Source organism: Astyanax mexicanus, chromosome 13, assembly GCF_023375975.1.
Source record: "Astyanax mexicanus isolate ESR-SI-001 chromosome 13, AstMex3_surface, whole genome shotgun sequence".
Classification (NCBI taxonomy): Eukaryota; Metazoa; Chordata; class Actinopteri; order Characiformes; family Acestrorhamphidae; genus Astyanax; species Astyanax mexicanus.
Window position 1 is genome coordinate 43067131 of NC_064420.1, and position 112761 is coordinate 43179891.

Sequence of the window (112761 nt, forward strand, 5' to 3'; positions counted from 1 at the left end):
TTTGAGAGCATCAGTTGTAAAGTTGTGAAGAGATAGTATTGTATACAGTAAATAGCTCAATTAGAGTAATGTTCTAATCCAGATTATGAGAAGCAAGAACTTCTCAACTAAGTAAAGAAAAAAATACTTTAAGAAATGAATGTTTAAAATATGTATTGTATATGTATCTCATGCTTATCTACAGCTGAATGTTACTAAAATTGCCTATATATATCGTATATAGACATTAAGATAAAAAATTAAGATATATATCATATATCGCTATTCAGATGGAAAATATTGAGATATATAAAAATTGTGTATCACCACTCAGATAAAAAATGTAAAGATTTATATTGCATATCGCCATTCTGATAAAAAAATATTAAGATATGTATATATATCGTATATTGCCATTAAGATAAAAAATAGCGATATATATATTGCATATCACCATTCAGCTCAAAAATATTGAGATACATATATCGTATATCACCATTCAGATGAAAAATATTGAGATATATATCGTATATTGCCATTCATATAAAAAATTGCAAGATATATATTGCATATCACCATTTAGATAAAAAATATTGAGATACATATATTGTTTATCACCATTCAGATTAAAAATATTGAGATCTATATTGCATATCACCATTTGGATAAAAAATATTAAGATGCATATTTCATATCGCCATTTAGATAAGAAATATTTACATAAATTGTATATAATCTTTTTCGCAAAAAAACTGAGATATTTATTGCACATCGCCTTTTAGATAAAGAAATACATATTTTAAATAAAAATTATGTTGAAAGAAGAGAAATGAATAGAATAAATACATTATTTGACCTCAGAGTGTGTGTAAGTCAGTCCATCTGGCACTTTCTGTCTTTTTCTTCCCCCCAGCAGCCGTTTCAGCAGCTAGTCTTATACAGGCCTGCTGTTAATCACACCCTCCCTCCCATTCAGTGGGTTTGGGGGTCTGTCCGTGGGAGTGGGGGAGATCAGCACAGCCCGTCTATCTGCTCGACGTCCTTCTGCTACTGCTCGAGTCCTGCTGGTGCTCGGTTTGAACGGCGTTTTAAACAGGTTTGGACGGGACGGTGCTGGTGCTTTACGGTGAGATGGGTGGATTTGCTGCCTGCCATCAATAATGCAGAGCGACTGCACACACTGCCAGCAGCAGCAGCATCAGCAGCAGCAGCAGCAGCATCAGCACCAGCTTCAGCAGCAACATGGCGACCACCGCAGTTTCTTCAGGAGCTTTCCCACATCTGCAGTCCTGCCACTCGCTTTTGCATCGCCTTTAACCTCAAACACAGTGAGTCCGGCTGAGATTTGGCGTGAATTAGGGATGAATGAGTGAAAAAAGGGTGGAATAGCTGTGAGGGAGATGGAGGATGTCGAAGGCTTGCTTGGATTGCAGTGATTTAGCCAATTTCATCACTGGGCTACATACAGTGCGATGGCCATAATAGGTACTACATTGGTTTAAACAAATAACCTAAAGGAAAAATGGAGTATATTGGGATTGCATCTCATTGGACACGTTTTTCCCACAATAAATAGAGGAAATACACATTTCTCTATGTGTATATTTATATATAGTTAGTTGCTGTTGCTATCGTTTATGTCATGGCTCGTTTGAGCAGTGGAGCAATCAGTGGCATGCCATTACAACGTGTTGTAATGCAATGCAATGCTGAGAATGGCATCAACCAATAGCTATGCTGTCTATATCAAGTTACACAAGTAAACAAGTGACGATCTTAAGCCGTGTCAAATATTAATACTTAATGTTATATTTCCATTTTACGTTCAAATAGTGTCTTTTTTCTTACGTGCAGTGACTTAAGAGTGCAATGGCCATAATAGGTACTACAAGTTGATAGAAAAAGCTAAAAAATAGTGCATTATATTAGAATTACATTGTATTGAACACGTTTTTCCCCATCGGTTAGCCTATAAATGTGGAATATTTCTGTATATGTGTATTAATATGTAGGAGTCTATAGCAAGTCTGGTTGTTGGTGTTTATGGTCGTTTCTGTCATGGCTTGCTTGAGCATGCCAGTGTAGAGATAGCTATAAAATATAGTGCAATGCAATACAATCACCAACTTTATGGCAGTATAAATGTATAAATATATATGAAGTAACACACAAGCTTAACCCATTTAGCCAGTCAGCTAGCTACATTCATGTATTTACATCATCATCTCATTTAGTAGAGTGCAATGGCCACAATAGGTACTACATTCAGTTACAGATAAAAAATAACCTGTATATATAGCCTAATGCAGTAGATTGGGAATGCGCCTTTTTTCTCAGCATAAATTTGGGAACTATAAAATATATGAAGGCTATATAGGTTTCTCAATATACATATATTCTATAGCTAGCCTGGTTGTTGTTGTTGATGATGTTGTCGATTATGTCATGGCATGTTTGAGCAGTGGAGCATTGGCATTCCAGCTTAGAGATGGCTATAAATGTAATGCAATGCAATGCAATGAATGGCATCACTCACAAGCTAGGCTATCTATATCAGGTAACGCGACGCGATTGAGTACGATAAACAAGACACAATCTTGAGCGTGTCAAGTAGCGACATTTGTACGATCCTGTTTTACGTAAAAGATCCTTTAATATAAAAAAATGTTTAATACACTGTTAGTAGAGGAGATTGGCGCCCATCAAGATACGTCACCCATCAATATATAAAAATACACAACCAAAATGCTTATGTTTACGAGCAGAAATGTTCTAAATTGAGAATTATGCTTTAATCCATATATTTAGGATTTTTTTTTTGTTTTGTTTTGTTTTGTTTATTTTTTTTCTATAAAGACATGCTGGTGTTTTCCGGCCATTAGCTGGCTGTGATATTATTGATCGTGGGGTCGATGGATGCAGGATGCTCGGGTGTGGTGCGCAGGCAGGCAGCTTTTTTTTTCCTTGTGTGAGAGAGAGAGAGAGAGAGAGAGAGAGAGAGAGAGAGAGAGGGAGGGAAAGAGAGAGAGAGAGAGAGAGAGAGAGAGAGAGAGAGAGAGAGAAAACGAGCGTTTAGCGTCGTCTTACAGGTTTGGGTTTCTTACTTTCGCGTGCGCGCGCCGTGTGCATTGACTGTGCATGCTTTTTGCATGCTTTATTTTATTATTTTTTTATATGATATATATATTTTTTGCACCAGGTTGCCTTTTTGGCTTGATCTCAGAAGGAGAGTGAACGCGACGGAACAAACGAGAAAAACGGAGAAAAAAGAGAGAGAAAAAAACAGCCTGAACCAGCCTCATTTTTTCAATTTTACGATTTTTTAAAATAATTTTTCAATTTTTTTCAACCCCGCCTGCGCCTGGGCACGTGCAGACTCCTGCCCGTGCTTTATGAATATGGATGCAACATTTTTCTCTTGGCGCGTGCAGTAACGCCAACACCGTGCACGAGAAGGGGGGAAAGGGCGCGCGAGAGGGGGTCCGAGCCCCAATGGCGTAACGTTTTGGAGCAGCTGATCAACACTCTCTCACACACACACTCACACAAAGGTAAGGCTGGCTCTGACTGCGCAGGCACACCGTGTTTTTTTGGCTTATTGCATAAACCCATCGCCCCGCGCGCGCAGTGTCCGTGTGCATGCACGGGGATCAATACCTGCTGTTCTCGTGACGTAATAGCAGCAAATTTCTAATTGACCATCATAGCACGAGCTCGCTGATCGCTGTCAGTAACGGTATCTGATGTAAAGGTGTAAAGGTGTAGTAGATGTTAAGCTCTGTCTGCTCGACGTCATTGTTGTTCTCACCACTGCATTTATAGTGTGAAACGTTTCCACGACGTATTGCACGTTAAAGGAGGATCGTCTCGTTTGGTCACTTCAGATATTTGGTATTTTATGCATTAATATCCACTATTCTTTTACTGCTGTCTACAGCACTTATTTATGTATACATGATATTTTTAGGCCTATACATATATACATATGTTTACAATGCACATACCCTTCATCTGCTATACTGTTTACAGTGAACTGACACTTATCACATTGTTTAGTATTATAAACAAATGTAACCTATAAACCATGTACATATTGTATAATAATATCTATCTATCTATCTGTCTATCTATCTATCTATCTATCTATCTATCTATCTATCTATCTATCTATCTATCTATCTATCTATCTATCTATCTATCTATCTATTTATTGTCAGCAGGTCCGTTTTAGTGAGGGGTGCTGAAGGGACAGCTCCTATTAATGATATAAGTGTATACTTTATCTACAGCTCTGGAAAAAAGAGACCACTTCAGTTTCTAAATCAGTTTCTTTGATTTCGCTATTTATAGGTACATGTTTGAGTAAAATGATCTGTGTTGTTTTATTCTATAAACTACGGACAACATTTCTCCTAAATTCCAAATAAAAATATTGTCATTTAGAGCATTTATTTGCAGAAAATGAGAAATGGCTGAAATAACAAAAAGGATGCAGAGCTTTCAGACCTCAAATAATGCAAAGAAAACAAGTTCATATTCATAAAGTTTTAAGAGTTCAGAAATCAATATTTGGTGGAATAACCCTGGGTTTTAATCACAGTTTTTATGTGTCTTGGCATGTTCTCCTCCACCAGTCTTACACACTGCTTTTAGATCAATTTATACCACTCCTGGTGCAAGAATTTGAGCAGTTCAGCTTGGTTTGATGGCTTGTGATCATCCATTTTCCTCTTGATTATATTCCAGAGGTTTTCAATTTGGTGAAATCAAGGAAACTCATCATTTTCTTTTTTCAGAGCTGTATGTAAAGTTGTACTGGGAGGTATTTTTAGGGATTATAATGGAAGCTATATGTACTGGTAGTTATTCAGGAACTTTTCTGTGAAGTTATCATTATTTAGTAGAATCCCGGACAGGGATTAAGCCTAGCCCTGGACAATTTTTTTTCTTTCCATGGAGAATCTCCATTCAGGTTAGACTTAATCCCTGTCTGGGATTCTGTATTCTAGAAACCCGCCCCAAAGAGTTACGTGTATGTATGATCTACTAGGTAATACACTGGGGATTGTGTTAAACTGGGCGTTACTTGTGTTGGTAGCGGTGTTGGAAAATACACAATATACTAGGGATTAAAAGTTAGGTAAGCATGTGGAAAATAACATGTTTTCAGAGCTATATGTGCAGCTGGGAAGAGGTGTATATAATAAGTGTAATTACATAAAAAATAATGTTTACTGACAGTTAAATTAAGAGTTGTCTGTGTTGTCAGCTGTATTGGGAATTACACTATTAGGGAATATGATATGAATTACACTGGGAATTTTTTTTTGTTGTATTGGAAATTTCATCCAGGTAACACAAGAAATGATACTAAGAGTGATTACATTAAGTGTTACGTTAAGAATAATACTGAGAGTTGATGGGAGTTTAATTAAGGATTATACTGTATGTACTGTGAGCTATATATTGTGATGTGCACTGGGAGGTACATGCATTGGAAGCTATATTGGTTATATCAGGAATTATACTGAGAATTGCATATGATTTGAGTTACTGTATATTGGAAATTACATTATACAGGCAGCTGTACACACTGAGAGACGTGTGTCGAGTTATAAATCCTGGGATTTGCTCTGGAACTTTCTTGGTTTGCTTTGCTGTAATTCTTTATTGACGGACAACAATATGGGCCCTTGGGAACTGAGACTGTTTAGCTGGTACACACTGTCCTTCTCACAGCAATGTGAGGTAAGGTCGTTGCTCAGGGTCAGTTTAGGAGAGGTTCGGGCATGTGTTTAAGGATCCTGGAAAAGGGCGAGGTTAAAAGGCTTTAGATTATGTCTGGTTATATGGTGTAATGGCATAACCTTAACATAATCAGAAAGTCATAATCATGTGAACCTAACCATAATGGTATTCTTACAGCTGTATTATATAATCAGAAGGTCATATAATAGGGCTGGGAGGTTAATTGGATGTATTAGATTTATTGAAATACTGTTTTAATGCAAGATTGTACTTCTTTACATATGGAGGCTAGATCTCGGTAGATATGCTTTTTGTATTTGATATTTGATATTTGATAGAACTCTTTTATATGGTGATTTTCATATTTTACTCTTTTCTTTATCTTTAAAGTGGCAGTGCGTATTACTTAGTTTCTAAACTGAGAGCAGAAGCATTTCTGAGGCGGAGAAGGGACAAAATATTGTGTTTAATTGTATCAGTGTGCTGGAACAACCAAACATGCTAAGCGTCTTAAAGTGCGAGCGGCTGGTGGAGCATTGGGGACTTCAGAAGGAAAGACTCAGAGCTCAGTAGCTCATTCACTCATACTAAAAGCAAAGAAACGAAGGAGTGAAGTTTCTGACCGAGACTCTCTCTCTCTCTGACTGCACACAACCTGAAATCGGATTCATCCGCTCTGAAAGGAGCAGAGAGGGCCCTAAATCCCCCAAATCTTAAAACTTACAGACATCAGCTTTAAATATCAAATGGTTATTTATGTATAAGCTATTTTTGTCAGTTTAAAAGGAGTTACTTACAATTTTTAATAATAAAGTTAATTAAACTTTCATTTTTATATTAGTTTCATGTAAGTTTTATTGTGCTTGCTTTGCACTGTTTTGACTCCCTTAAAAATAAATGTAAAAGAAACATTAGTTTGCATGTTTGATAGCTCTAAATGGTGCTGTGTGTTCCTATACTGGCACATCTACAAATAAAAAAAGCTGAAAAAAGGTATATTTTTTATAATTGTTATGTAAAAAGTAAAAAAAAAAATCATTATAAAGTACTGCTCAACGCTGTCCATCGTTTAAGAAGCGTGGTGTGTAGTTGAGTCACAGAGCTCTGTTGCCGTACAGCTTGAGTGCACACTGAGAGATGGTTGTTGGTGGATGATGATGGAATGAAGAATGAAGCGATGTGCTCATGATTGGTGGCTCAGTAATGTCAGGATTGGTCTGCTTGTTTAAGTGTCTGGTTTGTAAGTGCCTGTCAAATGCTGCTGATTTATGAATCAGCAGGAAATGCAACACACGCAGGATTGCGTGGATAGTGTGGTTTACATTTACTCCATCTTCTGTCCCCATCCCCCCCTCCTCCCCACAGAATACACTCCGCCTCAGTGACATAAGGTGTGTCCCCTCGTCAACCCTCCAGCATTTTATTACTGCTCATTAGGACAGAAGTGCATGCTTCAGCGTTCTGTGCATTCGTCTTCCTGTCATGCATTGTTAAAAGTGATGGACAGGATTTACTTATACAGTAATATACTTATACAGTCAGGAGAAAAAACATGGCATCTCTGTTTTATTCATATAAAAAAATTTAAGTAGTGGTGTCAATCGATTAAAAAATGTAATCAGATTAATCCAAACCAGATTCTGTGATTAACCGTGATTAATCACACTTGTTTTTATTAAGGTACAAGTTTTTATAGTAGATATTTAATTGTTAATAAAATAATGAATGTAAGAAATGTAAAATGCAATTATATTTTTAGTAATAGTGCTAATTAACCCCTTAACAAAGCCTTATCCCAAACAAAAACAGTGAAAAAACTCATGAAAATTTGAGGGATTTGAAAACTGCCTGTTTTCTCTTTACTCCACTTAATAATTCCAGATCAGTAACTGGAATAAACACAAATTCTGCATGTTTAAAAATAGACGTAAAAACTAGACAAATATAATGTAAATAAATATTGGAGGATATGAACTGTTTTATTTGTATTCAGGAATATATAGATTTTAAAATGAAGTTCAGAAAAGAGACAATTTTATTATTTTATTTATTATATGAATTAATTATGCTTTTTTCAATAATGTTCCTTATCAAACACGAAAGCCTTATATGTAATACTTGAATAGAAATCCTCAGGATTTAGGGGTGTAATGTCAGGCAGACAATTGACAAAAATCCTGGCCTGTTAAGGGGTCAAATTATTAGTGTATCCTTGTATGTTTGAGGGGAGATAAAACCAACATGGGGCGCTGGTATAAATAATGCATGATAAAGCTTCTCAGCTTGGATGTAAGGATTTCTTAATTAGAACTTAATTTGCTGAGTTTTAAAATCTTAGGAAGTGTTTGGTATTGCGCATATGCTCATAATAAGGGTGATGACCATTTAAATGGCCTGGGGGAAAAATGTAACGGCCAGTATTCAGTAATGTATAGACTGTCCCTTTTAGAACCTCTTACGCTTAGTGCGCGGGGCATGTGTGTAGCTATGCTGAGAGCGTACAGAACCAAAGGGATTGTTGTGCTGTACCAGAGAGACCGCTGGACGTAGCTCCTTCCTTTCTTTTATTTCTGTAAGTAACACCATAAATGTGTGTTGGAACTAATAAATAAGTAACTGCTCCATGTGCTTCGTGTTTCACCTGCCCCAAAGCTCACTATCTGGGTTGGAGCTCTAAACCAAGACCGCCTCTGGAGCGTTACAGCTGGACACTGCACACTAGGGGATATCTACTCTGTCATTGTGTTGTCTGTGTTTGAGCTTCTCAGTCATTCAAACAGAAAAAAATCACACACATTGGGCGGTGGCGGGGAAGATTACAGCAGAAGTTGGGGTCAAAATTGGTGCAGTAATTAACTTGTGTAAAAAAATATATATTAATTTTCTGATTCCAAATTATTTGCGTTCTGCTATTTAATGTTGTACCCTTTGCTGAAACTTGTCTAGTCCCTGAAGGGAAGTACTGCCAATAGAATATGACTCTTTGGAGCAGGTAAACATAAACCTTGTTGGCACCATGTCTAATTCTAGTAGACTATAGGGGTATAACGTCCCCAGTATTGAGCTGTGGTGCAGTGGAACTGTGTTCTCTAAAATGATGGAGCTCCATCCAATACTCTTGGGATGAGTTGAGGAGTTGAGGATTTGGGATTGGTTGGGGATGGAGTGAGGTGGTGGTGATCGTCCAACATCCTTACCTCAATAATGCTCTTGTTGCTTTCCTGGATGCCTTTCCTGGACAGTAGAGACAGTTACTCCAACAAAAGCAGACCAGAATATCAAAATTGCATGTCCATTATGATATTGGAAACTTAAGTACTACTATTACCAGTCTGAAAACATCTGATCAAATTTTTCTTCTTAAAGCTGATGTCTGTAAGTTTGGGATTTGGGGGATTTAGGGTTCTCTCTGGTGAGAATGGCAGCATGCGGAAGAATCATTTTAAACTGGGCAGGTGTGATGTGGTCTCCTGTTTTTGAGAGCGAATGAATCCGATTCCAGGTTATGTTCAGTCAGAGAGAGAGAGAGAGAGAGAGAGAGAGAGTCAGAAACTTCATTCCTTTGTTTCTTTGGTTTTACTGTGAGTGAACGAGCTACTAAGTTTTGAGTTCCCTTCTGAAGTCTCCATTGCTCCACCAGCCGCTTGTGTTTAGTAAAACTGAGCCGGATCCTCTTTTAGAGGCTGTACGTGTGATGTAAGTACGTAAAGTGACCCGACACCCCAGTTTTTGCAATGAATATATTAGGCTTAGCAGGGATGGTGGTTTCAGTACACTGGTACCATTAAACACAATATTTAATCCCTTCTCCACTCAGAAATGCTTCTGCTTTCAGTTTAGAAACAAAGTAATACAGACTGCCACTTTAAACAAAGCTGCTAACCGTACATTAGACTGGGTGCACTTTGCACAACGTAGCCTTCCAAAAAAACACTGTGCTCAAACGTTAGAACAAATTTTCTACTTCTCTATAGATCCAAACATACTGGCATGTAGGTTTAAACACACACACAGGCCTTGGTTCTACAGATACGTATGTATGGGATACTGTAGGATAATTGATCATTTCAGAAAACCGGAGTAATACATGAAGAGCTTCGGCTACAGTGCATTACCGGCTGATAATGCACTCATAAAACGTTTCTCAGCCAATCACATTGTAGGGTCGGAACTAAATGTGGTATAATACTAAGTATATAATACAATACATTACACTGTTTATAAATTACATTTTAAATACTGGTTTATCATTTTCTGTTATTTTAAATTAAAAAGTTTTTACATCAAACATTGGTTCAGCATTTTTTTAACATTAAAACTATAAATTACCTCATTTCATCCATATTTAAATATTGAGGTTCGGTCATGTGCTAGCTGGGAATGAACAGGTGTTCCAATTCTTTTGTACATACAGTAAATGTACATGTATTTTCTCAACATATTTACTGTGTAATGAAAGTAAGCTACAAGACAAATAATTTAAAAATCAATTAAATGTAAGTGCAGGGGAAAAAATATATCATACATATATCATTCCCCTAAATGCATCACACCACTGATTAGGAATCTCATACAGTCAGAAAGTGGTTTATCAGAATGTAGCTTAATGTGCAGGGAAGTGTTGGGTTCCACCTGCAGGCCTTCATCACCACGGCTATTTTTTATCTCCCATATAAATGTGTGAGTCATGCAGGATCTAGTGCTGGCTCCTTTTTAACTCACTCTAATTTTAGAAACAGTGTGTTGTTGGGACTGTAAGCTGTTATTTTTAGGTTTGTGGAGGCTTGAGTGTGTGTGTGTTTGTTTGATGTCTCCTTATAAAACAGGTTTTGTCTGCAGCACCTGGTTCTGATCACTTTTATCATTTGTATCAGTTGTTTCACTGTATTTTACCTGGTTACTCAAGCATTGTGTACTAAACCTTGATAGCATAATTTTAGGTGATTTACTCTCAAATGAAAAGTTTGCTGTGTCTAAAAAAATCCAAAATCATTGAAAGAAACACCAGCAGTTCTAAATTGCTTTAGTTCCTGCCCATCGGCTCCTAGACTCACATGCCAAAAGTCACAGGACGTTTGAAACTAATATTGTCACGCATGGAAACTGAAACCAACTAAAGCCGCCGGTCACAATCATTACCACCCACTGCACTGTCCACTGTGTGTGGTAATGCCTTCTGTACCGTATTCCTGGTACACTGAAACTGTGGATCTTGCACAAAAAAACCTTCAGAAGCAAAATGTCTGTTCTATCCATCTGGCACCTACTTTCAGTCCTCGCTCCAAATCCCGTAATTAACATGACCTTGCCATGAACATGTTGGCCAGTATTCAGAATTCCTCACTTAAATATACAGGTCTGGAATTTCTCAAGCTGTAAACTTCATGAGTTAACACTTCATGATCCATTTACGTACATAGTGCTACCCCATGACTTTTGGCATGTGAGTGTATTAAAAGAGTTTGTTGCTACATATCGTCACTGTTGGAAATAAAAAAAACTACATAAAAATATTTAAAAAGTATATTTCTCAGTTTACTGTAATTTCTCCTACATGGCAGCCGTTTTATTTTAAGGTAAAATTCTGGCAACCACAGCTGCCAGTATTTTACCGTAAAATAAACAGTTCCAAATGTACACTGTAAAAAAAATTACGTAAAATTTACGGTAAAATACTGGCAGCTGTGGTTGCCAGAATTTCACCGTAAAATAAACGGTTGCCAAGAATTATACTGTAATATCTCCTACATGGCAGCCGTTTTATTTTACGGTGAAATTCTGGCAACCACAGCTGCCAGTATTTCACCGTAAAATAAACAGTTGCAAATGTATAAGATACTACAGTTTAATTCTTGTCAACAGTAAATTTCATATTCATAAACCGTTTTGTTTACAGTATATTCTTGTGAAAAAAGTATATTACATTGTAAAAAGCCTATACATCTGGGTCAGTGTTCTTTAAGCACTAAACCCTCTGATTTTAGCTGACTCCACCCTCAGCTCCAGTTTGAAAAAGGCTAAAAAATGGGAGGGGCACTGGGTGATGTATGTGTTTAGAGACGGGGCATGAGATTGGCTGATTGAGCCTCTGATAGTGGTGAGACGCAGACGATTGGACATCAGCGGGCGGGCAGTATTATTGATTGATTGATTGATTGATTTGCATATCATGATGTGTCTGCGTACCAAAGTATACGAACACATAATCCTCCCCTATAGCACAGTTAAACCTGTGAGGATTAGGTTTTAGTGGCATTTTAAAGTATTTTGTCGATATAATAAGATAGATTTGACAATTTGTCATGATACGATATAATAACGATATTATAATAACGATATTTAAGGTTCCTCAGGGCACCTTAAAGAGCTTTGTCCACAGTTTCATATTGAAGAACCCTTCAAAGTTCCTCAAGGAACCTATACACTTAACAGTGTGGAGTAGTTGAGCATGAAATCATCATCCTCAACTTCTTGACCTCACTAATGTTCTTGCCACAATCTAATATTCATAGAAATGTAGATGCAAAACGTAATGGAAGTGTTTACTCAAACTCTTTTTAATACCTTCAGTTACAGAAGAAAGAGTGAATAAGCCGGTGTCCCAATACTGTGGTCCATATAGTTATATACATGTTTTTTTTTTTGTGTATATGTTTATTGAGAATGTACAAGCATCAATAAAGGCTGACGATTAGTAAACATAACAGTAAAAATTTTGATATTTTTAGAATAAAAATAAATAAAGAAAAGGTTGTATACATGGTTTTACTGTGACAGTTTCGATATGTAGCAGATGATCTGTGATCAGGTTGTAAAACTGCTGGAGATTGAGATATTTAAACTGTTTTTTTGCTGACCTCATTGATGTGGTGTTTTTCCTTCTCCCCCGCTGCAGCTGCCCTGGATGATATATAACTAAAGAAGCAGTCGCTGCAGGATGAAAACATGGCTGCACCGCTGCTCGCACCGCCAGGACCTGACAGCTTCAAATATTTTACCCGGGAATCTCTGGTTAACATCGAGAAGCGCATCGCCGAGGAGAAAGCCAAGCCTCCGCCCAAGCCCGACAGCAGCTACCGCGACGATGACGACGAGAACAAGCCCAAGCCCAACAGCGACCTGGAGGCGGGCAAAGGACTGCCGTTCATCTACGGCGACATCCCGTCGGGGATGGTGGCGACACCGCTGGAGGACCTCGATCCCTACTACTTGAGTCAGAAAGTGAGTGGGCATGTTCCTGAACTTATGGGTTGCTTTGCCATGCTAGGTGCAAAAGGGTGTATGAAAATATTGATAAGTGTCAAAGTATCGTGATATTTTGTTTTGCAGAACTGTATCGATATTCAAAAACCCAATATCGATTTTTAATGAATCGTTTACATGTAAAGATTGGTGTCAGAAGGGGTTAGTTTTGTGTTGTGTTTAAACCCCGCCCACTAGATTAGACATTACTGTACTCTTCTGTTAGATCTCATGACAAAAAAAAAATAGAATATCATTGAAAAGTTTCTTTATTTCAGTAATTCAGTTCAACATGTGAAACTCATATATTATATAGATGTATTACACACAGAGTGATCTATTTTAAGCATTTATTTATTTTACTGTTTATGCATTGATTATGGCTTACAGCCAATGAAAACAGCCAAAAATTTGTGTCTCAGAAAATGTGAATATTATATAAGACCAATTGCTACCAATTTGGCAGTGTGGACAGTGTGCCAAGTCCTGCTGGAAAATGAAATCCGCATCTCCATAAAAGTTGTCAACAGAGGGAGACATGAAGTGCTGTAAGATTTTATGGGAAAACAAAACTGCACTGACTTTAGACTTGATATAAAACAGTGGCCTCTGGTCCCTTGATTTCCAAATAAATTGCAAAATTTACTGATGATCAGTGATGGTTTGGTTTCAGAAATATCCACAGTGTTTTAGAATAGTAATGATAGGAGCAAGACATTTGATTGATGTGTTTGAATTACATTTGAAGATAACTCACACAAAGACATGACATAAAATCAATACAAATACTCTACCATAGACTGATGCTTAAGACATTAGCTTTTGGAATCTCTCCATATTATAGAAACAGTGCACAATATAATGTTCCAGTCATTTTGTAGAGCTGTTCATAATCTCAGTAGTATATTTCACTCCTTATGTAGTGTAGTTGTGCACTTTTGCTCTGCTTTTAGACACACTCTGATACCAGTGACTGAAATAGCACTAATGGATGTATACTCTGGACTGATATGTTTTTTATCCTCAATAAAGTGTCACAGTAGATATAGTTCTGATTACTGCTAGACTTGTATTTAAAAACAGATGAGAAAGCACAGTCATTGATCATCTATCAGTCTGTAAAAGGTTACAAAATCATTTCTAAAGCTTTGAGAGCTATTATTTACAAATGGAGACAACATGGAACACTGGTGAACCTTTCAAGGTTTTGCTAAACGTAAAACATGGTGGTGGTAGTGTTATGGTCTGGGGCTTCTTTGCTGCTTCAGGATTTGGAAAACTTGCTGTAATAAATGAAACCAGGAATTCTGCTGTTTACCAGACAGTCCTGAAGGAAAATATCCGTCCATCTGTTCGCGACCTCAAGCTCAGGTTTACTTGGGTTCTGCAGCAGGACAATGACCCAAAGCACACAAACAAGTACATCTCTGAATGGATAAAAAAAATAAAAAAAAAACCTGACATAAAGTAGTGAGTGTACAACTTATATTATACCAGTGTAAATTTGCTTTGTCCTCACAATAACTTAACACAGAAATTAATGTCTAAACCTCTGCAAAAAAAGTGACCCCTAAGAGATGTTGTGTGGCTACCATTATTTTCCTGCATTTTCTTGGCCGTGGATTCAGAATTATAATTTTAAAAAATAATAATTTAATAGCCTTTAAAGCTAATGTCTGGAATTTTGGGATTTGTGGGATTGTAAGAATGGGTAATTACACGAGCATGTAGAAGAATCATTTTAAACTGGGCGGGTGTGATGTGGTCTCCTTTCAGAGCGGATGAATCCGATTCCAGGTTATGTTCAGTCAGAGAACTTTAACTACACCCTTTGGTTTTTACTATGGATGAATGAGCTACTGAGCTCTGAGTTCCCCTTCTGAAGTCTCCATTGCTCCACCAGCCCCTCGCGTTCAGTAAAACTGAGCCAGATCCTCTTTTAGAGGCTGTGTGACATAAGTACGTAAAGACGCGTGCAGTGGCCAGAAGAACTCCAGCGAAAAGTGACCCGACACCCCAGTTTTTAGTATGAATATATAGGTTTAGCACGAATGACCCTTCCACCACACTGGTACCATTAAACACAATATTTGATCTCTTCTCCACTCAAAAATGCCTTTGCTGTCAGTTTAGAAACTAATTATATATTTACATTTAATCACATATTAATACACACCTACATATAAGCATATAGACATAAACGAGTAAGTAAAATACATTAATAAATCATAATAAAATGAAAGAGGCCTAAAACAGTATATTTCAGTTAGATATAAGTCTATCCACAGAACCCCTAACCGTATATATGATTTTTCTGTAACTTTAATAATACACCATATTCCTAATTATAATCCACCGTGTAAATTATGTGGGATTGCAGTCTTTCCATTTAATCAGAATTTGTCTTTTATCTACTAACAAGGCAAAAGATAAAAGCCATAATTTGTTATTACTGAAAATACGATTTATTGTTAACTTTCTCCAGATATACTGTAGCACGAGTGGCTGATAATGAATGTTTTATTGAATAAAATTGATAAGTGCACTTATATAGTAATGTAATAATGAATTATTCTGATAACCCATAACTACCAGAACCCTGCACTTCTAGGCATATCTCTGTGTTGATGTGAGGCACAGTCTATAGGGGGTTGGAGTTACGGGGTCTTGCATTATGTGCTGATGGCTCTGAGGCTTTGGGGAGAAGGTCAACCATAGAGACCTGCTGAAGCCCTGTGGTTCCGGCTGACGGACTTTTCTAATTGTTCTAGCGTTAATCTGCCATCCAGTGCAGGCGGAGGGTAACGGCCCAGTGCCTTTAAAAGAGCAGAACAGAACACAGACTGCAAACGTATTAATATTACTGCTCTCACTATTCAATATATCAGTAATAACAGATTGTTTGTTTTGGTGATTAAATTGGAAATAAAACTGGAATTGTTAAAATAACTATACTGTAGTAAAAGAAACTGTACAGATGATATTTGTAATGTTTATATGTTTTTAAAAAATGAGCCCGTAGAGCTAATTTTCTCAGTAATTGTATATTATATGCACAGATTACAGTAGATTTATATGAAGTCCAGTCATAAGCCCCTTCCCATCATCGTAAATGATGATTTATGCATGATACACCCTCGGAAACAGTGTATTCTGGGGGGCTCTGGGTGGTCAAGTGGACTAAGGTGTTGCCACTATAATCGGGAGATTGCTGGTTCGAATCCTGGACATGCAGCTTGCCATCAGCAGCCGGAGTCTGAGAGAGCACAACTGACCTTGCTGTCTCTGGGTGGGTAGATAGTGCTCTTTCCCCTCATCACTACTAGGGTGATGTCGATCAGCACAAGGCGTCTGTGAGCTGATGTATCAGAACTGAGTCGCTGCGCTTTCCTCCGAGAGCGCTGTGATGCTACTGGGCAATGCTGCCTCAGCAGCAGTTCAAAAAAAAGTAGAGTCTGAATTTTTATTTGTATCGGAGGAGGCATGTGCTAGCCTTTACCCTCCCTGTGTTGTGTATCACTAGTGATGAGGGGATATACAGCTGAGTAGCAGCTGAATAGGGAGAATTGAAAGAAAAACGGGAAAAAATTGTCAAAACAAGTACTGTCTTGCTAATATCCAGTATTTAACCTTTTGACGTATGATTTTCTTTTTGAATTAATATGACAATAATGTGTATATGTCCTATTTGCCTTTATTGTAAATAAATGTCACCACAGGTTATTTATTCTCCACAAACACAAAGCCAGTTTTACAGCACAGTGAGTTTATTTTTGGTAGTCTGTGCACAGCTGCGGCTGTCTGACAGTTTGCTGTTCCTGTAGCTTATTTTAGCCTGCACCCCAAACCACACACGCTTTTATACTTTATATACTACACTAGAGCTGCACAATATTGGTAAAAAAATAACATTGCAATATTTTGTTGTCATTCAATTGTGATATTGCAATTTTAAAAAATCACTAAATGTACCAAATTTAGCAAAAAGTCAATAATCCACCACGTAATGCTATTAAAATGCAATTTATGCATCAATGACTGAATTATAATAAATGGTATTAGGTAGATATTATCTTATCAATTTTGTTTGGTAGATATTGTGATGTAAAATGAGATTGATGTGAATTAAAATGTTAAAATCTTCATTTTGATAAAATGACCATGTGTTTCCATGCATTTTCCATGTGCATTAGCAAACAGATGAAGATGGTGGTGGAGTAATGGGTAGCTTAAAATATGTGGTTGAAGGCGTACTGTGGTGTTGAGATATGGTGGAGTAGTGGGAGTAATGGAGTAGAGTAATGCTGTGTTGAGGAGATGAGGGTGGAGGAATAGGATGTTGTGGAGATATAGAGTATTGCTGGTCAATATATCAATATTTTATTTTATTGTGATGAATTTTGTTGTGTTGTAGTGTTAAAAATCTTGTTTATTTGGATGATATGCAGTGAAAAAATCTATAAATTTACTGTAAAATAGATAACAGAGTACTTAGCAGAATAAATAGCAGAATAACAATAATAGCAATAGAATTACACGAATATATAGCAGAATAACAAAAGCTGCCACTGCTGACGCATTTTGTTAAAAGATAAGAAATACAGTATATTGTAAAATACAACATTTAAACTACTTTAAATAATGTGATATAATATTTTATCACCCAGTACTCTCAGTACCATCAGGGTGATGGCATTTATATTTATACTTTATATAAATATCGAAATTATAAGTATCGTATCAACCAAAATTAGGAAATATATCATGATATACATTTGGGATTGTATCGTCAAACCCTAAGATAGGAGTGATGTAATAGGTTGTTGAGGAGATGAAGGTGGAGGAATGGGGTGTTATGGAAATAAGGTGGAGGGATGGAGGAACGTGGCATTGAGGTAACATGCTCTGAAGCCAATGCTTAAATAATATATATTTATTATTACTTATCAGTTTAAATTAATGCGAAAAAAGTGACAAAATTGACTAATGTTCCTTAAAAAGTGCTTAATAAAAAATCCAAGAAAATACTGCAAGACAATGTATGGCAGAAAAGAAAATAGGCGTGTCCATCAGACTGTGACCAGTAGGACAAAATAATAGGCCAAATAATTACTGCTGTTTCACAGGAAATATATAATATATAATTTATTAATTCCTAATTTCGTGGCTTTCTTCTTTTTTTTTTTGTTAAGTCTGTTAATCGTGACAAGCCTAGTGATTGTATCAGTCATGTTTGAGTTTTAGCTGTTATTGTTTGTGCAGATTAAATAATGAGTACAGCACTAATTTAGTATGTGCGTAGTGTTTATGGTTTATCTCCTCCGTGTTCATGTACAGCTGTAGTGAGTGGCGTTTTCTCGGGGGTGGATTGTTGTTGTGTTGAGCTGGATGGCGCTGTGTTCTTTCTCTCTGTTTCTCTGTGTTTTTCTCTGTGTGTGAGTGTGTGTGTGTGAGAGAGAGCTGTGGTTTGGTGCTAAGTGCAGCAGTGAGGCCACACTATATCTGCCACGCTGGCCTGGGCTAAATAATGCATAGACTTGTGTGAGAGAGTGTGTGAGTGTGTGTGTTAATGCTTGCTAATGTGTGCCTATGCTGCTCCCTGCATTTCCCTCCCTCTGCTTCTCGCTCTCTCTCTGTTTTTTTTTCTCTCCCTCCCTCTCCTCCTCTCTCTCCTTCTCCCTCTGCCTCTGATTCGCTCGCTCACAGGCCGTGTGCTCAGGGTTGTTATGTAACTGCTCTGCTCAGTGCAGAAGAAGGAGATTAGCGTCTCCCAGTGAAACCCTCTGTGCAGGAAAAGCGCAGGCGAAAAACACTGGTGGACCTGTGGTGTGCTGGAACGGCCACCGTCAGCTGCGGGAACAGAGCACATGACTATGAAACCCGTATGAGAAAAAAACGTGCTTCATCATTTTATACTGTAAACAAGGCAGACATAAGTGTGTAGTGATAAGAGTATGTGCATGTGTGTCCAAATGTTTGTGGACACTAGGGGTGTAACGGTAGAGAAAATTCACGATTCACGATTCAACATTCATCATTATCATGAGAAGATCCATCTTTTGGATCTTGTTGGAACAAACAAACCAATGAACATGATTGTAGTGCTTTAAGAAAAAACAAAAACAACAGCATTACTTTACCTGCTTAAACTACACATATTTTTTTCGTAAGAATATTACTGGATGTATTTCAGTGTTTCAGTTCTCTTCAAGAAATTAGTGGTGTCAGTTAGGGGTGGGCGATGTGGCTCTAAAATAATATCACAATATTTCAGGGTGTTTTTGTGATAATGATATACTTGGCGATATAGGAAAACTAAAAATAATTAATTCATTTCAGGAATATAGTATAATAGTATAACAGAATGATCATAATGTGGCAAAATAAATAATATAGCATAAAATAATATAATGCAGCAAATGATGTTGTAGAATATTTAGTGCATTCATATAAACTGCAAACTAAAACAATTATACAATAAATACACTTAAAGCTTCACAGTAAATAATAGACTACTTTTAAGACAGAACAGCCCTATTATCACGATATGGATTTTTAATATCATTATATTTCTGTGTCACGATTAGGGTTGCAGCGGTAACCGGTTTCACGGTATACCGTGGTATTAAAATGCACGGTTATCATACCGTGTGTGTTTGCTTATTACCGGTAAAACGCAAGCCAGCGGAGAAAGTCACCCGCGCATGCGCAACTCTGCTCCGCTTCAGCTACTCAGCACACAGCGGTGAGAATGGCAGAAAGTGCATCAGACTAGAGCTTAGATTCTCTGCCCGAACCAGACCTGACCCGAGGCCCGACCCGAGATCGGGTCCGTTCGGGCCGAGATTTCCCACCACATTCCTCGGGCCGGGTCGGGTTGGGCTCTAGAAAATAGTCTGAGATGTAGGCATCTGTTTTTTAATTATATATTTTAGCTCTGGTGTGATAATCACTATGTTAATGCTAAGTAACCAATTATTATTGTTAATGAAAACGAACCAAATAACGAAAACTGAAACTTAACTAACTTAATTATAAGCGCTGTTTTCACTCCCGCAGTTCTACAGCGGGGGGTGTTGTGCCGATTCTGTCCGCGAAGCGGGAGTCGGATTGAGCAGGGAGTCGGATTCGGCATAACAGCGGCAGCACGGCTGCACCTCGCGGCCCGCGGTGTTAGTTGTAAGCGCTCGCGCTAGCCGCAAAATACGACAGAAAACACTGAGAAACTGCAGAATTATGTATTGGACTAAAATGAGCATGAGGAGATAAAAGAGAACCTTTACCTGTGAGTAGCTCATATCAGAACACGCAAATCTCTCTCTCTCTCTCTCTCTCTCTCTCTCTCGCACGTGAACTTCTCCGCACTGTGTTTAGCTGTTCTTAAAAATAATTTTAATTAAATAATAGTTCTATGCTTCTATGTTAGTGTTAATTAACATAATTCTGATCATATTTCGCTCATTCAAACAGCCTGAAAACAGACTTGTAATCTTGTAATCAACAAGCTTGTAATCAATGTGGCCGTAAAGTCACAGCTAAAGGAGGAAATACATCAAACCTGTTCTCCCATCTCCGAGAACACCACCCCGCTGTGCAGCGCAAAGTATGTGTTCAGTTTATAATTTTAAAACCTCTTTGTAGTCGTGCATAACCCATGCGGTAAGCGCCCGTAAAAGCGCTGAGTTATCCGAAATTCGGGCACGCAGGTACAGGCGTGAAGTGCGTGCTACGATGGATTCACGTGTCCGTGTAAAGGTCCTGGCCGGACTGGACGTGAAAGACGCCATTCATTTACATGCGTTCATTTTCAAATTCCGACGTGCCTGTTTTTCATATGTTGAAGGTTTTAAGTAGTGAAAGCCTTAAAATAGAAATCTCTATTGTGAGGATCATGTCAGAAATAAATCCCCTCTTTCTGCAGTATCTGGTTATATACCAACTTTTTTTTTATATATACACTCTTAATGCCCTTAAGAGTAGTGGAAAAACATGGTTTCCTTCACCTGATGGTGTAGTTTCTACAATAAATAGTTAATTGAACAAAAAAATAATAATATATGTAACAAACTGTGATACCGTGATAACCGTGATACCGCGGTATTTTCCGAGACGGTTATCATACCGTGAAAATCTCATACCGTTGCAACCCTAGTCACGATATATTGTATACGATATAATATTGCCCACCCCTAGTGTCAATCATATAAAAAAGAATTTAAAAAATGCTGGAATAGTGTAGTGTAGTTTAGGTCTTGGGTTGACCTCAGTCTGGGGGCTTTTCCTTATTCACTCATTTTTCACTCATATTTTCTTTTATTGGCTTATGCAGGCAATAGAGGAAGAAGAACAGTTTCACATACAGCATGGATGTACAACTCAGAGTCAACTATTGTATTTTAAAAACAGCAAGTACTAAACGCATTCTAAAAGAATACTTCTTTAATAAAACTGTTTATAAAGAATGGAGCTTTAGAGTGTAATGCAGACGAGTGGAGGAAGTGGTGTGTGCGCACAAATCAGTGTGTGATTTGTTAAGACCGCAAGGTTTTTATAGTAGATATTTAAATATAAATAAAAGAATGAATGTAAGAAATGTAAATTACAATTATATTTATATTAGTGGTGTCAATTAAAATACTAGTATTTACTTGTATGTTTGAGGGGAGATAAAACCAACGTGGGACACTGGAATATGTTTTTTTATTTTATTGTAAACATCTCTGCCTGGTTAAAAGGTAAAAGTTTTTTTCATTTCAAGCATGCACACCATGCGGGCAACAGGACGTACCAACCAAATGAGTTAATGCTAGTGCGGGCGTGGTCCATGTGAACAGGATCCACGTGGCCTGGCGCTTCCTCTAGCTTGAAGGGTTTTGTGGTGGCTTGGTGGCGTTCACAGCTGATCCCCGCCATGGTGAGCAGCTGCACGCCACAGCTCACAGAGAACCAGGCGAGCGGGTCCACAAGAGCCAGGCTGACCAAAAGTGCATTGGAGGCCGTCTGGAGGAACTTGTGGCGAAGCACCACGTGCACTACGATTATAGCATATCTGTCATTCGTTGGGTGGGGGCGGGGCAGATTACGGTGGAAGTTGGGGTTAAACTTGATGCCATATTTAATTTATGTTAAATAAATAACAACGTCTTACTGATTCCAAATGAAACATATCTTTTAACGCTTTAGTGTTGACATGTAGGCCTACGTCACAGACCATGTTTTCTGGTTCTCTGGAATGATCACACTCTATTCAATACTTTTGCTATGTGTTAAGTTGCAACATGTTGACCAACACTAATGCTCTACAATCTAGTATAGATCAGGATAAAGGATGCCTCAGTATCTTTATTCTTGTAGTGGATATGTGGCAATATGAGGGTATTTTACCATTCTAAATGACTTTTTTCTCAATATACTGCTCACATCTATGCCTAGTCTAACCAGCATTGGTGCTTGGGTTTTGGTGTAGTATTCATATCTTACTACAGTATAAATATCTGTTTATGTATAAATATGTGTTGTCTTGAAAGTCAAAAATTACCCGCCACCATGTTTAACAGCAGACTCTATTATAACAACAAATTAAAAAGTGTATGAAATATATATGAAAGCTCTACACGTCTGACCCTTAAGACAAGAGCAGTATACAGAATATTAGGACAACACAGAGGTTAAACATGCACATCAGTATTATGGTGAAGACTCAGAGCAGCTCTGGTTTCAGAAGCTCCCGCTCTGGCGTCACAGTCTGATGAGGTGTTACAGCTCGACCTCTGAGCAGATCAGGGTGGTAAACACTCACAGCAGGCTCAGACTCAGCACGGCAGAAGGACGAGTGACCTCAGAACTGTCTCTTACGTCAGAAAGGTGAAAACCTATGGACCCATGTCCCAGTTGGAGGATGAGATCTCACGATTACACATAACTACACTGACGAATAAAGGTCCAATAAAGTAAAGATTATAAACTGCAGTAAACTTACTATCATTGACTGATTCAATTTCACCAAAACTGCAAACAATTCTGACTCCTCTTGAAAATGTTTTTAGAGGTGTCCCATTTCATATCGTACACAATAACATTGCAAAAAACTTTGATACAATAAAAAACACTTCATTGCGATATTCATGAAAACAGTCTAGTTTGTATTTGTTTTGCTATTTACTGTATTTCACTTAATTAGTTGTTTGTAGTTTATATGCATACACTAAATATGCTGCACTTTTTGTGCTAGATCTTTAGATTTTTTTGTTCCTGTTTATTAAATACATAAACATTTACAACAGCATTTGTTTTATTTCTACCGAATGTATGTAGCTATATGTATATATATATATATATATATATATATATATATATATATATATTTATATATATACATACATAAATATATGTATATATATATATATATATAGATATATGTTTGAGTAAAATGAAAATTGTTGTTTTATTCAATATACTGCGGACATAATTTCTCCCAAATTCCAGATAACATTATTGTTAATTAGAGCATTTATTTGCAGAAAATGAGAAATGGCTGAAATAACAAAAAAATTATGCAGTGCTTTCAGACCTCAAATAATGCAAAGAAAACAAGTTCATATTTATAAAGTTTTTAAGAGTTCAGAAATTAATATTTGGTGGAATGACCCTGATTTTTAATCACAGTTTTCATGCATCTTGGCATCATGTTCTCCTCCACCAGTCTTACACACTGCTTTTGGATAACTTGATGCCTTTACTCCTGGTGCAAAAAATCAAGCAGTTCAGCTTGGTTTGATGGGTTGTGATCATCCATCTTTGTCTTGATTATATTTTTATAGTTTTATAGAGTTTTTTTTTAATATGGTAAAATCAAAGAAACATTTGATCATTTTTAAGGGGTCCTATTTTTTTTTTGTTGAGCTGTATATATAAGTTAAAACTTTAACATTCATTTGTAACATTAATTTAATACAGTACTATACTCAGTAGTCTTGTCATATCACCAAGAATATCATTACCTCAAAAATGCTTTGAAATATTGTGATATTATTTTAGGGCTGTAATGCCCACCTCTAATATGCAATATTTTTCTCACCTTTTTATCTACTATTTATTTGATATTTATTCACTGTTACTCTTTGTGGTCCACCCTACCATAATCATATCTCTATGCATTAGATGTATATATTTATTTCTTAATATATATATTTTTTAAGTATCTTTTATATATTTCCTGTAATAGTTTTTGTATATATAGATTTATCATTGTTTCCTGACCTGTTTCTCTGTCCTTTCCTCTGTACTGCTGTAACATTGTAAATTTCCCCATTGTGGGATTAATAAAGGATTATCTTATCTTATATTATCTAATCTTATCTTAATAACAACCACCTTGTTTGCAACTTTACTACTTATCTATACAAAAAACCCTAAGAATTAGTGATATTTTCTTTAAAGATCCAAACATATGGACTATATGAAACTGCGCTGAGTACACTCCTCTTTCTCTCTACATTCATATTTTATGAGCAGTTTGTGTAGACGAGGCGTTCTGCGATTGATCATCGTTTATCATCTGATATGTCGCTGTAGTAGCAGCAGCAGCAGCAGCAGTTGTAGTTTTTCATTGTCGTCCAGTTTCCACACACTGCTCTTGAATTGCAGCTGTGAAATACAACTCCCTGCTCTCAGGACTGTTGTCTTTTCAGGGCCAGTCCAGCCAGGAATTCTGCTCATCAGCTTTTACAGCCTCTTAGCCACAGGCAGCACCATTACCCTGTCAGGAGCAATCAGACCAGGTGCAGCAGCAGTGCTGGATCCAGCAGCAGCTTCTGGTCTCGGTGCTGATGAGCCGTGTGTGGGCTGATGGTTTGGTGGGGGATGGATAGAAGAGGTAGATGAACAGAGGAAGAACGACAGGAGAGTGGGAATGATGGAGCGCGGACTCCGCCCTGCTGCTCCCTCGTAATTCCTTGGAGAGTTGCAGCTCTTTTGAATGTCTTTACTGTCCCTGATGATGCAGCACTTTGCTGGGCTGGGCTTGGCTGGATTGGGTCTTTGGGGGGCTGGGGGTTACACAGCACTGATGGGAAATTGGATTTGGTTTAGCGAACGGATCCTTTCTTTCTTTGTGTCAATTTTTAGAGAATTAATCTCTTATGCACTGACCTGTTAAATGAAGAGTAGCTCTGCTAACATTGCTACTGCAGGATCAGCAGGCCAGAAACTGCACTGTGTATCTCTGGTGAAGCTGTAAATATAACATTTGGGAAAGGTCGATGGATAGATTGATGGATGGATGGATGGATGAAGAAATACTTTATTTATTCCAAAGGAAATTTAGGAATCCACAATCAGCAACACAATACAATAAGAAACATATTCAACGTAAATTAATCATGTATATCATTGCTGTCTAATGAAAAACAGCTATCTACTTCTTTGTTGATATTTTGTTTTGTTTTTTGGAACACACAAACACTGTCCCTTGTAAAATTTCAAACATTCTAGATGAATGGACCAAAAGAAATTCTCCAAATTGACCAATTGAAATAAGCTCCTTTTACATTGCTTTCTGTTGAAAGTTTTATCTCTCATTTTGGAGAGCGATGATATATATATATTTTCTTTTAGCAACTGTATTAATAGTTAAACACTGAACACTCTTTAAAATAGATGATTCTACAAATGATTCTTTGAGCAATGCCCTGGAGCCCCAGGACTTTAAATCTGGACCTTAAATTCAGCCTCCAGTCCTATCAAGGATCACAAAGCCCTGGACTGGAAACTGGTTTTAAGGTCCAGATTTGCAGTCCCATACCCTGGTAGAAGCACTTTTTGCTCTATATGGAACCATGGCCCAGTTTTCCAAATACATCTTAGCGTATCTGAGCGTAGTGCTCAGTGTGAAGCTCGTTCGATTATCTAAGAATTATTTTAGTATTATGACCCCACATTTATGTTAGAGAAATGTGCAAAATGCCTTTGTAGAACCTTTATGGCACCAGTCAGCAGTAGGCAGCCCGGGGGCCATATGTGGCCCGCAAGCATGAAACGTCCGGCCCGTGAGGTTGTTTGAACTATAATGAATGTTAATGAAAAAAATAAAAACTAAAATGCTTCTCTGGTGAGATTTTGTTTACATTTCTGTCTCCCTGTCGCACTCGGCTGACTTTAGTTTCCGCCCGTTCTAATTTTTCCGCCCGTTCTTGGGCTCCCTATCTCCTTATAAGGGCGTTTTTTTTTTCCCCAAGCCATGCCCAATTCACTAGCCAGGGCTGCGGTAGTGTATTTGAATTGCTTGCTTTGAGATCAACTGTTCCGCAGTTAGGTTCAACAACCCTCTGGGCTAGAGAGCTACTATTGTCAGCTAAGATAAACAGTCCTGTATAGTTTATAGCTTATTGGTATTGTACTATAATTAGTGATGCACCCAACCAAAACGCCTGTGCAGCCCAACATCACAGTCACAACATCTACCCACCCAGAGAGAACAAGGACAGTTGTGCTCTCCCTCAGACTCTGGCTGCTGATGGCAGGCAGCATGACTCAGGATTCACACTGCCGATTTATTCACACTTGCTATTTTAAACACCTGACTCAACTTAGTAGAGAAGAATGATTAACAGAAAGGGCCAGAGGGTTCCTGCTCTGTTCTCTGCCTTCAGCTCACGTCACCCCTCTCATTCAGGAAGCTGGTTTTATAGCCCTCTTTCTGTTTTTACACCAGACCTTCCCTTTCAGTTTCTCTCTCTCTCTCTCTCTCTCTCTCTCTCTCTCTCTCTCTCTCTCTCTGTCTTCCTCTCTCCTGCTCTGTGTTGACTTGGGATGCTGATAAAAGGCAGTGCTGGGTGGTGGTGGATGTGCGAAGTCGAGCAGGAACGCCCGTGTTTCTCTGATGCAACCTTCGCCATGTTCCTGAAATGCAGTGAAGCAGAGAGAAGCTTTCTGGGTTCTGTGCAGGTCTGAGGAAACAGCTCTTAGACTGTCTGCTTGACAACAGCTTTCTTTAGCCTGCTGGAAACAGTGTTTCTGAACAATATCATAATAGACAAATTAATGACAGATAATTGAGCAAAATGGCATAAAATGGGTAAAAAAACAGCTGATTTTCATTATATTACAATTTAATATCACTTCACAAGTCATGTCACAGTTAGTTTCTCAGGGGGACGTCTGTGAAAAATATTTCACACTTCTACTCAGTGATAAAACTCTTGCATCTGGACTGCAGTTGAAAAAACAGGAGGATCAGTTAGATTTTTTGCTCTTTTGGTCACATAACATCGCGTTCAGTAGCTCCTCCATTTCCACTCGCTGTTGTGTTTACAATGTGGATCTCTGTGGAAACGTGCACCCAAAGTGTAATTACAGTGCGTAGCAGTGGATAAATAGAAATAGATATTTTATTAAATGTGAAGTGACAAAACTCAGAGATGTGGTTTCTGGACAGGAATAAAATTACCCGAGGACCACAGAGTTCAACGAAAAACAGTAGGTAATTTAGCCTGTAATTTTCTCAGAGAAAACACATATATGGTCATTCCTGACAGGAATAAAATCAGAGGACCCCCTATGAAAGAGAAGAATTACCCCAAGACCCCCTGAGAAACCTATCCTGTCCAGATAGGGCTAAAGAGTATAAAAAGGAAAAAGTCTATTAAATTTGCTGTCCTGAACTAGTTAGTACTGACCCTATACAAATAGAGAACTGGATAATCATTGTATGCATGATGAATGATAAAACACTGATGCATGTTTATTAGGATTAGAGCAGCACAATATATAATTTTAGCTTCATTGTCACAATGTGCATATTGTTGCTGTTTGATGAAAAACAAGTATCTCTATTTTTGTTGCCCGATTTTTTGTTTACTACATAATTTTAATATGCAAACTGTCTCTTACACAGTGTCGCCAATGACCTAAAAAATGACCTAAAATACACTTTTTTACATTGACTTCAATTAAAAGTTAAAATGTTTTTTTTTCTCTCTTCTTCAAAGCTGCTGTTTTGGAGATATTTTTATTAATTGGATATAAGTTATGTCTCAGGATTTGCAACGTCAGGTGCATTTTCAAATGAAAAATTACATGCCGTGTAATTTATTTGCTGCTTAGAAACTATGGGGAGACTGTTCTCATTTTTCAGATTATATCTGCCCACAATAATTTATTTTATAGACTTGGATACACAGCATTTATTGTTAATATCATGATATGTTGAATCCCTGATGTTTGGAGATTTTTTGGAGAATATATATGATAAACTCTAGGTATTACAATGTCAGCTTCAGGATTATATTAATGATAGTGTAAAAAATCCTAGAAAAAAAGGTTAAGATGTGTATCCCATGTGTGAGTCAAATTGCAATCAACATGAGGGGAGTGGCACAACTGTCTAAGTGTTGCCCCTCCTGTCAGGAAATGAGGAGATTAATCCTCATTGACGCACAGCCATCTGTGTCTGTGAGTCCAAGAGAGCGTAATTGACCCTTCTATCTCCTGATGACCCTCCCTCTCCTCCATCACAAGCGCATGTTTGCTGACATGACAGAACTAGCAGTTGATGTTCTTCTCTGGTTGTGTTGAGGTTTTAAGGATTGAACAACTGAGTATGTTTAATCAGAAGAGCTTTAATATAAGCAGTGTGTGGATAATTATATGCACAGATACACATAACATAAGCACCACTGAAAGAGGAGGTGAAAACCATGATTATCTTCATCTATAGAGGCTTCTGTCAAGGGTTGGGATCTACAGACATGTTAGGCAGCAAATAAACAGTCAGGTTTTAAAGGAGATGGGCAGTCGTTCAAATCCACCACTTTGATAAGAGCCAAGCTGTGATGGTAGACGACTGGGTCACAACATCTCAGAAACATCAGGCAGGTCTTGTAGAGTGTTCCTAGAATGCAGTGGTCAGTACTTACCTAAAGTGGTCCAAGACAAGGTCAACCATTCAAGAGGACCTAAGGCTCGTTGATGTGATCCATGGAGGCCCCACCTCACAATTTACAGGACTTAAACTATCTGCAGCTAATGTTAGTCTTGGTGATACTACAGATAATCCAGAACAGCTTCAGGGGGCTTGTGGAGTTCATGGCTATATTCAGACTGCAGGCAAATCAGACTTGTTTCTCAAAACAGATCTTTTTAATCAGTGATTGGTTTTGTGTGTCCAGACATCACTAACATTCTTGGACCCCTGCACTTCCGTCACTTTGGGTTTTTAAAGTGGCTGTTTTTTGTTTTGTTGTGATTGACGCAAAAGACAATGAAAAGTTGTTGAAATCCGATTTTAGCAATCTGTACAAATCAGAGCCAAATATGGTTTGGATACGGTTAAATTTATCGGTTCTAGGCAGAAATTCTAGCCTTATCCTAGTTATATTATTTTTCACCAATAAATTAAATTGTATTAGTATTTCTTCAGAAAAGGACACAGCCACACTGTTACAAAATCAAACGTTTGTTAAAAATAAAAGCTCAGCTAACACAAAATGGTTACCTAATATGATATATAGCATGTAGTTTATTCATTTATTTTTATTTCTAATTTTCTCCTGTTTTTCTCCCAACTTATCTGGATAATTGTCCCACCCATTCAGCTACTAGCTCCATCAACAGGAGGGTGAAGACTAGCACATGCCTCCCTCAGTACATAAATGTGAAGTCAGACTCCGCCTCTTTTAGAACTGCTGCTGATGCAGTATTGCCGAGTAGCATCACAGCGCTCTCGGAGGAAAGCGCAGTGACTCGGTTTTGATACATCAGCTCACAGACGCCGTGTGCTGATCCACATCACCCTAGGAGTAGTGAGGGGAAAGATCGCCAAGGACAGATGGTCTCTCTCAGGGCCCGGCAGCTGATAGCAAGCTGCATGACTGGGATTTGAACCAGCGATCTCCTGATCATAGTGGCAGTACTTAGTCTGCTGGACCTAAAGCTACAGAGTAACATAGAAATATTTTCTGGTTATATACATTATACATTGTCTACCTTTTATCTCTGGACACCTTTTATTGGCTACACCATAGACTAAAATGGCATTACATCACCCGTTTTGACGCTATTGCAGCTTTCTGGCTTTACCCTGTTCAGCTCTTCTGGCTATTGTTCCTGTTTATCTGACCAGCTGTGCTTCTGTCACCTTCATTTTTGTTCTTTTTCTTCGTGTTCCCCGTGCCAGACTGGGCCCGGATTCCTCCCCCTCGTTCGTGTCGCTGTGTCTCCTTGTGTCACCCTTCCACTCCCTCCGCCTCCCTCCGTTCCTCTCTCCGGTCCCTCCCTCCATTCCTCCCTCCTCCTTTAGTTCTGCTCATTCTGTTCCTGTCCTCTGAGTGTCCTATTTGTCACAGGTCAAGATTTCTAGCAGTTAAAGGGCAACAGAAACGTCTATAGCAGAACCTACAGGATCTACAGCCTCTGTAACTTGTTGCATACTGTAGCTGCTGTATATAGAGTGTAAATACCAGAGGTATTTATTTAGAATTCAGTACAGTCCAGTTTTTTCGTCAAATTTCGTCAGGCTATATCCTAAATCCTGTATACTGAAGAAGCAGTTCTATCAGTATTTTATGTCATCAACAACTAAAAAAGACAAATCAAATTACAAATACCATTTAGTATATTTCAACAATATTTATTGTTTTAAATGATGAACTGAATTAATTATTCATAAGGACCACAAATAATATGAATGTTTTTCCATCACTACAAGTAAAAACAACAGCTACATTAAAAAAACAACACAAAAAAAAACAAAAGAGAATGTATTTTTTTAAATGCATCATAGTGCTTATTAACAAAAAAACTGCACAGAATGTTCAGTATTCTTGGTAACTCAATTTAACATCTTTACAGTTTATTTTGTTCTTGTATTCCTCTCTCATACTTCATACATATTTCATGTTCAGTATTATGCATTATGCCTTTCTTTTTATCCTGGGACAAGATTTCTATTTTTTTTTTTTTCGTGGTTGATGATGCTAACATAGATATTTGCTTGATTTTTTCACAAAAGGCCTCTTTGTTTTCTGTCAAGCAAGGTTTCAGCAACTCAGCACTCATGCAGTCCTTATCAACCCCTCTGTCACTAAAGTTTTTTTTATGTTGATCCAAAATCCAAGCAACTTTAAGAAAACATTTATTAGCACGTTGTTGGGCAGTGAATGAATGTGTGAGGATTCTGGTGGATCGATGGTACTGGGGCCTGGGCTATTAGGCTGGGCTATTTTCCCTCCATTCACTGCTGCTTCTCACTGCATACTGCACCTGTGTGTGCTTCACACTCCCAAATCTGCAGTATGTATAATGTATAGACAAGAAAGTGTCCACCGCTTTAATAATTTAATCCTCAGTTATCTGTAGTTTATCTGTTTGGGTCCCCATTGGACAACGCCTGGGTCCGGATTCGGACTGTGTTCCGCCTTTTAGTGACCTCTGGTATAAACCTTTATGAGTGTTTATGATTGCTCTGTGTTTGTTTTCTGCCCACTAGGCTAGGTTCTCATATTTAGATCTATGTTGAGAGAGTCAGGACATGTCAGACACAATGCATTAGTCCTGATGACCTTCAGTATGCTGTAGAAGGAGCCTGACCCTTTTCCCTCCTGTCATGTCTTTTATTGATCATCCGTTTTTCTTGCTGTGACCAGCACAAATGCTTCCTCCCTTTTCCTGACCAGCATGTTTCTGTTTCTCTCTGCTCCAATGAATATGCAGCATGCTTTTCCCAACAGTGTAAAATACTGCATGCTTCTGATCTATTTCTATAATGTAATATACTGCATACTGCATCTATTATCATAAGTAAAATGATTATATTATATATTCAAATGTAGATCTTCTCATTTAATTTAACTGTAAATGCCAAAAAGATACTATAAATCTGGTAAATTATATTTATACAAAGCATTAACAAACCAAATTAATAGAAGAACTTATTTAGGTGGTTGGAAACGATAAGGGTGGAACAATATATTGATATCCTTTATCCCGCATAGTATAGTTTCAATCATATCATATATTTTTGTATGCATATTTAGAGTCAAATATTGATATTCCTTTTTTAAAATAATTTTATTTTAAATTTGTATCCCACTTTTACCCCAATTACCTAATCCACTCATTAGGATTCCCGCTATCTCTAGTGATGCCCCAACACCAGGAGGGTAAAGAGTAGCACATGCCTCCTTCGATACATGTGAAATCAGACTCCGCCTTTTTTCCAACTGCTGCTGATGCAGCATTCCCGAGTAGCATCACAGCGCACTCGAAGGAAAGCGCAGCGACTCTATTCCGATACATTAGCTCACAGACAGATGCCTTGTGCTGATCAACATCACCCTTTGAAGTGATGAGGGAAAAGGGCACCATCTATCCACCCAGAGAGAGAGCAAGGCCAATTGTGCTCTCTCAGGACTCCCAACGGCTGAAGGCAAGCTGCAAGAATAGGATTAAAACCAGCAAACTCCTGATCATAGTGGCAGCACTTAGCCCGCTGGACCATTTGGAGCCCAAATATTGATATTCCTAATATATCTAAGCTCAATAATTAGACTTACTACAGTTCCTGATTCATTACTTTGTCATTCCTAAGCCAATATACTTCTAAAAAATGTACTTGTTATTATATTATGTACTCATACAAGTGAATGATGTTAAAAAAATGATAAAAAAAAACTTAATAAAATGTACTTAATATCGAAACAGACTTGCTGAACACAGCTAGTGTAAATCGTCGCTGTACAATGAAGAACAAGTTAATTTTTTGTTTACTACATAAATAAAACAGACAGAATGTCTCTTATACTGTGCCAAAATTTCTTGATGAGTGGACCAATATAAATACTTCAAAATGGCACGAAATAAACAATATTTACATTGACTTCCATTGTAAGTTTATAAGATTTTCTCTCTCCTGTAAAGTTGCTGTTTTGGAGATACTTGTTTTTCATTGGACAGCGACGATATATACACTAGTGCATTTAGAGTGGATTGTCCCCTACAAACAAATGCAAAAATGACAGCAATCTACAACCAAATTACTTAGATTAGATTAACAATCTTAAATATTTTATTTCTTTTTTTAATTTTCATTCTTTGAATGCTGATACTGAACTATACTGCATCATTTTTGCAAGATTGTGTATTAATTAGTACAATCTTAAAACAATATGGCATCTATTAAGAAGCGCCACCACAGACTTTACTACAGAACCCTTGAAGAACCCTTTAGAATTATGTTTAAAAAACATCAAATACATGCCATTTGACCAGGGGAATGTATATGTGTATATATAGCTCTATTTGCCTGGGGTTTCTACTAGTTTAGACTCCACAAACTGTTTCTGTCTGTCCAAAATTTTCTCTTTTTCAGCAGTTTTTGATTTTTATAGATGCCTTAGTCTTCTGTTCTTTCTTATTCTTTTTCTCTCATTTGCCTCTTTCCCCTGCTTGCTCATTCCTTTCTCTCTGTTTTATTCTGCTGTTCCACTCTGAATAATGAAAATTTCAGTAGCTGTGTAGTCAGCCATGCATTACAAAGAAGAAACCTACATGCACTTATTCAGTTTCTGTGCGTGCGTGCACATGTATGTGTGTGTGTTCCTGAAAGGGTTTGAAGCAGTGGGTTCCTCTGCACGTACCTGTGCAGACGTGAATGCATGGACCCCTCATAACTGCTTCAGATCTGTGTTTGTGTTGGAGTTTGCCTTCTTGACCCCTTTGGTCCATTTCCTGCTGTAAGCAAGTCACCTCAGAAGATGAGCACAGGTCTCATGACTAATCTAACAGCCTAGTTAAAGTGTGTTCTCACACTCTTCCACCATGATTTATGGGCCTGGGTGCCCCGTTGATTTCAGCATGCAGAAGAGCATGGTGGCCTGATTCAGTCTGACCCAAATAACTCTCGCCTCCCTGAGTCTTCGCTCACATTTCCAGAGTGATATTTACTGAACTGCACTCTCCTAACCCATTTCTTCGGCCAGTGCCAGTCCAGAGAACCTCAAAAAAAACTAGGCCCTGTGGGCAGCCATGTTTCTGTAGGATTCTGTCGCTGTTTACCCAGCCGGAATGAGTCAACGTGTTTCTAGTTTACACTGTAAATAAAGGGAATTGAATAGATATACAGTACACAAACAAGACCAGGCAAGACAAGACAAGAAGAACATTCACCATACTGTAACCCATCTTAGGATTTTAAGAAAATTCATATATAAAATTATTGGGAGATTTTTAATTTTTAAATGTAATAATAAATGTCTGCTTATAGACTTTGGTTTATTCAGAAACTAATTCCCTGCTAGATCTGTCTTCAGGTCTCGATATTATAATAAAAAAAACGGTACAGTATCCAACCAGAACATATATCTAATGTATTTGCATGATTTTTCTGTGGATGATATTTCGCCCCAGAAACTATTATCATGATAAACAATATTATTATCATTTTAAAACCATTGAATTAAACTGACATAATGATAAAAGAAAATCCTAACAAGACTATTATACTCTTATACAACACAATTTTAATTAATCACAGTTTGTGATTTTATATGTATATATATATATATATATATATATATATATATATTCCCAAACTGGAAATAACTGGCATAACTGAATAAAATGACTGGATAAAATACTGTTCACTGTTATCAGTGATGGCATAGTAACCGATTACTGATTACTCATTTGAAAGGTAACTTAGTTACTTTATGGATTACATGATTTTATTAGTATTTAAGTTAGATTACAAGTTACTTTATTAGTTACTTTTTATAAGTAACTTTATTAGTTGTCTTCCTGCTGAAAACGTGACGTAATTGTTGCGTATGTGTACACGTTTTTGATGTTTGAAATTTTAAAGTAGCTTTTGGATATTCAGTGTATTTGCTGCATATTTGCATTTCTATCCGTGGTGCTGATGTGGTGCTGATGGAGAACTCGTTCTCTGCTGGACTGAAGGCTTGGAGCACGGTAGAAAGTGCAGGGGTGCATATCACTTCTGGAAATGCTCAGAGCACCCCATTAATGATTGATGGCAGCTGTCATGTTTTATTTAAACAATTATGAGGCTATATCTGCCGCCAGGATGGAGAGGATCTACTGCCTGGTTTAAATCCACCATGGCCTGCACAGTAATAACAGTGGGAGCTGTTAAAAGACAAAAAAAGCCTGTGTTTCTTAAACACTTATCAGAGCATATGTACATGGGGGTTTGGTGTTAGATTTGGCTGGTTTCATTGGCTTTTTCACTGGCTTTTTTCTTAAAGATGTCTTCGTTTTGTAATCTAATAAAAGCGTCCGGAATTTGAAATTGCATGAAATTTCTGGGAATCTGCTTTCATTTTACATATGAATTTTTACATCTAAACACATGATCTCTAATTTCTCTCTGTAATAACTTGATCTACACATATGTAAACAACCATTGATTAAACAGCTGAAAATGCTTTAACTTTTTAATTAGTATTATCAGTTTAACCATAGAAACTAACCTAGTGCAATACTATGCAAGGTAGTCTGGACAATGAGCATGAGCTAGTTTGTACTTCATTTCTTGTCAAGATTTGTACCTAGGTGAACTAGTTAGCTAGCTTCATCCTTGTATCTTTGTTAGCTAGCTAGCTAATTTGTACCTTGGTTGTTTATTTTAAACAGATATTCCTTTAGAAGCTAACTAGCTAGCTAGCTAACAAGTTACCTCAACAATTCAACTGATAAATTCTGGCTTTAGCCTATAGCTAACCTAGCATTAGCTAATGTGTTATGTAACAGCCAGCTAACTCAGGTAATGTTTTAGTCTTAGCTTGTGTCAGGTTTAGGAGAAAGAGTTAGTGTTTCTAATGCTAAACCTAATGCTAGCATTTATGTTGCAAGATTTGATGACTTTTGAAACCCCTCTAACCAGTTATTTTTAAGTTATGTGATTAGCTTTTAAGCTAATATTGGAAAATCCACCTAACCTAATTAACTTTTGTAAGAATATAACTGACAATGAAAATGTATCTGTAGAAGTGTTATGTAATGAAGTAACGATGAGTTTTTCCTTCTACTTCTGACATTTTCACACAATTATCTGAACTTTCTACTCCTTATATTTTGAAAATAGCCTATTTAATTTTAGCTTTTTTTTATTCCAGCTTCTCATCCTTCAATGAAATAGAGGGAAAGGCACAATAGTACTATACTGTGGAGCAGTCTTAGCTTTTGTCCTTAATGGCTTAATTTATTCCCCTTACATTACTTTTATTTTTATATTATAAGTCGTTTTGAAACCAGTACTTTTACACTTTGACTTAAAGAGTAAAAATCTTTTTTTTTGATACTTAAGTATTTATGCTAAATGATTGAGTAGTGCTGGGCGATATGATCAAAAATGTATATCACGGTATTTTTCAAGATTCTGGCGGTTTAATGGTATATCACGGTATTTTTAGTATTATTATTATTTATGTATATTTTTTTGCATGACTGGGCTTTTATATACGTCTGTGTCTTACTGTACGATTAGGAATACATATGATATAAAACACTAAGGCTTTAAATTAAGGCTGTGATTACTATTGGGTTTATTTTGTCTCAGAAAAGTACACAATATATGAAGAAATCAGACTTTATTGGCAGAAAAACAGCTGAGGAATGTAAACAATAGACCTTAAAAAAGAGATACACCAACAACTTTAACATGATTTTCTTTATAGAACTATTTTAATAAATAGTTCAAGCCATTAGAGGCATTACAGTATTAAAATCGCGTAGTCATATTTCCAGAAAGGTGAGCGTCGAGCTACGGCATAGGGTACGTGGCTCCACAGAGCTGAGCTTTTAGTGCATTAGCTTGTTATGCTAACAGGCTAGCATCATTATCTAGTGAGCTTTCTCAGTGTGCTTGTTTGCTGTCTCTGTTCTACACTGTGTGCTTCTACACAGTGCTCCGCAGCGCCTCTAGTGGTATAGCGGTATGTAAAAAAAGGTTCTACACTGACGCACGGTATACCGTATGAACTGGTGTTCTGTCGAATTGTCCTACCCATCGATACATGCTTCTCAAAGGTACTGCGCATGCGCTGACCTACACAACTTAATTAATTCTCGTGTTTTTTTTATTTATAATTAATCTGTTTTAGGAGGGTTTATGTGCATTAAACAACCTGGACGCACTGTCATTGCACAAAAGTGTAAATGGAAACTAAAAATTACAATTATTCTCATAAATAAATACAAAAGCAGTTTGTAATGAGCTATATTTGCCTTAACTTTGCCATGATACAATGATTTATGCAATCCAAATCTAATAACGTACATTTACTGGAATTTCACTGGGTACATGCCCTAAAATATTGTATAGTGCTTCTTTTGTATTTTTACACTTAAATATACATTAGGGCAGCACGGTTCGACAAGGTAGGGTAATTCGACAGAACACCAGTATACCGCCCAGCGAGTATGAATGAGTATGAATAGTGTGTTGTTGTCTGAAGGGTTAAAGGAAATGTTACAAAACATTTTGATTGATGATATTTAAAATTTTCAGACTGTGCATAATAATAAGATTATGAAACTAACCTGAATCTCTCTTTCTCTCTCTTTGTGTTTGTCTCTGTCTTCTCCCTGCCCCTCTTTTTTGTCTCCACAGACATTTATAGTGCTAAACAAAGGGAAAACAATCTTCCGCTTTAGTGCCACACCGTCCCTGTACATGATAAGCCCTTTTAATATTTTTAGGCGAATAGCTATTAAAATTTTGATACATTCATATCCTTTTTTAAGCTGCTTGTACATGAGAGTAATGTCTGAATGTTTTCCTGCATAAGTGCTCTCTCTCTCTCTCTCTCTCTCTCTCTCTCTCTCTCTCTCTTTCTCTCTGATACTAATGACTCTGTCAATAAGACTACACTGCATATCATGTTTAGGGATCTGTTTGCAGGCTAATGATGTCTGACTGGTGAATATGAGTCAGTTTGTCATATTGTGGTTGAATGTAATCTTGGGAACTGAGAGGGGGCTGGACGGAGGCACTCTAGCCCCATGTCTCAGTACACTGATATTACATTTACTCTGCTGATGGAGGAGTTTAGTAGCAGTTTTGTTAAGAACTCTTAACAGCTAAACAGTAATTTACACAGCTTCCCCTCCACATTTATCAGTGACACAGACTTCTGTAATATTAGCATTATAGCTTCAGACATGTGGATAAACAATAAACAAATCATTTCAAATGATTAAAAAAAACTCAACCTTTGGTTATGTTACAGAAATAAGAGGAGGCATATTTCATGGTAAAAGAGTCAATAGCTGTTTATATAATTATATTATCGACTTAAAAAAAAACAAGTTATAAGTGCACCAGTCACAGTAGTGCAGCTGGAATACACTAATTTATGAGTATGAATGTCTTAGATCAGTAAGATCAGCTAATTATTTCTGCTTTAATGCTCAAATATGACTTAATAATGTTAATAATGTAATTCGTACATTTGGAGAACCATATTTTTCGTACTATGAAGTGCATCAGATTATAAGGTGCACTATCAATGAACTTCTATTTTCTGGTCTGTTTTCATACCTAAGGCACATAAATTATAAGGTACATCAAGGGACACTAGTAAGGATGCCTACATCGAAGTAATCAAGGGTGTCGCAATGTTTCTTCCCATCTAATAGGGAAGCTGGGGCAAGTGCCTATGTAAACACAACTGTAATTCTTAAAAAAAACAAAGTCAAACGAACACTTGATGTTACACAGATTTCTGTCCTAAAAACTGTTTATTTGGGTGAGAAAAGCGCCTCAGTTTATTTACAGTAAGCTTAGAATTCCGGTATTTTGTCTAAGCTTGAGTCTTCAGTGAAGTTTCTCTATCACTAAGGCTGGGTGCAGCAGCATTAGCATTAGTCGCTTACCACGGGATGTAAATGCTGCTCGATAGCGCTAGACTGAGGAAACCTGAGTGTTTTGGAAACCCAGGGCGCTATCAGCTAGCGGTTTGTCTCAAGAAGCTTGTTTTAACATGGTAAAAATGCAGACTACAGTTTGATATACTCGCCTCTGAACGGCGAAAGAGCTAGTGCTGCAGTTAGCAGCTAATGCTAATGCTGCTGCTCCTAGTCTTAGTGCTGGAGAAACTTTTCTGAAATCTCACCTTTATAATGCTGTACTTCAGCGGAGTGGCTTTACTGCTCCTTAATATCTGACTGATTTTTAATTTATACATAAGGTGCAATATCATTTTTTTTTATAATTAAAGGATTTTCAATGTGCCTTATAGTCTGAAAAATACGGTATCTCAGTTCTGTCCTGTTGTTTACTAAACACGTACAGTTCTTTTTTCCCAAATAATCCTAATTTTTAAATGTTTCTAACACCAAGTCTTTTCCTGCTAGTTTCCTTAACTCTTTTCCACATTATTCAGCATGATCATCATGTGTACCATTTTGACCAACTGTGTATTCATGACCTTTAGTAATCCTCCCGAGTGGTCCAAACAAGTAGAGTAAGTATACTAACTAAATAAACTCTTTTCCACTGCGTGTGCTTTTACCAGTTCCAGCATTGCTGCCCTTGGCTGCATAACATGCATGCTATACTAACACATGCTTAAAAAAGATTTTAGAAGGTGTGTGTGTGTGTGTTTTTGTATATAAGACTCTGTGAGCTTAAGAGAGCAGATCTACATAAAAGTCTTCAGTTTCTGACGCACTTTTAGTAATAAGACATTATATTTTAGCTTAATGCACATTTACATGTATTATTTTTATGTTAGCCTATGTTGATGTTCCTGTTCTTTTATACATGTTTAATTATAAAACATAATATCTTATTAATTATTATTGTGATGAATATATGGTAATGTTATGATATGCCAGCCTCCTCACTCTTTGCGTGTTTGTGTGTTCAGGTACACTTTCACAGGAATTTATACTTTCGAATCAGCTGTAAAAATCATTGCCCGTGGATTCTGTATAGACGACTTCACATTCCTAAGAGATCCATGGAACTGGCTGGATTTCATGGTCATCTCAATGGCGTAAGTATCTCTGTCCACACCTTTACTCTCCTCAATAAAGCAGATCATTTAGCTGGATCAGATTTCAGCACTAGTAGAGTAAAATGATATACTGGCAAGTACATCTTAAATACAGGCAATACAGCTGTAATGTAATATTTTATGTTTACATAGCGATCAGTAGTATCATAATCAGCAGTTAAAACATGACTTAAAAATAATGAAAAATATATTGTCATCTTTTATTTAGAATTTGTTGAAATGCATATTGAATTTCAGAAGAAAATAACAGAATTCTGCCCTGTAATTTAATAAATGTTTATGCATCAATTTTGCAAAAATATGAAACCCACATCAACCCACACTTTTCATTGGTATATCCACTTATGCTCTACTTTTATATATGGAAAATATCTATAATTTGTTTTTAAATATTACACATTCTTGCTTTACCTATTTAAGTTATGTTATTTTTACTGATCATTTTACCAATCATGACTCAATTTAAATATTTAAATAACGAAACAAAACAAAACCAACTTAAATATAAATCTGTCCTGCTAAGTGGACACTAGACGTGTGCCATATCTTATTGTACAGGAATATTGCAAAAAAAGAAGAATTAAACAAAAAAAGCAATCTTGCTAGAGCTTGTTTTTCTGTTTCCTGTATTTACTTTTAATTGTGTATGTTGGAGTTTTTTTATGCATACACTAAATATGCTGCACTTTAGATTTGTGCTAGATTCTTGTTGTTACATTATTTTATTTTGGTAAAAAAAAATATTTTGTTGCGTTATTATTATTTTATACAAAATCAGACTCTCTTTACTAAATAGACAAACATTTATTGATCAAATTCTTAAAATGTATAAATAAAAAAACCCAACAATTTTGTCATATTGCCAAGAATAATGTTACTGCACAAAAAATATCCTGAAATATTGTGATATTATTTTTTGGGCACAATTATTATTTATTTTCTGAATTTAATAGAAGAATTTAACTTTTTTTATATATTGCATGTAGATTTTACATGTGTTAATCTTGGATTTAATAATGGGGCAAAATCCATCTAAAGAAACATTTTTGCATGTTGATATTTAATTTGTGAGCATGTTTATAGTTTTTCACTACAACTAATTAGTTAAAATGTTAATTTAAGATGTTTTTTTCTTGCCATGATATCATTTCTACAGTGTAGCACAGAATTACCATAATGTTTCCTTATTCAGGACCATGTATCTCCACAGAGCTGAGCTGTTTAAGAGCTTTTATAATTAGAAATGTGCAGGGCAGGTACCTTTCTGCTGTCTGATGCTCTAAAAGCTCATACTTTTCCTCTGAAACTGTTCGGCTTTAAGCTTGTTTAATGTGAGCCTATCTCTATCTAGCTCTATCTCTCTCTTTTTCTTTCTATCTCTCTTTAATGCACTTTCTCTCTTCTATTTCTTTCTCTTTATTGCTCTCTCTTTTTAATTTTCTCTCTTTTGATATCTTCTTCTCTCTGTCTCTCTCTCTCTCTCTTTTCAATGCTCTCTCTGTCTCTCTCTCTCTTTCTCTCTCTCTTTAATGCTCTCTCTCTCTCTTTCTCTCTCTCTCTCCTTCTTTATATCTTTCTGTGTGTGTGGCATTGACCATGTTTACATGCAGAGGTTCTCTCTAACCTGATTAAGTTTATTCTGATTATAGATGATATATTATGGGGTGTTTATTCACACTGTTTTCAATAATCTGATGATAAAATCTGTTTACATCTACACTAAAACTAATACAATCCAAAATGCTGTGCAGGTAAACAGTGCATGACGTGCGAGATACAGATACAGCTACAAAACAGAATCTTCTGTCTTTTTTTTGTTTGCTGGTACAGGGCAGTAGCTACTGCTGGAATCCTCGGAGTGATATAGCCACTACTTTAATTTAGACACTACAACTGCTATTTGGACACCATGAACAATAAACTCTGGCAGAAATGAATTTTAAACACTAAATACAGCCATTTAGACCTCTGTCTTTTTCATATATTTTGCTGTAACTGCAAAAAATTCTAAGGAAATGACTATTTGATAGCCCTCATCTATTTCTAGACAGAAAAGGTTTCCTATCCTTAACATAAGAGTACACATAAACATACAGATTAAACATATCCTTACATTGTGCTGTAATACAGGTAAACACATCCATTAGTGCTCTCTCTGTGATGTGAGACCTCTCGTACTCTCAGCTCCTTATGAACATACACTAACATTAGGAATTAACAAGTAAACAAGTAAAAAGTAAAATAGAAGGCAATCAACTAATATGGAATAAAATACTGATTGGATAATCAATAAGAAAATGAATAATCTGTTCAATTTGTTGATTCTGTTTACATTTTTTACAATTATCACATCGCTCAATTGACTAAAAATTGTTTTAGTTGAGCTATTATTGGACTGCATGTAAACATGGCTGCTGCACAGATTGATGTTTTGTGTGCAACATCTGTTTCATGTATCGGTTTTAATGAATGTGTATAAGTGTAAAATGGGTTTAGCATCACTGACACCTTCTGAAGACCTTCTTAAAAAGCCCTTATTGAGCTGGAATATATTTTTAATATTTTTTGATTATCTATCAAGCGATTGATCAATTGATTGAAGTTATCCAGCTCGATCAGTGCTTTGGTTTAGAAGTGTTGTTCTAAAAAAAACCTTGACTTTTCTGTCCTGTAGAAACAAGCCAACCACAGTCAACCATACTTTGCCGTGCCCGTGTCTGTGTGTAACTTTGATTTGATTATTGCAGGTATATAACAGAGTTTGTAAACCTAGGCAATGTCTCAGCTCTGCGCACGTTCAGAGTTCTGAGGGCATTGAAAACAATTTCTGTAATCCCAGGTAAGAGCGTGTGTGGATGGGAGGGGCCGGGTTGGTGTTAGGTGTGTGTGTGTACGTGTGTGTGTGTACGTACGTGTGTGTGTGTGTGCGTTTTTTCTTTTCCTTTTCCTTTCTTTCCCCCCTCTCCGTAGACAGGCTCTGTGAGTGGCGTAGCTCCTGGTCCGGTGGCGTGGTAGTGGTGTTCTTGCTGTGTTTGTGGTGGTCATTTTTTGGTGTATGTGTGTGATCCTCCCTTATTTCAGATATGTAACAGAGTTTGTGGACCTGGGGAATGTATCTGCGCTGAGAACGTTCAGAGTTCTCCGAGCATTGAAAACTATCTCTGTCATTCCAGGTGAGGCCCAATTTAAACACTGAGGCTGAGTTTTTCTGTTTGACCCGTTTCTATTTTCTTTACATTTGGTTTTTAGTGTTTTAAGCAGAGGTTCATTTCGAGACGACCGTTTTCTTTGCTTTTTTTCAACCTCTAAAATGATCAAAAATGGTACTTATACATTTTTGATAGGCTTTGCAGTCTACAAGTCCACTGTGGTCAGAGTCCCATAATTACAGCACTTTTCTTTTATCTTAAAGGACATATACTCTTACTCAAACTCAGCATTTCTTCAACAGTAGACAATATTTAACCAATATTTAATCTAACCTGTGTAACACTGTTAAACACTGTTTTATTCGGCTACTGTAAGATGAACTAAAACAGAATTTATAGAATTCAATAGAGACAAATCAGTCACGTCAAATTTCTTAATTTGCTGGTTCATTTTGTTAGAAACCTGTATTAGAACTAGGTCTAAATAACATTAGTGCATATACTGTAAATAAGTATACATTAAAACATTCTGCTTTAGTCACTTTAAAAAAAAAAACATGAACAGCACAATCACTCTCAAAAGTAAAAGTAAAGCAACCACAGGTCTAGCAGGTCTGCAGTATGGTGGTTGGTGTGGTGCTGTGGATAACACCACCAACTGCCAGTAAACTACCAAGTAGGAGACATGGGGTTCAAATCCAGGTCTGGGTGACTATTAGGGCTGCACGATATATATTGTTTAAGCATCGTCAATAGTAAATAAAAAGCAATAGTCACATCCCAGGATGTGCAACGTCACTTAAGGCAACTAAATCAAACACGTCTTGTTGCAATGTTTTGATTCTTGACACAAGAAGTAGATACACAGCACTGTCTCTGTGTCTGTCACAGGCTGCTGCTGCCTGAGAAGCATGAGATGGGGGGTCAGGAGTAAACATGAGGTAACCACATGGCCTCCATAATCCACATGGTTGGACACGTGCTCGTAAATGTGGGCACGTGTCAAAAGCTGTGCATCTCAGTCCAGCACAGTTTTGCGGTGCAGATATTTCCAGTTTCAGATGAATTCACGCTTTTAATCCCAGAAAAACGCTCTTATTTACCTTTTAAAAAGCCATTTAAATGGCTGATTATGGGGCCGATTACTATAGTTTTAATGTTTTCCTCAGGTTTTGAGTGCTTGGCGCTGACTCAGCTCTTGATCGGTCCAGACGGGGCTGGTGACATCATAGGCCCTTCATTGTTTAATATTGCGATATAATAAATTGACGAAAAAAGAACATTTGAGCTTCAGCTAAATGCTGTAAATGTAAATATAAATGTGTAGCTCTGCCCATTATCATATTTCTTGCGTCACAAAAAAAAAAAAAACACCCACTTGGTTTCTGCGCTATAAGCTCAATAAAGATGGGCTGAGACACACAAGGCTACCTAATGAGTAATAAATAGGTGATTCTGCCTCAGACTGTGGTTGCAAATTTGGCTGTACATTGTCTGCATTCATTGCACTGCTTTGGAAAGCACAAGTGGCTATGATCTATAAGCAGAAGTGGCATTTTTATTGTTTTATTTAGTATATAATAGATATAACAGACTTTGGAATTTGAATATATTAAACACTCACTTTTAGACGCTATAGACATTTAAAGTAGACATTACACCTTTTCAAGTATATAATATTTTTTTTACAGTAATGTTAGCATGCTCTCTATTCTCAGAGAGTTTCCTCAGATAAAAATTGCAATAGCTTTCAGTGAACTCCCAAAGAAAATACCTCTTACTTATTTATGAAGACTGCCAAGCCTAGTTTGTGATATATTTTATGCTGCATGATGCTTTGGAGAACACTTCCTTTTATAATAACAGTCTACTAAAAGCTTGGCCGACATATTTATTTAATTTTTTTTTTGTTTGTTTTTTATTTCACTTTTTTGAATTTACTTTATTTGCAGTGGAAATCATGAAATCCAGCTAGGAAATTGAAAAAAAGTATCAAAAATTAAAACTGAAACAAAAAAAACTGGAAAAACATAACTCAAAAATAACTCCAATAAATGAAAATAAATGCAGCAGTAAATAGTTATGAAGAAGGATGCGTAATTATACTGGGATCATCTGATAATTGCTTTTAGATTTGCCTAATATTTCGAAACAATATTTGCTCATGTATTTATTGGATACTGGAAAAGGACAAAGTGACACTGATCATACTACTATAATTGGCCACCACTGGCTGCACTACTTCGATTAATTAAAGGTAATTTTATTTTTTTTGTATTGGTTTTAATAGATCTGTTGTTTTATTTAGCCTGTTAATTATAATAAAATAAAAAAGGGTTAAAAGCTTTGAACAGTTTAAGAACCAGTTAGCTAAATAAATGTAAAACGAAAAAAAATGGAATAAAACATTCAATTTCATTATTTCCGTACAGCTGGTTGAAAGCTGAAATGAAAAGCAAAGTAATATTTTACATTTGCTTATAAAGTTATAATGGGGTGTCTAATCTCTCTGTAAGTTGTAAATATGTATATCTGTATCAGCATTGGCAGATATATACGTGTGAAATATCGGATATTGGCCCAGAATTCCCACATTGGTGCATCCCTAATTATAAATATATTGAACAGTACAAGTTATTTTTATCACTGTGAGGTTTGTGCGAACGACAGATGGCTTTACAGTACTGCATTGCATTTTTAGGAATTGCCAGCAGTGTTTTAAAATAATACTAAAACTATTATTTGTAATATTATTTTTTAATATAAATTAAAAAGCCTTACCTTCAGGTCTTTAACTTTTGCCTAAGGCCTCTGATTTGTGGCTACATTATCCTGTACCGGCATGAGGGGGCGGAGATTATTTTACCAATAATAGTTAGTTCAGAATCCCTCTCTAATAAAGTATTTTAGGTGGAAATATCCATAACTATTTTCAATTAGAATCATCTTAAAGGGGAAAATGATCTTACTCAACATTTTTTTATTTAATGATTAGTCCCACCCCCAGAATAAATGAGAATAGGCCAAATTATGAAGGATACATTTCTAAACATTATGTTTTGCAGATACTAGTGTTGATTTTGTGGAATTAGTGTATATAGCGATATAAATACATGTAATTATAGTTAGTTGTTATATTACGCAAAACTAATTATATTTAGCAAAACTAAAGCTTTATTAAATGCATGTTCTTATAATGATAAAAATGGTTAATTATACATACAAAAAAATCAGTACAGTTATAAGCAGTAACAGTACTTACTACAGTAATAAACATGATTAAACGGTTAAATAAGTAATGTCTCAACTAATTTCTAATTGACACTTGATAAGACATTATTAAACATGACTAAATTTTATTGATAAATAATGCTGTAAATAGCAATGAATTCAGTTAAACATTTTTTTTTGTTTTAACTACTATCTTAATAAGTATTAAGTCATGTTAATTAATGTACCCTAATTGTAAAGTGTTAACATACAGTCAAAAACACATCTAATAGGGATCCAATGAGATTTTGGTTGACTTTTGGAAATCTAAATAACCCGACTCAGATTTAGCAGATGTTGAGTGTGGGCCAGAGGCCGGCTCAGCGAATGGCTCTGCGAGTTGTTTTTGGTTTGATTGACAGGGCTTGCTGGGTTTGGACCAATGCAGTTCTAATGACATGATACAGCAAGTCCAATGAAGCTGCGTGACACTTCAGCATTGGACTGCATCCATTCAGCCTTAGAGTTTAAATGACCTGCATGTGATCCCCACCCCCCTCTCCCGTGCCTGTTCCTCTCTTCTTTTTTCATGGCCCTCTTGTTGTGCTGCAGTATTTATAGATTAATGGATGTCCGGATCTTCTGAGCGTAACAGGGAGTCCTCTCTTTGTTGCTAAGGTTCTCATTCTTTAGGTTAATCCCGAAACTTTCCTCTCACGGTGCTGGGAATTGACAGCAGCCCAGTCTCAGTCTAACTGGAGAAATAATTGATAAATTTGCTGATAACCCACTTCATAAATTACCTTACTGTATGTTCATAGTGAAAGAGCATTTAAAGAGATGGTTCCCTGAGTTTCTGTGTAATGTTGTGTGACTATCGTAATAATAAGAGTATATAATTACTGTTGATTTTATTGTTCTGTGTGTAAGTGTTTTTTCTCAGTCTATAAAGGAGATCTGGGCATGATAATAGCAATTGGTTTAAACGTTGAAACCTCAATAACTCAATAACTTTTATATTAAATATTGATCAACATTTCTGAAACACATTGGATTGTGTGTGTATAGCTTGTACCACCAACTACACTGTAAAAAATATATAATTTTTTTCTTTGGATTATTTTTATAATTATATATTATTATTTTCCACACTGTGAGCTTCACTAAACTTTCTATCTACACTGCACAAGGTGTGTCGCAATGCTCATCGCTATCTTACACCCCGTCAACAGTCTATTTTCACACCTGGCACCTGTGTCATTTAAATTGCAAAGGCGCTTGAGAATATATCTATGCTGGTGGGCGCAGTGGTTCAAGGTTAAATAATCTAAATGTAAATGTGAATTTCTGGCATATTGCTGTCTTGGCAATGAAAAACACAGCTACACCACTGACTGAATACAATCTAGACAGCAGTCAACGATAAACAGTGTACAGAATAAAATAATGTTGCTTTTCTCGTAAATTACCTGCTGACACACCTTTACAGCATGAACAAACAGGTCAGTTTCCTCTGCTGAGAAGCGATGAACACGTCCAGGAAGCTGCGCCGTTAAAATGTCAATCCGCAAAGTAAGAGCACACCTCTCTCTTAAAGGGTATGACAACTGTCACACTGATTGGTATATTTCATGTCATGCCCAAAACACACCCATTATTGATTAAGAAAATTTGTACTCGCCTTTTTTGTGTTTGGAGCCGTGAAAAGCATACTTTTCCCGTTGTTATGACAGCAAAGATACGCTGCATGGTTAATGGATCGCATACGGATCGTTTGTGTGGTTCAGCTATATTAAGACACGTTTGTTGCTGAAACAGATGTGCAGATGCACACATAATGTATCCTTAGCGAAGAATTGCCAAAAAAGAAATAGCACTTAATTTTTGCACACTGCAGTTTAGTAAGCGAACCAAATTACTTTGGTAATCCTGCAGTCATCACCTACAGCTCTGGAAAAAATGAAGAGACCACTTTAGTTTCTGAAGCAGTTTCTCTGATTTTGCTATTTACAGGTTTATGTTTGAGTAAAATTAATATTGTTGTTTTATTCTATAAACTACAGACAACATTTCTCCCAAATTCCAAATAAAAATATTGTCATTTAGAGCATTTATTTGCAGAAAATGAGAAATGGCTGAAATAACAAAAAAGATACAGAGCTTCCAGACCTCAAATAATGCAAAGAAAACAGGTTCATATTCATAAAGTTTTAAGAGTTCAGAAATCAATATTTGGTGGAATAACCCTGGTTTTTAATCACAGTTTTCATGCATTTGGATAACTTTATGCCACTCCTGGTGCAAAGATTCAAGCCTCTTGATTATGTTCCAGAGGTTTTCAGATTGGTAAAATCAAAGAATCTTATCATTTTTAAGTGGTCTCTTAATTTCATAGATTTGTCAATCTACTGTTACAGTAGATTCACCAGTATAATCAGTTGTTAAAGGCTCACAATAGCTTCCTGTAATTGGTCTGAAAGTCTGAATAATCTAGAAAAAAGTGTTTTGTTTTTTTTACACTGCAGACGAACCAGAGCATGGTTGAGTAGATCTGGACAGAGAACACCTCTTTTAGTTGGACCAAATTTGGGTACTTATGTTAGTATTGTGGTTTATGGCATCTTTCACACCTGCTATTTTGGACCAGATTAAACCTGGTCAGTGTAAAAGCACCCTAAATCTACTTTAACTAGATTTATTTTTTTGTCAGCCCATTTTTTCCCCTCTTTTTGCAGTGTAGTTGAAAATAGAATTCAATATAACTACTGAATGAAATTGGCTGCATCATTCAGTACCTACAATTATTTTTTTGAGGATGCCTCTCATCTCCTTATCATGCCTTGAGACCCCTTTCAACTACCCCTCGCAGGTGAACACACATACAACGACCCATGTTCCTCTGTGTGTATATGTGTGTGTGTGTGTGTGTGTGTGCCTGCCTGTGTGTGTATGGTGTATGTATTATTCCTCACCACCTCCCAGGTCTGAAGACCATTGTTGGCGCCTTGATCCAGTCAGTGAAGAAGCTGTCGGACGTGATGATCCTCACTGTTTTCTGCCTCAGTGTGTTTGCTCTGATCGGCCTTCAGCTCTTCATGGGGAACCTGCGGCAGAAGTGTGTTATCTGGCCCATCAACATCACGGAAAGCTACCAAGGCAACAGCAGCCGCTTTGACTGGAATGAATACATCATGAACGAGAGTGAGCAGCATCCTAAACACTCCTACAGTGGAGACAAGCACTCACACAATGCTTACACTTATAGTGTGACCTTCAGAAGATTCATGCTGTAGCCAGGGTTCTTGCACCATTTAAAGAGTCAAATTTAATGCTTTTTAAGACCTTCAAATATAATTTAAGACACAAAAATATAGTTAAACATCTTTGGTAGAAAAAAAAAATATTGTATTGAAATCAAAACTTAAAGTTTCCTATTTGTTTTTTGTTTTGTCAAAGTGGTTTTTATTGTCATTTCAGCTATATACAGAGTACACAGTGAAACGAAACAAGTTTTCTTCCGGGTAACATAACTTGCCGGTAACGTTATTATGTTAGCATGTTAGCTAGCTTGCTGCTAATGTTTGTATGCTAGCTAGCTACCTGCTAATGTTAGCTAGCTCTCTGCTAAACTTAGTTCTCTCCCTGGTAACATAGTAAGCCAAGTCACCACTTATGTTAGTATGGTAGCTAGCTCGCTCTTAACATTAGTATGTTAGCTAGCTTTCTGCTAAACTTAGTTCTCTCCCCAGTAACATAGTTAGCCAAGTCACCACTTATGTTAGTATGTTAGCTAGCTCGCTATTAACATTAGTATGTTAGCTAGCTTTCTGCTAAACTTAGTTCTCTACCTGGTAACGTTAGCTAACTCACCACTAACGTTAGTATGTTAGCTAGCTTGCTGCTAATGTTAGCCAGCTCTCCGCTAAACTTTGTTCTCTCCCCGGTAACATAGTTAGCCAAGTCGCCACTAAGGTTGTATGGTATGGTAGCTAGCTCGCTATTAACATTAGTATGTTAGCTAGCTTTCTCCTAAACTTAGTTCTCTCCCTGGTAACGTTAGCTAACTCACCACTAACGTTAGTATGTTAGCTAGCTCGCTATTAACATTAATATGTTAGCTAGCTCTCTGCTAAACTTAGTTCTCTCCCTGGTAACATAGTTAGCCAAGTCACCACTTATGTTAGTATGTTAGCTTGCTCGCTCTTAACATTAGTATGTTAGCTAGCTTTCTGCTAAACTTAGTTCTCTCCGTGGTAACATAGTTAGCCAAGTCACCACTTATGTAAGTATGTTAGCTAGCTCGTTATTCACATTAGTATGTTAGCTAGCTTTCTGCTAAACTTAGTTCTCTCCCTGGTAACATAGTAAGCCAAGTCACCACTTATGTTAGTATGTTAGCTAGCTCGCTATTAACATTAGTATGTTAGCTAGCTCTCCGCTAAACTTAGTTCTCTCCCCAGTAACATAGTTAGCCAAGTCACCACTTATGTTAGTATGTTAGCTAGCTCGCTATTAACATTAGTATGTTAGCTAGCTTTCTGCTAAACTTAGTTCTCTACCTGGTAACGTTAGCTAACTCACCACTAAAGTTAGTATGTTAGCTAGCTTGCTGCTAATGTTAGCCAGCTCTCCGCTAAACTTTGTTCTCTCCCCGGTAACATAGTTAGCCAAGTCGCCACTAAGGTTGTATGGTATGGTAGCTAGCTCGCTATTAACATTAGTATGTTAGCTAGCTTTCTGCTAAACTTAGTTCTCTCCCTGGTAACGTTAGCTAACTCACCACTAACGTTAGTATGTTAGCTAGCTCGCTATTAACATTAATTTGTTAGCTAGCTCTCTGCTAAACTTAGTTCTCTCCCTGGTAACATAGTTAGCCAAGTCACCACTTATGTTAGTATGTTAGCTTGCTCGCTCTTAACATTAGTATGTTAGCTAGCTTTCTGCTAAACTTAGTTCTCTCCGTGGTAACATAGTTAGCCAAGTCACCACTTATGTAAGTATGTTAGCTAGCTCGTTATTCACATTAGTATGTTAGCTAGCTTTCTGCTAAACTTAGTTCTCTCCCTGGTAACATAGTAAGCCAAGTCACCACTTATGTTAGTATGTTAGCTAGCTCGCTATTAACATTAGTATGTTAGCTAGCTTTCTGCTAAACTTAGTTCTCTCCCTGGTAGCGTTAGCTAACTCACCACTAACGTTAATATGTTAGCTAGCTCGCTGCTAATGTTAGCTAGCTCTTCGCTAAACTTTGTTCTCTCCCCGGTAACATAGTTAGCCAAGTCGCCACTTATGTTAGTATGTTAGCTAGCTTGCTATTATCATTAGTATGTTAGCTAGCTTTCTGCTAAACTTAGTTCTCTCCCCGGTAACGTTAGCTAACTCGACACTAAAGATAGTATGTTAGCTAGCTCGCTGCTAATGTTAGCTAGCTCTCCGCTAAACTTTGTTCTCTCCCCGGTAACATAGTTAGCCAAGTCACCACTAAGGTTGTATGGTATGGTAGCTAGCTCGCTCTTAACATTAGTATGTTAGCTAGCTCTCCGCTAAACTTAGTTCTCTCCCCAGTAACATAGTTAGCCAAGTCACCACTTATGTTAGTATGTTAGCTAGCTTGCTATTATCATTAGTATGTTAGCTAGCTTTCTGCTAAACTTAGTTCTCTCCCCGGTAACGTTAGCTAACTCGCCACTAAAGCTAGTATGTTAGCTAGCTCGCTGCTAATGTTAGCTAGCTCTCCGCTAAACTTTGTTCTCTCCCCGGTAACATAGTTAGCCAAGTCGCCACTAAGGTTGTATGGTATGGTAGCTAGCTCGCTATTAACATTAGTATGTTAGCTAGCTTTCTGCTAACCTTAGTTCTGTCCCCAGTAACATAGCTAACTCACTACTAACGTTAGTAGCTGGCTCTCTGCTAACCTTAGTTCTCTCCCCAGTAACATAGCTAATTCCCCACTTACTTTAGTATGTTAGCTAGCTCACTGCTAATGTTAGCTAGCTCTCCACTAAACTTCTATCCCTGATGACATTAGCTAGCTTTCAGCTAATATTAGCTAGCTTTTAGCTAACCTTAGTTCTCTCCCCAGTAACTAGCTAACGTCACTAACGTTAGCATGTTAGCTAGCTCGCTGCTAACCTTAGTCCGCTCCCCGCTAATGTAGCTAGCTCACTGCTAATAACAGTATGTTAGCTAGCTCGATGCTAACCTTAGTCCTCTCTCTGGGAGCTAGTTAGTCTCCCCGGTAAAGTTAGCTAACTCACCACTAACATTAGTATGTGCTTTCCCACCAGCATTAAACGCACCGTCTGAAAATGTAATACCTACTGCAAATTTAGAGTAAATTTAAGACAATTTAAGACCTTAATTACCAGGATTTTATTTTAAGTAATTTTAAGACTTTTTAAGGACCTGTGGGAACCCTGTGTAGCACAGAGATGCTTTGAAAAACATTAAGTAGCATTTTTCTAAGAACATGGTTGTAGAAACAAACTGCATCAGAAGTGGCAAAATTTAGGAAAATATTGTTATATTGTTGACATCAAAACAGTCCGTTATTTCTTGATGGTTGACATTTTATATATCTAAAATAGTAGTGTCAATCACTTAAAAATGAATCAGATTAATCACAACAATATTCTGTGATTAACTGCGATTTATCGCACTTGTTCTTAAGATGCAGGTTTTTATAGTGGATATTTAAATGTAAACAATGCAATTATATTTATATTATTTGTGTAAATTAAAATACAAATACATACTTGTATGTTTGAGGGGAGATAGAGCCAATGTGGGTAGCTGGAATAAAAAATGCATAAATAAATAAATCGGATAGAGAAAACTTTTTTATTTTTTTTAATTGTACATCTCAGCTTGGGTGTGAGGATTTGTGAATTAGAACTTAATTTGCTGAGTATAAAAGAGCATTTTTACACCTGTAATTTTTAGGTTTCTTTGGTCCAGATCAGTTGATAAGTTTATTTGGAGCGTTTCTCCCTCTGTTTGGTTTGGTTTCACACAGTCATAAACCTAAACACACCAAAATACACACCTATAAACCATGCAAGCACATTGTCTCCTCTAATTGGTCAGAGCTGTCTAGTGCAAAAGTAAAAAAAGTAAATATAGTGAGAAGATTCTGTTTTCCAGCATGTATATCTGTGCAATATGAAGCTGCTTTAACACTTAATGCTGAAAATGTGCTGCTGCGCTGCACAGTGTTTTCAATGGGACATGCAGTACAGATGAGAGCAGTGAACGCAGCACATTACTACATGTGTAAACAGCATGGAGGAGCAGAAGAGACAACTTTTGTTCATAGCAGTGTATTATCTGGCTAATATATCATTAAAGTGCACCTTATCAGCAGTTTAGCTCAATTAAATAGAAGTATATTTGATAGCTGGGTCACATTGAGACCATCTCACATTCTCACCACAAGCGAACCGCTTCAGAAAAAAAAGAAAAAAAAATCTGGAAATATAAATGTAATTTGTACTTTTGTTTTTGCTTTAGTTTTCTAGATTTTCGAAGTACAGAAGTGCAGTCACTTTATTTCACTTTATATTTATTTAAATCTGTAATCATTTGTAATAATAGACCTCAGATTGGCTGAAACTGGATTAAACTCTATTGCTCATATAATTAACTTTAGCTCTTTCCCTCTTTGCCATCAGCCAATTTCTACTTCCTCCCTGGCACTCTGGATGCTCTTTTATGTGGAAACAGCTCAGACTCTGGGTGAGTTAGTCTCTCTCGTTCTCTCTCTCGTTCAGAGCAGAGCGTTAATGTTAAATGTTCATGTAATCAAATCCTCTTTGAATGTTCTGGAAGTGCTGTATCTTATTTTAATAAGATCTGTGTGCTGGAGAGAGTAGTGCTTTCTGATTGTGCGTTTTATCTCAGCCGTTGTCCAGAGGGCTACACATGTATGAAGGCTGGAAGGAATCCAAACTACGGCTACACCAGCTTCGACAGCTTTGGCTGGGCCTTCCTGGCTCTTTTCCGCCTCATGACGCAAGACTTTTGGGAGAACTTGTACCAGCTGGTAGGGGTCATGTTTTTTACCATCTGCTGAATGTTCCATCAGGCGTGTGCACTAGTGCATAGGCGTGTGCACTAGTGCATAGGTGATAATCTGACATACATGTATCTATGTTTTAAACTTTTTTTTATATTAATTAGACATCAGTGTTTAAATGTTATGGCAACACTTTTATTGAAATATTTTTTTAAACGTTTTTCATATGCATTCATATTCACGGATGAAACCCTTGAATGCTTTGATTTTATCAAATTTAAACCCCCTGGAATATAATCAAGAGGAAGATGGATGATCACATGCCATCAAACCAAACAGAACTGCTTGAATGTTTGCACCAGGAGTAAAGGCATAAAGTTATCCAAAAGCAGTGTGTAAGACTGGTGGAGGAGAACATGCTAAGGGTTACTCCACCAAATATTAATTTCTGAACTCTAAAAACTTTTTTTAAAAGCATTATTTGAGGGCTGAAAGCTCTGCATCTTTTTTGTTATTTCAGCCATTTCTCATTTTCTGCAACTAAATGCTCTAAATTACAATATTTCTATTTGGCATTTGGGAAAAATGTTGTCTGTAGTTTATAAAATAAAACAACAATGTTTATTTTACTCAAATATATGCCTATAAATAGCAAGATCAGAGAAACTGATTCAGAAACTGAAGTGGTCTCTTAATTTTTGTGTCCTGGACACAGTTGTGGTTGTTTAGCTAAATAAATGAACATCTAGATTAACTCATTTACTACAGTGTCATTGTCAGATCAGCAGTCTTGTATTTGGATTAGATGTTTTTCTTTAATGTGGACTAGAGGGTCAGATTTATTTTAGGAACTGACAGATTTTTGATTTTGAGTCTTTTAGGGGTTTCCATAAAATATTTCTGGTATTACATCTGTTTTGGTGTTACATTACATTTTGGTATTACATTTTGTTCATCATTATTTAGAGTTTGGAGGAGTTGTTGTTAGAATAAAATTCCTTTTTCTGTTCTTTTGCACATTGACATCTAAAAAAATATATAATTATATTATATAATATTATTATCCAATTATTAGTTGGTTTGTTCTGTTCTAATGTACAGATTATTTATTGGCAGGATTATTTTTAGTGTGTTTGTTACAGTTACTCAGTTTCCCTCACAGCCGGTCAGTGTGATGCAGTGAGTAGTGTTGGCTATTCTTGTGGCCGCTGTAAAGCTCATCTATAATGCATGGCAGAAACATCTCAGTGAGAGCAGTCCTGAGCAGCACACTCTGCTCCCCTCCCCCACTCTCTGCAATGCTAAAAAATACCAGCTCTAATTGGCTGGAATCTGTGATTATTAAAAAAATCACAAATCGTCTAGTTCAACTGTGTAATTAGTTATGTGACTGATACAGATGTGCAAATGCAGCTTGTATAGCTTTTGTATATAAAATAGATTGTTAAAAGAATGTAACTATCCTGTGCACTGGATAAACATGCGGGCAGCATTCATAATGCCAGACATGGGCTAGAGGGGTTATAAGGTCCTCCACAGCATTGAGCTATGAAGCAGAGGAACTGTGTTCTATGGAACAGTGGAAATAACTAAAATATCACCTAGTAAAATAATATAAAATTCAGTTTAGTTATTTAATATGTTATTATAGTTAAATGAATAAAGTTTTTAACAGAAATGTTGGAAAAGACCAAGTAAGATAAGCATCTAGTAGTAAGATCTGAGGTTTAACAGTATAAATGAATGTAGAATCACTATTTGGGACACGACAGGCTACTTTACTGTTGCCCTTTCTATTTATGTGTTATAACTGCTTATTAATGGTTTATAACCTAATTAATAAATACTTTATTAACCACCATTTATTAAGGAGCCTTATTTTAAAGTACCCTTTGGTGTTAGTGTAGGTAGGTAGTGTATGGGCACTTGCTCAGTGTTAATGTTAAAGAGATAATGGAGAGCTGTAGCTAATGTAGAAACAGGTTATTAGTTATTTGTTTAAGTAGAACCACCCTATGGATTTTTATTAGTTTTTTACTTTTTTACTAGTGTAAACAGAACTGTTTTAAAAATGCACCTACCTATCTCAATTGTACTTCACTGGTGGTGTTCCATAGGCACATTTTTAACCATTTATTATTTAGCTCTGAATTACTGGGAAAAGCGAATAACACTGATGTGTTATTTGCTCAAATAACACAGGAACAGACTTCTGCCATGCTGTTCCTAGCGCTGTTTAGCTCCTACCTGACAAGCCGGCATCGCTGCCTAGCTTACTAATTCACGGGTTGACGTAGACACAGTGCTTTTCCTGATCGACTCGTTTTTCTGAATATTTTCTTTTATACTAGCCACTGCAGACAATGGAGGTTGAGGAAGAGTTTCATGTGCAGGATCATATACAACCCAGTGAGACCTAGAGTATTTCAGAAAGAACAAGAAAAAGTGGATTTTAGTGGAAGGGGACCTTTAATGTTAAAGAGATAAGTTATATATAAGAGTGGTTATAAGGTCCCCCACAGCATTGAGCTATAAAGCAGAGGAACTGTGTTCTCTGGAATGATATGATGGTGATGGTGCTCCATTTAATATTTTTGAATGGATGAGGTGGGATGGCAATTATTCAATATTCTGACCTCACTACTACTTTGGTGGGTAACATTTTAAAATAAGGCTCCTTTATAAAGGGTTTATAAATAGTTTATAAAGGAGTTTATCAATGTAAAAACTTTAAAAACATTAAAAAGCACATAAGAAACACATAAATAGAAAGAACAACAGTGGAAATGACAAAAATATCTAAATAAAATAATATAGAAAGTGAAACCAAGGTGGGCGGGGCCTTGAATACTAATTCACGTGTGGACGTCATCATGGGTGCTTTTCCTAAATGACTCGTTTTTCTGAATATTTTCTACTGCAGACAATGAAGGCTGAGGAAAGGTTTCATGTCCAGCATCATAAACAACTCGGATAGACTTATAGTATTACACAAAGAACAAGAAAAAGTGGATTTTAGCAGAAGGAGACCTTTAATGTTAAAAAGATAAATTGGAGCTACAGTTAATGTAGAAACAGGTTCTGAGTTATGAGTGTGAGTAGGTAATAATGTTAATAAAGTCCAAACACTTTAAACATCCCTATGAACAGCTTTGAAAAGTGGCAAAAATGTATCAGTGCAGGGTTGTAAAGCAGGACTGCATCACAGCGGGCAGCAAGATAAGATTCCACATGGGTATAAATGTTTGTCCCAGCTAATTTTTTCCTCTCTACTCTGGAAATCTCTGGATTTTTGTTCTCCTCTCCCTCACACTCCATCACCCCTGAGGGGGTCCTGTATAATAGGACTGATGTATATGTATGGATGCTGCGTACATGTGAAAGTAGGCCACAAAGCAGTGGTGGTGGAGGCTCTGTATAATGGAAGCATATTAGCATTCTCCAAAAGGCAGTTTCTGGTAGCAGTGTGAATCTGAATGCATTGTATCCAAATGTAGACAGTTTTGTTCTTTGTTTTTTTTCATCATAGGACTTGAAGGACTTGTGTTTTAAATGATTTATATTACATTACATTACATGTGGCAGACGCTTTTGTCCAAAGCGACTTAACAATAGTCAAGTACAAGGTAATAGAAGTTTAAAGGTAAAACATCTTTAGATAGGGCTTAAAGGAGGTCGAAGGGAAATAATGGGAAAGAGGAGTGAAAGAGGGGAAGAAGGAAATGAGGTTAGAAGTAGTTAGTGTGTTAGAGGTGTTAAGAGAGTAAGTGCTCTTTGAAGAGCTCTGTCTTCAGGAGTTTCTTAAAGATAGTGAGAGATTCTCCTGATCTGGTAGTAGAAGGTAGTTAGTTAGAGGTGTTAAGAGAGTAAGTGCTCTTTGAAGAGCTCTGTCTTCAGGAGTTTATTAAAGATAGCGAGAGATTCTCCTGATCTGGTAGTGGAAGGTAGTTTGTTCCACCATTGGGGAACTCTGTATGAGAACAGTCTGGATTGCTTTGTGTGAATGTTTGGTAAAGCGAGGCGACGTTCATTGGAGGAGCGCTGCGGCCGGGAGGTAACGTAAGCCTTCAGGAGTGAGTGCAGGTAGGAAGGAGCTTTTCTGTCATCACCTTGTAGGCGATTGTAAGAGCTTTGAATTTGATATGAGCATCAGCTGGTAGCCAGTGGAGCTCAATGAGCAGTGGGGTGGCATGTGCCCGTTTTGGCTGGTTGAAGACCAGACATGCTGCTGCGTTCTGCGTTCATTTAAATGTGGTATATTTACTATATTGAGTACCTCTCAGCTCAATCCCTGTGCTTTTCCTTGTTCTACAGACTCTGCGGGCAGCAGGGAAAACTTACATGATCTTCTTCGTGCTGGTGATCTTCGTGGGTTCTTTTTACCTGGTGAATCTGATCCTGGCTGTGGTAGCCATGGCTTACGAAGAGCAGAATCAGGCCACCATGGAAGAGTCTGAACGGAAAGAGGCAGAGTTTAAAGCTATGCTAGAGCAGCTGAAGAAACAGCAAGAGGATGCTCAGGTCTGCCAACAGTTTGGGTGTTAAATTATTGTGTATAATAAAATCAGATCGTATCATAACTGTCATATTTTTCCATATATCCTTCCATCTTGATTTACAGTCGTATTTGTGTATGGGTTTAACCTTTCTCTCTGTGGCCTTGGCAGGCGAATGCCATGGCAACCTCAGCAGGTACCGTATCAGAGGATGCAGTGGAGGATGATGGAGGGGGGAACCTGTCGTGCAGCTCCTCAGAGATGTCCAAACTCAGCTCCAAGAGTGCCAAAGAACGGCGGAACCGTAAAAAGAAGTGGAAACAGAAGGAGCAAGACAAGGAGAAGGGAGACAGTGAGAAATTTGTCAAGTCTGAATCGGATGATGGCAGCAAAAGGAGCAGGTTCCGCTTTCCTGACAACCGCTTAGGCCGCAGGACCTCCATCATGAACCAGGTGGGTGAATATGGAGAATGTGTGTCATGTGTGTCATCTTGTTTATCATTCAAATCATTGTGTTTCTCTCTGGATATTGAAGTTTTTTTTTTTTCTTCATTTTTCAACACTAAGACTTTGGATAATACTTTAACCATACCCTGATCAAACACAGATCAGCCACAACATTAAAACCAGCTCTTCATATACATTACACTGGTCAGTCCTAATCACGTTATAGTCACCTTCTTGACAAATGTATTAATCATTTAATAATTTTCTTAATTTTAATGTAACTAATGCTTTTTTTAAAACAAATAGAAATAAAAAAGCCAACTAAATATCAACTAAATGGATCGTCATTGATACTTTACTTTAAAAGTAACAATATAACGAGGAAAAGGAAATCCTGTATAGTAGAAAAAGATGCTTAAAGATGCAACAATAATAGTTTTACAATCACAGCACAGATCTCTGATTCGTAATCAAATCAAGTCAAGCCAATAGGCTTTTATTGTCATTATATCTAAGTACAGGTTCACAGTGCAACAAAATTACGTTCCTCTGGAACCGTGGTGCAACATAATAAACAATAAACAATAGACAAACATAAAGTGCAAAAGTGTAACGATAGTGCAACTTAAAACTATAACACTACAAAAAAATAAATACAATAAATACTGCAGATGAGACAATTTAACAGACAGGACAGTGCAGTAATGAACTAAAGATCAAACCCTCTATAAGTGGAATTTATGAAGTGTTGATCTGGAAAACACTTAAACATAAACAGCAGAGAAAGTTTTTAACTGTTTTTTTTTTTGCTCTGCTTCAGTCTCTCCTCAGCATCCCCGGCTCACCCTTCTTGTCACGGCACAACAGTAAGAGCAGCATCTTCAGCTTCAAGGGCCGCTGTCGGGATGCAGGTTCTGAAAACGAGTTTGCGGACGATGAGCACAGCACAGTGGAGGAGTGCGAGGAGCGACGCGGCTCGCTCTTCAGCCCCTACCGCCGCAGCAGCTACAGCGGCTACCACGGCAAGCGCAATAGCACGGTGGACTGCAACGGCGTGGTGTCCCTGATCGGGCCTGGGCCTGGAGGACGCCTTCTGCCTGAGGTGATAATAGATAAGGCAGCTTCTGATGACAGCGTAAGGAAGGCTATGAGTAGATCAGTCTAGGCATGGACGTCTTTCCTCTTGGAGTCTTGGCTTTCTCCTGTCCCTCTCTCTTTCTCTCTCTTTTTTTTTTCTTTCTTTGTTTTTGTTTGTTCTCTCTTGTGTTTGTTTCATGACTTTTGACTTTTGCTCTCTAGTTTGCTGTTTTGTTTTGAGATGAAGCTCTGCTAATGGCCGAGAGATAGATATAATAATATTTAACATATTTAATTAAAATAATGCATATGTCTTTATCGCATGTTTCATTTAATGTGGTTTACATTATGTCAAAAAGTGAAAAATTTACAAAAATGGAGATACTATGTCTTGCGTGACAGCATTTAGGTAAAAGACTGAAATGAGTAGATTTATTTCCATTTTTCACATTGTATGGATAGTTGAAGCAGACAGGAGAGCACTCGCCAGTACTGAAATGGTTGGTGTTTTGCGCAGTGGATAACATCACTACCTGTCAGTGAGCTACCACATCTAGTTGGAGACTGGGGTTCAGTTCCCGGTCTGGGAATAAGAGTCCTTGGGCAAGACTCCTAACACTATATTAGCCCTGACCTCTGTAATAGGAATAACAGTCATGGTAAGTCACTATAAATAAAAGGTGACTAAGCGTGATAAGATGATTTGCTTAGCTTGTCCAAAAATGCATGAGTACAGCATGTCTATAGGACACACTCTTCCTCATATTTTGCACCTTTAAATGTGTTTCAGTTATAATCCATTACTCCTCTACAATAACTATAATATCTTCCTTAATGCTTTCATGAAAATAAATTATAATGTGATTTGAGATCCATTTGTAGAGGATGGACATTAAGGTCCCATGTGACAGTGTGTGACAGACCACTTAAGCAGTAATGTTGGGAAAGATCTTATTATTTCTCCAGTAATGCAGCCATTTGTTCTGACCTGGTTGATCCGGGTTCAGATCAGATAATTGATATAGACACACAGTGTGGTCCTGTAGGAGACTAAAGAATGGTGTGAGGCTAAAATCTTAGCTTTCTGTCTAAGACACATCCCAGTCCATCCCTCTCATATTTCACTTGCTGCACCATGGCTTTGTCTTTCTGCGATTGGAGACAAAGCAGAGAGCTTCTTTTTTTTTTAATTTCAAATTTTTTTCTTACTTTTCTTTTTTTCTTTTTTCTATTTCTTTCATTTTATCTCTCTTTTATCTGTCATTTATTTCTGATCTTTCTTTGAATGGACAACAGTCGACTCTTCTCTTTCCTCATCGTAGCTAGCATGGTAGTTTGCAGTCCTTACAGATCTTCCAGAGAGCCCTTGTGTAGTTATCTGCAGCATGAAAGCGGACTGATGGATCATGGTGTCTATGATTTTCCTCTCTGACGCTTCTGACTTTTTCCTCTTTGACTGAGTGCATGCTGATGCACGTTAACTGCCGCCCCTCTGGCATCCTGGATGATGCAGTAACATGGAGGCTTCAGAGAACGAGAGAGAGAGAGATGTACTTAAGGTGCATTGATTAAATTAACTAATTAATTTAACAAGCTTTAACTACAAAGAACTACAAGACCCTTGCATCTGTGTGCAGACAGATGGAGTCTCTATACAGAAACACAGCTCGTTCCAGAGATACAGCTCTGGAAAGAAAAATAAGAGACCACTTAAATTATGAGTTTCTTTGATTTTACCAAATTAAAAAAACTCTGGAATATAGTTAAGAGGAAGATGGATGAGCACAAGCCATCAAACCAAGCTGAACTGCTTGAATTTTTGCACCAGGAGTAAAAGCATAAAGTTATCCAAAAGCAGTGTATAAGACTGGTGGAGGAGAACATTCCAAGATGCATGAAAACTGTGATTAAAAACCAGGGTTATTCCACCAAATATTGATTTCTTCTTAAAACTTTATGACTATGAACTTGTTTTCTTTGCATTATTTGAGGTCTGAAAGCTCTGCATTCCTCATTTTCTCAAAGAAATGCTTTAAATCACAATATTTTTATTTGGAATTTGGGAGAAATGTTGTCTGTAGTTTATAAAATAAAACAACAATGTTCATTTTACTCAAACATAAACCTATAAATAGCAAAATCAGAGAAACTGATTCAAAAACCGAAGTGGTCTCTTAATTTTTTTCAGAGCTGTATCTTTAGCTCACCTAAAGTCTCCTCTGCCTGAAGCCTCCATGATGCTGCCATACAATGTATTTGAAAGACTTTTCTGATTACACAAAATCTTTTCCTAACCAGTCTTTTCCCTCTGTTTTTGTGAAGCAGTTTTAACCTTCAGTCACCAGTTTAACTGTGTTTTTTATTGGGGCGTTTTTATGTAACCTCAGTGCTATTTCTTTCTACAGCCAACGACTGACGTTGAGATTAAGAAGAAACTCTCAGGCTCTCTAATGGTGTCTATGGACCAACTTAATGCTTCTTTTGGGCGCAAAGAACGGGCAAACAGTGTCATGAGTGTTATTACCAACACATTAGTAGAAGGTAGCTTGCCTTTTTTTGTTTCATTTTATGTTTCTTTTGCTTGTGTTTTATACTTATAGCTACACTATATGGACAAAAGTATTGGGAAATGCCTCTTATTTATTGATTTCTCTTATATTTTTAGTCATATTGGAACAGGGGAATTTAAATCAAGCTTAAAGCAAGAATGTAATTGCCTTTACAAACATTAGTTAAAGACTGTGTGGTTCTAAAGAGCTCACTGAACTCTAGTGTGGCTCTGTAATAGGATTGTACCGCTGGAACAGTAGGTGAAATGGCTTCCTTTCTCCTAGATATTTCACCATCATTTGTAAGTGGTTATTTTTGAAAATAGGGCTTCATGATTGCAAATGTTTTTTTTTTTTTCGACAAGATAAATCGCAATATTAAACAATGCAGAGCCCATGACGTCACCAGCCCCTCCACCACTCACTCGCTGTCTCATGTCTGGACCAATCAAGAGTTGAGTCACTCAAAACTTGAGGAAAACAGCAACATAACAGTAATTGGCCCTTTAATCAGGCATTTAAATGGCTTTTTAAAAGGTGAATAAAAGTGTTTTTCTAGGATTAAAAGCGTGATTTCAGCTGTAACTGGAAATATCTGAGCAAAACTGTGCTGGACTGAGCTGCACAGCTTTCCACACATGTCCACGTTTACAAGCACGTGCCCAACCATGCGGTTACCTCGTGTTTACTCCTGCCTCCCCCTCACGCTTCTGAGGCAGCAGCAGCCTGTCACTCACACAGACACAGAGTGAGCGCTCTGTATCTACTTCTTGTGTCAAGAATCAAAACATTGCAACATGAAGTATTTGATTTAAGTGACATTGCACGTCCTGCTATGTGACTATTGCTCAAGTGCACATTGCGATGGCTTAAACGATATATCGTGCATTTAGGAACCACAGCAACTTTTTATCCAGAGCAGCAAACCATGTAAAGTTACAGAGTCGAGTCTCAGAGTGCTGCAAAGCATACTTTCTTCAAAGATTTATTTCTAATTATCTCTTATTTTTCTCCACAATTTTCCCATGCCAATTAGACCGCCAATTCATCTGCTAGTCACCTGATAGTCAGCTTTATATATATTAGCTGTATTTCTAATGTTTTTACCTTATTCTTTCACATGATCCCGAACCTGAAATTTTACTTTAGAAAAACAACCCAATATCCATGGCTGACTGGCTGGTCTCAAACAGACACACAAACACAAACAAACACACACACACAAATACTGCTGTATTTTCATTTTTAAAACTGTTTAGTGGTCTACTTTCTAAGATTTCTATTTATTTATGTACTTATTTTTTGATTACCAGAGACAAACTTACTTGATTCCCCTTACAAAAGGGCTAGCAACGCCCGGATATACACATCTAAATAAAGTGGAAATTAGTAGTAGATGTCTTCAGTTGTTGCTACATCACTAATAAGTCATTGATGTTTTGTTTATTTAATATTTGCACTCCAAATAAAGTCTAACTAAAGTCTAAGTCTTGCTGTTAGAGCTGCAATAGGGATGGGGGCAACTCCATAATATGCCTGTAGATTTAGATTTAGAACTCAGTGCCATAGAAGTTTCTATATAGGTGCAGTGTGTAGCCATCCCAACATTTTTGTCCATATTGTGTAGCTGTGTATTAGAATAAAATCAGAACGGGAACATCTTTTGAAGTCGCTAATTCACATTAACTATATGTAATGTGTACTTTATAGAACTGGAAGAGTCTCAGAGGAAGTGTCCACCATGTTGGTACAAGTTTGCGAATATCTTCCTGATCTGGGAGTGCTGTCCTGCGTGGCTGAAGATTAAGGAGATTGTGAACCTGATCGTGATGGACCCCTTTGTGGACCTGGCCATCACTATATGCATCGTCCTCAACACTCTCTTCATGGCCATGGAGCACTATCCAATGACTCCGCAGTTCGAGCATGTGCTGTCAGTGGGCAACTTGGTGAGGATCATTAGTTCATTAGAGAATTATTATATTATTGGGTTTCTTACAGAAAAAATGTGTTTTTTAGGAGTTTATTAATTAAGATATCTGGAACTGTCCTGCCTCTAGGTCAGGGGTCGGCAATTAAGTTTGGCCGTGGGCCAGATATTTTCCAAGCCATTACGTGACGGGCCACAAAAAAAAATTCTGTTTCACAAAATGAAGTGTTATGGGATGGAGTGCTACAGACTAGTAGCTCTCCAGCCCAGAGGGTTGTTGAACCCAGTTGCATAACATTTAAATTCAAAGCAGGTAAACCCAAGAAGAAAGGAAAAAAATATCAAAATAAATACACTCTCACACGGGATCAAACCCATGTCGTCAGGGTCGCAGTCCAATACACTACAGCTACAGCTAGTGAATTGGGACACAGCTGGGAAAAACACTCTTATAAGGAGATAAGGAGCCCAAGAACGGGCGGAAAAACGAGAACAAGCAGAAACTAAAGTCACGCCGAGCGCGACAGAGAGACAGGGGAGAAATGTAAACAAAGGCTCACCAGAGAAGCATTTTATTTTATTTTTTTTCATTATCATTCTTTATAGTTTAAACAACCTCACAGGCCAGATGTTCCATGCCTGGCCGCATATTGCCGCCCCATAGCGTAGTTCTTTGGAGTCTAAAGGGACATAGTTTAGATTTTTAAATCTATGAAGGCATGTTTCCTCGTTCTCTCTCTCTCTCTCTCTCTCTTTCTCTCACACACACACACACACATGCGCACTCTGTCTGCAGCCTGATTGAGATACATTCCTGTAGATGGAGGCCGTGTTCACAGTCTACTGGGAGCCTGCATTAATATTTCATGTTGCCTGATCGATGAGCAGCTCTAAAATGGTGCCGGATATTCAAACCTGTGCAATGTTCTACCCTCATGTTCATAAATAATGCTACTGGGAGCTCACACACACCACCTGCTTATTGTTATAGTCTACATTTAACATGACTGCTTTTTTTCCTCAGTGTCTTTCTGTTTTGCACATTCACAATTGTGCAAACACAACTGAGCACATGGCTGTTTATCCCCTTAAGGTTTATCTCCAATCATTACAGGGTTGATTAACTGTAGATAATACATGTATGCTGTCAGTATATAAACTAGTTACTTTATTTCAGTAATTCAGTTCAAGATATTATATAGATTCATTAAACACAGAGTGATCTATTTTAAGCGTTTATTTCTTTTATTGTTTATGATAATGGCTTACAGCCAATGAAAACCCAAAAATCAGTATGTCCTGCTGGAAAATGAAAGCCGCATCTCCATAAACGCTGTCAGCAGAGGGAAGCTGTAAGATTTTGTGGGAAAACAAAACAGCACTGACGTTAGACTTGATAATAAAACACAGTGGATCAACACCAGCAGATGACATGTCTCTCCAAACCATCACTGATTGGTGGAAACTTCACACACAGTCCAAGCAGTTTGGACTGTGTGTCTCTCCACTCTTCCTCCAGACTCTGCTCGCTTGATTTACAAATGAAATGTAAAATTTACTGATGATCAGTGATGGTTTGGAGACACATCATCTGCTGGTGTTGATCCACTGTGTTTTATTATCAAGTCTAAAGTCAGTGCAGTGTTTTCTCAGAAAATCTTACAGCACTTCATGCTCCCCTCTGCTGACAACTTTTACAGAAATGCGAATTTCATTTTCCAGCAGGACTTGACACATTGCCCACACGGCTAAAGGTAACTTTGATAACCGTAAAGCCCCCCAATACAATCCCAGTAAAACACATCTTTGGATTGGCTTTCTGTTCAACTACCTGGAGATACATTTGGCTTAAATTTCACCAGTAAACAATCCAGATACTAGTCAAAAGTGACCTGGTGTAAACAGGGTGAGTGTCGTGATTGAAGTGTTTTGTGCATTAGTAAAAATTAATTTGTGTATCTGCTGTCTTTTACAGGTGTTTACAGGAATTTTCACTGCCGAAATGTTTGCCAAGCTGGTTGCTATGGACCCATACTACTACTTCCAGGAGGGCTGGAACATCTTTGATGGTTTTATCGTGAGCTTGAGCTTGATGGAACTTGGACTGGCCAATGTGGAAGGCCTCTCTGTTTTGAGATCATTCCGATTGGTAAACATATTCCCACTCTATACTATGTATTATGGTTCTAGGGTCCAGACACTTGTGCACAATATGATTAGTTTTGGTGCTGATATTGTGAAGAAGAAATGGCAAATTGTGCAGTGTGTATGGCTACACCTTAAAGGTACATTCTGTAGGAAATGAGAGCGAGCGTGTGAAATAGCTACAGCAGTCCAATTTCAAAACTCCATAGAGAGTAGTCTGCCCCGCCCACCGTTCCCCACACACAACGCTACCTCGGGTTGCCAAATTCAACAGGCTGAATCTACACAATCTACACAAGTTAGACTAGAAGGAAAGGCAGAGAACTTAGAGTACGAGCGAGAGGAGAAATACAGCAATTCTAGACTCTTCTATCGCCCGTATTTAGCGTCATATTGACTGTATGTTACACGAAGTGATCAACAGCTTTGTGCTAACCTTTCTAACTTATCTATCTCTCTCAGATATCCTCTGCCTTTTTATGAATGCTAACACTCAAGCTTTTACATTAATTTAAACACCAGCCCCTGGTAAGCTCATCTAGTGGTGGTGATAAATTACCTGACTGAATTAGTTATGTTAGCCAGTTAGCTTACCTGTTTAGGAGAAAAGTAGCAGCTCTGGGTTGGTCTTGTAGTATTTTTGAGCTTAAGTCTTCTCCACTTTTCAAATTTACTGCCAATATCCACTCTTGTTATATTCCTTCTTTGGTCACTGAGCTTTTTTTGAGACATGCTGAGGCTTTTTAAGCTGTGTTTAACTGCTGAGGTTTAACTGAATTAGTCCCGCTTGCTAGCTCCTTTGCTGCAGCACCAATCGTTCGCTGTTGCGTAGGTACTGGCAACCTCGGGGGTGGGGTATGTGTTGGGGAACGAGCAGCAGGTGGAGTCAGAAGACAAACAAACACAAATACCCGGGACGGAGTGAACACTTAAAATAGGAATGTGCGGGCCGAATCCCAGATATTAAGGAAACATGTCGAGTGAAAGCACTGTGCTTTCACTCGACATGTTTCCTTAATATCTGATGATACATCCTGATCATCTTAATATTTACTACTGAAAATAAGTTACATATTGATCCTTTAAGCATCGAATGTGAATATATACTACATTCCATTCTTAATCCTTCTATTTGACATTTGCCTGTTATTTCTTACCCTCAGCTGAGAGTATTTAAACTGGCCAAGTCTTGGCCGACTCTTAACATGCTGATCAAGATCATCGGGAACTCGGTAGGGGCTCTGGGAAACCTAACCCTTGTGCTGGCCATCATCGTCTTCATCTTTGCTGTGGTGGGCATGCAGCTGTTTGGGAAGAGCTATAAAGACTGTGTGTGTAAGATCGCTCAGGACTGTGAACTTCCTCGCTGGCACATGAACGACTTCTTCCATTCCTTCCTGATTGTTTTCCGTGTGCTGTGTGGAGAGTGGATCGAGACCATGTGGGACTGCATGGAGGTGGCAGGACAGGCCATGTGTCTCATCGTTTTTATGATGGTCATGGTCATCGGAAACTTAGTGGTAAGAGCATTTCATCAATAGAAGTATAGAAAAAAATATTTTTTGACATATAATAAACTATTGGCCATAACTTATACCCTGTGCAAGGTGCATCCCAATGCCCATTGCTATCTTACACCCTGTGAAAAAAAAGTCTATTTATGCGCATTGCATCTGCACCATTAAATAAGTGATGGAGTTTACGAATAATTATACCATAGTTAGTTTCGACCCTGCAGTGTGATTGGCTTTAATGAGTGACATTATCAGCTGGTAATGCACTGTGTGGTTTTTCAGGTGCTGAATCTGTTCCTTGCCTTGCTACTGAGCTCCTTCAGTGCAGACAACCTGGCAGCTACTGACGACGACGGCGAGATGAATAACCTGCAGATCTCTGTGAACCGTATCAAGACTGGCATCGCCTGGTTCAAGGCTAAAGTACGACAGCTGGTGGCCATCATACTGAAGAGGAAGGTCACAGATGAGGCCAAGCCCCTGGATGAACTTTACGACAGGAAGCTTAACTGCATTGCCAACCATACGGGCGTGGACATCAACCGCGATCTGGACTACCAGAAGAATGGCAACGGCACCACCAGTGGCATAGGCAGCAGCGTGGGCAAATATATGATCGACGAAGACCACATGTCCTTCATCCACAACCCCAACCTGACTGTGTGTGTTCCCATAGCTGTGGGAGAGTCAGACTTCGAGAATCTCAACACAGAGGACTTCAGTAGCGAGTCAGAGGCTGAGGGCAGCAAAGATGGGGTAAGTGTACTATGAGTAAAGGGTCAGTTGTGCTAAGAGTAGGGCTAAGTATCGCTTTTTCAATATGATACATTTTCTAAATTGTACCCAAAGAATACAAAAAAATATATTTTTATAATTATTCTCACACTCATTTATTTAACAGCTGACATGAGTAATCTCCTTCTCATACTGTCACCATGAGAGACTCCTTTCTCTGGATCTTGTTGGAACAAATAGTGAGCATATTTGTGGTGCTTTATTAAGAACAAAAATCACTGCTTCTTAATAACTACAAATATGTTTTCTATGCATATTGCTTTATGCATTTCAGTTTTAAGAGACAGCACGAGTGAGAGAAAGGGAGAGACAGAGTGAGTGAGAGGGAGAGTCAGTGCGAGTTAGTGAGGGAGAGACAGTGTGAGTAAGAGAGAAAGGGAGAGAGACAGCGCGAGTGAGAGAGAGAGAGACAGTGTGAGTAAGAGAGAAAGGGAAAGAGACAGCGAGAGTGAGAGAGAGAGAGAGAGAGAGACAGTGTAAGTAAGAGAGAGAGAGAGAGAAAGGAAGACAGTGTGAGTGAGAGAGAGAGAGAGACAGTGTGAGTAAGAGAGAATGGGAGAGAGACAGCGCGAGAGAGAGAGAGAGACGGTATGAGTAAGAGAGAATGGGAGAGAGACAGCACGAGTGAGAGAGAGAGAGAGAGAGAGGGAGAGAGAGACAGTGTGAGTAAGAGAGAAAGGGAGAGAGACAGTGCGAGTGAGAGAGAGAGAGAGAGAGAGAGAGAGAGAGATGGTGTAAGAGAGAATGGGAGAGAGACAGCGCGAGTGAGAGAGAGAGGGAGAGAGAGACAGCGCGAGTGAGAGAGAGAGAGAGACTGTGTGAGTAAGAGAGAATGGGAGAGAGACAGCGCGAGTGAGAGATAGAGAGAGAGACAGCGCGAGTGAGAGAGAGAGGGAGAGAGACAGCGACAGCGCGAGTGAGAGAGAGAGAGAGAGAGAGAGAGAGACGGTGTGAGTAAGAGAGAATGGGAGAGAGACAGCGCGAGTGAGAGAGAAAGGGAGAGAGACAGCGCGAGTGAGAGATAGAGAGAGACAGCGCGAGTGAGAGAGAAAGGGAGAGAGACAGCGCGAGTGAGAGATAGAGAGAGAGACAGCGACAGCGCGAGTGAGAGAGAGAGAGAGACAGTGTGAGTAAGAGAGAAAGGGAGAAAGACAGTGCAAGTAAGAGAGAGAGAAAGTGTGAGTAAGAGAGAAAGGAAGAGAGACAGCACAAGTAAGTCAGAGACAGTGTGAGTAAGAGAGAAAGGGAGAGAGACAGCGCGAGTAACAGAGAGAAAGTGTGAGTAAGAGAGAGAGGAAGAGAGACAGCACAAGTAAGTCAGAGACAGTGTGAGTAAGAGAGAAAGGGAGAGAGACAGCGCGAGAGATAGAGAGAGAGACCAAAACAAAATCTTAACTAAAAACATTACAATAATGACAGATGGTAATAAGAGTCACATAAAGACATGGTGAGCTCCTAACTGCCCACAGTGACCCAGATATTGCTTGACCATAAAATACTTTGTCTATTGATTTGGTCTCAGACATGAATGCTATACATAGTACAGATATTTTTTTTCTGCTCCTGGATATGGTTACAAAGAACATCCATATAAAAATGACCATTTTTTTCTAATGCAGTATCAAGGAAAAAGAGATTCCAGATCTTAACTAAAGCTGGTAAAGTGTTTGCATCAATGTTGCTGTTGATAGAAGCCCGTCAGGTCCTGGTGTGTTTGTGGGAATCAATCACACCTGATAGCTTTATGCCTTTCCTTTACGTTGGTATGATTAATACAGTGTGACCTCACCTTGTTCTCCTCTATTAGCTGGATGACAGCAGTTCGTCAGAAGGCAGCACTATAGATATTAAACCAGAGGTGGAGGAGGCTGTGGTGGTGGAGGCAGTGGAGGAGTATTTGGACCCGGAAGCCTGCTGGACTGAAGGTATTACTTCACCTGTACAGAACTGAGACTCTACAGTTCTACAAAACGAATATACTGAACTATACACTGTATGTCCAAATTATTTAAATAAATGCATTTAGCTACTTCAGGATGCACGTATTGTTGACACAGATACGCAAAATCGTCGCTGTCGAATGAAAAACAGGTATCTCCATTTTTGTCGATTTTTAGTTTACTAGATAATTTGAACAGATAAACTGTCCCTTAAACTGTATCAAAAATTTGTGATAAACAGACCAATAGAAAACTCTTTAAAATGACTTGAAATAAACTCTATTTACATTGACTTCCATTAAAAGTTTAGAAGGCTTTTTTTCTTTCCTCTAAAGTTGCTGTTTTGGAGAGACTTATTTTTTATTGGACAGCGCCGAAATGCACACACTTAGCTTGTCTAGTTGCTTAAAAGAAGAAACATTGACATATTGTCCATTTTGTGCATGTATACAGTGCCATTTATGACCTGTTAACAATTTGGATCTTCCAAAATGAGATTAAAAGAAGCCTATTAAAGAAATTATGCAAAACATTTTACTTTTTTCATTTATGCATTGAGATGTTTAGTGTTTCCAAATAAATAAATAAAAACTATAATGTATGCTTAATTGGTTTAAATGTGATATCTTTATCTTGTTTAATATTAGACAAAGATTCAAATTAAAGTTTGATGAAAACAGCATACATTTTAACAGATTCAAATTTAAAGGTCTCATTCCATCGTTTTAAATTCAATTAAAAAATTAAAAATCTAGTTGTGGTCTTTAGTATGAATGAATGTCATGTGAGCCATTTTTTTTGAGAAAAAAATTGTTACGGTGTTTCTGTGTAGCCCTGCTTTATTTCACTGAATTACTGGTCTCTGAAGAAAGACAGGATTTCGGCTCTTGCTCATGAATATTCATACATGCAAATATATAATTTCTTTCGGCCCTGGGGCCGAGCAACTCCCTAATACAGTCGGCTCTACTGCAGCCAGAGTTCAGCTCTGCCTGTGGGCGGTCCTGAGCCGAGGTGGGCGAGGGCATGAATATTAATTCACAAGTTGACATAGACCCGTGTGCTTTTCCTTATCAACTCGTATTTCTGAGGATTTTCTTTTACTTTCTACGGCAGACAAGGGAGGCTGAAGAACAGTTTATATGCAGCATGCGTATACCACTCAGAGAGACCAATAGTATTTTACAAAGAACAAGAAAAAAAATTTTTTTTTAGCGAAATTACATCTTAAGCAAACATCTTAACATGTTAATCTCTCTTTTATATTGCCTGAAATCTGATAAAAAATGTTTCCTTCTCATATAAAAGCTGCCATTTGAGTACATGTTTAACAGTAGTGAATACTTCTGTAATAAGTGCTAAATAAATGAAGTGGCTAATGGAAATGTTCTGTTTGACAGCTTGCATTGCGCGCTACAAGTGCTGTGATGTCCCCATCACGGAAGGCTGGGGAAAAAACTGGTGGTACCTTCGGAAAACATGCTATCTGATTGTGGAGCACAACTGGTTCGAAACCCTCATCATCTTCATGATCCTGCTCAGTAGTGGAGCACTGGTGAGTTCACTCAAACATGTACATACAGTGCAGCTCTGGAAAAAAATAAGAGACCACTTAAAAATGATGAGTTTCTTTGATTTTACTAAATTGAAACCCTCTGGAATATAATCAAGAGGAAAAGGATCATGAGTTATCAAACCAAGCTAAACTGCTTGAATTTGTGCACCAGGAGTAAAGGCATAAAGTTATCCAAAAGCAGTGTGTAAGACTGGTGGAGGAGAACCTGCCAAGATGCATGAAAACTGTGATTAAAAACCAGGGTTATTCCACCATATATATGATTTCTGAACTCTTAAAACTTAATGAATATGAGCCTTTTTGTCAAATAAATGTTTTAAATGACAATATTTTTATTTGGAATTTAGGAGAAATGTTGTCTGTAGTTTATAGAATAAAACAACAATGTTCATTTTACTCAAAATTCAGAAACTGAAGTGGTCTCTTCATTTTTAACAGAGCTGTAATCGCACAAACACAGCTCTCCCAGGTCCAGATTTCTTTAGTAAATCAAAAGTTTTGCAGTCTGAAATACGGCCCTGTCCTGAAATTAAACACTGTAGCTGTGCAGACAGCTGTGTAAAGCTGTGAAGCTCACTCACTGCACAGGGCTGGGATCTGGAGCCTGAAAGATCGCTGCTAAGTTATGTCCATGTTAATGGACTGTACCATTCATCAAATCATGGATCTATTTCTGTTGCTGGCAAGGCTCTTCCCCTTTGCACCACTAATGTAGCCAAAATAGGGACATAATAGAATTCAGGAACCGTGCTTTGCTCAATAGCATTTTCAAAGCTGTCGGCTCTTACTGTTTTAAATTACCACAAAATGTGATAGATAGCATTTTATCATTTTCTTTCCCTGCTCTTCTTGTTATTCTTTGGCCCAATACCAGTCCTCTTTTGTACCCCTACCCTTTGATTTTGAGTGAAACCCTTCTCCTTGGAACAGAGTTAGAAGAGGAACAGGTGAAATTCTCCACCTAAGAATTGGTACAACCCTTCAGGCACCCGATACAGATATACCTACAGCACTGGAGCGCTAAAGTTCAGCAACCTAGCTGCTACAGTTGAACTATTTAACTTTAGGGCTTTAACGTATGTCTTCAGAAAGGGGGCAGGTGGTGCAGCAATTAATTATTATTGTCCATTTTTTAATTCCTCTGTGATGGGGAGTTGAAATCAGCTTTTATTAGCTTTTATTTAATTAAATGTTATTTTTCATTTCCAGCTTAAATGCCTCACCCTCTGTAGAGCTTAGATCGCTCCCCAAAAATCCAGCCCGACCTGGGCTGAGCCTGTGCACGTTCTGCCCGAGCTTGACCCAAACCGCTCCATAAACTTTATGGAGTCATTATAAGCCTGAGCCTGATTTACACCCAACATTTTTTTGTAAAACTGAGATTTTAAAAACATTTTCGGGGCTGTTTAAATGAGCAAAATATGTTCAGAATTACGTTAATTAACATTGCAACACTGAAGAAGCATAGACCTTTTAGACCTACTAAGTAATAAATATGTTTATTAAGAACAGATCTCTCAAATATTAAAATACAACAATGATCCACAGCCTAAACATCAGAAAATTAGGCTACAAGAATGATGGTTTAAGAATATATAAAGCTTTCTGAACAAACAACTTTTTTTTTATATTGAGCTTATATATTTTTGAAAAACAGTTTGATTTGTTACTTTTTTACTATATTGTGATTATCATGCCATAGCTTTATATAAAATAGAAATAGAATTAAAAAGCAGATGCCTTGGGCAGACAATCTAAACTCTAAGCATCTGCCGTCTGTTGCACCATTAGGTGAAATGGGAAATTTAGCTTGCTTGCTAGCTACTGAGGCTAACTACTAGCATTGTTTTATGCTTGTCTCAAAGAAATTACCATAAAACATTGGAAAACATTAAAACTACACTTTAAACTATGGTAATATAGTGATTATCGTAATGTTTAACAAGTAAAATGTTTACATTTATTGTTTTTTTATTGGTCGCTTGAGTCGCCATCTTGCTAGTGATTTTTATATCCCTCTCTTTGGAGTGTTCTTTGTTTGAAAGGCCATATACCCCCAACACTTGCCCCTACCCTTTCAGCCTAACAAGAATCAGGACACCCTACCACTAGGCGCAAAACAGAGGGGTAGGGCCAAGGGGTGAAACGGGATGGGGCCATCTTTATCCCCCACCCATATTTTTTGGTTGGTTCTACAGTTCTGATCTGAAGTTTTAGAACACCCCCAATTTTCTATTTTTATTGACACTAAAGCATATCATGTCCAGTGAATAGCTTGAAATGTTTTTTTTAGAACTTAAAATAACAAAAAAAAAAAAAACTAAAAAACGAATTATTGGTTAAAACATTACACCTAAAGATATTAACAAACTACCTGTAAAGAAATTATATATATATACCATATCAGACTGTGGTGAGTACAGTTTCCCACACAATCTAAAGACTCAGCAGTCAGCAGGATGTAAAGGGGATAGGTAGCAATACCTTGCAGCACTGCTTAAAACTGGGCCAAGTTTCTGTTGCAGCTGTGAAAAATAAAATACTAGATTTGCAGGTGTAATAGCAGGTGGTAGTGAGAAAGCCATGGCTAAGATGGCAAAACAAGAAATGCAACACTGCTGCTGGACTACTGAAGAATGAGAACATGCTAGATCTTTTTTTTAACCTGTATTATATGTCAGATTCAAGCACTATGTCTTAGAATGAACTCCTGTCTTCCTGTCCGGTCGTGTGCTCTCCACGCAGGCTTTTGAAGACGTGTACATTGAGCAGAGGAAGACCATCCGGATCATCCTGGAGTACGCTGACAGAGTGTTCACCTATATCTTCATCTTGGAGATGCTGCTCAAATGGGTGGCGTATGGTTTTGTCAAGTACTTCACCAACGCCTGGTGCTGGCTGGACTTCTTCATTGTGGACGTAAGTCTGTCTCTATGTTTATTGGTTGGTGTTTGATGACGATGTTGTGTGATTGCCTTACACATACACACCTTGCTGATCAGAGATCGAGCTGCCCAGAAAATGTAAGTAGGGAATTCTGAAGGAAGGTCTATGATAAGATTAATATGTGGCGTTCTGTTGATTATATCTACACTATATGTTCAAAAGGTTTTTGTGGACACCCCTTCTAATAAAAAACACAGTCAAAAGAATTATGAACCTACTGGCATTGGCCAATGGGATATATATGTTCCCTGAATTAAGCTGTAAAGCACTGGAACTGTGTTCTCTGGAAAGATGATGATGTTCCAGCCAATATTTTTGGGATGAGCTACATAGTTGGGACTCTGTCATGCTGATTTCTCCATTACAACATCTGAAAAATTAGACCGTTTCTCACTTAGAAAGTCTCTTGTCATCTCAAGACTTTACTACTGACTCTTTCTGGCTTATCCTTTACTATGAGCCATCAGGTCCCTCCAACTGATTCAGAAACAGCAGCACAACTCGTCTTCAATCTTCTGAAGTTCTGACATGTGACTCCTGCAGCCGCCAAAACCCTGATTTCGGCCTACAAAGCCAAAAACAGACCAGCTCCTTCATACTTGATGGAAATGGTCAAAGCCCAATACAGACCAAGAGCTCTTTAAGCTTCCAGTATGGCTTGGCTCATCTGACCATTCCTCGTTCAACAGTCTATTTTCATGCCTTGTACGCCCCGCCGTTAAAATAGCGTCAGAGTTTCTGGTGTTGGTGAAAAAAACAGGTGCGCCACTAACTGATTAAAACCCTGACAACAGTCATTTGCCAGAGTCCATTCCCATCATAGCTACTTAATGCACAAACCTGACTTTTAACACAACAATAAATAGACTAAAGAATAAAATAACATTGATGTTGCCTTAAATGAGCTGCTGGCTTATCTTCACAGGTCACTATCCTCTGCTGAGATGCACAAAGCACTGCACTGTTAAGATATGAACGTGCCAAAGTCAGAGCTCACCTGGCTCTTAAAGGGAATGACCAGTGTCACACTGATGGGTTTATTTCATGCGTGTCATGCCCAAAACACAGCCATGATTAATTAAGAGAATTAGTACACACCTTTTGCATGTTTCAAGCTGCGCAAGGTGTATTATTTGTGCCGTCATGATAACAAAGACACACTGACAAGCCTTAAATTCAGCTGCACAATATATAAATGGCCAGTGTGCTATAGATTGCTAAAATCTGTTGTAGCTATAGCTGTAATCTAGTCTTCAAGTGTTGACTAAAGACTTATCTTTTTGAACACTATCAAAGCTTGATGTATCTCTTGATTCTAGTCTCTACAAACTAGCTGTGGATATTTTTTATCTAATCAATGAAGCACTTTTGTAATTCCCTAAATGTAAATGTAATTAGCCAGCATCCTAATTTCACTAATGTGCTTCAGATAGATAGATAGATAGATAGATAGATAGATAGCCTTAAATTTAGAGTAAACAGCAGAAAACAAGTTGGTGTCCCATTACTTTTGTCCATATAGTGTATATAGTTAATGTAATGACACACTGGTGAAATGATATCATTATCCCAGTGATTTGCACTAGGTTTTGAAAGATTTGTAGCCAAACATTTGATATAATTATATATTTTTTTATTTCCAAGCATAAAGGAAGGCATCAACTGTGCATGCTGATAGAAACGTCAATGCAATGCTGGAGCCTGTCACACTGAGGGAAACTTTAGAGCGTGCTTTAAATAGCTGAAAATAGTGCTGTGGTGTCTTTGAGCTGTCAGTTTAAGTGGAAAGTGGTGTAGCAGGGGAGATGAGAAACTTCCTCACAAACATCAGTGGGCTCAGCGTTGGCTGTTGCTACGCAGATAGATGTAAAGGCGGGCGCTGGCGGCGGCTTTCGGGATGTTTCAGCAAGGTGTGTCTGTGTTGGGCGAGATCTTACGGCAGGAGATGCTGAATATAAAGTGTGATGGTATGCAGAGGTGACATGTAACTAATCATAACTAATCAGTAATTCTCTCATAAAAACCTATGTTTTTATAGCTGTAGACTCTCTGTAGCTGTAGGCTCCTCACCTCACCCATGCATATCCATGAAAACAATGTTTTACTTCTCTGTGCTACCTACTGAGATGCTTGAATATTCAAACCTCAATTCTCTGCTAAATGCCACCCCCCCCCCCCCCCCTCGAATCCTCTGCTTCTAGCAAAGAATTGTCTGATTTGGTTGCATAATTAGCTGTTAACAGTTTAAAAATTGGGTTAAACTGTGAGAGCATGTGTTAGAAGGACTAAAAACCTAAAATAACACAAGCCACAGTCAGTCATCAATAACAAGGATTATTGATATGATATTCAAGCACTGCTCAGCCCTACAAGATTATTGTTCTGGAAACTGTACGTGTATACGTGTTCATGTAGTGTCTAATGCAGTGTACAATAAAAAAATGTGTCTCTGGATTGACCTCATACTTAGCCCTCATTGTGAAAGAGACCCTCCAAGTGTTACACTATATGCATTTCTGTGTCAGTTCACACACACCTGAGTGCTGCTCTTGAAGTGTACACAGAAATGTGTGTATAATTTTTTTAAACCTTTTTTTTAAATCATTGTCTGGTGTGTTACGGCCATATTCATTATAGAATCTTAATACATTTGTGTATATTGGGTGTTTATAGTGTTTGGGGTTCTAATTGCTAAGCTATCTAAAGCGCTTGGAGGTGGGCTCCACAGTGAGGGACCAGGGACAATCTTGTATGGGTGTGTCATGGTGACTGTGTGCTTCTCTCATGTTGTGTAGATGTATTCTGATTGCAATTAAATTATGCATTTTCTCTGTGTGTGAGCGTGTGAGTGTGTGTGTGTGAGTGTGTGTGTGTGTGTGTGTGTGTGTGTGTGTGTGTTTGGGTGGGTGTGTGTGGTTTGCGTGAGTGTGTGTTCTGACCTTGTTCCTGACCTAACTGCCTTTCAGCAGAGCCCATCACTCCCAACACTCTGTTCCAGACTTAGACTGTGCCAGTCAGCTTGGAGAGTTGGTGTGGCCAATATTGGATATATAGTAAAGCATTTTTATCATTAATATTATTGTTGTTTGGATAAAAACCCAGGTCCTATTATGCCAGGTTCACACTACACTATCTTAACCTAGTTTTTCAGTCAGCAACAGTTTTTCATTGATCACCTGGTAAATATGTGCTAGATATCTGACCCAGTCTGCGACTGGGAGTCAGGAGCATCAGCTACCTACAGCCAGTGGGATCACATAGAGAGAGAACCACGGGTCTTAAGACAAATCCCCTGCATTACCAGAGCCTTTTATGGAGAGTCTGACCACTTTCTGACTGTTAACTCTAGAGGAAGCCGGCGAGTGAGTCCTCTATGAATAGGGTGAATGGATCTAAAAGCTAAAACCTTTACATTTAAAATTATAAAGAATTACTTGTTCTGAGTATTTCTTTAATTTTAGAAAGTAGAATAGGTTTTGTACTGTAAAGCACTAGCATTACTGCTACTGTGAGCTGATTGGTTGGCGAGCTGATCCTGGAGAAACATTAAATTAAAACATTTAATATAGTTCTGTGTTGAGGACCATAAATATCCATAAATATTTCAGTTTAAGTGCGTATTGTCCTCTATAGAGATTCTCTGGCATCACTAGTTCTGGTGTGTTCTCATGATGAAACAGCCTGTGTCGCTGATTAGTCATATAGTGTGAAAGTCTCAACAACTGAAATACATGTAGTGTAGTGTGAACAGCACAACGACAAAAGATACAAAAAGTCGTGTAGTGTGAGCCTGGCATAAGACGTACTGCCTTTAATGAGCAAATTCTAAATCATACCTATGCATTAGTGCTGCCTACACTGATCAGCCATAACATTATCTCCACTGACTAGTTAAAAAATGAAAAGCACAATACATGGATAATCTTTTACAGTGACATCTGTTAAAAGGTGGGATAAACATATTAGCATTAGCATGTGAACAGTCAGTTCTTAAAGGTGATGTATTCAAAGCCACTTTGATAAACACCAGAATACAACCGTGAGACATCTGGGTCAGAACATCAGGCAGATCTTGTAAGATATCAAATGCTCATTGTTTTAATACATTTAGGGCCCAACTCACAACTTAGTGGACTTAAAGGATTTGCTGCTAAAGTATTTATGATGGATATGATGAAGATTTAATGCCACAGGACCCTAGAAGGGCTGTAACAATTAGTCTATATTATAAAAAATGTTTTTTTTTTATATACATTAAGTTCTAATTTTTAAGGCCAATTGCTTAACCCACTCACTAGGACTCCCCTATCACTAGTAATTCCCCAAGGGTTTTTACGTCTGTTTTCAAACCTGCAGAATTTGGGTTGATACCTGTTACTGATCTGGAATTATTAAGCGGAGTAAAGAGAGAACTGGCAGCTTCTCCATGTGTCCTGTAGGAGATTTCAAAGCCCTCACATTTCTAAAGTCTAAATATGTCTAAATAACTTATTTTACTGCAGAAAAAAGGTTTTGTATCAGCTACACCTGTAGCCTGTATATAGAACAATGCATTTTAAGGGGTTAATGTTATAGCTGATCAGCGTAAATCTAAGTTTAAGCAATTCTTTCCACTGTTCTTACTGCAGTTCTACAGTTGTATTTAGTTTCTAATACTATTTAACTCATTTCTCAAATAAAACAACTGCAGTGTCCCCATCAACCCTCCTGCTTTAGCTGCTGGAACATAGTGGGTTGGCGTGTACTCTCCGACCACTTGGGATAGTTGGGAGGAACTGCTTTTCCCAAGCTGGATAAAGAGTGCTAAACCCCCTTTTCCCACCCACACCTACTTGTATTCTGGGAATATTTGAAGTAGAGTGCTGAGATGTAGAGATGTTGTGGACGTGCGGCAAACGGTGAGTGTGGCCCTGACAGCAGCCATCGCTCTGCCGTGGTTCTGCTTGGTGTCCCGTCTTTGCCCCGTGCCTCTGCTGTCCTGTGCTGTGCTTTTGACACTGTGCTGCTCAGAGGGGCTTCAACAGAGAGACCACTATAATGTCCAGCATGCTTCTGTGTGTATCACCCTTCCTTCCCCTGTCTGTGTTTATATATATATATGTGTCTCATCCCTCATTAAGTCGATTACCTTTCTGCTCACACCATCGTCTTTATATTCTCATATTTCTGATTTTTTAGTTTATGAATGTTGAGGGAATGTGTAACAGACATATACATTATATTTTGTCCTATACACATTACTATAGTTAGTAGTTTTTATTTATTTGCTGATAAATATTTTCTTGCTTTATTTAAACGTAAGGATCTTAGAAAGATCAGAGCACAAAATTGAGCATATCCAAAATTGCACAGCAGCCTCAATAATTAATAATCTAATTTATAAACTACTCTTCATTTAGTATGACTGAGTATGTGAGTTTGGCTCATCAGTCGTCTGAATTACGTTTAGATTACATTTGAATTTCGTTTGCTTCTTTTTATGTTCCTTTTTTGTTTTAGTTTCCTGTCTTCATTCGGCCACAGCCACCCATCTCATTGACCTTGCCTTGCAGAGTGAGAGCGTTGGCACATGAGGAGAACTAGAGCTGTGGGGCCGTCCCGGCTGGCTCAGGGGCCCGGGCCCTCCATGGGCTCAGACTGAGGCTAAAGGTGACAATTACCTGCAAAGATCCAACCTTTAGATGAAGGTGAAAGCTTTAAAAACTCAGGGTTCAAGCCAAGATAGCTTCTACTACACAAGATATGCTTGAGGCATGTAGGAGAAAAGAATTGGGTAAGTTTTTTTATGTGTTCAGGTGTGTTAGAGTACGGAAAACACAAAAATATATTATTTACTGTATTTTTCGCACTTTAAGGCATACCCAATTATAAGGCGAACATCAGTAAACATCTATTTTCTATTCTATTTTCATACATAAGGCACACAGGATTATAAAGCGCGGCATGTTGCCATGTTTTCCTTCTAATTCAGCAGGTCTCACCACTGGCTGGTAAGTTAAGTAAAGCTAAGCTAAGTAAACAAAACTGTAATTCTAAAAAAAACCTTTAAAAAGCAAACAAAGCACTAGATGTTAATCCACACAGATTTCTCTCTTGAAAACTGTTTATTTGGGTGAGTAAAGTTCTTCCGTTTATTTACAGTAAGCTTAGATTTCCAGAGTTCTACTAAGGCTTGATGCATTAGCATTAGCGGCTAAACGCTAGGAATACTGAGTATTCCGGTAAACCAGCGGTTTGTCCTACATAGCTTGTTTTAACACAGTAAACATGCAGACTACAGGGCAATAATTCTCACCTCTGAACGAGGAAAGATCTAGCGCTTAGTGTGGTTAGCAGCTAATGATAATGCTGCTCCAGCAGTGCTAAATGGGGTTAGCAGCAGACTACAGTCTGATAATACTCACCTCTGAATGATGAATGAGCTTGCACTTAGCTCGGTTAGCAGCTAATGCTTATACTGCAATAGCCTCTGTGTTAAATAACTAAACTGAAACTCCTGTATAACTCTGTAATTTACTGGAGTTTCTTTACTGATCCTTACAACCTGACTGGTAGAATTCGTAAAATTCTTAAGACACACTGGATTATAAGGCACATTGTCTATTTTTGGGAAAATGAAAGGATTTTAAGTGAGCCTTATAGTGCGAAAAATACGGTAGACTGAATTTGTGAATGTCCTGAATAAATTTCTTCAGACTTAAACTCTAGTTAATAATATAGCTAGCATATTATCCACTACATAGTCAATGCATTTGACCTGCAGAGGTCTGAAAATGCAGGATAAAGCTTTCACCTTTGTTAGAATCCCCTCTGTGAGTTGGTCAGCTTTGGATGTTGTGTTCTCTTGCTGTGTTTTTACCAAGTCTTTGTCAGTGGCTGATTTGAGACGTTCAGATCTGTTTGTTTTTCCTTTATACAGGAACTCAAGCCCTGATTGTAATGGTCAGTGCCTATCCATGCACATTGGTGGTTTTCAAATCATTTCCAGCGTTGAGAATGTTTCTTGAAAATTATCCGTACAGTGCAGTATGCTGCTGTGACAAACCCCTCCTCAGTTATTTGTGCTGTGTTTGACCTATAATAAGACTAAAGTTAGCCTCTTAGCTTAGCATGTGTCAGCTGTGTTTTGGATGGCACTCTGAGACTCTTGTAGGGCTTCAGTTTCTGTAGAATGAACTTTTCCTTTCAGTGTCGTTGAGTTAGGTGATCTCCCCTGATCTCTTCCCCTTCCCTTCATGTTGAACCGTGTTGATGTGTTCCTATGAGTCGTTGTAAACTCTTCAATGTGTGAAAAAAATCAATGTAACTTGAAAACTGGCATACATGTACATGTTTACCTGTATTCTTTCTCTTAGGTTCCATTAGTATGTCTGTCTTAAATTGTATGGGATTTTATGCCTCAGCCGAGAGCGACATGGAGAGACAATATTAGAAGGGCAAGGGTAAGGTTCTTGTAGTCTGTTGGGGTTTTTTTGAATGTCTGCAGGGATACCTCCTCTGCCTCCTTTAACCCTTCCATGCCAACCCCCACCTCCCCCGAAGCCCCTGAGATTTTTCAGTACTAAATCAGCCTGGTGTTGTGCTTCTCTGCCTCCTTTATCCTTGTGTTTGAGTCTTCTTATGCCTTTCTGTCTCTCTCTCTCTCTTTCAACCACAAGTTTCTTCACAGGTGCAATGAAGCTCACCAGACTTGCCGGCCTCCCAAAACTAACAGAAATCAAAAACCAGGGGCTGCCTCTAAACCTCTACATGCCTATAACCCATACTAAATATTCCTCTCTCTCTCTCTCTTGAGGATATATACATGTATAAAAGCATTATATATGTATATACCCGTCCGAGTACTTATATATGTGTGTAGAGCAACGTTCGAGCGGCTCTAGGACCGTCTCTTTCCTAGAGAGCTTTATCCGTCTAACAGTCTGGATCCTTTTTTGCTTCTCTGTTTCTGTGTAGGTGTCTATAGTCAGCCTTATAGCTAATGCGCTGGGCTACTCCGATCTAGGGCCCATTAAATCACTCAGGACACTCAGGGCCCTGAGACCACTCAGAGCATTGTCACGTTTTGAAGGGATGAGGGTAAGAAAAGCTATAGAGCTGATCCTTCTGCATGCCCATTCAACAGTTACAGCATGCTAGAACTGATCAAAAAAGAGCAAAAGAAAAGAACAACAACGCCAAAGTCATACCTGGGGGATGTTTTAAAAACAGCAACCAATGAAAAGAGATCACCCTTTTCATGAACAACGATACCACATATGTCATTCTTTGAGTCATGATGCAGCTGAAAATTAAAAAAAAAAAAATCTGAATCTGGAAAAAAACAACTAAGAACACAAGTATTCCCTGAATTGCACCGGAATCCTTTTGTGTTCAACAAATTCATAGTTAAATACAAATCTTAGTGCATATTTCACATTTTTGTAAGCTTGTAATACAAACAAAGGTGTTCTTTTCAAAGCTGCCTCATCACAGATTATAACATGATTATTACAATTATCACAACTCTTGTGATATTTGGCCCTTTGAGAAAAAAACAAAAATTAAAGTACCATGAAGTTACCAAAAGTAAGTTCTGGAAAATGGAGATACACCTCGCCATTTCACAGAGTGTTTGATCTGCAATTGGCTGCTCATTTGGCCTGGTTCTCAAACTCTGCTTTTAATGGAGAGTCCCCTTCCCTCCATTTCTGCCCTATCCCACTGACCCCACCGCCTTCTGCATCTGTCAGAGAACAACCAGCAGCACAGATCCACCAGACCACTGAACTACTGTCCTCTCCGCCTGTCCGGTGCAGTACCAGTGCTTAGAGCCACCTCAGAGTGGAAGTCTTACTGTTGCAAAAACAGCTTATCGTTGCTTATTGTAGCTTATTATAGCTTATTGTAGCTTAAAGTAATGCAAGCTTTATGCACAGTGCTACAGTACTATGCACACGTCTTAGGCCAGTCGGGAAATTGTTTAAAACTTTATCTGGGCAGGAAGTCTGCTTTTGGCTTGAAAAGCACTACATAGCATCTTTTGATAATTTAGTTGGAAATAGTTCAAAAGAGCATGCGTAGATACATTGGAAGTGTTTTTCTAAGCAAATAACTGCTTACTACCCATATATTGCTTTAAACATAATTTTCTCAAGTTACTCAAGACTTGATTTGCGCAGTCTTATCTTTATAGAATATCCAGTGGAGCAAGGAATTAGCGAGACCTTTAATAATCACTTCCTTCGGCTAGTCCTTTCAGACATCTGTGTGAATCTGTGTGAATCAGAGGCTGATAATATAGATTAGACTAGATTTTAAGCTGAACCTTCTCAGCACCCCTCCCTGCTTGGTGGTTGTGAGCGGTTGTGCCTGGTTGTTGTCGCTTTCAGTCCCTCCTCTCTTACTCATGGACTGGTTGCCTTGAGCTTCTCTTGCCTTTCTTCCCTTTCCTCACCTCCTTCTTGACCCCTCCCCCACCTGCAGCACTGTGCAGCACCCTTCCTTCCTTCCTCCCTTCCTTCCCTCCTTTTTCCCTCCCTTCTTCCTTCCTTCCTGTCCCGTCCATCTCACCCTGTCCACTTCAGCCTGCTCGGCCCTGTGCTGTCCAGGCCAGCGCAGCGCTGCGGGGCCAACCTGCTGGAGCCACGCCTCACCTCTCTTTTGCTTGTCCAGGATCTGCTCAAAGGACTGAAAAGAAAGAGAAACTCACACACACAGCAGTGTGGGTGTGAGAGAATGATATTTGCTAAGCTTCTGTGTATTTTTCATCTTTTTACACCAAAGCCTCTGGCTCAGAGGTACTCAAATCTGGACCTCCAATCTTCCAATCCAATCAATATCCCAACCATTACGAGTAATAGACTAATCTGACTGGATACTGGGAAGGTGGAAAGTCTGCAAGAGGACCGTGAATTGAGTATCTCTGCTCTAGGTCCCGTATCTTTGACAGACGTGCAGATATGTTTGGATGGAAGGCATTTTTGAGGATGTTGGCTAGATGGAAATTTGTGATTTGCTTGAGTCAAAACAGAAGCTTAGGAAATTGACCAGTCAGCCTGCTGGCAGGAAGTGGTTTGGTTTATTCACAGCATGGCACTCTTAGGACATAGCACGGTGTTTCCTGTTAGAAGTGGTGGAACTGGGAGACTGGACCCACTAGAGCAGAGAGATTGATCCCGTTTATCATCGCTGTGGCTCAAAATTTGCCCATGCCACTGGGCAAGACTTGTGTCCTCTAGAGAATGGTCAAATAACCCAAAAATGAAAGACAGTATTTTTATTTTATTTTATTTTATTGGGCATAGTTGCTACTTGTTTCTTCTGCTGTTAGCACACAAGTATTTATTTTAGATCCCTATTGCGACGCATACAGCTCTGAATAAAAATAAGAGAGCACTTAAAAATGGAGTTTCTTTGATTTTACCAAATTGAAAACCTCTGGAATATAATGAAGAGGAAAATGAATGATCACAAGCCATTAAACCAAGCTGAACTGCTTAATTTTTTTGCACCAGGAGTAAAGGCATAAAGTTATCAAAAAGCGGTGTGTAAGCCTGTGAAGGAGAACATGCCAAGATGCATAAAAACTGTGATTAAAAACCAGGGTTATTCCACAAAATATGGATTTCTGAACTCTTAAAACTTAATGAATATGAACTTGTTTTCTTTGCATTATTTGAGGTCTAAAAGCTCTGCATCTTTTTTGTTATTTCAGCCATTTCTCATTTTCTGCAAATAAATGCGCTAAATTACAATTTTTGTATTTGGGATTTGGGAGAAATGTTGTTTGTAGTTTATAGAATAAAACAATAATCTTAATTTTACTCAAATATATACCTATAAATAGCAAAATCCGAGAAACTGATTCAGAAACTAAAGTGATCTCTTAATTTTCTCCAGAGCTGTATACTTAAATACACTTTTGTAGGCCAACTCAATCAGTTGATTTATTTAAATGTTTATTTTTCGTATATCCTCGTTTTACTTGGTCAGGGTAGAATGTCATTTTTGGGTGAAGTGTGCAATGTTATGTATCTGAAGCTCTGTTAAACTGAGATTTTCTTGCACGTAATTAAATTAGGTGTGCAGCCCAATTTAATATTACATATTAACAGACAGAAAAAGAAGACTTATCTATAAATGAATTATATCTATGCAATACATATATATATGATTTATAGTAGTCATTGTCTGTTCATCAACTGAAATGCCATTTTGTTTTAACTGAACAACAACAAAAAAATAAGAGTTAAAAATGAATAAATGACTTGATAAGGAGACAGCAGCCCAGAGAGGTGAGTCATTTAGCACAGTTTTAGTTCATTTTCATCCTAAAACCTTGATCCTAAATTTGATCATTTAAAGGAATCCAGACTGGTTATCTGGTGAGTGGAAGTTACTGTGGTAATTTTAAGATTCTTTGCACTTTCTTAGTGGATTCCTCTCATTCCTCATCTCCTTACATTCCCAATGGAACTATCCACACTTTTCTAATGGGTATGGGTATCGAATGACACGTTAAATAATTCTGCTTTTTGCAAAGACGTAAATCTCTCTGTGCTGGTGCCTCTCCTGATCCATTTATTTATTGATTTTAACGGTTCTTGAGTTTGCACTAAAAATGCCATGTAACACGCATGTCCTGTTCAATTGCCAATGCACATTATGCACTTTTGAAAGCCATTTTCCCTCACTTTTATATCCATGTGTTGATTTCCACAAATAATGGTAATGTCTCTGTGACATTTAAATGTGTTATCTACCAGTAGCCAACAGTGATTCTCCTGACACATACCTTATTTTTTGGGTGCCTCTTTCATCCCATACAAAAACGAAAATACTATGATTTCCATGATTTCCAATTTGCTAGAATACTGTCTAAGGGCTACATTTTATATTAGCTACTAGTGTTGTAGTCAAGACCGCTAAAGCCGAGTCAAGACCAAGACTTTTAGTTTAAGATTATTAAGATTAAGAGTATCTTCTCGATTTATCAAAATAATGCATAATATTTGTCTTTTCTAAAACTTAATAACAACTCACCACTTCTGTCAGAAGTCAACTGAATCCAATTTTTATCATTATTTTTATTATAAAATTTGAAAAAAACAAAAAATCACAATTTCCCCTTAAACAGCTCATCACTAAGGTTAGCTAGCTCATAACTAGCTTTATTCTTTATTCCCTGGTAACATTAGTATTTAAGCTAGCTCATCACTAAGGTTAGCTAGTTCATCGCTAAGGTTGGCTAGCTCATAACTAGCTTTATTCTTTCCTGGTAACATTAGTATTTAAGCTAGCTCATCACTAAGGTTAGCTAGCTCATAACTAGCTTTATTCTTTCCCTGGTAACATTAGTATTTAAGCTAGCTCATCACTAAGGTTAGCTAGTTCATCGCTAAGGTTAGCTAGCTCATAACTAGCTTTATTCTTTCCATGGTAACATTAGTATTTAAGCTAGCTCATCACTAAGGTTAGCTAGCTCATCACTAGTTTTATTCTCTCCCTGGTAACATTAATATTTAAGCTAGCTCATCACTAAGGTTAGCTAGCTCATCACTAGTTTTATTCTCTCCCTGGTAACATTAGTATTTAAGCTAGCTCATCGCTAAGGTTACCTACCTCGTCACTAATTTAACTAGCTTGTCACTAAGGTTAGCTAGCTCATTGCTAAGGTTAGCTAGTTCATTGTTAGCTTTAGTTCTCACCCCGGTAACATTAGTATTTTAGCTAGCTCATCACTAAGGTTAGCTAGCTTGTCACTTGCTTTAGTACTCTCCCAGGTAACATTAGTATTTTAGCTAGCTTGTTGCTAAGGTTAGCTAGCTCATCACTCGCTTTATTCTCTCCCTGGTAACATTAGTATTTAAGCTAGCTCATCACTAAGGTTAGCTAGCTCATCACTAGTTTTATTCTCTCCCTGGTAACATTAGTATTTAAGCTAGCTCATCTCTAAAGTTACCTACCTCGTCACTAATTTAACTAGCTTGCTGCTAAGGTTAGCTAGCTTATTGCTAAGGTTAGCTAGTTCATCGCTAGCTTTAGTTCTCACCCCGGTAACATTAGTATTTTAGCTAGCACATTACTAAGGTTAGCTAGTTAATCGCTAGCTTTAGTTCTCACCCCGGTAACATTAGTATTTTAGCTCATCACTAAGGTTAGCTAGTTCATCACTAAGGTTAGCTACCTTGTCGCTAAGGTTAGCTAGCTCATCACTAGCTTTATTCTCTCCCTGGTAACATTAGTAATTAAGGTAGCTCATGAGCTAAGATTAGCTATCTTGTCACTAATTTAACTAGCTCATTGCTAAGGTTAGCTAGTTCATCTCTATCTTTAGTTCTCACCCCGGTAACATTAGTATTTTAGCTCATCACTAAGGTTAGCTAGCTTGTCACTTGCTTTAGTACTCTCCCAGGTAACATTAGTATTTTAGCTAGCTTGTCACTAAGGTTAGCTAGCTTGTCGCTGAGGTTAGCTAGCTTGTCACTTGCTTTAGTTCTCTCACTGGTAACATTAGTATTTTAGCTAGCTCGTCACTAAAGTTAGCTAGCTCGTTGCTAAGGTTAGCTTGCTTGTTGCTTGTTTTAGTACTCTCCCAGGTAACATTAGTATTTTAGCTAGCTTGTCACTAAGGTTAGCTATCTTGTCGCTGAGTTAGTTAGCTCGTCGCTAGCTTTAGTTCTCTCCCAGTAACATTAGTATGTTAGCTAGCTTGTTGCTAAGGTTATCTAGCTCGTCGCTAAGGTCAGTGCTTTCCCTGTTAACATAAGTATGTTAGTTAGTTTGCTGCTAACATTAGTTGTCTTGTTAGTTTGTAGTAATCTCTCCTTTTTTTCTAAATGTCTGGAAAAAAAGTATTGTGGTCCCTGAGGTCTCTGTTTTCGTGTCCTGCATACAAATTCACGTTGATTCACAATGATTCACATAAACAAAGAGTATAACTCCAGCGATACGGTGTGAAAAAGAGCACATTTAACTTAACATCGGACTATTTAAAATGAAAAGTGCATTTATTGGATACTGAACAAAAGCGTGAGTAGCTTGTTTTTCGCTGTTAGTTAATCTGTTTGCAGATTTTAGACACAGAAAAAGGACTGATTCGATCTGTTTGAATGAATTGCTGATGTTCAGTAACGATAGTAAAAAGGTTCAGTTTTTGATGAATCAGTCTCTGAGTCCACCTCACCACGAGACAGAGACAAGACCCATTCCAAACAAGGTCGAGTTCAAGACGAGACAGAGACCACTCGAGAACTACAACACTGTTAGCTACATTCTTTAATCATTTCTGCCCTTATTTTCATTTATTTCACCCAAATAATTACAGGAAACCTCCTTTAAATTTCCTCTTTATCACATTTTTTTGTAACATAGCCAAATAGATTGCATTTCCTTGCAAAATAGATCTTCTGAAACATCTGTCTAGTGGCCTGGAGGCGATTGGGTTTCCCTTTAGTACAGGCAACACCCTGTATCTGCCAGGAGAATCCTGACATTGCGGTGCATCTATCTGTGTGTAAGGAGGGAATATGGCTCCACTGTGGAGTCTGTGAGAAACATGCATGCTCAGCTGCCTGCCCGAGAGCTGCGGCTCGGCCTGCCTAACACGGTTAATGAGCGTCCAGGGCGCTCCTCTTCTCGTTACTCAGTGGTGGATGGGATTCTGAACAGGGCTATGGAGGGAGGGAGGAAGAGGGAAGTGGGGAGGGGTCTGGGTTTGATACTGGGTGTCATGGTCCTGCTCTCGCTTGCTATAGTGTGTTGTTGAAGTTGGGGGTGGGCAGAGGGGTTGTAAGAAGGTAAGAAGGTGAGGGGGGGGATGGGGTGCTGGTAGCCGTGCAGGTGGAGGTAGAGATTGTACTGGGGTTGTAGTGATTGTGTGTATTCTGCGCTACATATCTGTATGGCTTATAGTTAAATTTGATCACATGTGTAACCTGAGCATCAGCAGGGATTTATTGTACTAGTTAATCTAAAAAATCTCAAGAATATCGTTGAAAAGTTACTTTATTTTAGTAATTCAGTTCAAAATGTGAAACACATATATGTATTATATAGATATATTACACACATGCTTCCCTCTGCTGACAACTTTTATGGAAATGCAGATTTCATTTTCCAGCAGGACTTGGCACACTTGGCCCACACTGCCAAAAGTACCACTGATTTTTGGCTTTTTATCGGCTGTAAGCCATAATAATCAACAATAAGATTAAAATAGATCACTCTGTGTGTAATACATCTATATAATATATATGAGTTTCACATTTTGAAATATCTAATATGTGTATTGAAGAAAGAAGAATTGTACAAATATGAGAAGCCATACAAATATGAAGCTGCATTGTATGTTTGTACATAGATGTTAGTGTGTGTTTGTGTGTGTGTATTCACAGTGGCTTGCAAAAGTATTCATACCCCTAGAATTTTTTTCACGTTTTGTCACCTTACAACCACAAACTTAAATGTATTTAATTGACATTTTAACTGATAGACCAACACAAAGTAGCACACAGTTGTGAAGTGGAAGGAAATGGTTTACATGTTTTTAATCAAATAAAATCCTGAAAAGTGTGACATGCAAAAGTATTCAGCCCCCCTATATTTATACAATCTATAGTAGAGCCACCTCTCACTGTAGTTACAGCTTCAAGTTTTTTGGAGTCTTTATGCCTCTACCAGCTTTGTGCTTCTAAAGACTGAGTTTTTGCCCTCTTGGTAGGTTTGCAGTCGCAGAAAGCTTTTTTCTATTTTTGGATGATGGATTTGGATGATGTACAGTGCTCCTTGGGATGCTCAAAGCTTGGGATATGATTTTATAACCTTGATGCTGTTTGTTCACTAGTGTTCTCTAACAAACCACTGAGGCCTTCATAGAACAGGTGTTTAATTATTTTAATACTGATACTAAATTACTACTTAAATGGATTCTACTACTTATCTAATTAAGTAACTTCTTAGATAAAATATTATCTAGTGGGTTCAAAATAAAGGGGGTTGAATATTTTTCAGATTTTTATTTAATAACATTTTTGAAAGGATCATGTTTATTTTTTGTTTCACTTTCATAATTATGTGCTACTTTGTGTTGGTCTATCACTCACAATTTACGAATAAGATACATTTAAGTTTATGGTTATAAAGTGACAACATGTCAAAAAGTTAAAGCAGTATGAATACTTTTGCAAGCCACTGTATGTATGTGTATGGTTTTTAGCACATTTCTGGTCTCTCACGTTGCCCTGCTTTGTCTCTTCCGCTCTGCTTTTAGGTGGTAGTCAACGCCCTGGTGGGTGCCATCCCTTCCATTATGAATGTGTTGCTGGTTTGCCTCATCTTTTGGCTGATTTTCAGTATCATGGGGGTCAATCTGTTTGCGGGCAAGTATTACTACTGTTACAACGCCACTGCAGAGGAGTACTTCGATCCAGATGAGGTGAACAACAAAACGCAGTGCTTTGAGCTCATCAATCAGAATTTTACTGAAGTGCGCTGGAAGAACGTCAAGATTAATTTCGACAACGTGGGTGCCGGCTACCTGGCTCTGCTCCAAGTGGTAAGACTTGTGTTCCAGAAACATTATGATTATATACCTTCAGATTTCAAGCATTTAAATGATCTGTCACATTTACAACTGGGTGTGAATTTTCATATGTGATTGAAATGTGAAATGCAGTCTGTGTTGAATAACATCAATAAATTTGTGGCAAACATTATCTGATACCTTTTTTAATAAACAGAGCTTTATAATACAGGCACATTTAAAAAAAATAGAATATTATTGAAAAGTCAATTGATAAGTTTCTCAGGGGGTGCTGGGATAATTTTCTCTTTTATGGGGGGTCTTCTGTGATTGTATTTACGTTCGGAACGTGTTTTTCTCAGACGTCCTCTGAGTAAATTACAGGCTGAATTATCAACTGTTTTTGCTGAACTCCGTGGTCCTTCGGTAATTTTAGTCCTGTCCAATAAGCATATGTCTGAGTTTCATCACCTCGGGTTTAATAAAATAACTATTTGTGCACTGCCACGCACCGTAATGACACTTTGGGCGCACTGGTCCTCCTGTTTTTCAGGATGCAAGAGTTTTATCACTGAGTAGAAGTGTGGAACATTCTTCACAGACAGCCCCCTGAGAAACTAATCCCATCTGGATAGGGCTTTATACACAGAGTGATCTATTTTAAATGTTTATTTCTTTTATTGTTGATGATTACGGCTTACAGCCAATAAAAACCCGAAAATCTGTGTTTCAGATAATTAGAATATTATATATATAAGACCAATTGGTAATTTTGTCAGTGTGAAGTGCTGTAAGATGTTCTGGGAAAACACTGCACTGACTTTAGACTTGATAATAAAACACAGTGGATCAACACCAGCAGATGACATGTCTCTCCAAAGCATCACTGACCATCAGTACACTTTTCATTTCATTTGTAAATCAAGGGAGCAGAGTCTGGAGGAAGAGTGGAGAGACACACAGTCCAAACTGCTTGAGGTCTAGTGTGAAGTTTCCACCAATCAGTGATGGTTTGGAAAGGAAATGTCATCTGCTGGTGTTGATCCACTGTGTTTTATCAAGTCCAAAGTTGTTCCATATAAAGTAATACTTCCGCATCTGTTCGTAACATACTTTTTTAATTTTAAAGTCAATTGCATGGTTTCAGACTTGTGAATTAGAATGATGTAGAATTAAGCATATTTTTTTTTATTAAAGTGATATTTGTGTAGAATGTGCTGTTGGGACACTTTTGTCTGTTCTTTAGTTGATGTTTAAGCTTCTTCACACTTTTAAAAGAGCTGTCATTTTTCACAAAGGCTACCTTCAAAGGCTGGATGGATATCATGTACGCAGCTGTTGACTCACGAAGGGTATGAACTTTATACACTATAGCAGTATAGCAGATACAATATATCACCAACAGCCCTTTAATTGTTTAAAATGTAACTATTCTGCATTATGTCTTTAGGTGGAAGACCAGCCCATGTATGAGGACAACATCTACATGTACATTTACTTTGTCATCTTCATTATTTTTGGTTCATTTTTCACTCTCAACCTGTTCATTGGTGTCATCATCGACAATTTCAACCAGCAAAAGAAAAAGATAAGTATCTTATTTTAATTCAGTGATTCAAAACTCTGGTCACGAAGGCCCACTGCTCTGCACATTTTTGTGTTTCCCCTGTTTTGGCACTCCCACTACTATTGTCTTAACTACTGCTGCGTTCTGTTTACCTGTTTGCAAATCTAATCTAAATATATCCCACTTTTTTGTCCAAGTTTAACATTTCTGGCAGTAAAACAGGAAGACAGTGCATTATTTGGTATTTTGAACATGCAAATGCAATGATAACATGTCTGCACACAGACAGCAGGCAGTTCTACTGTGTGTTGAACTGACAATTTGACTTGTGGACGCGTTCCAGTTGAAATCCCTTTTGAAAAAAAACATTGTGTATTTAAATTATGCTAATGTAGTACTGTACTTTCGTTATGTAATTTTGGAACCAATAATTTGTATTTAATTACCACTTGTTTGTAATGAAAATTATATAAATTTGCACTGAATTCATACTGAGTATGCTAGTCACATGTTATTTTTGCCACTATTTGATACAGTTTTAAAAACATATTAAAACATATTAAAAACATTAAAAACATATTAAAAGTGTGATTAAATTATAGATTTAACATCACATTCATTTTGAAGAGTGACGTAAATAAAGGGATAAAACAAAAGCAGGATATCTCATACTTTTAAAGTATAGTTCTAACAAACAAAAAGTTGAATAGCACAGTTTTAATTTGTATGAGCAACACAACATTAATATTTTTCTAGCAAATTTTACTGAAGTACAGTATAGCAGAAGAACACACACACAGCAGAAATATAGACTCTTAGGACACATCTAGTAAAAGTTAAGTAAGTTTTATTATTAAAAACTGTTTTATAAAATAATTCTAAGTATATATTTTTATTAAGTACTTAGCCAGTGCAAAATTAGCACAGCCAAATAAAGTAAACTTTTTCAAAGTATACTGAACATAATTATAAGAAGACAAAGTATACTTATATATATATATTAAGTACACTATTATTATATTTAAATAATAATAATAATTTGAATTATAATAATATATATATTTTTTGTTGGCGCCTTTCAAGACACTCAAGGTCACCTTACATCCAAGAGATCCCATGAACATACAGTTCATAGATCAAACAGTACATATTTAAAAGCAGAAAAAGTAGCAGCTAAATAAAAATAAAATGGAATGAGTTAAGTAAAAACAAGACAAAAGATTGATTTAAATTAAAATATACAAGTTTTTCACAAGAGATTTCCTACTTGCTTGGAGATTGCAAAATCTGTGTTCAAATGGAACGCAGCATTATAAATTGCTAGTTAAAAAAAAGGTTATTTAGTTGGATGTTCAAACTCTCATACCGCTTGATATCTATTGAACTGGTTGTAATGAAGTATTGTGTGTTCCTATACTTTGGAGGTCAGGATATCTTTATGACAGAAGAACAGAAGAAATACTACAACGCAATGAAGAAGCTAGGATCAAAGAAACCACAGAAACCCATACCTAGACCGCAGGTACCCTACCTAACCCTGCCTGTCAGACACCTGCACACACATATGGACTAATGAAGGTGTGATTTGAAACTAATCTAATCTGTACTCTGTTAAATTTGCCCTTTAGAACAAGATCCAGGGGATGGTGTTTGACTTTGTGACGCAGCAGGTCTTTGACATCTCCATCATGATCCTCATCTGCCTGAATATGGTGACTATGATGGTGGAAACGGACGATCAGTCTGATGAGACGGAGAACATCCTCTACTGGGTCAACTTCATCTTCATTGTGGTCTTCACGTCTGAGTTCGTCCTCAAGCTCTTTGCCCTGCGCCATTACTACTTTACTAATGGTTGGAATATATTTGACTGCGTTGTGGTCATTCTTTCTATCGTAGGTACGTAAAAAAAAATCTGAAAAAATGTTGTGTGGTAATACTGCATATTTACAGTTGTATGAACATTATTATTATTATCATTAGTGCTAAGGGTTTTCAAGGGTGCCCACATTTATGCAACTGCCACATTTTGCTTAAAGAATTTTTGCACACTTTCTGTAAATGCTATAAGCCTTATTTCACTTCTCAGATATCTCTGTGTTCATCTGCTATATATATATATATATATTTTTTTTTTTTTGTTTGTTTGTTTATTTCAATATCAGCAATCAACACATTACAATTACCTTTCCATTTTAGAATATATGTATAAATCCACCACCCTTCTTCTCCCCATTTAGCCCTCAACCCGCCCCCATCCCCCAACAATCCCATTTTTTTCTCCCATACCCACCTACCCCTTATATTAATAATCCCCATCCCCCTATTTTAACAAAAGATCCTGTAAGTTAGATATCAAGTTTTTCCACATTAAGATAGTACCTGGTCATGCCGCATTGATTCTTCCTGATGACAGTTCAAGGTAAGAGATGTCCAGAAAGAACATGTTCATCTGCTATATGATATACTTAACTGAAATTGCTGATCCAAACAACCAATGATTTATAAAGGAAAATAATAAAAATGTTCTGGGGTGTCCAAACTTCTTTAATACCGCTGTATTTTACGTAAAAGGAAAAAGAATGCATTTAAAGACCCATTTTTTGCCCCTTCTGCTAACCTGTTATTTCCTCTTGTGTTTCTTATTTGCCACAATACAGGAATGTTCCTGGCGGATCTGATCGAGAAGTACTTTGTGTCGCCGACGTTGTTCAGGGTCATCCGTCTGGCCCGAATCGGTCGCATCCTGCGTCTGATCAAAGGGGCCAAGGGCATCCGAACTTTACTGTTTGCCCTGATGATGTCACTGCCAGCTCTGTTCAACATCGGCCTGCTGCTGTTCCTGGTCATGTTCATCTTCTCCATCTTCGGGATGTCCAACTTCGCCTACGTCAAACGGGAGGCGGGTATCGACGACATGTACAACTTTGAAACCTTCGGGAACAGCATGATCTGCCTGTTTATGATCACCACCTCTGCAGGGTGGGACGGTCTGTTGGCTCCCATCCTCAACTACGCTCCCGACTGCGACCCTAATAAAGAGAATCCGGGCACCACGGTGAAGGGTAACTGCGGCAATCCTTCCGTGGGCATTTTCTTCTTTGTCATGTACATCATTGTGTCTTTCTTGATTGTGGTGAACATGTACATCGCCATCATCCTGGAGAACTTCAGCGTGGCGACAGAAGAGAGCGCAGATCCTCTGTGTGAGGACGACTTTGAGTCTTTCTACGAGATCTGGGAGAAGTTTGACCCCACTGCCTCGCAGTTTATTTCATTCGCAAAGCTTAGTGACTTCGCCGACACTCTGGAGCACCCGCTGCGGGTGCCCAAACCCAACACTATAGAACTCATCGCCATGGACCTGCCCATGGTGAGCGGAGACCGCATACACTGCCTGGACATTCTGTTCGCCTTCACCAAGCGCGTCCTGGGCGACAGTGGCGACTTGGACATGATGCGTCAGCAGATGGAGGAGCGCTTCATTGCCGCCAACCCCTCCAAGGTGTCCTTTGAGCCCATTACCACAACTATGCGACGCAAGCAGGAGCACATGTCCGCTCAGGTCATCCAGCGAGCTTACCGCGCTCACCTGGTGCGCCAAGGTTTCATCTGCAAAAGGTTCCTCGGCAGCAGCAGGCTGGAGAACGGAGGGACCAACCAGGACAAGAAGGAAGGAACACCGTCTACTGCCTCACTGCCCTCCTACGACAGTGTGACCAAACCTGAGAAAGAGAAACTGGACGACAGCGAAAGCAAAGGCAAGAAAGGCAAAAACCAAAAAGACGTTAAGGAATCTAAGTGTTAAAAGTATGAACAGAGGGAATGAACAGAAAGAGACATTAAGAATTAAAAGGAAACTCTGTATCCGTTCAAACAAATGTACAAAAAATCTTTTCAAAGAAAACCCAGAAAATCCGAAAAAAAAAGTTGTTTACAGACTTCTGAGCTGCGCCAGTGCAGAAAAAGCAGCATGGTTTCTTACCACGTTGATTACGACCAAACCAAACCATAACGAGCTTACCGCATGGCGCCTGAGCTCAGCAACCAAGATTCCGCTGCTTGAACAGCAGCCAGAGCGACAAAAACGTATAATAATATTCAGCAAGAAAAGCCCATGGCAGATAACTTCAATCGGGACCACCTGCCATAGGACTGAGCGGTATACAGAGTAGACGTTTTAAAGATGGCTTCTTTCACACCACTATGTGTGGAGTTCAGCATTCCTCCACTACGAATTTACCCCTTACAAAAAAAACACTACACTGCCGAAATCCAGTGGAATCCTCCCACTTGGTAACACAGGAAGGTTTCTGGAACATTTTCATGTGACTACCGGAAAGGAACAGTTCCTAGCAGAGATGGTGAAAATGAGAGAAGATACTGAGAAAATGAAAAAAGAGAAAAAACTTAACAAAAAAAAAACCCAGAACAATATGCAAGGGTTTTTTTCAGTTGTGTGTGATCAGTATACTTGCATCTTTACATTATTTGGTCAGCAAAAAAAGAAGGTTTTAAAAAAAAGAGAAACATTCAGCCCATGTCACACTAGTCTTTTCATCATCTCTTTGTTATACTTGCGTAAAAAAGACATTTTTTACATGGGCTTTCACACTGCAATTGGGTAGGCGGGGGGTCATTTATCAGGGTTTTGACTTGGGCTGAAAGGAACTTGCTCAGACCAGGTTCCAGATAAATAAGTAATTAATTGTGCTCGTTCAATGCATAGAAATGACTTGCATGGTGGCATGTTTTGATCAGAAATCATGCATGTGTAATCATAGTCCACTTGACACTTCTGCTCAGACCACAGACGTGGCTTGAACACAAGTTTGAGGCTGTCCACTGGCAACACATTTCAGTAGAAATTCCACTGGAAAGGGAACCAATTGGGAACATTATCCAAAAACTGGGTTTTTGCAAATATATGTATTTGTATTCGTACTTACCCATTCATACGCATTGCTTTACAACTACTCAACACTCAACACATCATGCAAGATCTAGTCGTCAGTGGAAGATCAAACGTCTTTTTATTATTTATTTTTATTTTTATTTTTTTTACAATATATGTCGTGGTGCACTTGAAGGATCTCTACACTCACTTACAAACGGTGTTTCACTGCCCTAGACTTTAGGAACTTCCAGAAAGATGCACTGAAGTTTAGAAATAACTCTATAATTCAAATCAAATCTTGGGGCCAACGAACCCTGATTTGTTTTTCTTTCCACCAGCAATGTGGTTTGACCCTTTGTTTCTAGTCTTTTGTGTGCAGTCAAGGGTCTTTTTAAAGCTGAACTTCATACATTCAAGGTATCTACATATATATCTATATATATATAAGGTTGCAGCGAGCCACCATGCCAATGTAATCATGTAATCTCTTACAATGCTTTGTCTGTCAGTCGGGACCAGGCCTCAATTGGAGGTGATTTCTTTAACATGCGTTTTATGTTGAGACTCTCTGTTTTCTCTGTACTTTTTGTTTGTTTTTTTGTTAATGTTTTGAAGGTAACTCTTACATACACGCTCATTCTGATCATATCAGGGGGTTGTTGATGTGCTTTGTCTTGGTGAAGAAGCTAGCGAGAGGGAGCAGTAGGGTAGCTACGCTATTTTGAACGCGTCCACACGTCCGCCGATGACCGGTTTTAATGTTTTAATGGGGATAATCTTTCTGACTGTTGATTGGTGTTGAGTGAATAGACCGTATCCAGAGTGCATGATACTTATATATGATATGATATATGATGTACTTGAGGCCTGACGCTCTTGTCTGAGAAGGAGGAGTTAGTGTGCCTAATGCTGCAGGTTATATAGGAGGTATAACATCATCAGTTCAAATATATGTTTAATATTAAACTATTGCCATTATTGTTTTAGGTGCAGATGCCTATATGACAACGTAAAGACACTACGTTTGGCACCTCTCGAGCAAACTGCCATCCAATTTTGCTCTTGATGCAAAACCTCTCTTTTTGTACACCTTGAAAGAGAAAGAAATGACTTCTTTATGCTATTATTCTCTCGCTCTGTGTCTCTTTAAGGAGATTCCACTCACAGCATGGGCTATCCCAGAGTGTCTGTCCGTCCATCACAAGTTACAGGGAATTGGAGAACAAGTTTTACAAATATGATCAGTAGTTAAAGTCTTTTTTATGACGAGGACTTCAGAGGTGTTGAGAGATTTTTTTTTTAAAAGGTCAAACTTGCTCTTACCTGCCATGCTCTTCTCTGACGTACAAGGGGCTGAAGACTAGTCCCTAGTCCAGTAGTGAACCGGGCACTCTGCGTCACCACGCCCGGAGTCAGAGAATTTACACCATCAGAGCCTGTGTGTATGCACGCATGCGTGAATGTATGTATGTATGTATGTGTGTATGAGAATGTGTGTGTGTGTGTGTGTGTGTGAGACTGTTGTGTATTTTAGTGTTTACAGCCCCACTCCCCCTCTCCCTCTCAGACCTGCCTGTGGGTCTGCCTACTGCCTACTGTCTCCAAATCAGAGTGGGACTGTGGACTCCATCCAAATCAGTGCCCAGCGGAAAGAAAGCATAGACTACCATGCAATTTCTCCTAAAAAACAAAACAAAACAAAAAACAAACAAACCAAACCACACCTCCCTCTCCTCCCTCCCCGAATCCTGTACTGTTGTACTGTGTTGTAAAAAAAAACACATTTACACACTGTATGACACACTGTATGTTAATGTATCGTTCAGTGGGGGGCTATGATGTACATGGCACAATTGCTGAAAACGTGAATAAGAAGAAGAAGAAGAATAAACTTGAGAGACGAGAAGTATTGTAATATATACGCTTTTCTTTTAAACAGCATGCATTGTTGTGGTTTTTTGTAAATACAGATGAATTTTACAGATGAAATAATAATATGAATAATAATACTAATAATAATCAGACTATAACAACAATGTAAGAAAGGCTTCCAGCTGATGCCCATGTCAAATTTCTTACCTTTCTTTTTTTTCATTTCTTTTTTCATTTTTTTTTGTTTTTTTTTTAAACACTTCACATTGTTGAGAAGAACTGAATGATATAATGTACCATGGATACTATATTAGACAAGCTATACAACAAATCTATATATACGTATATATATATAGATATATAAATATTTAATATAAAATGTTATAAATATATATAAATATATATATATATAAAAAGAGCACTGTCACATTTTGTTTATATATGCAACACGTCCAGTGGATGTTGATGAACTCTTTTGTGTTTGGGGACAAGTTCACGCACGATGTATTATTTTTATTTTATTTTTATTTTTTATTTTTTATTGGAGCTGCTCGAACTTGATACTGTATGATAACGATGATTATACTACCAGCACATCTTTGTGAATTCCAAGTACTAACTTTCTAAAGGCCCCTTACACAAAGACACACACACACACCTACACACTCTAACACACACACAAACACGCATAGGTGCACATATGCTCGCTCAGTCGTCTTACTCATGTAAACGGACAATGTAATCAATCACACACTGTAAGCGGAAATATTCAACAGCCACTGAGAGATGATGCTGATGCTGTACCGTGTTCGTCCAAGGCCTCCCCAAACAGCAAACGCTTCGGTGAAGTAATCAATCCTCCGACCAGGACTTTAAGTATTTTTTCTATCTCTCAGCACATCTGTTTCGCTCTTCTTCTTAAATTTCTACACGTTCATCGGTTCATCCTCTTGTGCTACTTCACGAATTGTGTGTGCCTTTTTCTCTGCGTTCTCTCCATGTTCCTGCGTTCCTCGTTTTCTCAAATGCTTTTCTCCCTGCAGTCTTGGAGGACGGTGCCATATTTATTGATCAACCTAAGGAGGGGGAAGAGAGGAGGGGAAATTAAAAAAAAAAAAAAAACGGAGCACAATGCAAATCAGGGACTGTACTGAGTCTGTACAAGGTGTCTGACATACTGCCAGAGGAATACCTATACAAACCAAGGGGGAACAAATACAAAAAAAGCCCACTTTCTCCTAGATTTGGTGTTTCAAAACTGTTCAGATGTTCTGTTTTCTGTACTCTGTGTGTATATCATCCACTTGGCTTGTGAAAAAGAAAAATAGCTTGCCTTCTGATTTTTTTTTTGTGTTCTTTCCATCTGAGACTCACTTTTGTATCAGTATTCAGTTATTGGACTGTTCCATTTTTGAGCATGATGAAAAAAAAAATGCTTTTTCCATTTTGCTGAAAAAGATTTCAAAAGTGCTTTTCAAACTGTTGTTATTGTTTGACACAGTGTTGTAGGAGGACATATTATGGTGTGTGTGGCACAACCACTTGGACTCTTAGTAAGAACATATAAAAATTATCTTCATTTGAGCACGAACCTTTTTATTAACAATAAAGCAGCCTTCCAGTTATAAAAAAAAACGTCTTCTGCTTTCATTGGGGATCAGAACTTTACAGAACTACAAATATGCAAATATTATAGCACTGTGATGCCATACATCAGGGTACAGCATGCCTTCGTTACAAAGCCAGGTTCAGGTTTCTGTATACAAGGTCGCATTATGTGGCATATGTGTGCAGCTTTTCACTTTCTGACAGTTCTTCTTTACATTTTGTCCAAATTTTGTGAAGACTGGACCAATAGAAATCAAATATTTTTGCATTGACTTTAATTAGAAGTTAAATTGAAAGTATTTTTCATCTCCTATAAAAGTCTGGCATTCTGATTATATGGGAATTTTATCTGATCTCAATTTGTATTCATCCTTCTCTTTTCTATATATCTCATATACTGTATTTTTCGCACTATAAGGCGCTTAGCGGCTAATGCTGCTCAAGTAGTGCTAGCCGTGGTTAGGTGCAGGCTACAGTCTGATATGCTCACCACTGAATGGCGAAAGAGCTTGTACTTTCAGCACTTTCACTTTCTTGCATGTTAAGTGGCTAGTGCTGCTATAAACCTAACGCTTAGCACAGTTAGCAACTAATGCTAATGCTGCTCCAGAAATGCTAGCTGGGGTTAGCAGTAGGCTCCAGGCCAATTATACTCACTTCTGAATGGCAAAAGATCTAGTGCTTAGTGTGGTTAGCAACTAATGCTAATGCTGCTCCAGCAGTGCTGGGCGGGGTTAGCAGCAGGCTACAGATGTATAATACTCACCTCTAAACGTTGAAAAAGCTACAGCTTAGTGCGGTTAGCAACTAATGCTAATACTGCTCCAGTCTCGGTGCTGGATAACTAAACGGAAACTCCTGTATAACTTTGTATTTCAGCAGAATGGCTTTACTGTTCCTTAATACTTGAGTGGTAAAATTTATACATAAGACACACCAGATTATAAGGCGCATTGAAGATTTTTGAGAAAATTAAAGGACTTTTAAGTGCACCTTATAGTGGAAAAAATATGGTATATGTCATGGGGTAGCACTATATAAATTGTTAATGATGTGTCTCCTCAGAGGACAGCTTGGGAACAAGGTCTAATAGTAATAGTGTACCAAGAATGCCTGCCTCACATAAGGCATTACCACCCACAGTGGACAGCACAGTATGTGGTAATGATCGTGACCAGCAGTGTCTGGCTTAAATTGTCCATGTATATCAACACGCAACATATTCCACAGGTCAGTGCAGCATTCTTCAGCTTCCGGGGGACATGGCAAAAGTCATGGGACAGGAAACAAGTTCCTGTCCCATGACGTGGCATGACAGTGTATCTTCTTACACTCTTAATAGGCAGGCCATGGTTTGTAGCTTGGATGTATGGTTCTAAGTTGTTTTTCTAAAATGTTTGATTGGTTTTGTACCTTTACATCACGTGGAAGGTTCTTTAAACTTTGAGAAAGGTTCTTCACACTCATACTTCATTTACAATTAGGGATGCACAGTAATAGGGATGGACTAATGTCAAAATTGGAAGATATACTGAATGGACATAAGTATTGGGACACTTACTTATTATTAAATACATAATTTCGACCAGAATCAAGTATATTAAAAGAAGATGGAAGAGAAGTGACTGCCTCTACTCTCTATGGAGAATTGTATTCATTGCATTCAGTGTTAGTGAGGTCAGGTTGTAGGATGATAATTAACACCCTACTTCGTACCCAACTCCACAACTTTTCCCAGAATATTGATTGGGAGAACATTCCAGAGAACACTGGCGGGCATTTACCTCTTGTGAGCTCTTTAGTCTAGATTTAGTCCTTTTCTATTTCTATTGTCCTATTCTATAGACATCAGCAGCCAGAGTCTGAGAGAGGGGAATAATTGTCCATGCTCTCTGTGTAGGTAGATGGTGCTCTCATGCCCGGTGTGATGATAGCCAGCACAGGCATCTATTGGCTGATTTATCAGAGCAGGAATGTACTTGTTTTTACTTTGGTAATGTTAGGGGTATTGTTAGTGAAAGGGGAAATTTATATGAATGGGGATTAGGTAAATAGCCTTTCAAATAGGGTATATATTAAAAGAATAAGGTCAAATTAGAATAATCCATTCACTAGAATTGGTTGTCCACAATGGAGTGGACCTATTGTGTATTTGCTTAAAAAATGATAACTATGTGCTGCAGGTAAGATCAGGAGATCGCTGGTTCGAATCCTGGTCATGCAGCTTGCCATCCGCTGCCAAAGCCCTGAGAGAGCACAATTGGCCTTGCTCTCTCTCTGGGTGGGAACAGTAGATGGCGCTCTTTCCACTCATCACTCTAAAGGGTGATGTAGATCAGCACAAGGCGGCTGTGAGCTGATGTATCGGAACCGAGTCGCTGCGCTTTCCTCCGAGCAATAGCTCTGTGATGCTACTCGGTAATGCTGCATCAGCAGCAGTTCAAAAAGAGGTGGAGGAGGCATGTGCTAGTCTTCACCCTCCTTGTGTTGGGGCATCACTTGCGATAGTGGAAGTCCTAATTACTGGGCTGTAAATTGGGTTGAAAAGGAGATACAAATTAGAAATAAAATCAAATAAATAAATAAAAACAATCACTATACATACAGATGACAGACGAATTTGGCCGACTTTTAGTTAGGTAATTAATGATGTGCATCCCTATTTACAGTTGTGGTTCTTTAAAGAGCTTTCCGCTGAATGATTCTTTAAGAAACCAAGCGTGGTTCATCAGTTGCATCACTTTAAAAAATCTAATTGGTTCCATAAAAACAGTGTCTGCTTGCATCATCACTCACGAATGCTTTTCCAGCATTAACATGCTCATGCAAATAAGGCTAAAGCAAACGTCCTCGCCGCATCCCGCAGTGCCAGAATGCCACTAAGTCATGCTTTCTGCAGGTGGATCAATACAAAGCTATTAGCGGTGTGCTGAGGTATCAGTGACACCCCTGTGACTGGAAGGCCCGGGGTGGGGGGAGGAGGGGGGCGGGATTGATCCTGGCTTCTGGCTCTTGCAGCGATTGATTTGCACCAGCATTGTGTTTGTGAAAATTAATCTCTGCTCAGGCAGCTGGGCTTGGTGAATAGAGGGTAATAGGGGGGGTAGAAAGGAAGGGGGGTTGGGGGCAGTTGTGTAGAACTATAGAGAAATAGGCATGTTTCACTCTTATCTGTAACACATACAGATGATTATTATGGTCATGTGTAATAGAAGCCAGGGGGTGAGAGCAGCTGCCTATTGACTTTTATTATTATTTATTCAGGTTATAGTTTCAGGTTAACGATTTCTCCGATGTTTTGTATTAAAGTACAAGGAAATTAATCAAAATGAGTGTGTTAAACTTGTCCTACTGAATATTATATGGATATATATCATTCATTGTTCCTACCAGAATGAGGGTACTACAGTTAATTTTGTATATTCATATATCATTGTCCAGAGAAGGCCTTTTACTAGATTGTGTAGCATTTCTGTGAGGATTTGATTGTATCCAGTGATAAGAGCCTTGGTGAAGTCAAGATGTTGTATGACCACCACTTCACCTCACCACCAACGTCCCAATTCATCCCATAGTTCTGTATAGAGCTCCATCATTAAACTCTTATAGCTTAATGTCAGGGATTTTATAACCATCTATCGTATACCTGCCATTAGCCATGCACTACAAAAAAACTAAATCTTAAAAAGTTAAATTTAATATCTAATATCTAATATTTTTCTCTGATAATAATGTTTGTCTTACTATTCTTTGTAAGTGTAAGATTATTTTGTTTATTCTAATCTCCCTAATAATGGTCCTACCTAATTTTACTCCAAATTTTTACCTTATTTTCAGTAATTTCAGTAAAATAATATTATGTAATTTCTAGGCATTATGTTGCATATTTTAGGAATAAAGATCTTACTTTTACTCTCTTAATATTTTCTTATTTTAAGTAATGACTCAAAATAAGCACAAAAGAAGCTATTTTTACTTGAATTTTGTCTTATTCCACTCATTTTGAGACTTTTTTTGATGGCTTATTTTTTTTAAATCTTCAAAAGAAAAACTAGCTTTGCTCACTGGCAGTTTTTGTGTCTTAATATAAGCATATACACCTTAATTTACATGTTTTGTGTTTTTTTTTTTTGCCAATTAATTTTTTGCATCTGGCTAGAATTGCCCGTATGAGGAGACAAGCAGCAAATTCAGTGCAGAAGGCCATACACATATCTCACAGGTCAGTGCAATGTTTTTTTAAAGCTTTTATGGAACATGGCAAAATCATGGGACATGATACTAGTTCCTGTACCATGATTTTTGGCATGTCAGTATGTAAACAAAGGTGGTGTTTCTCTTTCTCTAATATTGGGGTCACTCTACCCAATGTTATTATTATTTTTTCAATCTGGAAACGATCATCTAGGGTGTGTTATCTGCTGTTAAACATGGTGGTGGGTGTTTTTAATAGGATATGCAGTGCATGTGTACAAGTGGAAAACAGAGTAGTGAATGCTGCACAGACCATGTGTGTAAACAGCATGGAGCAGCAGAGACAGCGCTTGTTCAGGGCTGTGGTAATCAAAGCGTTATCTGGCTAATATATCAGATTAAACTGCACCTTATCAGCAGTTTAGCTCAAATAAAAGGAGTATATTTGTTAGCTGGGTCATATTGAGACCGGATCAAGTTCGGTTGGTACCAGACTGAGACCACCTTCTCTAATGGTACAAAAAACAGTCCAGAGTCCGTTTTAGCTGGACCAAATAGTGCTGGTGTGAAAACGCCCTTAGTGTTCATACAGAGTAGGAACATCCAACACACCTACCAGAAAATTAATATGTTAGATTTTGTTGGGATGGTCATGGCAGGACACTGATGCCATTAATTAGAGAACTGCTTTTAATTTAAAAGAAAAAAATCTTAAGGACTGCTGCATTAAAGTACATGTAAAGAAAAGGGGCTGGTTTATACCATAAATGGAAAAAAAAGATATGCAGCAGGAAAATGATGGAGTATTGCTTTAAGAAAAGGATTTTTTTCTAAATATTTTTTTGTCATTCCCTCTCTCTCTACCTCTCCCTATTTCACAGAATGCTTTCTCTGCCTCCCTCTTCTGCTGGTCACATGGGCACATCTCTCGCTCCTCCTGCTCAAACCCCTCCAGACCTTATTGCGCACTTTTCCTCCCTCTGTTTTTTTTTTTTTTTGATCCACTGATGTGGACGACTCTCTATATGGCGAGACCTGGTCTGTATCTATGTGTCTGTCTGTCTGCTGCTTCTTCATGTGCAGAGCTGCATGTGTGTGTGATGAAAGAGAGAGAGAGAGAGAGAGAGAGAGAGCGAGGGAGGGAAGGAGTGGGAGGGAGATAGGGTGCGGCGGAGCACTGCAGTGCAGATAAATGAATGCACCATTGGTGGCTGAGTCAGCAGCCCACTCCCAGTTTGGCCCCCTGCCTGCACCGACCTGCTACATACATGCGCAGAACACACACACACACACAGACATATGTAACACACACACATGCTAAAGCAATGGCAATATGGCTCCAGCCGCCCCTCCAGAAGGGTGGGTGACTGCTGGTGATAAAATGGTGCAAACTACGGTTTGTGAAAACATGGAGGCGTACAGTCTGACCTCCTTTCAGCACAGATACACCTGCACTGTAACAGAGTGGAACATGTGACATGTTTAGGTGTTGTAATTGCAGCAGATTTTTATTATTATAAAGAATACAATGTTGTTCAATTGTTTGATCATAGTATCATTCATCATACATGCAAAAATGTATATTTTAGAAGTAAATTTAGCTTATATATTTAGTATAGAGAAATGTAATGCAGTTAATGCATCTCCACCTATTCCTGATCAGAGCTTACAATGGGTCTAAAACCCACTGGAATCATTGAGCACAAAGCAGGAAAAACCCCAGTTCAGGGCATCAGATCATCACTCACACCTAGAGCCCAGTGCCAGAGCACTTAAAGGAAATGCCCTCTGTCACAGTGAGACTTATTGAGAGAACTGAACTATGTATATGAATGTGTACACTGGTCTCTGAGTGGTCCAGCGGACTAAGGTGCTGCCACTATGATCGGGAGGGCCGTGGTTCTAATCCTGTTCATGTAGCTTGTCATCAGCTGCCGGAGCCCTGAGAAAGCATAATTGGCATTGCTGGGTGATGTCGCTCAGCACAAGGCGTCTGTGAGCTAATGTATCAGAACTAAGTCACTGCGCTTTCCAACAAATAAAAAAAAAAGAGACTGACTTCACAAGTATCAGACTAATAATAGGCACAAATCTCAATGAGCAGGTTGGGTAATTGGCCTTGTAAAATGGGATAAAAATCTGATATAAAAATTATAAATATATGTGGAATATGTATAGTTGATCTCCTGCATTGAACATGGATGTGATTTCTGCCAGGGTCATTTAACCCTGATCATGGGCAATTATTGCCAGACACCACCCCTCACAATCATTACTACTTACTGCGCTGTCCACTTTGGGTGGTAATGCCTTCTAAGACATATTACTCGCACACACACGTCATCAAATATTGAATATTTATACATAATATATGAACCAGACATATGTTTTCAATTAGAAGGTACAGTAAATACCTATATGTACATATATGCAGTAAACATATAAGTAAGCATAATTTATAATGCAAATCAATGTCCAATAAAAAAATATGTACAGCTAGTTTACAGAAAAGAGATAATACCTGTTTAACTTTCAATGGAAGTCGATGTAGAAGAGTTTATTTCAGGTAATTTTGGTGAATTTCTGTTGGTCCATTCATCAAGTAATTTTGACACAGTGTAAGGGACAGTTTATGTGTTCAGATTATGTAGTAAACTAAAATGTGACAAAAAATGGAGATTGGACAGCGATGTTTCATCCAATACTTTTAGAATGACTCAAGTTAGTGATCGTTCATTTTTTTGTCGTTCAATGTATTTAAATCTTAACAGCAAAGCTCTATAACCTAGTGAACATTAGAGACAGTTACGCCAACAAAAGCTGCACTTACTCTTTTTAATACCCTTGATTTGAGAAGAAACTATGAATTAAGGGTACCAATACTCTTGTCCATATAGTGTTTGTTAAAAATCAACATATTACCATATATCAGATATTTCCAAAAAAAATCTTCTTATCAGCCTAGTTCAATAGTGGTGGCACTAGGGAAAGCACAAACCACTGGAGGGATTACATGTCCCATCCGGCTGGAGAACGCCTGGGGATCCTGCAGGAAAGCTGGTGGAATTGGCTGGGGACAGGGAGGCCTGGGCTGAAGACATTAACTGCAGATCCTATAGAAACGCTGAGATGAGAATTGGTAGTCAATGATAATATCCAACACTGAACACCAAACCTTCATTACATTAAAACAACCTGTCTAATACATTGTGTTCCATGACTTTTGGCAAGTCCCATGGAAGCTTATGAATGCTGTACTGACCTGTGGGATATGTGTGTGTGATTTCTGCCAAATTTGCCTGTCTGTTTGCATGGACAATTCAAGCCAGATGCCGCTGGTCATGATCATTACAGCACTGTCCACAGTGAGTGGTAATGCCTTCTATGGTTTATTCCTGGTACACATGTGACACAGTGGATAGAAGAATGATCAATGGCAGCAGAATGTTCCATCCGTCTACACCCACTTCTATCAATCATCACTCCAAGTCTAAGTCCCAGTGTATAGTATCTGTCCAGTGTTCATCCTCACTCACAAGATAACACCTCACTGCTTAAGCTGTTCACTAAGGTAACACTTCATGATCAACTTTCACATTCAGATTCTCACGTTTGACGATAATCCCATTCTTCCAAGCATCAACTTCAAGAACCTACTATTCACTTGCTGCATAATGTATTCATTTACAGTCAAATCTTTTAGAACACCCCCATTTTTCTCTTTATTTTTAGAATTTAAGCTCTTCAATAACCAGAAATGGTACAAAATCCAGGAAAACAAATGAACTAAAACCTAAAATTACAACTGATATGGTAAAAATATATTGTAAAAAAAAAACTGAAAAAATATTTTGCTTAAAATAGGGGGTGATTTTTAGCAAATAATTCACCTTCAAAAGACTTGGAAACTGGAGACAACTGGTACAGGTAAGATTATTAAAAAAATATATATATCTGCATTCTTGTTTGTACTTGTGTTCTTGTGGACTCAGGAAACGTCATGAGTCGCAGCCCAAGTGTTGTTATTAAGGATGCATGAAAGGTGTTTTGTGTGGACTTCTTACATTCGGACGTCCCAGAATGCACCTCGCAGCATTATCTGCGGGGGAGAAAGGACATACCTGTAAGTTATCGATTTTCAAGCTAGTACTGCTGTGTGTAAAATAAAGTTTTAAGTTTTATTTTTAGCAAAGAACGTAGTGGTTTAGACTTCATACATGTGGTTTATTTGTTAAGGAAGCGGCTATTTGAAAATGTGCTTTCCAAGCCCCTGAGAGGGTAACGGTATTAAGTACGTAGCTGTTTATTACAGAATTAACAGTCCTGTGTCCTCCCGTCCTCGGGAGTATGCACTCATGAGTTGAACATACCAGGACATTGAGAAACAGCCAAGGTTTGGCTGACCCACATGGCAACAGCTTTAGCCTTTAGCTCAGGTTAACATGATTGGACTAAGTCTCAGTTTCAGCAGTGAAGAGAAGAATTAGAGGTCTTACCAGTGAAGTGATAAGCAGTAATAAAGCCATTGATAAGATATAGGGGGTTCTAAAACTTGTTCCTGCAGTATTGTAGATCCCACCCCTTGACAGATGCCATTGTAACCAGATAATTAATGTTTTTTTTTCCCCCATTTCACTTGGTTTTAGTTGTATGTCTGATTTCCAGAGTGAAACATTCCCACACCTGTCTTCTGTCCTACATTTACATAACAACTTAAGCGTCAGCAGGTAAAAAATAGCAGACTGTGAGATGGCTGTATGTCCCGAGGCTCTACAGAAGCCATTATGAGGCTCACTCAGTCTCACACGGTTTCTTATTGATCCGGCTCCAGTTCAGAGGACACTGGCAGCTTGGGAAGTTATTAAGTCAGCTGCAGCTGATAAATGGAGTGCTGCTCTGAGGCTCCAATCCTGAGAAGATGGAAATGAATCAATGGCCTGTGGAGGGGGGAGGAGGGGTGTGGGGCTGTGGTGTTGTTGTGTCCCTGCCAAATCAGCCTTTATTCCACCTTCCCAACATAGCTGTAATGTTTTCAGCCTGACGGAGACCCCGCCTTCCTCAGCAGCATCAGCAGCATCAGACTGATGAGGAAGAGCATGGTAACAGAACGCTGTGCATTGTGGGTATTGTAGGCCTGCAGGGTACATACACACTCAATGTGTTTGAAATGGTTTTCTTGTTAAAGGAGAACACCAAAATTGGTCTAAATTGCTCGAATGTAATGTTAGATTGTAAATAAAGAGATTAAAATGTTTTATTTCTGTTTAATTTCTCTAATCAGATCTGATATGATGACTGGCTGCACTGCAAGAGTTTTTGCAACAAGAGATTAAAAAAGATTTGTGTGTTTAGACAAGGCCTCTCACAAGAAAAAAAAATCGTTTTTTTATATTGTCCCAGAAAGTATTGCGATAAACAATATTATTGTCATTTTAACATCATTAAATGCCACTAACATAATGATAACAGAATTGCATAACAAGAAAATTATATATATATCCCTTTAGGGACAACAATTTAATTTTAAAGTTTAATTTTGATAAATTGTAGAGGAAATTATAATTTCTCTTTAGCCACTGAAGCCCACGTAGTGTGTATGGAGTCACAGTTATTGAAGCACTGATTGATCATGACTCGCTAAAATACTGTTCACTGTTATATATACACCGATTCTTTCACTAATGTTTGTAGAAGCAGTCTACAGCATGTTTAACTGCTTGCTTTTATACACCTGTGGCCATGGAAGTAATTGAAAGTAATTGAGTTTAATAGTTTGGATGGGTGAGTGGATACTTTTGGCAGCATAGTGTATTCTACTCTTCCATAGCTCTTCTAAAAAGATGACCTTGCTCTGTTCTCCAAGAACAGTCTGTGTCTGTGCTCCCAGATCTATGGTGAATTTTGTTTTTAGACATTTTTAAATTGTTATTTTTTGCAGGTTTTTTTTTTATAGAAAAAAAAAAATCTATAATAATAATAATTAAACAACAGTCCCAGTCAGATAACATGCGCTGTGTGGGTAGCTCGTCTAGAAACCAAGGTTCCACGCTGGCCCTACATACATAGATGTTAGTGTTGAGACCCTTACGGGTCACTAATGGCTCCATTTTGGTTGTACACTAAACATGGGGCCTAGATGGGGACGCACATGGGATTAAGGTGGCTTTAAAGGAGAACTCCAGTGTAAAATGGACTTTTGGTGCAGTAAAACATGATAAAAAGTACTTACCTTTGATGAATAGCACACCTCCGCTCTCCCACAGCGTTCTGAGATCCAGAAATTTGAACAGTTTGTCCAAACACCCTTCAGACTGGGTGACACAC

At 38.0% G+C, this 112761-nt stretch overlaps 1 protein-coding gene and 1 long non-coding RNA gene across 7 annotated transcripts; both read left to right on the plus strand.

The window, feature by feature from the left end:
• The first annotated feature begins 998 nt into the window (after positions 1–998).
• Positions 999–100669, plus strand: scn8aa (sodium channel, voltage gated, type VIII, alpha subunit a). 5 transcript variants are annotated; one of them, XM_049463024.1, is made up of 27 exons: positions 999–1307; positions 12623–12948; positions 37598–37715; positions 39362–39452; positions 39858–39986; positions 42755–42846; positions 49349–49567; positions 54037–54100; positions 54266–54407; positions 58695–58901; positions 59048–59329; positions 60144–60458; positions 62806–62941; positions 64660–64898; positions 66855–67028; positions 68188–68544; positions 68821–69294; positions 71141–71258; positions 72674–72828; positions 75595–75768; positions 83752–83874; positions 92048–92332; positions 93598–93651; positions 93750–93887; positions 95284–95388; positions 95495–95765; positions 96527–100669. In XM_049463024.1, exons 2-27 carry the CDS (start codon positions 12673–12675, stop codon positions 97672–97674), a joined length of 5886 nt encoding a protein of 1961 aa, XP_049318981.1. In that variant the 5' UTR covers positions 999–1307; positions 12623–12672; the 3' UTR covers positions 97675–100669. The 5 variants fall into 5 exon arrangements, with proteins under 5 accessions (XP_049318981.1, XP_049318985.1, XP_049318980.1 ...); XM_049463028.1 differs by having other exon boundaries at positions 60144–60425; XM_049463023.1 differs by lacking the exon at positions 42755–42846 and adding an exon at positions 43089–43180.
• On the plus strand, positions 83881–90121 carry LOC125780598 (uncharacterized). Of its 2 annotated transcripts, XR_007423867.1 has the most exons (3): positions 83881–87925; positions 88020–88088; positions 88159–90121. It is a non-coding gene; the product is annotated as an uncharacterized LOC125780598 (long non-coding RNA). The 2 variants fall into 2 exon arrangements; XR_007423866.1 differs by having other exon boundaries at positions 88020–90121.
• Positions 100670–112761: the final 12092 nt, after the last annotated feature.

Bases quoted from the DNA above. Each gene is read 5' to 3' on its own strand.
- scn8aa (XM_049463024.1), top strand. From the start codon at position 12,673: ATGGCTGCACCGCTGCTCGCACCGCCAGGACCTGACAGCTTCAAATAT. The intron at 93,652-93,749 runs GTATGAACTTTA...TTATGTCTTTAG, and splicing joins CAGCTGTTGACTCACGAAGG to GTGGAAGACCAGCCCATGTA. The intron at 93,888-95,283 runs ATAAGTATCTTA...GTGTTCCTATAC, and splicing joins TCAACCAGCAAAAGAAAAAG to TTTGGAGGTCAGGATATCTT.